General features: G+C 39.7%; 5 protein-coding genes and 1 long non-coding RNA gene across 10 annotated transcripts in view; 3 read left to right on the forward strand and 3 right to left on the reverse strand.

The window, feature by feature from the left end:
* Positions 1-53764: 53764 nt before the first annotated feature.
* On the reverse strand, positions 53765-95388 carry bcor (BCL6 corepressor). 2 transcript variants are annotated; one of them, XM_079890043.1, is made up of 14 exons: positions 94509-95388; positions 86752-86832; positions 82712-85726; positions 81388-81444; positions 80801-80996; positions 78611-78898; positions 77138-77527; positions 72999-73300; positions 70076-70354; positions 61768-61934; positions 60819-60964; positions 58088-58165; positions 57047-57197; positions 53765-55126 (listed from the first exon to the last, which is right to left on the reverse strand). In XM_079890043.1, the coding sequence occupies exons 2-14, from the start codon at positions 86752-86754 to the stop codon at positions 54832-54834; spliced, it is 5367 nt and encodes a 1788-aa protein (XP_079746169.1). In that variant the 5' UTR covers positions 86755-86832; positions 94509-95388; the 3' UTR covers positions 53765-54831. The 2 variants fall into 2 exon arrangements, with proteins under 2 accessions (XP_079746169.1, XP_079746170.1); XM_079890044.1 differs by lacking the exon at positions 81388-81444.
* Positions 95389-101153: 5765 nt separating this feature from the next.
* On the forward strand, positions 101154-107913 carry atp6ap2 (ATPase H+ transporting accessory protein 2). Its single transcript, XM_079890278.1, has 9 exons — positions 101154-101265; positions 101872-102002; positions 102086-102214; positions 103821-103916; positions 104487-104624; positions 105009-105062; positions 105241-105390; positions 106182-106301; positions 106689-107913. Exons 1-9 carry the CDS (start codon positions 101214-101216, stop codon positions 106881-106883), a joined length of 1065 nt encoding a protein of 354 aa, XP_079746404.1. The 5' UTR covers positions 101154-101213; the 3' UTR covers positions 106884-107913.
* Positions 107446-110166, reverse strand: LOC307169552. Its single transcript, XR_013823162.1, has 5 exons — positions 110100-110166; positions 109666-109995; positions 109345-109467; positions 109090-109184; positions 107446-108759 (listed from the first exon to the last, which is right to left on the reverse strand). It is a non-coding gene; the product is annotated as an uncharacterized lncRNA (long non-coding RNA).
* A 19495-nt stretch (positions 110167-129661) lies between these two features.
* Positions 129662-144179, reverse strand: part of LOC307169254 (uncharacterized protein) — a 32661-nt gene continuing 18143 nt past the window's right edge. The window contains exons 1-7 of one of the 3 annotated variants that reach the window (XM_079889786.1): positions 134915-134971; positions 131582-131710; positions 131176-131502; positions 131008-131055; positions 130689-130808; positions 130379-130440; positions 129662-130277 (exon numbers count right to left, since the gene is read on the reverse strand). In XM_079889786.1, coding sequence (XP_079745912.1) covers positions 130149-130277; positions 130379-130440; positions 130689-130808; positions 131008-131055; positions 131176-131502; positions 131582-131609 — 714 coding nt within the window. In that variant the 5' untranslated portion in view covers positions 131610-131710; positions 134915-134971 and the 3' untranslated portion in view covers positions 129662-130148. Of the gene's footprint in view, positions 130278-130378; positions 130441-130688; positions 130809-131007; positions 131056-131175; positions 131503-131581; positions 131711-134914; positions 134972-144179 lie in introns of those variants that run through there. The other 2 variants (XM_079889788.1, XM_079889787.1) reach the window with 2 other exon arrangements.
* Positions 134712-138664, forward strand: use1 (unconventional SNARE in the ER 1 homolog). Of its 2 annotated transcripts, none has more exons than XM_079889785.1 (8): positions 134712-135111; positions 135380-135429; positions 135657-135735; positions 135839-135991; positions 136475-136490; positions 136586-136616; positions 136705-136867; positions 137706-138664. In XM_079889785.1, the coding sequence occupies exons 1-8, from the start codon at positions 135001-135003 to the stop codon at positions 137886-137888; spliced, it is 786 nt and encodes a 261-aa protein (XP_079745911.1). In that variant the 5' UTR covers positions 134712-135000; the 3' UTR covers positions 137889-138664. The 2 variants fall into 2 exon arrangements, with proteins under 2 accessions (XP_079745911.1, XP_079745910.1); XM_079889784.1 differs by having other exon boundaries at positions 134973-135111; positions 136472-136490.
* Positions 143545-144179, forward strand: part of insrb (insulin receptor b) — a 75195-nt gene continuing 74560 nt past the window's right edge. Inside the window, exon 1 of the mRNA XM_079889783.1 lies at positions 143545-144179. This exon is cut by the window's right edge and continues 557 nt beyond it. The gene's annotated coding sequence lies outside the window, so the exon portion shown is untranslated.

Genomic DNA, 144179 nt, shown 5'->3' on the forward strand with positions numbered 1-144179 from the left:
GCATGAGTTGAAGCTTTCCGACAAGCGTCACAAAGTGATGACCTCATGTAGATGGTAAAATTACGAACTTTGACAGCGTTTAATCAGCTCCAGCAGACGCTGTCATTACCTGGGACTGTGCAGGCCGAATCCAAGCAGTAAATGACCTCTCTGAGTTCCTTGGAGGTCGACTTTTTGTCTGTTTTGTCAATAATGGACAGCATCTTGATGGTGTCAAGGGGTGAGTTGATGGCAACACGTATCCAGGAGAGAAGGACATTGCCATGACCGCCTTGTAACCGATATCAACTAAATCCTACATCACTGGATTTGACACAGACAGGATGAAACAACATGTCATTACATTAAAAATTACTCATTCAGCACACAATTTAATCCACAGTTATTTACATGTAAGCCAGTCAGTCGAATATAAACCGCACATACAAATTTCCCATTTCAACAAAAAATGTGCCACATTTCCAAGGGGAAATGTAAAAACTGATGTAAAATCAGATTTGTTTCCCTCTTATTTCTGAAGTAGATTATCTGGTAAAAAAAAGTATCTGGTTCTCAACTGATTTGGCCACAGGACCCACATTTCCCCATGGTCATTCACATTTTTATTTTATTTATGAATTTGACCTAATTTCTAAAAAAAAATACAGGCCTATATATAAAATTTTAAAAAATTATAATAAATTTGCTTTTGGAACAAAAATGGTTGACACACACAAGTACCATCCCGCTTTACTGACTAAATAAACAGTAGGCTATAGGCTATTATCGCAGTTCCAAAAGTTAGTAGGTTGGTGAGCCACCACAGTCATTTAAAAATATTCAAAATAACACAATGTGAAAATTAAGTGTTTCAGAAATTAAGTGATGTTACAGAAACATGGTAAACAATGGTAAACACACAATAATAACATAATGAATCAAACGCAAACGGCTTCTGGTGAATAGAATGAACGTACCTGGATGCAAATCCTTCCTGGCTAACACACGACGTAGGCCTACCAGTTACGTAAATAATTGGTACTTTTTGGTAATTTCATATTGACAAGTAACGTAACTACGACGTTGCATGCTCGTTATTTAGTTTGGTCTAAATACAGTGAAATGATAGGCCTACAGCGCGCGCCCTTAAAGGGATAGTTCAGGATTTTAGACATGAATCTCTATAGCTTCCCCATAAGCAGTGTGGTGCATTGACCATGGCTTACCCCCGACAGCGTCCTGTGAGCCGAGCTCCGGTCCAGTTTTGGTCAAGATGAAATTAGTCCGGCAAGTTTGCTGGGGTCACGGCAATAAAGCTTTTTTCTTCTCAAATCAATATGTGTTCAAAAGAGTGATATATTTGCGTCACTAAAACGTTGTCTATGGAGAGGTCACCGTCAGACCTCGTAATGGCTTGGCACTATTTTCTCCCCTGTCATATCACTGCGCGCTGCCACTACCTACAGCCAGCTGGGAGCTGCGCAGGCGCACACCACTTTTTCAGTTGTTCGGCAGTGTTTACAGCAGTGTTTACGTGCTCAGAACAGCTACACGAACGAGCTAACATAGCTACTCACCAAGAGCGATCAGTTTGTACAAGCTCCAGCTTCAACTTGTTCAACTTCTCTGTCCATCCTCTCTCTTTCTGTCCTTTCTAACTCCATCTGGCGTAACTCGTCATCTGTGTATTCAGGTTCGTAAAGATATCCTTTTGGCTGTGTGTCGAAGTCAATGTTGTCATCGTCGCTGCTGTAGTCAGACATGTTATCGTTCTCTTTACGAGCTGTAAACAAAGTGACACGTGCGCGGCTCCCAGCTGGCTGTAGGTAGCGGCAGCGCGCAGTGATATGACGGGGAAGAAAATAGTGCCAAGCCATTACAAGGTCTGACCTCTCCATAGACAGCGGTTTTGTGCTGCAAATATATCACTCTTTTGAACACATATTGATTTGAGAAGAAAAAAGCTTTATTGCCGTGACCCCAGCAAACTTGCCGGACTAATTTCATCTTGACCAAAACTGGACCGGAGCTCGGCTCACAGGACGCTGTCGGGGGTAAGTCATGGTCAATGCACCACACTGCTTATGGGGAAGCTATAGAGATTCATGTCTAAAATCCTGAACTATCCCTTTAACGTGACAGGGAAGTTCGTTTTTCTGAGGTGAGACTTTTTATTCCGTATCTAGTTACGAAAAAAACGTAAGAATAATGACACATAGCCTAACAACATCTCATCTGACAGGAGGAGGTACTGAATCAGGACAACACGCACTCTTGACTGAATTGTAAACGTCATTCAAAATTAGTCTCGCATTAGAGAAACATTTAGAATTACGTTTTCTGTTGTTGTTTCTTTGACTATAGGCTACACACTCCGCGGCCCACCAGTTGAGAAACACTGCTCCAAACACTGATGAAATTCTGTGGTAAACTGAGGTAAAGTCTGACATGGTAGCCTACAAGCAGGAATAAAATATAAGGTAAGCCCTGAGGTTAACTCTTAAGTCTTAAGTCTGCACTAAAGTTCTGAGGTGAACTCTGGGTTAAAATCTGAAGTAAAAGTTGAGGTGAGTTAATTTCCATGGTAAAACAAAACAAAATCAAAAACTCTAAACTATGCACTAATCTGAATTAAACTCTAGGGTAGGCTACATTGAAAACTTGAAAACCTTAACATCCATTATAATCTTTTTGCAAATGTTTTTATGGATGTCTCAGTCTGTCTATAGAAGATGCAACATTAGGAAACATTCTCCAGTCCAGGGTTTTACAAAATAGCACAAAATATTTTCATTCTATCATGGTTAAAGGGTAAGTTATTTCGATTAAAGATTATTAGGGCACATTATTTTTTTTAAATGATGTACACAGATAAATAGTATTTATAATTGTAAAATAATGTATATGCCTAATAAATATTCCAATATACAGTATATGAATTGTCCATTTTGATTTTATGGTTAGTGATGTTAAAAACAGGTGTAAATGGAGTCTAAAATGTTTTGAGTCCACTTTCGACCACTTCCAGAGGTAGTCGAAAATGCATTTGACCGAATTGATTTCGTAGTGTAAACGCTCATGTGTTTGAAATCGTTCGAACAGCCGCAAAAGGCCACCTACTCTCCACCTAATGATCTAATGAGTAAAACGTGCTAGCCAGGCAGGATTTAAACTTTGGCTGAAGACCCAAGTTTGTTTTGTAGATGAAAAACGTACCAAGCACAATGTTCTCTCACCATTCCTGATTTTTTAACACGCACTCACTGCATTCGGCTGGTCTCGCGGCTGTCACAGCACAACCAAAGCTGCTGCTCTCTGTGTGTTTTCCCATAGTGTCATTTGTAAATGTCCCGCGTTCATATGTATATTGCGCGAGCTTATTTTGTTCATAGATCGAAATATCTGAAAAAGCTCATACATTTACCCGACCACAGACCCTGCCCTCGAAGAAATCAGGACAGAAGTGGTTAAAAGTGGACAGAAGAGACGGATTAAAACACCAGGTGTAAACGGGAATGTGTCTCCCTCGTCTACTTGTGATCCGATCGACCAAAACGTATCTTAATACCAGGTGTAAACAGGGCCTTTAAAATGGTAAACGACATAACTGGAGCATAGTAAACAGAACGATATTGCTGTGGACCCTAATAGCTATCAGTTATCGTTATAGTTATCGTTTTTGTTGTACGCGTTAAATGTTTTTCCCATTTATTTTTACTCGAAATTCATAACAATAAGTGGAAAAATAACCTGAAATATTCTAAAAGTGAATGTCTATTTTTGTGTATTTGTGCTGTTTACACACACAAGCAGCAGGCCGATGTTGCTGTGACTCGAGGGAATATGTTCCTCTCCTTCTGCAGGTGAACTGCACATAAACTCTCTCTCTCTCTCTCTTCGTCTCACCATCCATCTCCTCCTCGTGAAACCATCCCACCTGTCTTCGAGTTTCCTCCGTCCGTGTCTCTTGTGTCTGTTTCTACGGTCCTTTTTTTCCTCTCCGTTGCTCTCGCCTGACAGTCTGTCTCCCTCCCTCTCTCCCCTCTTCCGCACTCTACTTCCCTCTCCGGCTTGCGGCAGTCTTTCATTCCGCTAACTGCCTCTCTCTCTCTCTCTCTCTCTCTCTCTGACTGATATGAGGCAGACAGGGTAAGTGTGACGTACATTGGCAGCGTTCGCAGGCCGCCTCACATACACACACACACACACACACACACACACGTTGAGCGTGACGTGCACTGGCAGAATTTGCAGCCTGCCTCACCGCTTATCAGAGCTGTCAATCACGGGCTGGTGACAGCGCCTGGCAGGCAGCGCCACGGGGAGCCCGACACGCAAATACACACACAAACGCTTGTTCCCAGCTGATCAACGCTCGCGCTTCCCCTACAGACACACATATACGCGCACTGCAACATACATAAAACTCTTAGTATTTGCATAACGAGAAGCGCTTTTTAATACACACACTGCACGCTTGTGTATAACATTTGTCTTGGGCAAAAAAAAACAAAAAAGAATGAAGAAATAGCCTATATATGCTGTAAATAATATATTATAATTGTAAATTTAAATTAAAAAAAATTATATATAAATTCATTTATAATAATTTATAACATAAATAACATATAATTAAATGTTTAATAATTATATTAAATATAATTTAATGTATTACAGACATTTATAATGTATTATATTATATTAAATTATGTAAAATAATTAATATATTAACCTAATGTCTTAATATATTATAATAATAATCTGATATAATATATCTAATAAATAATTCAGATCAATTAAAATCCTTTCTCATTGTAAACCTGTTTGGTAATAATCATTATTTTATCTATTCCATTTAGCAACTCTTCATTTTGAAAGTTATCTATTGGGTTAGAACAAGGACCCTTATCTCTGTGGTAATCAGCAGCATGGCATAAATGTGGTCCATAGAAAATAACTCAGAATATTATTTCGGAAGTCTGATGAATGTGTGGTTTTGTGAGGTAGTTTTGGTCTGGCTGGTAAACGCGAGTAGGAAAACACACAGACATAAACATGTTTTTGTGCCGCTGCGTGCATGTTCTGCCAGAGAAACCCTGGAGTAAACAAAGGTACTTGGGCAAACAAATTCCAAAATCTCGGCCGCTCCGTTTAAATTGGAACACACATTTATTTGAAAAGGTCTTGGGCGAGTCTTTCTGCTATGCTTTAGCTTAATGGGTTTCAACGGACAACATACTTTGTGTTGACAGTTCCTCTGTCAAACTTTGGAATCGTTTGGGAAAACTGAAGAGTGAAAGCCGAGACCTGCCGTACCTTGAAAGAAATCCCTGTGTGTATGTGGATGTCTTAGAGTCGAAACCATGAGCTTGATTCAACGACAACAATCAAAAAGTTTCCTTTCGTGTATAAAGCAATTTTTTCTATTAAATAACCCATGGATTGTTCACCCAAAAATGCAAATTCTGTCATTAATACCTTGTAATTACCCTCATGTTGTTCCAAACCCGTTGGCCTTCTTCATCTTCGGAACACAAATGATTTTTTTTTTTTTTATGAAATCTGAGAGATTTCTGTCCCTCCATTGACAGCTACTCAACTACCTTTTTGACGCTTCAAAATGTTCATAAAGAGATCGTAAAACTAATCCATATGAATTGAGAGGTTTAGTCCAAATTTTCTGAAGAGATTCGATCACTTTTTACAAATTTAATTTAGGCTTTTATTCACATTTAAATATTTATTGAACATAAACGAACATAAACAGAAGCTCAACCGAACCTGTTTGACCCACAGGAACAAACCTCATTGGTTCTTGCTGAAGCTCAAACGTGCTGCGTAACACGAGAATGAACCTCACTGGTTCTTGCGGAAGCTCAAACGTGCTGCGTAACACGAGAATGAACCTCATTGGTTCTTGCTGAAGCTCAAACGTGCTGCGTAACACGAGAATGAACCTCATTGGTTCTTGCTGAAGCTCAAACGTGCTGCGTAACACGAGAAAGAACCTCATTGGTTCTTGCTGAAGCTCAAACGTGCTGCGAAACACGAGAATGAACCTCATTGGTTCTTGCTGAAGCTCAAATGTGCTGCGTAACACGAGAATGAACCTCATTGGTTCTTGCTGAAGCTCAAATGTGCTGCGTAACACGAGAATGAACCTCATTGGTTCTTGCTGAAGCTCAAACGTGCTGCGAAACACGAGAAAGAACCTCATTGGTTCTTGCTGAAGCTCAAATGTGCTGCGTAACACGAGAATGAACCTCATTGGTTCTTGCTGAAGCTCAAATGTGCTGCGTAACACGAGAATGAACCTCATTGGTTCTTGCTGAAGCTCAAACGTGCTGCGAAACACGAGAAAGAACCTCATTGGTTCTTGCTGAAGCTCAAATGTGCTGCGTAACACGAGAATGAACCTCATTGGTTCTTGCTGAAGCTCAAATGTGCTGCGTAACACGAGAAAGAACCTCATTGGCTCTTGCTGAAGCTCAAACGTGCTGCGAAACACGAGAAAGAACCTCATTGGTTCTTGCTGAAGCTCAAATGTGCTGCGTAACACGAGAATGAACCTCATTGGCTCTTGCTGAAGCTCAAACGTGCTGCGTAACACGAGAAAGAACCTCATTGGCTCTTGCTGAAGCTCAAACGTGCTGCGAAACACGAGAAAGAACCTCATTGGTTCTTGCTGAAGCTCAAACGTGCTGCGTAACACGAGAATGAACCTCATTGGTTCTTGCTGAAGCTCAAACGTGCTGCGTAACACGAGAAAGAACCTCATTGGCTCTTGCTGAAGCTCAAACGTGCTGCGAAACACGAGAATGAACCTCATTGGTTCTTGCTGAAGCTCAAACGTGCTGCGTAACACGAGAATGAACCTCATTGGTTCTTGCTGAAGCTCAAACGTGCTGCGTAACACGAGAAAGAACCTCATTGGCTCTTGCTGAAGCTCAAACGTGCTGCGAAACACGAGAAAGAACCTCATTGGCTCTTGCTGAAGCTCAAACGTGCTGCGAAACACGAGAAAGAACCTCATTGGTTCTTGCTGAAGCTCAAACGTGCTGCGTAACACGAGAATGAACCTCATTGGTTCTTGCTGAAGCTCAAACGTGCTGCGTAACACGAGAAAGAACCTCATTGGTTCTTGCTGAAGCTCAAACGTGCTGCGTAACACGAGAATGAACCTCATTGGTTCTTGCTGAAGCTCAAACGTGCTGCGTAACACGAGAAAGAACCTCATTGGTTCTTGCTGAAGCTCAAACGTGCTGCGTAACACGAGAATGAACCTCATTGGTTCTTGTAGAAGCTCAAACGTGCTGCGTAACACGAGAATGAACCTCATTGGTTCTTGTAGAAGCTCAAACGTGCTGCGTAACACGAGAAAGAACCTCATTGGTTCTTGCTGAAGCTCAAACGTGCTGCGTAACACGAGAAAGAACCTCATTGGTTCTTGCTGAAGCTCAAACATGCTGCGTAACACGAGAAAGAACCTCATTGGTTCTTGCTGAAGCTCAAACGTGCTGCGTAACACGAGAATGAACCTCATTGGTTCTTGTAGAAGCTCAAACGTGCTGCGTAACACGAGAAAGAACCTCATTGGTTCTTGCTGAAGCTCAAACGTGCTGCGTAACACGAGAAAGAACCTCATTGGTTCTTGCTGAAGCTCAAACGTGCTGCGAAACACGAGAATGAACCTCATTGGTTCTTGTACGTCAAGCGACCACAACTGATGTGTGAGTAGATGAATGTTTAAATGTGTCAAAATCCTAAATTCATCATACTAAGCGATCGAGTCTCTTAAGAAAATTTAGACTAAACCTCTCAATTCAAATAAAAGCGTCAAAGTGGTAGCTGTCAATGGACGGACAGAAATCTCTCAGATCTTCATTTGTGTTTGGAATGACATGAGGGTGAGGAATTAATGACAGAATTTACATTTTTGGGTGAACTATAGCTTTAAGGTTATTACAAAATCACACTCACAGCTTTTAGTGTCTTAATATTTTATAAATAATAGCAATAGCAATTGGATTACAGATCAATAAATGATTAAATGTACAATTATTATTATTATTTAATTTTGATTATATATAATAAAAATAAGCAATACTTTTATTAATATTAATGAACGATTTTGCTGTTAATATAGATTTTAAAGGATGTGCAGTCAAGGTTGTATAATACTTTTAATATGCCTGATCCAAGCAAATTTCAGAACCATAACTATCTGTAGTATATATATACAGACTCTCTTCAAGTTTGATCTCAGCAGGATGGATCTTTAAGACCTGACCAAACACTCCTTGAAGTCTGGTTGTATTAATCGATTGTCTAAAATGTCAATGTCTGCCGGCCAAAGATGACTCAAGCGGTTACATCTCATCTTTGATTTCTCTCACTGCAGTGTAAAATTGGATAGTAAGCATTTGTCTTTTGATACAGAATGAACTAATATGTGCCGCCTGCTTTCAGGTGGATTCTGGGAAAATAGACAACAGAAAGGAGCTTTTTTCGTCTCTATGTTAAAAGGGGGGACAGCAGGGAGATATCAAGAAAAAGCAACATTTGAAAGAAGATTGCAGTCAGTTACGTCACTGTTCAACTTTTAAGTCAGTTGAAATGTAGTCTGTTTCTGAGAGAGGTTCACCAGATCTGATCAGAACCGAGCGCCGGCTCCATTGTTCAGTTTCTGTGACCTTGAAAGAGACAAAAGTCAAGGTCAAAACTGCCACTTTGTGTTTCTCAACTCCACTAATAAGTGTAATACATGTAATCGGCCTTTACTCACACCACATGACACTAAGACACATGTTTAGCTTAAATATTCCTGAATTCCCACTGAAAGCATGTGGAAAATTCATCTGGAAAAGTCACACTTTTCTGGATCTTTTTCCCCCTGCAGTCTGACCCTGTTTGCTATTTCGCTGTCATTTTTTCATTCCTCTCACCTACTATCGTCTTTCGGACCTCATCAATCCTTCCTTTCCTTTCTCTCCGCTGGAAGTCTCCGCTAGTGAAACACACGGATTCCATGAACAGCTTGATGAACAGCCTCAAAGGTTTTTTTCCCCCAGCCGACGCTAGTGTTTCCCAGCCTTTTCAGGAAACACACACACACACACACATAGTGGCGTTTCCTCTCCCCAGCCCACAGTCGCCTACGCTCTGCCAGCAGACCTGCCGTGACCATGATGTCATTATTTCCCCCATAGCGCGGCCGTATGCTTGCGAGCGTGTGGCTGTTTATCGGAAAATTCCTGTCTGGGGGCTTTCACAGAACGTCTGAGTTCACCACGGTCTCGATGCTTGTGCATGTGTGTGTGATCGGCTTAAAAAAGTCTGGTTTTCTTAATTCTCTTGCTTGTAGGTAAACAAATAGCATTTTTTCGTGCAATTTTGCGGCAGAGAGTTTCACGAGTAAATGGATTTTTGATTTTACCGAAATTTTAGCCGAATATTCATCGTATGACCACACTGCCGTATTGAAGTATTCCATGCTCTAAACGTGAACATGTTTTTTGGTTTTAAAAAAACAGCATTTAAATAGCCAAATATAGTTATTTTGGATCAAAAAGCTAGGGAATAAACATAATTTTGTTTGTGAAAACTCATATTTGCATTAAAAATTACACAATCACTGTATATTTCCCTGAAAAGAACAGAGTAATGCATTCCTATAGCTCAAACATTTGAGCATAGCGCTAGCAATGCTAAGGTCATGGGTTTGATTCCCATGGAAAGCAAGAACTGATGAAATGTAAATGTGTACCTTGAATGCAATGTTAGTCGCTTTGCATAAAAGCGTCTGTCAAATGCAGAAAGAATACAAAGAAGCACTCATGAAACAGGCTGTTTCTGTAAATTTTGCTTACTTTTTTAGGCAAACAAGAATTTTTACGAATAAAAGCTGTTGTTTATCATCTTCGCAAATCAAAATAAACTACATTAAATGTAGAAGGCCTAACTTTTCACAAAGTGAGTTTTGGGCAAAGTTTGGATTATTATACTTCTTCATGTTTAAGCTTTAACATTTATTTTTTATTTTTTTTCAAAGTCTTTGTGTTTATAAGATACAAAATCTGAGTGTTTCTTATTCTGTACTTCATAAGAAAACTGATTTTTTTAAATATTTTTAAGGCAAACTTTAAGGCAAAATTGATTTTTTTTTTTTTTTTTTGCAAATCAATGTAAACTACATTTGCACAAGAAAGAACTTTGTGGATTTTGGATTATTACTCCAAAGTGTTTGTGTTTATGTAATTTGGATAAAAAATTGGGAGTGTTTCTTTGTAAGGAAACTTTTTGAGGCTAACATGAGATTTTCACAAATGAATAGCAGTTTATCCACTTTGCAAATTAAAACAAACTCTGTTTGCACAAGGTCAAAAATGTTTGACCGTTCAGGCGTCGGTTGAAATCAAAGACATTAAGGTTTCAGTGAGAGTTCGGATTGTTATTCTCCATGTTGGTATCTCAGCCAGTATTTGCTGCCTCGCTGTACTGCTGTATTCGTGTCGTGCCGCGGTTGTTGAGGGCGTTCCAAGCTGCTCTGCCGTCTGTGTGTGTGTGTGTGTGTGTGTGTGTGCGTTTGTGTGTGCTGTCAGCTGGTGAGTAATAGCAGTCTCGGGTCTCTAAATCTCGACGGACCGCTGCACTGTGGAACGGCGTAGCAGGCGGCCACCAGGGACGGGGTCTGTACACACGCGCACACACACTGAATATTAATGTGTGTGTGTGTGTGTGTGTGCTCTGGAGAGTGTCAGCCCCCCCGTGGATTTGACTGGCAGGCAGGAGTGTTGCGAGCGTTTAGCCCCGCTGGATCCGTGCGTGTTGGCCGGTGACTATGAGGACAGGGTCAATTAGAGGGTCAACGCGTCCCAAAGGGCAGCCACACCCACACGTGCACACACACACACACGCTCCCTGACACATTTACACACTTCTTCCATCCTCTCGAGAGGGAAAATTGATAAAATGGTACACCCTCTACCTACCTCTCCCTCTCTTTCAATCTCTTTCTATTCTTCCACGTCTGTGTGACTCGTGTGCAGATTTATAATGAATAATGCATTTTCTAATCAGCACTGGAAGGCTGCGTGTGTGTGTGTGTGTGTGTGTGTGTGTGTGTGTGAACTCATATAAAAAGACGTATCGTGCCTCTCAAGCAGAGCAGAGATTTGCGGGATGGTTAGCGAATTGCTTTAGGATGCAGGTTTTAGTTTGGGCATCAAGTGTCAATCCAAATCACTGAAATTATAATCACGGAGTCCTTAAAACACTGAAATTTATTAAAGGTGCAGCGTGTGATGTCAAAATGGAAATGGCGGGGTGTGTGGTTGTGTTTTTGGGAGGAAAAGGTTTGAAGATGTTATGCTTTCCGTGACTTAGCATTCCTAATCTCCGCTTTGCGCTCAGTGAAAAATGTTGTTATATCCAGGTTTTTTTTGCTAGTTAGTGATTTATGGTTGATGGGTAGAGATTGCTTTCCCTATTCTCTCATCCGTCTCCCTACCTCTCTCTGTCTCTCGAACTGCCCGGAGCGGAAGAAAAGCACGCAATTGAAATTTATTGCCTACATTTTGCCTCCTGCCCTGCTTTGTCTTATCCTCGGATTCAATTCATTGTTCTCGCTAAACAGGGGGCTCTTTCCCCAAAGACTCACTCACACTCAACAGATCGTGGGGTTTTGATTTTGACCACTTGTTTGTGCACGCGGCAAACACACACACACACACACCCATCCCCTAAGCTCCTCCATCTCCCAGGCCGTTCAAACACACCCCGTGACAGCTGTTGGCTCCATTGTTTCCATATGTGCCGTGTTGAGGTGAACGCTTACAGGCTTACAGCTTTTTACCGCCACATGCAAACGACAGACACAACATAGATAACCCGCAATATAGATGTGATAGAGAACAGGAATGCATATATGACACAGAACTGAAACACGGACACAACAGACAACTAAAAAAAAACATAGTAGAAGAGAAACGAAATGGACACAGAAAGCAACTGGAATACAGATAGGACACAGAACTAAAACACACACACAAGAGACAAATAGAACATATGACAGAACTGAAGTACGGACAAGACAGAAAAGTACTATATGACAGAACTGAAGCACAGACACATCAAAAAACTAGAATACAGACACAACAGACAGAACTAGAATACAGACATGACAGAAAAATGAAACAGACATGACAAAAAAAAGTTAAATACAGACATGACAAAAATTACAATAGCCCAACAAACACAGCAGAGAAAAACAGGCACATCACAGAAAACTAGGGAAAAAAACTACAACACAGACTTTATTTTGATGGTCAACTTTAGACTATCTACTAAGTAACTACATGTAAGCTAACTATCATTAGAGAATTAGTACTGTAGACTCTTTGTAGACTGTTAGGGTTAGTAGAATAAGATGACATTTAGGGTTTACACGACAACAATATGCTTAAAACTTTGAAGTTTTTCCTTTGAGTTATCGACGTACAGACGACACTATTGTTAAAACGATCCCCATTCTTACGGATATGCGAAAACGACTAAAAACGCTGTATTCTGCTGCCAGGCCAGTAGATGGCGATGAAACACTATAGACTGAACACGTAATAAGCATGTGCATGACATCATCATATTCAGAGATTTGCGTTTTTGTTGTTTATACGGAGACCGTTTTCAAAAACTTGCACTTTGAAACCTGTTTTCAAAACGTTGCGTTTTCAGGCACCCAAAACGCCGTTGTCGTGTAAACTAATTCGGGACGGTAAACCCTGATCCGGCTTGTGTTTCCACCACCAACAATACTTGATAGGCATGGTGTATGGCAGAAAGTAGCGATCGACATCACTTGATAGGTGTGGTGTATGCCGGAAAGCAATCGACGTCATTCTTGCAAGAAGAAAGCAACACAGTAAACAACGATACCCAGGATATTCACCTCCTGGTTTGGCCATGGTACCTCTGCGCACCTACATTGTGTTTCAACTGTATATTAAAAAATGGCGCCATGTTGTCATTACCCTTGTAGAATGTGCAAGTGACGATTCTCTGTCAACCAATCAATGTTCTGCAGTAAGTCTAGCTCCACCCTTTAGGGACCGGACTGCTAGGTACCCCAACGGAAGGGTCCCAAAAAAGTGGTACAGTACGTTTTGGTATTTTGGTACCATTCACAACTTCTGACAATCTAAACGGAAATAATTGCGTAGCATACTGTACTGTACCGTACCGCTCGGTGAAAACGAGCCATAATACATAGTGTCTAGTAGTTGACATGCAGTTACAAATAGTTATAGTAGATGGTAAGTGAACCATCGGAATAAAGTGTTACCCAGACAGAACTGAAACAGACACAACAGAGAGAACTACAGACACACACACACACACAGAATAAATACACGATATAGAAACAGACACAACATAGAGAACTGAAACACAGATGTGAAATAATTAGAATAGCTAGACACAACAGGCATAACTAAAAACAGACACGATTAAAAAAAACTAGAATACAGACACAGACAGAACTAAAACAGACAAGACAAAAAATAGAATAGACTACACACAACAGAGAAACAGACACAAAACAAAGATTAGAAATAGGCTACATACATGAATAATAAAAAATATAGAATACAGACAGACAGAACTGAAATAGACAGGACACAGAGAACTGAAACACACACAACAACAACAAACTAAAATACAGACAACATAAACAGTTGGCTATGTTTATAGGCCTACAACTTATTCTTTATGTTGCACAGGGAACAAGCACAGCGAAACGGGCAGCACAGGTGAGCTTCGCAAACATAAACAATGCAGAGATTCTGCCATTTCAGAAAAAAAGTCAGAAGAAGAGGGGGAAAGTTAAGCACAGAGAAAAAACGCCTCAGCGCAGCCGCGAATCTCTGTGCAGCGCGGTCTCGCGAGCGGCATCAAAGATCCAGATAAGAAGCCAGCGGGAACGCTGTGCTAAAACAGCCCTTCTTAATCTCCCACCAGGCTGGTTCCCTCCTCCCCTCTCTTTCCCCCCTCCACGGCTTCCCTCCTGCGCTCGCTCGCTCGCTCCATCTCTCCGCACAAAGCTTGTCACTCCTCTGTTCTCCTACTGCGCAGACACACGCCCGTTCTCTCTCTCCCGCCTCCCGCTTTCCGACGCACACACGCGCTCTCTTATCTCCGCTCGCTCGCTGATGAAATCGCTCCCCCCGCACCTCCCCCTTCGGAGTTTTTCCCTCGCCTTTCTTGAGATCCAGTCATCCGCTTAATGAGGCTAATTCATTACTTTGAAACACAATCATTTATCAGAAATGTATTACAGGGACGTCAGGGGTTCAAAATGAGAAATCCTCGGCTCCGTCTCTCACCGTCATAATCCAATAGGCCCATGTTGGGTGCGTGCGTGTGAACGTGCACTTATGTGTTTTACGAGAGCGCGCCGTACACTCTTGACCCATTCATACCCCTTCTGTTGGGTTGCTCCACAGATTTTAGCGTCCCCTCTCCCGGGCGCACACTTTCTCCCCTGTGCAGAATTAATTTTCCCTTCCTCTCGCCGCTGGAAACCGGAGGCAGAGTTAATGCTGCTCGGCTCTCAGGAAGTGCGCGCGCACGCACGCACACACACACACACACACACACACACACACACACACACGTCTTGCTGCGCTTAGAAAAGCGCGAGGTTTTGAAAAATGAGAGAGGACTCGAAGCGATAGTGATTATTCATTAGGCAAAGTAGACGACAAACATCTCGTTCGCACACACATTATCAGAGCGAAATCTGTCTGTTCGCTCATGTGTGTGCGTGAGTGTGTTTTCACTCTCACTCACGTTTTCTCGGTCTTGCTCATTGTCAGTTCTTAATCTCGATATGAGTCAATGAGTCCCTCTATGTACTCGCACCTGTATAGGGGAAAACCCTGTTGTAAAAGGCTTGTGGTCGAAAAGCTAACCGTTACACTTCATTTTCATACAGCCTATGGCTCGTTTAACCTCAGAGAAACTCCACATCTGCAGCAGCGTAAACAGTGTTTATGAATCTTAAAGTTAATGCATAACATTATTGAAACTAAATAACAGCAACTTTGCAATTTATTTTCCACGTTGTCTCAGTCTATTTCTCTGAGGCTCTTTCTCCTCTTGCTGAAAGCAAACCTGGGCTGGTATGGTAAAACCCTGGGAGTGAAATCTATGGTTTTATGTGATTAATTCATCCTAGTGATCTCACCTAAGATACAAGCACAGTTTAATAGCAACCAAGATGTTTGATTAGGCTGCAGATATAAAGATGTTTTGAGATCATGAGCCAAACATCAAAATCCAATTTTATCCAACTTTTTCCTCATTAATAATAATAATAATAATTCATTACATTTATATAGCGCTTTTCTCTGCACTCAAAGCGCTTTACATAGAAGGGGGGATCTCCTCAACCACCACCAATGTGCAGCATCCACCTGGATGATGCGACGGCAGCCATATTGCGCCAGAACGCCCACCACACACCAGCTTACTGGTGGAGAGGAGACAGAGTGATGAAGCCAATCAGTATGGGGATGATTAGGAGGCCATGATGGGCAGAGGCCACTGGGCAAATTTGGCCAGGATGCCGGGGTTACACCCCTACTCTTTCGAAAGACATCCTGGGATTTTTAATGACCACAGAGAGTCATTGATGCTAGTAATTAGTTAATTTTTATGTATTAATTTTATTTACACAAAGACACATTACATTACGGAAGTAAAATAGTTTGCCAAAGCCACGTGTGGACTTTAATAATTAATCCAGGAGAATTTTAATGCAAAGATTTGATTAAAACGATAAACCGAAACAATGAAAATAAATATGAAAATTGATATGGATAGGCTCCGCCCCCATGCTTGCTTAAATTTACAACTCGCTGGATTCGGTAGCGATCAAAACATTAGGCCTACGTACATCCACAGAGGATTTTTCGTGTGTGCATATTTTAACTTGTTCTCAAAAATCAATGTTAATTCATTTTTATGTTGACCCAATGAAATCTGCGTACATTTGATCATATTGTGACCTGCTATGGTTAGCCTTCGCTTTTGTGTGTGTGTGTGTGTGTGTGTGTGTGTGTGTGTGTGTGTGTGTGTGTGTGTGTGTGTGTGTGTGTGTGTGTGTGTTTGTGTGCGCTTGTGGTCCGGTTGCTCGGGTGATGGTTCTCTTTTCATCAGGGCTGGATTGAGAGATTAATAATGGATGTATAATGGATCTATAAATAGACGCAGGGCTTCAGTCCCTCAGACCAAACAGAAGACAGCGCAGGGTGACACACACACACACACACACACACACACACACACACACACACACACACTGCTCTGCCATTCACCTCGTCCTGGCCCTGACTCTGTGTACACAGCCAATCTATTCATCTCTCTCCCTCCGCCGGCATTAATAAATGATCCTAGCTTCACACACACACACACACACACACACACACACAGGCTTTAAATATTCATTGGTCGGGCGGCGCTGTTGGTCTTGGGCAGCTCTGGGCGGCAGTAAACGCAGACTCAGACTCTCACTGGCACATTAGTCATGCAAAAAGCTGTCACAGACGCACACACACAGTCTCTGCTAAATACTGCAGAGGTGTCTACTCGCCCGTCGCTTCATCCACACCCGACGGCTGCCGTCTCTCCAACACTTCTGCCTGTTTCCCGCTCTTTCTCCTTGCTGTCTTTCCCCTGTATCATCTCTTTTTCATTTTTGTCACATCTTTCTCCCTTCTCTCTCATTGCCGTCGCTTTTCTGTCTTTCACATTGCTGCCTTTCTCGATTCTGTCTCATCTTGTTCCTTTCGTTTAATCTCTTTCTCAGTAGTCTCTCTCATCATTACCTCATATCTTTCTCATCTTTGCCTTAACTCTCTGTTTCATGACTTTCTCCCTTTCTGTATCTATTTCTCATCTCCTTCTGTCACATCTTGATCATCTATGTTTCTTCCTCATCTATCTCTTTCCTTTCTCACCAACTCTTTCTCTTCTTCCTCCCCAGTCGAAACTCTCTTATTTGCCTAACTGTCGCTTTTTCACACAATTCTTACCTTTGTCTTCCGTCTCATCTGTATTGTCTCCTCCTCCCGCTTGTCTTTGACAAGATGTGACCATCTTAATTAAAATAATTACTCCGTCACGCAAAAGTATCTATCGCACAGTTAAAGTCTCAATCAAAAGACAAGTCAAATCAATAAAATCAATATACATATCAAAATCATAAACTAACAAACAGGACAGAAAGAAAAAGACAGTCAGGCAGATGCAAAAAAAAGTAAAAGAACTGTATAGGTCTGCATACAGAGGGAGATGCTGTAAAGGGTTAACCAAGAGAGTGAGAGTGCTCAAAGCTCACAATGGACTAAATGTGTGTGTGTGTGTGTGTGTGTGTGTGTGTGTGTTCCAGGAAACAGGATGTCCTTTTGTGAGACTGCTGTTAAAGTGATGTTAAAGAAACTCGACGACGGCACAGGCCGCAGTCTTTATAATGCAGCACCATCGCGTAGGTGCCACTGCCTAGACATCGCAATCTCACAGGGACTCGGAATCGTTTGCTATCTGAAAGAGTAAGAGGACGCAAGAGAAAAAACACGAGAGAGACGCAGACATGGCGCTGCTGCCGGAGAATAATTTATGCGCGACTCCGATCACACGCAGATGTTTAGAGAGAGAGAGAGAGAGAGAGAGAGAGAGAGAGAGAGAGACAGACTGCGCTGTTGGGAAAATCTGCAGTGATCAGAGGAAGTCAGCCTAGAATAAAATTCCTGGTGCATGTGTTTGCGTGCATGTGCGCTCTCGCAGCAACCACGACCCTGCCCTGACCTCTACTTCTTGCATCAAAGAGGATTATGGGACAGCTAACAGTCTGCCAAGAGTCCGACTGAAAGTCCGTGCTGGAAAAGAAATAGAAAAGTTGGAAGAAAACAGACTGACTTGAAGACGTGCATGAACAAAATGCATATTATCAGTCAAATTCTTCCAAACGGCATCGGATATTGTCTGCTAGAGAAGAGAATTTGAAACACTTGTGAAAACTTTTGCAAAGAAATAAAAAATTGTTATTATTATTGAATTTTTTTATTACTGATTTTACCTTGGTTAAGGCGTTCCAAAAAATACAACTTCTTTCATTTTTCATGTGTTCAACATGATGACGTTCCGTGTCCATAAACCATAAATGTCAGACATCTGCATCGTGGCTGACCCCTCTGTAAACACTCCAGAAGAAATGTGAGGCTCTTAAAAGCATCTTATGTCACGGAATTATGAAATATTTATTATATAGGAATGAAACAACCCCGCACAAATTGTTAAAACTGTGGTAAATTACAGGGTGGAGTAGAGAGTCAGCCATGATGTAACAACACTATAGAGCAGTGTCAGTATAATCAATGAAGCTGACTATACTGCAAGAAACCAACGCTATCTCACGACCAATTCGTACATATTTTACGAGGTGGCTAATTCGTATGAATTCGTACGATTTGTCTAAACTCCAGTGATGGGTCGGTTTAGGGGCAGGGTCAGGGGTAGGTCATTCTTACGAATTCATACTAATTGGGCAACTCGTAAAATACGTACGATTTAGCAAAAAACGTACAAATTCGTACGAATTACCCAACTCATAAAATACGTACGAATTGCATGGTACAATTACCATTGTAGACATCATCATCAAAGCTATCTACACTTAAAACAAGTGCAATGACGCAACAAAACTCGTGATAATCAGTGCAGCTGTCTACACGGCAAATGTGCAATGCAAAAAATTAACTAGAGCATTTTATAGTCAACAAAACTGCAAGCGAGCAATGCGACAACTAACACTCCAGTAGCCGTGTTTCCATTACCCTTCAAATTGTGCAAATTGAAATTGAAAATATGCCCAATGGAAACAAGTCAATTTCGCAAAAACTCCCATTTATCGCAAATACGTTTTTACGCTCGCATGAGGTGGTTTTTCAGTCAATTCGAAAAAGGAATATTTCGCAAAACTGCAATGGAAACAGTTTTTTCGCATTTACAGGTCAACTGGCGTACGTAAAAGTCTATCATTCTTTAAAGAGGGTGCGGTATGTTTGGACAGAAGACAAGACAGTTCTTCATTAAACTCATAAAAGACAAAAGTATCATGGGAATACTGGATTCTAAAGAACAAAATGCCACAATTTATCAAGACCGTAAAGCAGATAGGAGAGAAAAACACCCAGAAACACCTCATACGTGGCCACTCCAGATAACAAGCTTGAATAACAAGCCTATGTCTCCTTCGATTAAAAATAATGGCTAGTGCAGTGGCTGCGATATACGTAAACCTACCAACATCTGTTGCCATGATTTTTGGAATGACTTATCGCATCAGTCGCAGGGCTGCCAACTCTCACGCATTGAGCGTGAGACTCACGCAATTGACACTTTTCACACGCTCTCACGCCGATCATCTGTTACTTTTTTATTTAAAGATGCAGTACAACTTACCGCAAGTATACATAATATCGACCAATTAGTGTTTTTCAACCACTGAAAGAGGTCAATATAACAGCAGGAGAACAATTACGTCACATAACGTTACATTTACCTCAGGAAAGCCATTTAATGACCATAGCATGTTAATTGAATAGAAAAAATAGCTAGAGAGGAGATTTTGCTGAGCACTATATTACATATTTATTATATTTTTACTTATGTCATTAAATAATTGTTATTATAACAAAAACTGCATTATATTTAATTTAATTTGTTATTTTTAACCTTTAATAATACCAGCAGATTGGGCCCTCTATGTTTACAGCATTAGGTGAGATTATTTTTTTAAATAAAATTTAAAATAAACATGTATCCAAATTAGTCAATATTGAATCAAAATGGGAATCAAATCACAAGAATGGAATGAAATCTTGAAATTTTTGTCAAGCAATAATAAAAACTGTATCCTATACCAGTCATTGTACAATGTAAACATTGTAACATGTTGTCACTAAACTTAAAATTCTATTTAGTTACCAAATGTTTTGACAATCACAATTACACTTATTGTGATGCAATATTTGTTTTTACATACCACCCCCCCCCCCCCCCAAAAAAAAAAATCACTCCAAGCTAAACTCAAAAGTTGGCAGCCCTGCAGTCGCATAGCATCAGTTAATGGAAACGGCGTCATTTCGCAATAGTTTTTTATAGATATTAAGAAAACATCGCACAATTTTTGCGCAAATCTGTAATCTGAAACGCAACTAGTGATAATCAACAAAGATGTCTACACTGCAAGCGAGCAAAGCAGCATAACCGGAAGATTGTTAAAATCAATTAAATGATCTGCAAATGCACAAAAAATAGAATGCTCACGTTATAGTGGACAAAACAAAATCACGTTCAGTGATAGACATCTTCAGTGTTTTATAATGGGAGTGTTCTAGTTTCGTCACGTCGTGTACGTGCAGTGTAGACGTTTTAGGAGTTTTAGCCAGAGCTGAGATCTGTTGTGTGCCTGTGTGTGTGTGTGTGTGTGTGTGTGTGTGTGTGTGTATGTGTAGCTCGGTGGAGTGCGAAGATAAGCAGCAGCGTAGAGCGCCTCGGAGCCTTGGGAAATGTGTGTGCGTGTGTGTGTCTCAAAAGGATTAGCAGGGCTGGGGGCCGGCGCAGGGAGGGGGAACAAAACGCCTCGAGGACTGAAGGGCCCACATGAGACAGTGACACACTCACGCAGAGCAGCGGAGCCTCGCTGGCTGAGTGGAGCGCTGTGTCCTGCATGCTTTTTCTCTGTTCTGTTCATCACTCGTCTCTCTCTCTCTCTATCTCGGTTTTCACAACTCACTGCCTCTGTGAAAAATCAGTCACTCTGCTGAGGAGTATTTGCCATGTGTGTGCGTTTTTAGGTTTAACGTTAAGGTAAGTAGTTTAACGGAAGTCTTAGCGACTAACTAACTACAAAATACACTCTAAAAATCGCTGGGTATTTTCTTTCAACCCGTGTTTGGGTCAAATGTGAACAAACTTAAACGTTGGGTTTAAAAATGTAATTTAAAAATTTAAACCAAAGGTTGGGTTTGTGCATAGATAGATAGATAGATAGATAGATAGATAGATAGATAGAATTTCAGTTAAATTTACTGGAAAAAAACAGCAGCTGTGGTTGCCAGAAATTTTTTGTAAAAAATACGGTAGCAACATTTTAGGATTTAAAGACTTAAATTTACAGTAAAATACCATATTTCATTATGTGATATATGTTAATTTACTGACCTTTTGAAGTACTACTATCTGTTTTGTATCATTGTAATACACTGACAACCATCAATCACAGTGGTGATGAGAGTCACATGATGAATCAAAGCTCATCACAAGCAGCTTTTCCACAAGCTGAGGAAGTTAATACTAATATATATATATATATATATATATATATATATATATATATATATATATATATATATATATATAAGCTGCGCAGTGTCATTCACACAAACACTAAACACCGCCATGGTAACACACATGAAATTTTTAAAAATGCAATAAACATTCATTTAACAACATTAAATGTAACATAAACCCTAATGCACATAACTGATTAGAAAAAACTAATATAACAAAAATACATCAAATGTGAAGTGTCACACAGGGAATTGTGGGAATGTGAATTTACGGTTTTTCACTGTAAATTATACGACTTTTCACTTCCAAAAACTGTATTTTACTGTAGAATTACATTAAATGTATGGTAAGATCTATCACAGTTATTCACCGTATATAGTACAGAAACGTTCGTTTTTTAAATTGTTAACCAATTAACAGTTTTTCACCGTAGCATTTTTACAGTCTTTTACCGTTAAAATCACAATACTTTTTACAGTGTAGATCGATAGATAGATAGATAGATAGATAGATAGATAGATAGATAGATAGATAGATAGATAGATAGATAGAGTTTGTCATTATACACCGTAGTTACACCGTAAATCCATAGATAGATAGATAGATAGAGTTTGTCATTATACACCGTAGTTACACCGTAAATCCATACATAAACACATACACACACTACCGTTACACACCTGTCTGGTCTAGTTAGCCAACAAAAGAATAAATACAGCTGTAGCTTACAGTATAAACTGTGTGAGAGAGAAATTCTCTCACGCTGAATGGATGCGGTCTTTAGGGAGTGAGAAATCGTGGGTGAGAGAAACGAGACGCAGATTAGAACCGGATAGAGAGGGAGAAGCGGAGAGATCAAATGTGGGAGGAGGGTGGAACGCTACTTAGGGAAACGCCAGAAACACACACACACACACACTCAAATCCCAGTGTGTTTCCGAATGTTGTGTCAGTCAAAGCCAAGGAGCTCAACAGGGGGTCCGTGATTGGAGCCCCTGGCATTTACTACAGAAGAGTGAAAGCGAGAGAGAAAGAGATTTGGCTTTTCAGTAGATTGTTGTGATCAAGACCAGAGGACATACTATTCCTCATGGAGGGATAGTTACAGCCATCAGGGAAAAGGACGCATGCATATGTATGCGTTTGGTATAAACTGACAGGGCTACATTATCTCCAGTAGGAGGTTTATTATAACCCATCTATGCTGCAAGCAAGTGGCGGGATGCTCTAAAACTCATACCAGTTATTATCAACAACAGTCTATAGAGCAAGCATGCAAATACACACAGTTGCATGCTTGCAGTAGACTGAATTGTTGATTATGTATGTTTTAGTTATGGTGTTATGCAAAGTTGAATGCTAGTACCATAGACCACCTTTGTCACAAGCTTGCATTTTTTGCATGAAGTTGCATGCTTGTAGTATAGACAGTTTTATAGAATATAATTTTAGCATTTTAGTTCTGTCATGTCGTACATTTCTTGCTTGTGCATTATAATATTTGAGCCATCTATACTGCAAGCATGTAAATAGGCGATTGTATTGCAACATGTTTACCAAGTAGGAGTGTTTTATTTCATTAACGTTGTTCGCAGTCAAGTGTTTGCAGTTTAGACAGCATCCTTGATTTTAACTGGACCATTTAGTTGTCTTGTCATACAATAGTGCATGCAAACAACAGCATTTTTTGTTGCATTGTGCAAATTGCAAAGTCACAACCTTGCAGCGTTGTTGCTTTCATGCATCAACTGGAACATTTTAGTTTTAGTGCTGTGTGCAAAGTCAAAGGCTTGCAATATCGCTGTCAGTAACCCTGAATGAAAACTCAATGAATTTTGAGTTGAAATACACAACCATTATACGCATATATATGCAACAAATTTGAGTTTGACTTTATGCAAATGAGCAGCAACATGATCCAGCAACTACCAATGTGAGAGAAGACGGTACCCAGCAAACATTGGTCCGACGGCAAAGTCGTGCCCCTGGCCAAAAATAGTCGCGGTAGGACAGCCTAAATCGGTAAATATATGTAACACAGGACAGAAAACGTCAAAGACGTCCGTCCGTTCAACTTTCATTTTGGAACTATTTTTCAACCACGAAGGAACGTGTCGGAGGGACGTCTTTTTAATGGTCATTAAACGTCCAAATGTTTGCTGGGTATTGTCTGTTACTCTAGTCGAGTAAGAGCACCTAACAACCAACGAGACAGTGATTTGGTGACCTCCAGTGATTTAATTGCTGTCAGTGTGTGAACACACTTTAACTAGAGCCTTTTGTTTGTCGCATCGCTTGCTTGCCGTGTAGGACACGTTGTGAGAGTGCAAGCAAAAATTTTACCCAGCTGTGGCGCTGCTGTTGTTGGTGGGGTGGCGTCGACTTGTCGACACTATAGCACATTTAAAAAAAAAGCAACGCTCAGCTATCAATCTCGGCACGCAGACCCTTGAAAACCAGAGCGGCAGTAGGGAATATCAGAACCACCGCCAACTCTCCAGAGGAATGTCTTTGAGAGAGCGAGAGAGAATCGCTCCTTCTATCTATCTTTATCAGTCTCGATCTCTCCGCAGCTGCTCTGAGACAGGGGCCCTCTAACTCATGAAGTCCCTGTCAGTCATCTCTCCCTGTCTCGCGTTTTTTCCAACAGAGGTCTGTCTTTAGCAGGTGGTAGTTTGCGAGCCAGCGGGTGGATCTCCCCCCGGTTGGCGGCAAAGGTCAGAGAAAGGTGACAAAGACGAATGGAGGAGAGTGAACGTGTGTATGCGAGAGAGATCAAATGGCAATGCGTGCGTGCAAGTGTGTGGAACTTAACGGTGAACATAAAGGATGAAAGGGTGCAGTGGCATATCACTGTAAATAAAATATTGTGGTTCAGATAACATAATATGTTGAGTTTCTGTTGATTAAACCAGTCTCCTCCATTGTATTAACTCAATTTTTTTATTTCAATGAACTCAATCAGATTATTTACTTTTTTAAGTTAAACCAACTATATTTTTTTACAATGTGTTTGATTTGAACATAGTTTTATATGCGCATATGATTCACCTGCAACTCAGATTTTTACCGTAGGAGGCAACAAAAATTGTGGATATAAAAATGGGTACTTTTAAGCCAAAAATTACTTCAAAAGTGGAACGCAATATGAGTTGAAAGTTATTGTTAGTTTAACTTAAAGTAAGTTGTGAATTAATGAATTCAGTGAATTATTCGTTGAACAGACTCATTAAGACATACAGATTCATTCAGGAACAAAACAAGAGACATTATAAGTGAGTCACTGAATTATTCACTCAAATGTTTTGTTCAAAAACACTTTCATTACCATCTTTATGAGTTGAATCATTGAATCATTTACTCAAACAATTACGGGGGGGGGGGGGGGGGGGGGATAAATAATTCAGCAGCACCACAATTGATTTGGCCTAGTATGGTCTGTTTTCACTTTCAGGTCAAAGGTCATAATGGAACAACAATTCGATAACAAAAATCTTGCTGAACAAGTTTAAATTAGTAAACTGTTGATATATTTGTAGCGTCTGGTTTAGATGGTGCAGACACTATATCGCTATATTGAGTACTGAGGCTTGTTATCCACCAAAGCAACAAGCTTGCGTAGAGTATGTGACCTATAACCTCTTGACCCCGAGCAAGGCCAACATCCCGCTAAAACACACGGCACTGCTGAAACTTGGTGAGCGCTAAACTACCGCTCTATCTTTCCGCATCTCTCTCTTTCTCTCCCGTGGGTTCATTCATTTTTCATTAGCTGCGCTAACGCAGGCAAAACACTGTCTGTCTCTGGCTGCTCTGACACACACACACACACACACACTTTCCCCTCCCTCTCAATCTCACTTGCTTGCTTTGTCTCTCTAGCTTGCTTCCTTGCAATCTGTAGCAAGCACGCACACACATACACACACACACGCACTCAGACACGCTCCCTTTCCCTCTCTCGCAATCTCAGCCTCACACACGTCTCCCCGGCGCTCGTTTTCTTTTCCTCCCTCCTGCTCGCAATCTTTTTCACACACACACACTCACACACTCCCTCCCTTTCCGCGCTCGTTGACACTCGGCTCTCTCTCCAATGCCATGCCGAGGGGAAACGCTTTCTTCTCCTCTAATTGAAGCTGTTCCGTTGCCATGACGCCGCCCAGAGAGAGAGACACGCGGAGGACTGCTGATTGTTCAGCGGCAGGGCTGTTTTTCTCTTGCACACACACACATAAGCACGCGGGCGCGGGGATGTTTTTTTCCGCGCTATGATTGCGAGTGTGTGTGTACATGTCGGGGGAAAGAGCCGTGGTGTTAAAATATTACCCCTGGTCATCACAGGCTTTAATGCCACTGGGAAAAAACGGCACTGCCTAGTTACCCATGTGACGTGATCAGGCTGCATGATTTTCTAGAGGCTTGACATCCAGAACAGGCCGTGTCTGCTTCTGAGGCTGAAACGCGATTTTTCTGCCTTTCTCTCATTAATATATGTCAAGTTCTAGATTTTTCTGCTTTTAAACAAACTGGGTTCTTGGTTTATGGATTTTCTGAAGTTCTGGATCCTTCATCCGTTCTGGTTCAACCCATCTCAAATTTTAACTTTCTTGCCTTTCTGCAGCAATGCATCTCAAGTTCTAGATTTTTCTGCCTTTGTATATCAACTTATTTGTTGAAGGCCAAAAGATCCAACGTGGGAAATATCAACTTCAGATTTTTATGCTCTCTTTCATCAACATATCTCAGGTTTTAGATCTTTCTCCTCATTATTTAGCTTTGCTCAATCACATCTCAAGTTCAAGATTTTTCTGATCTTCCTGCATAAGTTCTATTTTAATCAGATCTTTAGACCTGGATCATTAGGCCTTTCTGCTTCAGTAAATCTCAAATCAAAGATTTTGTGGCACTTAAATATATGATATCGCATTCTAGTTTTCTCCAATTTTCTATCTCAACTCCTCTGCAAGAACATTTCATCTGCTTGGACTTTTCTGCCATTCTGAATCCATACATCTTAAAGGAGAACTCCGGTCAATTTTAACATTGAGCTCATTTTTTTGTACATTTGGAGTGCTGTCAGTACAGAGAACAACGACAAAAATCGGTCTTGCCTACACCGTGTTATCCTCTTTTTAAAATTTGCACCCTGTTGACTTCAATGGGGCAAGTTTTAAACCTGCTTTTAGCCTCTTAACATCCTTGATGTGTCATTACAAGTGCCCAGCCATGTTGAGTGATTCCTTTAGAGTGAACACGGTGAATCTGACTGCAGTAGATGTGAAAGATATTAATAAAAGTGATGTTAATTCAGCCAGCGCTCATACCTGTATTTACATCCTGTTTTCGGTCGAAGTCCAAAGTAGTCGATTGTCGAGTTCACGTGCGGTTTAAAACTTGCCCCATTGAAGTCAACAGGGTGCAAATTTTAAAAAGAGGATAACACGGTGTAGGCAACACCGATTTCTGTCGTTGTTCTCTGTATTGACAGCACTCCAAATGTACAAAAAAATGAGCTCAATGTTAAAATTGACCGGAGTTCTCCTTTAAGGTCCAGATTTTTCAGCCTTTCTGCTTCTATACAAAAATAATAATAATAAAAATTCTGTATCAACATCTCAAGTTTCTAGATTTCTCACCCTTTCTGCTTCAATGTATATTATGCTCTTCTGGATAAACACATTTCATGTTCAATCTAGACCTTTCTGAATTAACCCTCCTCAAGCTGAGAACTAGATTAGTAGAACAAACTTATCATCAGTGTTTGTGCTTGGGTAGTCTGCATTTGTTTGGAAATGAATCTCTGTTTGCATTTAGACATAATTATTACCCCATATATCCCTTGCCTTGCAAACACCTGACACGGAGCACAGATGCACAAACCAAAAAAACTACCAGTTTATTCAACATCATTGCAGCTTTCCCGTGACCCGTCTATCTGTCTGCCTTCTGTCTTGTTGTCTTGCTGCCGAGCGCTCGACTGCATTTCTAATCTGATCTGTTTGGCAGCGGCGGAGGGTTTGGCTTTCACTCTGCTAACTCTTGAGGTCGAGTTCGGCCTCACAGCACACACACACGGCAGCCTGTTTGTAATGAATGCTGCTCGCAGAGCGTAAATTTGTCTCTCCCTGCCTGGCGATCATTCTTTATTCCTGCCGTCTCAAGAGGGAGGCTGTAATCAGGACCGCGTGTGTTTAAAAGCGGTGCAAGAAAAAAAAGATATTCCTGATTTCAAATGCAGTTTGAGTGGGCATATGGGTGCAAAATGCTCCACCATCATCTGCACTCTCTCTCTTTCTCTCTCATGCACGCAGATATACAAGCATGCAGGCGAGAACCAGAGGAAGCGCTATTGATCTGTTGTTTTCCACGAGTCATAGGGTTTTGTGATTGGGCCATTTAGTGGTTGAGCAGCCGCCAGTGTGTCTGACCAGACACTCATGGAGAAACATCACCTCCCCTCCAACGTGACGGACTCCTGTGCATCTACACCGCTCGTCTGCTTAATGGAGGAGATCAGACTCGGGTCATCATTTGGATGTGCTCGCTCGACTTCGACGCAAAGCTGCCGGACCTGCCCAGGGTGAAATGAATTCGAAAATGACTGTTATTTTGGAAATTACACATCACACACGCTCTGAGGTTAAAGGTGAAGTGCATAATTTCTGCACCCGTAGAAGCACCACAAATTGCAAAAAATAGTTTTCAGTCAACTGTTTTCCCAAACACTTCAACCATCCCACCCCAGTCTGCCATTATTCAGAATATCATTGGTGGTCCCACCCACAATTGACCTAACGCTAAGCCCCTCCCCTCGACCGCAGATGAGCCAATGGCAGTTGAGTACCAGTTGCATGGGACCGGAACTCGGACATCTTTAGGTTTCAGCACCAAAGAGAAACAATGGAAGATCTGAAGCTCTCATCGGTTTGATGGTGTTTATGCTACAAAATTACTACTTGTATTCCAGGTATCCTGAGAGAATGGGCATGGGTATTCATGTTCACCAGCACGTTTCAAAAGTGTGATAAGATTTGCGCGAACAGACCAAGTATCTGTGCAATATGACTGAAGCCCGGTTTATTTATAATAAATAATCAAAGATGTGGGCGCAGTAACCTGGTTCCCTAAGGATTTAACCCCAATCCCAATAAAGACGAAAACGTTCATTTTCTGGTTGTCATGCTCTCATTAAGTTACAATTAAAGTTAGTGAGCCCATGCTAACGTACAAACCTAAATAGCTGACTGTTCTCACATCATGAGAACTGGTTAAATGTAAATTCATTTAATTTTACACTGCTGTACATGAACAGTGTTGATCCTGGATGTTGTCATCTGCGATCGTGACGAGCGTAACATGAGGCTTGCACTGTGATCTGTAAACCCTCGCTTCCAAATTAATCTTGTTACCCACCATATTTATTTCAAAATCTTTTATATATCCCGCCATGGCATATTTAAGTCCCACTTGAATGCTCCTCGACAAGAGGTGGTCCTTCCAAAATGTATCAAAAACATTGTCTGACAAGATTTTGCTGTCATTGTAAGACAATTCGCAACTCCGTTTGTTTGTCCGTCCGAGTTGGGGGGCGGGGCTTACCGATAGGTAAATTACACACATTGCCTTCAAAAGTTTAATTCAAACTCAAAATCTTTTTTGGCATGTTCTTATAGCTCAAACGGTAGAGAATGGTGCTAACAACACCAAGGTCAGGGGTTTGATTCCCAGGGAAAATGATCAAATGCATACCTTGAATTCAACGTTAGTTGCTTTGGATAATGTGTAAATGTTAAGCCCAAGTGCTCTAAATCCAATGAGTTTTGGCAAATTTGATTCACAGGTCTGGTCCATGATGGGTTAGAGTCCCATTCCTGCTTGTCCTCTCCAGTAGTTTTCTGTCAATAACTTGTTCATAGCCATTGTGCCTAGGTGCTCATTTAAGTTTGGTCTGCAATGAACATGGGCTTGCTCATTTTCTCCTGTAGTTTCTTGTCATTCTCAGATGTTTCTGACAAATTAACTGGAAAAACACATTGCATTACGCATTGCAAAAAAATGCACATTAGTTTCCAGTCATTCTCCAATCTTTCTGTCTAAGAACACCACGGCATATTGTGACGTAGTCTAGATATTTCACAACTGGCATCTTTACCAGTCGCAACAAGATATAGACTCTAGAAAAACAGCAAAAACGATTTGACCATTATAGAGAAAACAAAACAAAAGTAGAGAGGATGTGGAGGAAATCTAGAAAACCAAGTCAGGCATGAGAGAGGACGTAATGAGATGTGTGGAGGAGGAGGAGGAGGGGAAAGCAGCTCGCTCCGCTGTCCTTGTCAGGACCCGACGGGTTCTCTCAGCGGAGTCGAGGCCAAGAGCATGTCAGGGCAGCGCTGTAAGGGTCTTTTAAATGCCGCTGCCTGTGCCGAGAGAGAAAAGCGAGATACAGAAAGAGAGAAAGACTTGGTGGTAAGGCAAGTCGAGTGCTTCAAGAAAGAGACAACCACAGAGAAAAAAGAGAAATAGAAAGAGAGAATGTTTGTTTGTCGTCTCATTGTAAGGTGTTCCTTTCGGTTTGTGAGACTGTGTTAAAAAAACAAGAGCAGGTCTCCGTCTGAGACGTGTGTGTGCGTGTGTGTCCTGAACCATGGCAGCCTCTGGCTGTCGTCCGATCTTTTCGATCTCTTTTAGACCAAAGGCTGACTCACCACAGCCTCTTGCTCTTGTTTTTCTTTCTTTCACTCTTGACTCATACTTGTGTCCCTCTTACCCAGTTAACGTTTGAACTTCTGTGCATCAGATGTTACCTTTCCCCAAGTGAACGTTAACACTAAACGCTACTCAGAAGAATAGTTTTGTCACTGCAGATATGACTTTCATCATTCATTTTTTTGATGTTCTCAGTTACGTTTCGTTTTGCATCAAAGAATCAACTTTGTCTCAGTTTTCTAAATTCCTCAGACGCAAATTAGACAATTGTTAAAATAAACTAATAATATATAATGCTATAAATTTAAATGGACAGAATAGATCAAAACATTTTGTCTTGGGAGAATTTAATGTTTAAAGTTTGAGTTTGGTATCTGAGCATAGTTTGAGATATTATCTCATGAAACTCTAGAAGAAATACATTGTGAGATTAACTGGAGATTCTCAGGAGAAAAATGATGACAGTCTCCATCTGATCTCCATTGGTGAAACAGCTGAGATATTAAAGGGATTGCATTTGTTATTTTCTTTCCTATGGGAAACAGTGTCTTTGTGGGGTTGCGTCTCAAGTAGGGAACAGAAATTCACGCCAGGGTTTCCCTTGTGGGAAAATCACGTGTGTGTGTGTGTTTTGGGTTTATTTTACAGATTGCTGGAGACGGGATGTTTGTGCAAGCAACCAGAGTTGTTTAGACATTCATTCTCCTTCGGGAAGTCTAATTTCTTGCGTTCTCTAATCATACTTAGTGTCTGGGCGGACAGGAGGAAGTGATGGAGGGAAAGAAACGAAGGGTCGAAGGAAACATTTTTTTTTCATCGCATGTTTTCATTGCACACTCTTAGATAAGCCATGTTTATTCGCCTATGTTTGAACACCGAGATGCTGAAATGCATCCTTTGAGTGTTACTGGATTAACTACAGCAGCTAAATTATTTTTTTTTATAAGTTACGACAGTCTTTTCTTCCCTATGTAGGGTATATATCTAATTGAAACAGCTTCTTGAACAAGAAAACATGTAGGGTGGGACTTGATTTTGTTCATTGGGAATTGATTGGATGATTGGATCGTTGTGGTTTGCTATTGGTCACCACCAGTATATATGTCATCAGAGAAGAGACGTCGCTGCAACAGGGAGGCGAAGTTATTTTGATTAAAGATTAGAGGGCACATACATTTAAAAAAAGATTATGTGCACGGAAAAATGATTTAAAAATTGTTCATTTTGATTTCATGGTGACTTTGAAAACTACTGCCGCGGAGCGCGTCTCCTCGACGGGATGGCATGCCAGAAACACGCGCACACATTTTACACACACCATCTCCTTCTCTCGCTCTCTCCAGCACGAACACACCCAAACGCCCACATGCTCGCTGCATGTTGCTGCAGTCTGCGGGATTAACTCTTTAAACGCCGAAAGCTGTGCTGCAAAACAACACGTGGTCGCAGTTTTAGACCGATATGGAGAGATGCCTCTGGGGCCTTAAATCAAATGAGACACGGCGAGAGTAGTTTCGCGAGCTGTATTCGGCATTAAACTGTTCCAGCCCTGAAGTCTGGCACACGGAGCGCAGCGCTGGGATAAAGACCTGGTAGCCAGACATGCTGTCTCTCTCTCTCTCTCTCTCTCTCTCTCTTTCTCTCTCTCTCTATCCGCTGCAGTTTGAGGCCAAGCGTGCAGTGTCAACACACAAGAGGTGTGTGGGCTGCTCACCGCAGACGCACAAAACAAACACAACCAGGAAAACTGCCGTTCAAGAACAAACAAATCGACTGACGTGTGACGCTCTTGGGCGGAAGGAGAAAACGTGATTTTTAGACACGGGTAAAGAAACAGGTGACATCACAGACTGACATGACAGATGTGAAAATACATACACTTCCGTTCAAAAGATTTTTTTAAAAGAAATGAATACTTTTTTATCCAGGCCTTAAAGCGACAAGAATACTTTTTGTGCGCAAAAAAACAAACAAAAATAACGAATTTCAACCACTGGAGTCACATGGAATATTTTAATGATGTCTTTACTACCTTTCTGGGCCTTGAAAGCTGCAATGACGTCACTGCCTATGGCTGGTTCAGAAACCTCTCAGATTTAATCAAAACATTTTCCATAATTTAATGGAACGACATGAGGGTGAGTAATTAATGACAGAAATTTCATTTTTTGGTGAACTATCCCTTCAAGTAACGATGCTGAAAACTTCAGCTTTAACACCACAGTAAATAAATAGATGAATAATGATTTATTTACATTGATAATTAAACTTAATTGTATTCTTACTATAATTGCAACTGGATAAAGTGTGCCTTTTAGCGCGTTTTGTTAATTAAAAAAATATAAGAACGTATAATCATCTTAATTTCCAAACAAAAGGTGGAGTGTTTGCACAGGAAAAAAACACAAACATGCAAAAGCAACAAAGAAAAAATCTCACTTGAAATTTAGGTGCAAAGCCAAATTAAAATTTGGCTGGTTTAATTGGTGTTAAAGTGTTTTCTGAACCTGAGTGTGCACCAGTGAACTGCACACGGGTAGCTGTTTAGAACGCAAGGTGGTTGGAGGTGAGGACGATTAATTAGTATCTTTCCACAGTCTTTGTCACTTTTTTTCCCTCGCATCTCCTGTAGAACATCCAGCCAGACTAGTGCAAAGATTTGAAGGTAAATGAAAGTGGGAAACAGCTGCTGTGAATACTCGCAGTGATTCTTGGGTATATGACGAAAACATGCATGGTCTGACCCAAAAGTGCAGGAAGAGGAACTGAATTCGAGTTAGGACCAAGTGTGAAAACCACCTAAGTTCAGTATGCAAGTGTGGTGCAACCGTTTAGTGCATTTGGGGGGGTGTAAATTGTTTTGGAGGGATTACTAGCAGCGAGGATGTGGAATCAGATTATGTGGAATGAGCACGGAGAGAGAGAGACAGGTTCGGAGGGGGCAGCGGTATAATGCGCGTCTCTGTCTGTAATCCTCATCATTTGTTCCTCTGTTACTAGAGTCCCCGTCGACTCTTCCCTCTGACGGCCTGAGTGTGTGTGCTGGTTGATCTCACTATGAAACGCTGCTATTGTTCAACTAACAGACTGACGAAAATCACGAGGGGCGGAAGATTGCAGCCGAGAACGAGAAACAACGAGGTTTATTCACAAGTGGCCGCATCAGCGCGTGTCCTACAAACTGACCAGGCTTGTCCGCCACAAAAATGCACCGAAGAGACAAAGTTATGATTTCTCACTGTGGTTTGAGGATTGCACCACGTCCTAAAGAGGCATACGTTTCTGTCCTCACTGAAAGTGAAATGCGTCGCAGTGTTGCGCGTGTCAGTAGTGTGGTTTTGTGAGCCTTCGCTTGCAGTGTAATTGTGGTCGCCATGTCGCTATAGGCTACTGACTGCTAGTAGGAGTTCCTGCTTGACCGCTGTATCTTACTATATCATGCAAGGGATCATGTGATCTCCACTTCACATTTGCAAAATGGTAGCTTTGCGAAATTTGAATTTTGTCGCATCACCAAAAGTTGTTGTCATTCATGTTGCATGAAATCACCAAAAAAATAAAACGATCTTGAGTTGCTTTTACACTGCAAATTACTGTTATCGAGTGCATTTACACGTACAACGAAACACTCATCGTCTCATTGTGAAAAATCCGAGAAAGCCATGTCAACACGCAATTTTGAAATTGCCTATTTGTTTTACGGTTTTGAAATCAGAGCAGACACGCACACAAGAAAGAAGAATATACGTACAATTCTTTAAATGCAGAGCAAAATAACGTAAAAGTTATACGTATATATATATATATATATATATATATATATATATATATATATATATATATATATATATATATATATATATACAGTTTTTCTTAACTACCATTGACTGAATTTTCCATCATTTATGACAGCACTTCACCACCACTGACAGAACTTTCCGGCAATCCATGTTTTCACTGTTATGCGGTAGAGGGCGCTATTACGCATCTTCAAAAAGAGTACAGAATCTCTAGATCCAAAAAACAAGCGAAGAAACAGAAACAAGTAATAGAAGCATTGCTTGCGCATAAAGTTAATGTGATCATTAAACAGCATATAAATCAAAACTGCCTATAACGCTACTGAATAAAATGTTGAACCAGGAAGAGCTATAGGACTGTGAATCTTTGGGGGTGTGGACTCGATCTACTTTGTCTATGTTTTGATTAACGTTCTGAATCCAATCTGGAAGTTTTTTTGTTTTGTTTTTTGTTTTTTTGCTGTTGTGGTTTAAAATTAGAGGCTCTGCTCTGTCTTTTGATATATTTTATGTTCAAGTATTCATACAACAAAATATTCTAGGGGCCATGAATGTTGGGCAGGGAAAGAGTTAAAGTTTATTAGATTATTTGCTTCACAAAAAAAACAACAACGTTATGGTGTTTACATGAGCTTGCACGTTGATGCGTTATAGTCATTATCTTCCCAATCATTGGTAGTTGCCACATCTTATTGCTGCTCATTTGCAAAAAGTTCAGTTCTGCCCAGCTGTCACATCGCTGACGGTTGTTGTCACTTGCCTCAAATCACCAACTCTCAGTGAATATCAAATCATGTGAAACCACGCAAATTTGAACAATCTAATTTTGCTTAAAAAGTTTATTACCTTATTAGATTTACTAGAAAAAAAGGTGTCAGATATTGCAGTTTGTCAGATTACATATCATTATCTTCACAACCATCTCTGCTCATTTGCATAAAGTTCAGTTTTACTCAGCTTTGTCACATCGCTAACGGTTGTTGTCATTGAAGAAAATAACTTTCAAGTGCTTTGTCACTGCAACTATTGCCATTTTGTGAGTTTTGTCGTAACCAATAGCAATAGGACATTTATTTGATCATTTGGTTTTTATTTATGCTGTGTAACACTATGTAGTCCCGCCCACTGTGAAATCTGATTGGTTCAGAATCCTGATCCTCATAACTGTACAATAAACATCAAATATATATTCTAATTGCTTGTGACTGTGTCACGCCAGGTAGCATTTTCACATTGTGGACGTCGCTGGAAACCAGTTAAGACGTGTTAGAGGCAGCATGGTTGGCAACCCGTTAAACGCCCCGTTTCCTCTCTGACTGTAGACGCACAGTGAACGCACTATTACGGGCGCGAGGCAGGAAATTACCAGGAGTCGCGGCCTGTCTGCTGGTTCTCAGAGAGGGTGGGCGGAACGACAGGGAGGGAGACTGAGAGAGAGACAGGAAAGTGTGACCTTTCTTCCAAATGTCAGCAGTGTGAGCAACGATTAATGGCTGTTTATGTGCTGGGGACACATGCCAGGATTTTGTGTGTGCGTGCAAGTCGCAGCCGAGCTCAAAAGTGAGGACTTATTCGATCCCTTGATTACTAAAAATGGCTCATCTGTGTGAGTGTGTGAAAGACGGAGAGAACGTACGTGTGTGTGTGTGTGTGTGATAAACAGGCTAGATTGTGCCTGCTGGCGATGTATCAGCCCACACACACACACACACACACACACTTTCAGAGCACTACGGCAACAGACTTACAAAGATCTCTGTCTCGATGTTTTCTGTTTCTCTGACATACATCACAGTTTCCCCTCTCTGCAGTTCTCTGTAAATGAGTGTGTGTGACTCATTTCACGTTTACACTGGCTCGGCATCTTAAAGAACAGATGTGTATGCGTGTTCACGTGAACAGAATGACTCTTTTCTTAAATATTTGGCCTTCATCATCTTTAGGGGAATTGATAGGAACTGATTACCTATGGCATTACAGATAATTAGAGATGCTTTTATATATACAGGAGTTGAACGAATCTTGAGTGTGTGTGTGTGAGCTTGCAGGCTCAAGCATTTTTGAACTGAAGCTCTCAGGGTAATGACCGTGAGTGTAGAGGCGTCATGTGTAAATGTCATGCGTAAATTAAGAGTGCAATGAAGTGTGTGTGATGAGACCACATACTTAAATGCACGGCTAACCTCACCTTGACAGTGTGTGAGTGTGTTTGTTGTGTACATTGAGACGTCTATTATGATATAAGTGCGCATGTAACAGATAAAATTTATATGAAATAAAATTAGCATGGGCCATGTTAGAATAGCAACAAAAAAATGCTTTGATGCAGCGGACAGGTTTTTGAATTTAAAACGAATAAAATTTTAATATGATTGGGAAGAAATTCCCAAATTTTATTTTTATTTAATTTCATTTAGAATATATAGCGGAAATAATACAGAGTAGCCTACTAGTACATTACAATTTAAAATGACGTGTCCGTCAACCGAACAAACTTTGTAAAGGGTGCTTAAAGCAAATATGAAATGAAATACACTTTACTCTATGTGAACGCAGACGCTTCTAGCTACGCATATTAATTTTCCCACGTCAATAGCTGTTTCCAACACCCTGTTTTTATGCGCATTTTAAAGCATCGCTGTGATGAAAACGGCAAATTTTCTATAAAAAATCCCTCAATTCGCAAAAATGTTTTTACGCTAGCTTGAGGTTGTTTTTGACTTGCGAAAAAGAGTTGAAGGGTAACTCTCGCCAAAATGCAACCTGGGGTCTTTTTGTTAATCTACCCGAGGCGATCTTTCGTTTAAATGCATAATTAGAATGGAAACGCCACTTTTAAGTTTGACCCTATTTTCGTTTTCGGTCAAATTGCTTTTTGAATGGGAGTGCTTGGGGCACTTCCTTCCTGCGCGGGTCCTCACCGAGGAGCGGAAGCATAAAAGGAGGAGCGACGACAGTGAAGGATGAGAGAGGACAGGCCTGGATTTTACGTTTTGTTTATGTTTTATATGTGTGTATGTGCGGCGAGGGGCTACCGTCTTTACTTTCATTTCGTATTTGTTTATTTATTTATTAAAAGTCTTGGAACGTTTGCCGGTTCCCGCCTCCTTCTTCCCATAACAAAGAATTGTGTTACACTATGTTATAAAATGTGTCAGAGCGCAATTTATTGCGCAACATACATGTTGTGATCTCGGTATTGACACCGGGGGCACTATAACGGACATTTGTGTAGATAAAGTTTTTGAAAATGTTTCTAACTATCTACCCAAATAATAGCAAATCTATCTGGCATGAATTTTAAAGTAACTATATATATCTGCCTTTCCATGCAAATGTCGCATTTCGCCCCCCTAGTGGCAGTCGCACAGAACTTGAAATTTATTTTTATATCCACACAAAACAAACCCAAATATGCCTGAAAAAAAAAACTTGGTTAACCTAGGGATAAACAATGTAATTAATAAAATAAAATAATTAATTATTAAATAATTATCCATTAACGACATTTTACAGAAATAGCATTTAAAGACAAAAATTTAAGTGGAAAAATACTGGTAATTCTCGCCTCACGCTCATAGTTTTGATTAGAATACACCACATCCGGTCGGGCGGACGCACTCAGTATAGTCAGAAAAGTACAAATATTTTACCGCATCTAATGCTCTAATCGAATCCGAAATTTCCACATACGTATATGGTCGGAACTCCATGCAGCTCCAATAGTAGCCTACTCTACATGGAAAATTAATGACTTACAGTCTGCAGCTTGTCGTTTGTCTGAGATATCGCCCCCTTCAGTACTGCCAGAGTAGCGCAAGAAGTGCCAAGCACGCACCTCAACACACTTGGATGAAGTATGTCAGCTGTAACTGACACAAACTCCAGCAGAAGATTTCTGCACAGGCTAGTGTGCTACAGGTTTAAGGGCTTGCTGTCACACACACACACACAAACACTCTCTCTCGTGCAGTCTCTAAGTGGCTGCCAGTCAGACGGCAGCTGTGAGGGCCGCCTGGTTGTCAAGGTGTCTGCTGCCACTGTGGCAACCACTACATCACATAAAAAAACAGCCGCGCATGTGTGTGCGCAACGGCGCAAGGGAACAAGGCAAGGTGAAGCGCCTGTGGCTCGCTCGTCTTTCCTCGTCTAACCTCGCTCTCTCTGGGTTTTTAATATTAGACATTAGAGTCTGAATAGATAATGGGAGTTGACAGCCCACCTCCACTGTCTGTTTGGCTGAACTCCCATCCCCAGCCCTTTAACCTTCTCCTTTCTTGCCTCCATCCTCGTCCAGGAGCTCCGATGTCCTTGAGATTATCCCTCCATCTTTCTCCCCGCTCTCATTTGTCCAAAGCTGCTCCGCCGCTGTCACATCCGTGACGGATGACCTTGTGAACGCGTTTCCACCGCCTGCCTGCAGCGTGGTCTCAGTGCTTCATCTATTCTCAGTGAAGGAGAGCAGGCCGTGAGCAGAGCAGGTGCGATTCGGGTCCGTCGTTCAGATGTCTCGGCCAGATGACACGTCGGGTGACGGCGTCCTCTTCTTAACGTCAAGACCTCTACAAAGAGGGAAGATTGTCTGAGTGACTGAAGATTTTTGGGCATTTCTGTATTATAAACCCTTACATATGGTCATTTTTGGATATGCATTATAGTAATACCATGTTTTCTTGCACATGTGCTATGGTAATCCAGTAGCTCTTTGGAATTCAATTGTACCATGCTACTACCATGTTAATACCAATTTTGGGGAAATGTACCATGGTAAAACCATGTTTTTGGATAATGACCACAGTATTACCATGTGTTCTGTTTTATAAGCACTAAACCATGATATTTTGAGATATACCATGCATGATTACTGTGTTTATATACCATGGTATTTACAAAATATTACAGATTTACCTCCAATAAAGCACCATGGTATAAAAAAACAACAAAAAAAACATGCACTTACTAAAAAGAGCCACTTTTTGTAAAATGTACCATGGTAGTGCTAGTATTCTTGCAAGTACAGTACTTTTTTGTAATGGATGTAATATGATGGTCTTTTGGTAAGGTTTTTTATGTACTGTATACAATGTTTTTTTTGTAAATTCTACTATGGTATTTACATGGTACTCAACAATACTCAATAAGGTACTATCATGTTACATGATTTGTATGTTACACTACAAATTAAAGTGCTAAAATTACTCAAATTTAAATAAAAATAAGCTAAAGCAAAATAAATATTTTGGGGAAAAAACAACAAAATTGACAAAAGCACATGGAAAAAGTTCTAAAACTTAAAACATACAAATATAAGTTATTTCAAAATATTAATAATTATTATAATGGAAAATAAATATTACTAAAATATCACTGGTAAATACCATGGAACATGAATTACAGTACCATGGTAAGTTTGAAAGTACCATAGCGTTACCATCTGATACATCACCACCACAGTAGTTTTTGTAATGGTTTTATAAGATTTCATCTGAGCAAATATTAATTTTACATACTAATTTCAATAACAATATAAACTATTTGTTTCTTAAAATTGATCCAAAAATGAATACTCCTTTATTCACCCTCATATGGTTTCAACCCATATGACCTACTAGCTTCTGTAGGACACAAAATATGTTTAGCAGAATGTCTGAGCTGCTCAAAAATGGCAAACTAAAACATCATAAAGGTGGTTCATATGACTCGTGCACTATATTCCAAGTCTTCTGTAGTCATATGATCGCTTTGCATGAACAGGCCCAAATTTAAGTTGCTATTATGTAATTTGATGAAGTCAGTGATGTCATCACGTATTTGTGACCGATGTGTTTTAATATAATAATGTTGCAATGACACCCGAGAGCCATTCCTTTGAAATTCCTCAACCCTGAGGCGTTTCAAAAACTTACACAGTTATTGGAAGGTCTAATTGTGTTGAAATAGGTGGAGGTCAGAGGTCGCCGACCTTTAGAGACACGTCTGACGTAGGCCGTCGTGTTTCAAAGCATCGGACCATAATGAGTTCTTCCTCCCTGTCAATCAAGAGTGTAACACTAGTACACGGCACGCATCATTACACACACACACACACACACACACGGGCTGCTTGTGTGTTTCAGCGTGAGCGTGCAGGGGACGTTTTTCACGCAGTTATAAGGAGCGTCTCTCGTGTGCGGAATAATCGAATCGCGCTGTCATACGGAAAGAATTATTCCCCTCGTATCGCCGTGCGGGCAGTAATTGGATACAATTTAACATTTGCAGCTGCTTGCCTGTCTGTTCCCCCTCACACACACACACACACACACACACACACAGTGTCGTGCGTGGAGCATCGCGCAGGGAAAAGGAGAGGAATAATTTTTCAGCTCTCACGAAGCACGCTCACCGTGACAAACGGATTAACGTGAGCGCTCTGTGTTTGTGTGTGTGAGTGTGGCAGACAGATAGAGAGCTATATAAATTATTACTTATATAAATGTTGAAAAATGTCACCAGAATTTTGCTAAAAGGACATCCTCAAAAGAAAAAAAAATGGTTTTAATTATATTTTTGTATTAATATAATGATATGTATTTTAATAAAGTTAACATTAATCAACTCACACATACACACACACACACACATATATATAGCCTATGTATATATGTGTGTGTGTGTGTGTGTGTGTGTGTGTGTGTGTGTGTGTGTGTGTGTGTGTGTGTGTGTGTGTGTGTAAATTATAAAAAGTAATATATTTATTTTATGGTTTGGGTTTGCAATAGTCTTATCAGGGTTTTCATTGTCATAAAAAACAATGTAAATATCAGGTGAATTTAATATAAAATAATTTTGCGCAAATGTAAGATTCCAGGAACAAAAATGTTGGTAGGCTACTTTGATATACTATGGTAGCCTACTTTCATATCCCATAAAAATACTGTGGTGGTAAAATCAGGGTACTTTGACATTTATACTATGGTACATGTCCAAAATACCAGGGTAGTATGGTAGCAGGGTAATACCATAAGACATAAATAACATTAGCAGGATGGATTACATTGAATTTCTTTGAAACTTCGTAAATTTTCATTTCTTTCTTCGACGTAGTTTGAAGTAAATAACATGGTACTATGAATTTTAAACCATTCTGAAACATCGTTGGTCTATATCAAAGTTTTAAAAGTAGCACATTATCACCATGAATTAAAGACCATTTTTCATATTTTTGGACATTAGCACTTTTGTGCTACTCGATGTGTCTCAAGTAGAGATAGATACACAGGTATCTGCAGTGTACGCACTGTATTCTCACCTCAGGTTTTGAAAACATTTGGTCGCCAAAGGCAGCGGCGAGTTAAAGCGCTGAAGAAAGAAGAGAGAGAGAGCGCGAGCGTGAGGGGGAAATTGAAAGCAGCAGCTGGCGGTGGGAGTGAGATCAGCCCGGGCAGGAAGCATTAAATCTGAGTCTTTAGGGGTTCTGCAGTCTGTGTGCCGCTCGCGTATATGCGTGTGAGTGGGACGATAAAGGAGCCTCGTAAACCGGCGCTTTAACGACACGTTGCGCTCGTTAAACCCCACAGCAAACCAGAGCGACAAACTGCAATCAGCTCATGTGCGCGCTCTAGACTAGAATCAAACTAGAACCCGTTCTACAACTCTGTTTTTTTTATATAGGTCTATATTTCTTTACTTTAAAACCATGATAGTCTGAACTACTTTGTTTACCTGTTTTTGAACATGTACCACAGCATAACCATGTTTTGGGGCTATGAGTGACCACAGTTTCCCTTACATGGTACTCCAGGGCATGGGATGTCCCGTTAGCGGCTATTTCTATGGGTCGCTGTAGGTAAGCCATATTTGAACGGTCAACAACAACAACAAAAAACACTCGAGAGCAAATTGACTGCATCTGCAATCGGTAGGCCTAACCTATAGACGCACGTATGAATAGCCTATCTATTTGCAATAGACTTAAGCAGATGAAAGACAAAACTAAGTCATTAGCTGACTCTACACTAAGTCACCATAGTAAAAAAAAAATATCGGCGGGTTTTTACAACCAGAGGCCCAAAACTCGTTGATTTTTATTGTGAGTGACCACAGCGTCTGAAATGTTGACCGTTCCAAGATGGCGGACGAGTCGACGATTCTTGTGTAGGCCTATAGAGCTGGTAAGTCCCGCCCCTTCCGCTAACCCCACTGTTGACGCTTTTTCAACCTAGAGGTCCTAGGTTGAAAAAGCGTCAATGCAAGTGAATGTGAGAAAATAATTATTTTCTGGTCCCGTTTGAATTTTGCCATGAATGTGAACATATGTCGTCTGTGAATTTTTAATATAATTTTTCGTGTGAAGAATGCTACAATTTAGCGGGTAGAAGTTTGATACGGTTAGACTTTGTGTGAGAGCACTTTGTGGACTACAACTCTTCGCTGCTTTCGACAGGAATCTGAAGAAAGAACAGCCCATTTGGTTTGAATGGTGACATTTGGGTACAAAACACATAGGCATCTCGATCTGTCTCCATAGATTATCGCAGCATTAGCACCGTGATTTGACAAGTGGAGGGAAAATGTGTTATGGGGTGACGTCACATAGGCGACATGTAGTCTTTCTCGTTATGTCTTTTCCACAACTGCTAGCCAAAGAATCATACAATATACTATCAAACTCGTAACATGAAAAATTATATAAAAAATTCACAGACGACATATGTTCACATTCATGGCACAATTCAAACGGGACCAGAAAATAATTATTTTCTCACATTCACTTGCATTGACGATTTTTCAACCTAGAGGTCCAGTGGGGTTTTACGGATGGGCGGGACTTACCAGCTCTAGCTCCAAGATAGGCTACTTCTAGGAATACAACAACAAAACAAAAAATACTACATACTAGCATACTAATACTTTTTGGTATGCGTTATAACCATGGTATTTATACATGTATTTATTACAATAGCTATAAAAACAACTTTTATTTTAAAAATGTTTTTGAAAGAAGTTTCTTATGATCAAGGCTGCATGTATTTAATTTTAAAAAAGTGAAATATTATTGCCATTTAAAATAATTTTAAATAGGTTTTTCTATATTTGAACATATTTTCACATGATCCATAAGTGTCATGATCCTTCAGAAAAAAAGTTGTCCTGCTTAATAATTTTTGATACATTTTTTCAAGATTCTCCGATGAATAGAAAGTTAAAAGGAACAACATTTATTTGAAATATAAATAATTCCCTGTAAATGTATACTGTCACTTTTGAACAAATGTAATGTGTCCTTTCCATGCGTAATAAAAGGTTGTTGTTTTTTTAAACTGACCTCAAACATTTGAACAGAAGTGTATGTATAGACATATTTTACATATGTTTTGACATTTACTATGGTAATACTATGATATTTTTTAGCTTACTGTGGAGTACCATAGTATATAAAGTACCATGAGTTTACTATCTGATACTATAACTGTTTCATAGTAAAACATTTTTTTTTTTTTTTTTTTTTGTAAAAGGTAGACTTTAGAAAAGGTTAGATCTTAGGTCTCATTAGAGGTCAGAAAGACACAAGCGCAGTCAAGTAGACTCTCATTGTTTATGGGTTTTGAGAAACGTGCAGATTTTTAGAGGCGCAGAAGATGCATGTGTGTGTGTGTGTGTGTATGCAATAACACAGAGAGGCCTCTAATGCTGTCACAGGGGAGTTTCCAGAGGGACCGGCCCCTCACAAAATTCATGTCAGTGCTCGAATTTACTGCCAAGCACGCGGTCCGCCCCTCCTCCTCCTCCTCCTCTTCATCCCCCTGAGCGCTTTTCTTCTTCTCTTTGCTCTCGCCGCTCAAGTAGCCTGTAACGCAAACATGCTGTGGGCAAGAGGCGTCAGGGCTTTCGAAACGGTTGGGAAAAGCTCTGGTACCAGTTTTGTGCACACAATGTCAAGGCAATTAACAATTAATGGGCCTCGGTTATGAATCAGGTGTCGCTGGATACAGAACACTGGCTGCCCTGTGAAATATTGTGGTGACAGGTTCTAATGACATGCCACTAACAAACACTTCATCAATCTGAACCCATCAGTACTTGATATACATTCAAATATGAATATCTATGAATCATATTTGTGTTGTGATATTTAGGACTATTTTAATAAAACAAATATTGAGCATAATATTGGCTTCTGATTGGTCAATACTGCAGGTCAGCAGTGTGAAACTACTATTTATATTGTGTCCGAAATCACATGGATTCTGAGCAAAAACAGCATTATTGCAGAACTTAGGGCCATTTTGCACTGAACACATTTTTGCATTTCATTGCGTGGCTTTAAAAAAAAAAAAGAATCTCTGAACGTTGCATCACGTTTTGCTTTTTTAGCATTTTATGCATGAACACTGCATTTTTGAAATGCTGTGTCAAGGTAAAAAGAGTTGTTTTTTTCTTCGAAAATGAGTTTCAAGTCTTCTAGTTTGCCCCACTGCATCTTGCATTCTGTGTGCTCTTAGTTTACATGCCAAGAACATACTTTACGCAATGTATTCAATTGAATGTTTTTAAGAAGTATCAGTTTTAAAGCAGTAAAACTCAAATTCATGCAATATTGTGAATATTATCACAGCTAATGGGTGTTGTTACACTTTTAGGGTTTGTTCACACTTGTAGTTCACTTGGTTCGTTTGGTCCGGACCAAAAAAAAAAAAAACATTTAGCCCTGGTCCGCTTAGCGTTCACATTGGCATTTTTAACACCGAACCTAAAGATACCGAAACTTAAGGCATAGGGATATGTTCACAACCTGATTGGTCTGCTTTTATTACGTATATTTCGCAGCGGAACTTATCGAACATCCAAAACAATGCTGTGTTCTGGGCTAAATGCGTATGTTGTATGTGCGTAGCCAACATATGATGTTATTTTGACCAACTGAGAACTTGTGAAGAGCTCATAAAATATGTGTCAAAACAGTGGTAGGAATCCCTCCATCACACAGACACACACACGAAGATCTGCTTTGAGGAGACAAGGTTCCGAACTGTGAGTAACATTGCGACTATGATGAGAAAAAACAGGTATGCTTGAGCATTCTGTCCTTTATAGGGTATTATCTAGTGACATCATGTCCTGTTTTTAGTTTGTTTACTGTCTTTGGTCCAGAGTCCGTTTGGAAATGGACCGAAACCCATCTTTTCAGCGGTCTCGATCCGCTGGTTTGGTGCGCAACAGAGTTCGGGTGGCAGCATTCACACTTATTCAAATAAACAGCCCTAACCGAGCAATCGCACCAGGGTTCCTTTTAATCCAACCAAATATGCCAGGTGTGAACACACCCTCAACAATAAAGGTTTTGCCATAGACGAAAACATTTTTGTTTCCTCAAAGAAGCTTTTAGTGTACAGTTCTTTTTAGAAGAACAATTTTTTTTTCTTAGTGTGAAGAACCTTTCTGCACTATAAAGAACCCTTTGTGCAATGGAAAGGTGATATGGATGCAAAAGGTTCCTCATGGAACCATCAATGCCAAAAAAGATCCTTTATTTTTAGGCATGACGTGAAGCCTATATTCATCATGTCATGTAGAGACATTTTTTATTAACGAAAGACATTTTAATGCGTTACCAATATTTTATCTCTTAATTCAAATCAAATCAGACCATGCACATTTGCTGCACATCTGCACACTTGCATGGTTTGAATACACACTTGGTAACCATCCCTCATTGAAAAACCTGAACTCCACATTGAAGCATACACACAGCAGGGAGAAACCTTGTCCTGTTGACTCTGCAGCCGCAGAACGGTGTGTTTGCTCGCTGGGGTAGGGGTGGAGTGATGAATGTGTGTGCGCACAGGGCCTCAGTCAGGCTGTGCTGCTCGGGCAAGACCAAGAAAAATAGTCTCCTGGGAGCACAGAGTGAGAGAGAGAAACGCAGGAAAGCAGAAAAATGGTCTATGAATTGAGGGAATCTTTCTAACAGCTGGACCTATAACATCGGCCACGTGTTTTGAAGCTCTGGATGCCCCACAAACGCCCCGGGTTCTGTGTTTTTGAAGCTTCAAACGATAATGCATCAGGTCCGCCTATAATCCTACGTAAACCTCTGGGAAAGCACTGGAGGTCGATGAAACATCTCTCCAGAAATGGCCCTCTTAGGTTGATGATGCGGATAAAGAGTTTGGAACAATGGACCTGGGACTAAAAAGAGTTTAAATGTAAAGAAAAAGTGTTATTTCAAATGTCATTCAGGTTTTAAATCCCTCCTTAGAGTAAGGGAACACCCTGTGGAGAGCTAAACACGATGGAGCTTTCTGGAACCCGGAGGCCCTGACAGGTCAGAGTGTCAGCCTGCGTTCAGCATTTAAACAAAGAGAGCTTTTATTCATCTTTTTCTCGTGGATAGCAGTCCTGAGGCTGTTGGGTTAAAGCTGGGATTAGGGTGTTGGGGATGATAGTGTTCAGAATGTTTAAAAGCACTGCAATGACTATTAAGCATGATGAGCTGTCCAGTGCTCTTGAAAATAAACGTTCTTAAATGGTTCGTTGGAGCACTTGAACGTTTTTACTGTAAAGGCTAAGAGAACTTCTAGACCACCAGATCAAAGATCGGCCTTGCCCCCGTAATGCCATGAGCAATATCCCTCCTGGATCTCAGATCGCTCACAGGCAAGTCAGCGCAGTGCGCGCAGCTGGACTCCAAGAAGACAGCCTCAGGGTGGGCCAGGTTGATGGGGCCCGCACAAATCCTGCAGAAAGTAGCCATTGGATGCGGTGAAGAAGTCAGGAAGTTTCTTCAGGTGCGTCTTTGACGATGGCCGCCTGAAGGAAAAGATTCTGATGTCATTGTCGCCCCTCTGCATTTTATACTGCCCCCAGTATTTGCATAGTCGTGACAATTGGCCAGTTAATTCATTGGCCAGTTAATATCCTATAAGGTTACAGGATTTCTATGAAGGGGAAGAGTTCCCACAGCATAGCTGTGATACGCAATGTCAAAGTGACCACTCTTGAAAGGGAACCCTTTAGATTTAGAATCTCAGTTACTGAATAAAATTTGAGTGGTGTTTCTACAGAGTTAGTAGTGGTGGTTGTTATAAGATGTTCTGAACAGTTGCTAGGGCGTTGCTAGGTGGTTTATAGTGTGTTCTGGGTTGTTTTAAGGGTCTTGCTAACCTGATTGTTAGGGTGTTTTGGGAGGTTTCTGTGTTGTTACTAAGTGGTTGTTATGATGTTCTGAATGGTTTATAGGGTGTTGCTAGGTGGTTCCCTGTGTGTTTTGAGTGGTTTTTATGGTGTTTCTAGGTGGTTGTTAGGGTGTTCTGAATGGTTTATTAGGTGGTTCCTAGTGTGTTTTTGGTGGTTCATTTGGTGTTGTAAGTGGTTGTTAGGGTGTTCTGGGTGGATGTTGCAAGGGGGTTGTTATGATTCTGAATGGTTTCTAGGGCATTGTTATGTTCTTATTGTGTTCTGGTTGGTTTCCAGGGTGTTGCCAGGTGCTTGTTACGGTGTTCTGGGATGTTGCTAGGTTATTGTTATGATGTTCTGAATGGTTTATAGGGCATTGCCATGTGGTTCTGGTTTTTAACCTTTTCTTTAAAAAGGTTGCCCCCGTAATGCCATGTGCAAGGTTGTTGTTTGGCTGGTCTAAATAGTTTCTAGGGCATTAGTAGGTGGTTTTGGTGTTAATATGGGTGGTTTCTAGAATGTTGCCAAGTGGATGTTATGATGTTCTTAATGGTTTATGGGGCATTGCTATGTGGTTCTTAATGTGTTTTGGGTGGTTTCTTTTGATAGGTGTATAAAAAAAATGTGTTCTTAGTAGTTTCTAGGGCATTGTATCTAGGGTGGTTTTTATGGTGTTATGAATAGTTTCTAGGATGTTGCTAGGTGTTTGCTTACTGGTCCAAGTCAAAAGTGCCCACCCCCAATCTGATATTCTGGTCTCTATAGTGTTCATGAGATTTCTTCACTTATTTTCTCTTTTCTGTCAGGTGAAAGATTGTAAGTCTGAACACTTAACCATGTACAGCACACAAGTCTCACAATTAGTGCTATAATTCAAAATGAACACTCAGGGTTATGGGGGGGGGGGGGGGACAAGAAAAGTAATAGTGATACCACCTTAGCTAACACCACTTACGATATAATATATATATTCTGTAAAGCTTTATGTTGGATTTTGTGCATTGGTTGTTGATGCAGAGAAGCATGGTTTGAACACAACAACTTTGAGTTCAAAGTTCTCTTTACACTCTAACGTGGCAATACAAGGCGAGCAAGGCCGGAGAGATGAGAGGTTGTTGTGATAGCAAGAGGACGACAGAATACACATCTGCTACCTCTCCCCCTCCTTCTGGCTTGTATTCATCTGAGAGCAGCTGAGATTGCGCCAGTGGCTTCTTCAGGCGGCCCACATGACCGTGTTTATAGACGCGGTCTCAAGGTTGCTGCCCCTGACGCACATTCACACACATACTAATCGTAAACGCGCCTGTGCACACACAAACCGCTCGGGGAGCAAGAATAAAACTGCATGGGCAAAAACAGAAACGAGATTTTCTCTCCCTCGTGGGATGAATGTAAGGACGACACAAATCTTTTTAAACCGACGCAGCCTGGAAAGGTCGGGTAACATTCCAGTGGAGTAATTAGATGGCGTGTGCGTGCGCAAGAGCATGAAATTGGAGCGTGTGCTCAGATTTGTCGATAGCCAAATGTGCTTGGACTGTGCAGTCCAGAAAACATCTGACTGGAATCAAAATCAACTTTTTAAAATAGTTTTTAAAGCATGTTCTTGGTCTTATTGTAAACGATTCATTAGTTCAAGTCTTTCACTTCCTGGAAAATTAGGAAAAAATATTGATGACATCACCCTGCACTACACAGATTTTTCATCCAATCAAGCGTTCTTGAATGAGAATGTCCCTCCCCATATTACATATTTATAAAATAATAACTCATGCTTCATGGCTGTGATGTAACTTATGTCTACTGTTTATATTGAAAGGAAATGGTCATGAGCCTTTCAATGTGTCCCGCCCAAACTTCCTGTTTCAACAGGAAGTACATCAACACAGGACATAAAACTATGTTAATATCCAAGCGTCCTTCATTTAAGAGGTCATATTAACGCAGTTAATGTCTCTATTCACATTTGTAAGAAAATTGTTGTGAGTGATCTATAATGACGTACAGGTGGATCTTGCAGAGTGTGCGTGTGTGTTTGTGGCTAGGCCTGATTTATAACTGCTGCTGGAGGCGTCGCAGCGCGCAGAGAGTTTCCTGCAACCTGAGACTCGAATAGCGTGTGTTCTCTTTCTCTCTGTCTGTCCCTCTCTCTCTCTCTCGCTTTGGCCGTGTGCCCGCGTCCTTGTTCCAGCTCGCCACTGCTCACGCCTTCAAGCCACGGCTGCTGCCAGCGTCTGACTGCACAGACAGATGGCAAGATCACAGTAACCTACCGGAGAGCGCAACTCCTACACGATCGAAAATTTCATTGACATGCAACTGACCAGCCTGACACTGAACAACAGATGAACCAATGGTGTGAGTTTAGGCCAGGACTATATTGTTTATCAGTCAATATTTTTGCTATTCAGCTGTTTTTTATAATCTAATGGCACAAAAATTACACAATTCATCTATAACATAGGTTTGGTTTCGAGTTTGACAAGTAGGATTCGTGAATCCTAAAAGAAAATGGTTCACAAGAGTCGTTTGTTGGTAAATCGGGAATCACTGGTCGCGCAGCGAGGATAATGCAATAGTAAGGTGTACTGTCCATTTATTGTCTTTCTCTTATCAAACTCCATTCAGACTGAGAGCTAAAACATTTTATTTGACTTTGCGCTGTGGATAACCGCTGGGGGGAAAAGTAGGCGTTCAAGAGCCGTTAACAGAAACGAATGCCATGAAAATCATTCGTTTCCAGTAGGCTATATTTTCTCCAATTCCGATTCCCAGCCCTTCTCACACTACAAACCACATCCAAAAATGTCAACCGTATCTCATTCTTTGCGTATTCTCTTATCCTCATACGCGTATCCTTTGTGCATTCCCTAAAAATATCGCCATACACACTCACCAGCCCCCACTTGCTGGCACGCACACACACTCGAGGGCAGCAATATCCTAGCAGAGATCGCGCTGAGCTATTAGAGCGCGCCGCCGAGGCCCCGAGAGACCGGCGCTCTCTGATTTCCTTTCGCAGCGCAGAATAATGCAATCCTTTCAGCCTGCCTCCCTCGCTCGCTCTCTCGCTCGCACGCTCCCTCTCTCTCACTCTCTCTGAGAGCTGCATGCGGCGCTCTGAAAGGCCCTTCGCAGAATTAATTAGTGTAGAGGTTACCTAATCCGCCAGAGAGCGTTTTTCCTGCCTGCCCTCCAACCAGAAATGTGCGTGTCCACGCCAAACCCCTCTCAGAGATGGGCACAGCATTGACCCTTGGAACACACACACACACACAAAACCTTCCGACAGCTGCAATAAAGTGGATGCCCAGTCTGCCCCTGGATTTATACACACCCTTCCCAGCTCTCTGCTTGAGGCTGACAGACATCGTTTACATTGCACTGAATATGCCTACTTCTCTACAGTATAGTGTGCAAAAAAGCAAAGTCGTATATTAATGAGAACACCTATTAAACAACAGGTGAACATACAGATGACTTCAGTTGAGATTCTTAAGTGTGCATCCCAGTGGACTCTTTACTATCTTATGAGGCCATGGGAGGGGAGCCATCATGTTCATAAAATCAAAAAGGTTGAGATCCACTGCACTAGACTCATGCACATATGGCCAATAAGCAAGTATATGGAGTAGGCTATGGGTGATTTTGGACACCTAAACAACATTTTTATTGAGTTTGCAATTTTCCGCAAAAACGAGTATTGAAAATTTGAATTTGCTGAGCACATAACTGCAATTTAGAATATAATAAACATGTCAACTTGAAGCTAGACTTCAGCAAAAGTCAAATGAAAACAAAAAAAGTGCAATGTACTTCATTTTCATTAGAAATCCACTGGTGTAAAATTTACAAGGAATAAAAAATGTCTTATATAATTGCTGTCTGAATTGTAAATTATTTTTTCTCATGTTTTATAATTAAAACCCGATGGATTGCATGTTATTGTTGCGTCAAAACGTAAGTTCACGCTACGTTTCCACAAGAGGCGCTATAACCGGCAACAGCGTAAACTATACGGTCAGTTTTCTCTTTCAAGTTTACTAGTAGGCCTATCATGGCTGATCAACATTTTGAAGAATCTTGTTGAGCGATGTAAATTAAAGTTAAATAGTCTACTAGCTGAGGTTTGTTGTCATAGGAACACACAATTCAAATTCAGACTAAATAGGCCTTTTTAAAATAATAAAATATATTAAAAACCTAATACAATTAAATGTATATGCATAATTGCTATTAAACTCATAACACTTTAAACACACTATTTGTGGATAAAATAATTATATATCAGAAAAGAAGAAATAAGCAAGTATCTCGTCAGTGTTGATGAGTTGTGTGAGTGAGGAGGACGCATCTGTTTCTCTCCGCGCGCTCTGATAGTCGAGTTCCGTCAATGTCACAGCTCTGACTAATAGATAAAGAGCGGATTAACCGTCGTAACACGGAACCCGGGGAAGGGGGAGGGTGTAATTACCAAGCCTAATGTAATTTAATTGTTTTTTAATTAGATGGCCACATTTCTTTCCTGCGGTCCAGGTTCCACAACGCTCGGCCGTATGTGGCTCAGTCCACAGTCCTCAAATTATGTTACACGCAACATTTGAGCTACATTTGACACCCCAGAGAGCTATAGAAATGGCCAATAAGTCACTGACATGTTTAGTCATTTCTCGGGTTTATTTACAAGCACAACTTTTATTAAATTTTTTTTTTTTTTTTTTTTTTTTTTTTAGTCCAGCGCCAACCAGTTTTGTTTTTAATACGTATATTAGATTTTGCTGCTTTAATACGTAAATATTACTGTTTGTCACTACCCCGTTAAAGTACTGCACATTTCATTGGCTTAGTGTGTTAAATAGCCTATCCAGCTCTTAACCACAACAAATAAACAGGTCCAGTGTAAACATGTTGACCATGTTATTAATCGCTTAATCAGATTGTTTAAAAAATGATCGTGACCACTTAGAAATGCGGAAAGTAAAAATAAAGTCCTCTGTGTGTAATTAACTGGAGTAATTAACACCTCTTCAGTTCAACCAGTTGAACAATCCCATCCGAAAATAGACCGACCATTCCATTACCGTCCTCTGCCTCACAACAATACTTCACCCAAACAAGAAAAAAAGAAAGAAAATCACTCATGTTTTTTGGAAAACAAAATAATTTTTTAATTATCTAGCGAGCTTTTCCATACAATGACAATGACAGTTCATAGTCACCAGTCTTATGAAGTTGATTTATAACCATATTACATTTGTCAAGATTCTTTAAAAAATATTTTGTGGCCCACAGAAGAAACAGCATTTAGGTTTGAGAGCTAGCCTACACAAGGGAGTAAATGACAGCATTATTCATATTGACTAGCAAGGAGGCTGAACGAATATTGATCTAATAAGCAACCCAGCATCAATGATTTTTTTTTCTTCTAATATTCGTCGATAATTATAATGATATCCGCGGATGGTAACGTTACCCCTGACATTTTAGAATAATCTTAATAATCTCTCAGGTCACCACCAACACTCAATTCAAACCAATGGATCAAATTGCGCACATCATGTCCTATGACCATGATATATAAACTTATACATTTAGAGCCCCATTCCACCTATCTACCTTCCTCAGCTAAGATGATGCTTCATTAATTTGGAATTCATCGAACAATAATTGTCCACACTTCTTTTTTCTTCACCTGCTGTCCACAAGCATACTCAATGACGTAGGTACTGCAAGCTGATTGGCTTGATTTGGTTTTACGGGAAAAGGCCAATTTCATGTAACCGTCTTCAGCCAAGTACCAAATGGCACACTTCAAATGTCCTAGTGGTCTTGTTGACTTGCAATGGCCGCCGCTTCCACGTGTTCGGGAAGTCCACAGACCGTAGTAGAGTGTCATTTTAGGTTTCAGAAGGGTGCTCGCAAGATATAGACATACGATGGCGAGGGCTTAGGGTTCAAATGAAGTAATTTGAATATCCATTTTGATTGGTCAGTTTAGTAGGCTACTGCGAGGAGACTTTGTGCCGCTATAAAAATGCTTGTGAATATACATGTAGGTTACTTATGTTTTAGCCTAGTCATTTGACTAGTTTGAGCCTCGCTTGCCTCCTCTTCTTTTGGTAAACCATTCCTTTAAAAACAAGCAGGAGATTCAAGTTTACAGGGGTTGATAAAAGAAAAAGAAAAGAAAGTGTGAGAAGTGCATTAAAATTAAGGAACGTTAACCAAGCACATAATGTCTGTATTGCCATCAGACCAACAAAAGCCTCCCTCACTCCTGCCTGAGGCCTCTAATTTCCGGCGACTCTTCATTTCCTGTTTTGTCCAGCAGCTCAGGATGTGGCCGTCTCTCTCCCAGTTGTAAGGGCTGATCTGATGGCAGAAACGTTGCTATGGAATGTAGGCCCTAATCCCTGATTATAGTGATAAACATAGAGGTTTAATAATCTGTTTGTGCATGAATTAATCGGAGCAGCCCTATAATCTCATGCATAATTCAGTCCAACAACATGAAACTGCATTCCCAACCCATGTTTACTTCTGTAATGTGACATTTTTTCAGAATAAAACGAAATTAACTAAAGTTTTATACATGATTTTTGAAATAACGTGCACTAATAAATCAGGCACAATAAGACCAGAAAGTAAATATGGCCCGATTTTAGTCATATTAATAGGAAAACCACAAGATGTACACAATCTTTTATTGCCATTTATTTAAAGGAACTTTTTTTGGTAAAATATAAATACAAATGATAGCGTATGTAATTACAAAGTCCGATCACTTCTCCAAAAAAAAACAAAAAAACAACAACACTTCAGAAACAAGTTACTGAAATAGTCAACCCATTATTTACAAGTTCAAGCATGTCTCTGCCTACTAAAGCATCCGATTAGTATTTTACATTTACTTTAATATTTTACAAAGAAAAGCCACATTAAAATATCTTAATTTCTACTCATAAATAAGTGACTTAGTCAAAGCAACAGCTTGCGTACAGGGTACGAAACAGCTTTGTAGATTAGAGTTTAACACGGGAGACCAAAAAAAATCCCACACTGGTTACTGGTCAACACTATAAAAACGTCTACTCCAGTCAAGAAAAATCGCTGACAAAGTGCGCTAATGAACTCTTGACGAACCGAAGGGGCTTCCAGCCTCTGTAAATCCTCTAACGTTGACATCACGATTAAAACCCCGATCCAAGCAGATTAGGTATTTACAACATCGTAACTCCAATTATAAAATAAAGACCTGACTAAACAAGACAAAAAAGGCAGCGCATATATATATATATATATATTTATTTATATTTATATATATTTATTTATATCTATATATAATACACACAAATAAAATACAGTGACTGTATATATACTTATATTCCTATTTAGAAAACATCTCTTTTAAACGAAAGAGACCCTCGTTGCGAGAATGGCTTCATATCTCAGAGTTAGCCAGAGATAGTAGTCCAAATCTCAGGTCCGTTCTCTTTCGGTTTCTGCAGAATGTACACTATGTACAGGTTTGCATCGTCACCAGGAGAATTAGTATGCGAGCCGGACGTAAGAGATGTTGAGAAGTTCCGAAACCTTCTCGTAGCCAAACAGAAAGATCAGCTGCACAGGGACTGAATTTCGCCTCCGGCTACCAGTCCAGAAGTTCCTTGAAATGTCAAGAACCGCATCCAAATATCCTTTTCCTCTACTTCTAGTTCTCCATGGCTCTCTAAGGGTCTGTCCGAGAGTCGAGAGCATGTGCAGAGGCTCACGAGCGAAGTCTGGATGCTGGCTCCCAGCGGTCGTCTAGGCATTCGAGCGATGACCCCAGCAGCGCCACCAGTTCAGCGCTGATTTCCACCAGATCCAAGAGTTCCTTGCTGTCTGGCAAGAATCCCTCGAGCTCTTCGGGACAGGAGAACAGCTGACTCAGAGACGCCTGCTTGTAGAATTCTGCCTCGGCTATCGTCACTACCTCGATGTGTGTGAATGTGGCGCGAAACGTTCTGGCAGACATCTTTAGGCGCTTGAGGACGTCCGAAAGCAGCAACCAGTTTCTAGGTCTGAGAAAAGGAATGAGAGAAGGAGATTAATTAGCTGGGAAAAAAAAGAGCAAGCGCAACCCTAAACACAATAATGGCTAGTTTGTACTACTTCAGAGAAAGGATTTCACACGGATCAGCGAAAACGAATAAAACGCTGTATTCTGCTGTCAAGCCATTAGATGGCGATGAAACACTATAGATTGAACAAGTAATTGGCATGTGCATGATGTCATCATCTTCAGAGATTCCATTTTTCGTTGTTTACATGGAGACCGCTTTCATAACGTTACGTTTTTAGGCTCCCAATACGCCGTTGTCGTGTAAACGAACAGACAAAACGCATAAAAAGTTTTATGGTTTTAGTTGAAAACGGTGTCGTGTAAACAGCCCCTAAAAAGAAGAGATTGAGTCATTTTCATTATCATTTTCGCGGATCCGTGTGAATGGGGATCGTTTTGACAATGGTGTCATCTGTACGCGGAAAAATCAAAGGAAAAACGTATCCGTTTTAAGCATATCGCTTTCCTTTAAACGTACCCTAAATGATGCACAAAGTAAGTACGAACTTGCAGTGTCAAGGTTTTCATGCTAGCATTTTAGACTATCAAAAGCATAGATTTTAAAAAGAAGATTTTACATAATGTTCAAAGTAGGCGCGAACTTGCAGTGTCGACGTGAGCGCCAAGGCTGAATGTGTCAGAACACACGCACAAAGTTAGAAACACCAAACGGAAGACACAAAAAAGTGCGCGCACATACACCTTGTCAAGCACTCGCCCCTGCGCAGACACGCATTCAGATAATTAGACAAAATTACACAAAGATTCTCAAGGCCTTCGCTCGCCCAGAAACACAATGGGCTACACACACACACACACACACACACACACACACACACACAAAGACCATAGACCGTGCCTGTCAGACGCGCACACACATACACAGCGGGGAAAGCAGTAACAGGCAGCGCTCAATCGATGGCACTTGAGGCGGTCTGTGGCTCTTGCGGAGCGCGGAACGCTGAATGGAGTGGGAGAGGGAAAAGAGAGAGAGGGAGAGAGGGCAAGCAAGAGGGGGGAGGAAATGTGAGGAGAGCAGAAAGCCATTAATACTGCATCAGCCAGCCGCACCGAGCGAAAGAGAGCGAGAGCGAGTGAACGAGGGCGAATGAGAATGGGGGAGGGGAAGGCCAGAGACAAGCGCAGACTGAAGATTATACACAACAGTGAGCGCGGCAGCTGAGCCTGGGAGCGAGACAGCGAACGAGCGAGCGAGCGAGCGAGGGAGGAAGGGAGGGGTGGTGAGAGAGAGCGGAGCGCGGTAACGGCAGAGCGAGAGCCTGTGTGGGAGGTAATTAGCTGTGTCTGTTTAGCAGCGTGTCACTAGACTGTCTCTCTCTCGTGCGTGCTTTTGCTGTCCTCGCTCTGTTTAAGTGCGACGGGCCTCACGTCTCCACTAACGCTAAACTAATGCCGTCACTGGCTGTCAGTCTCCGCGCTCCGGCAGTAGTGCGCTTTTAAGGGAAAAACCTGTCATCTAGGTCAAAGCTAATTCAACTATTACGCAACCAATAATCGTCTAGTCACGATCAGATTTTGTCAAAACATCTCTATTGATGAATTGCAAGAATCCCATGACAGCAACAGTGTCGGCCCAGATTAGGCTCAGATGTGGCCCGGATCTGGGCCGACACTATGTTGCTGTCTGGGATGGCTTTGCAAATTCAATAATCATCTAATGCAATGTTTCCCAACCTATTCCTGGAATAAAAATCTCTATGACAGAATTCCACATTTCCAATATTTGGCCATTCTCAGGATTCTCACCTGATCAATGATGTACACTTTCCCACTATCTACCATTAAAGGAACTGTTTTTGTGCTAAATAAAAGTAGTTACGGACAAATATCAGTCAAGACAGAAGTTCAAGGCTCTTACCCTTGTGAGAGAGACACCTGGATGTTGTAGCACGGCAACAGCGGTCGATCGGAGAACTCAAATTCGAAAACTTCTCTCTGTTCGTCCTCGTCTTCCCCGGGTCCAGGGGGGTTGGCCAGGATATCGTAACCAGACGAGTCGTCAGCAGCCTCTGTAAGTAAGAGAGACAAGGTGTGAATTATGGAACGACACACACTCTGTGAGTGTTTCCAATGGATTACACTCCCATGATTATCCCTTCAAAATTCCCTTCCCGCCCTCCCTCTCGGATTCACGCCGGGACATGCTTTTGTGGCGTCGCTCTCTGAACACGCTCTCCTATTTGCACTCTCTTCCATTAAGCAGCACTGCGGGAAGAGCCGTGTGTGAAGCCACTTCACTCATTTGTGCGTGCTAGTGGCACAGCGTACGCCTCGGAGCGAAACAGGCGCCTCTACCTCTTTCTGTTACGCTTTGGGTTTTTCCAAGCAGCGCGGAGCTCCCAAAAATAGCCACGCAGCTCCCTTCCACACCTCCCCTTCTCTCCCGGCTTTGTTATTCCAGGAATCCAAGGGAAAATGTGCAGTAGCAGTGGGTTTGTTTTCGGCCAGCTGGAGATGGGCCCGCTCACACACACACACACACACACACACACACACACACACACACAGAGCGATCTGCTGATATATGGCAGCCAGGGGAACTCTCGCTACGCAGCTAGAATTCATTTAAAAAAAGAGCAATAAAAAAATGCTGCCATCTATTTTTGCCCCCATGGTGCCGACCCCACCACCCAGCGCATGGGGATTTTTATATAAATTCTTTCAAGCGAACATCAGAGAGGGAGAAGCACACATGGCTGCTGTTTTTTCAATTTTAGATCAATGACTGTCTACAAACATTGATGATTCACACAGAGATTTACCTTCAGGTGTTTACCCGTCTCTGTCTGTCTATCTGTCTATCTGTCTGCATGATCCTTTTCTTTTTTCCATTGTTTCTTGCATCTGTTAGTGTGGGAGTGTGCGAATGTGTGTGTTCGAGTGTGAAAGTGGTACTCACCGCACACTGCGCTGCCGTAAAACTCCCAGTACACACCGGGGTCATCGTCCACTCTGCCCTGCAGGTCGGCAAAGTAATCTAGTGTGAGAAAGAGAGAGCGAGATGAGACCATTAGCGATGTAAACAGGAAGCAGCTAATACAGAAATCTTGGCAGATACTGACAGCTGATTTTTTCCCCACCACATAATAGACAAAAACCATTATGGTTTCAGATATGCCAAGTAGTATAGATTTAGAATATTAGCGATCTAAAATTCAAGCTAATATTAGCATAAGCGGATGCCAGGGCTTGACATTAACTTGCTCACCAGCCACTGTGTCTAGTGGTTACCAAAGTTACTCGCCACTCAGCGTTTTCACTGGCCACAATTTTGACATTGATACCATAGGGAAAAACTGCCATACAGATAATTTTAATATGATATTGGCCATAATATTTGGCAGCAGGTATTAGGCTGCTGTCACTTTAAAACCTGACACACGGATCCATTATACTGTTACACATGTGTTTTCTTTCTCAACCGCTTACCTTCACTTATAATATAACTGACTGCGTTTACTTGAATCCATTTTGGCATTATTTTGAGGGTATTTGACTGTTTAAGCGCAATAAGCAAAGAAAAATAACTCAATTTAGTACTCAGAGGCGGCTTTATGTGATACTGCTTCAGATCTACAATTCGTGCTAAACACGAGCCAACAAATAAGATATGAAATGAAAACAAATAAATAAAAATTGATGTGATTAAAAGGAATTAAAAAAATACAATTGACGAACGATAAATATTGTTTAAATATTGTAAAACGAAGAAAAGAAATGCAGATAATTAAAAATGCTGATATTTAAATAAATAATTAAATAAACTAAATCAAATATCATTAGATAAACTACAATTACCAAACAACTAAACGAATACCCATAGATAAAAGTACTACTATTCGGCAGATACGATATGATGACTGATAATACCGTGCAAATGCTAAACAGACTGCATTGACCAAGTAACTATATGACAATTTTCTCCTATAGAATGCAGAGACTTTGAGCGTGCAACCACATAACGCTTGCAAAATGTCAGATTCCACTTGGCACGGCTGAGCACAGCCAGCGTTCGCCAGCGCAGCCATTAACAATTCTACCCAGAGAAAGAGCGAGAAAGAGCGGTTGATTACAAGGCTCCCACAGAGGCAAAACAAATTTGGGGAGGGTCTTTAAATCAGTGCTGCAGACAGCAGAACGGGACAAGCCTGCTGATTTACACACACACACACACACACACGCAATATTCTGCCCTGCGCTTCCAGGCCGAGCTCTTTCCTGCCTCACGAACTCATGCATAATCAAACACACACGCAGCCAGTCAGTGTGAACCTCCGCCATGTGACTGAGCTGCCCTTTAACTGGCAGCCCTGAAGCTAATCCACACACACAGACTCGTACGTATTAAGACGGCTTTGGAGGTGAACTTGCGACTGCCGTCAAGAACAAATGGCGGCTGTGTACAAATTGCTTCGCAATGCCCTCTAGTTCAGCTAGAAACTTTCAGACCATTAATCAAGCCATGCCTCAAAAACCCGACCACTGTCACTGAAAGAGAGAGAGACCGTCACGGTGCAGCTGTGCTCAGACGAGAGGGGTCAGTGTTAACACAAACACAGGAAAGGCCGTCTCGCTAAATGCCACGTCTCCTGCGATGCCATCTTCACATGCACCCGGAGCACAGCTTGTCTCTTTCCATGTGAACGTCTAACCTTGAGCATTAAAATTTTACCTCCGTGCACAACGGGCAACGGAAAGCGCAATGACAAGGTCAACGCTCCACTAACAATAAAATCTGCTGGTATAAACAACTCTTAAAAGAATAGTTATTCTCAACTTTAAAATTTAAAGTAACATGTTTAGCCTTCGAAGCATTTAATATGGAATTTCTACGCCATTAGTGAAACCAAACAGAAATTTCTTTGATTGTCCAAGTGGCTTGACATAGGAACAATGTTCCAACCAATGGCAAGTTAGGGGGCGGGATTTGTCCGACCAATGGCAGGAGTGTTTGCTATAATGAAAACAAGTTTCATTTCTGTTTGGCTCTGCTAGTAGTGCAGAAATGACACATTTTAGCTTTAAATATAATTTATGCAAGATCAAGTTTTCTAAAACGTTCATTTTTTAAAATCTTTAAAGCCATTCACATACCGCACTTTCCCCCAAAAGTCGCAGATACACAAATGAAGTCTCCCATCAGGCTTCCAGGTGTTTTCTTAAAACGAAGAATGTACTTTGATTGGATTTAGAAAGCTCTTAAACTTCCAGCAACCACCAGTGGGGAAAACACCACGTCAAGCCAGTTAAAATCAAGGGGTCAAAATGATGTCAAAAGCTTTTTTGTTCTAAAACCATAAAAATGATACTCCATTTTAATCTTAGATGGCTGTATGGATCCAGATTAGGCCCAGATTATGGTTCCAAATATTGTTGCGCGAGACAAGCCCCGTACACCCTTCAAAAGACACGCCACACAAGACCGAATAAAGACACGCACACAGACAAACACACACACACACACACACATAATCTCCTTTCAGGGAAAGCTGATTTGCAGGAGCTAAAGGCTTCTCCTCCGCTCCAGCTGTTGCTTAGTAACCAGATAGCCAAGCGGAGCTGAACCCTCCGCTCCTACAAGAGGGAAATTCTGGGAATAGAGGTGGAAGAGGGGAACAACGCTCTCTTACCAGACAAAAAACACTCCATTATGTCGCTGTGGGTCATCTTTAGCAAACCGCGGCCCGAGTAGGTGGCTAAAGTCGGATCGGCACCATACGACAGCAACAGTCGGACCACGTCTAGATGATCGTTTTCCACAGCATCATGGAGAGGCCTGTTGGAAGAGAGACCAGATCATTTACTTCACAAACAAACAACAACATTTATAATGCAGTTAATCTTAATTTATCCTTGGGAATTTCATTGGATCATGAAAAGTAGACTATGACATAACTTATTTTATAAAGTACACCTCTAACTTTTACAATGCAACAAAATTACCTTAACTTAGGAGAAAGCTAATGTAATTTTGACTAAAAAAATAAAATAAATAAATTATATATATATATATATATATATATTATTTTCCCCCAGATGAATGACATATGCATATATGTGAGTGTGTGTGTGTGTGTGTGTGTGTGTGTGTGTGTTATAGAAATTCCTCAAATTCTGAAAAATTAATTATAAATACATAAATAAAATAATATATATCATTGATTTGATTGAGAGTTTTTTTTTTTTTTTTTTTACACTCCATAATTACCTTAATTTTATCAGCTGGCATTGCCCAATAAAACAGTCATTAAAACCTGTCACTGTCATTCATCTTTCCAACAGGAATCGGAACGCTAAATGAAATTGGATTTTTAAGTGTATAGCGAAGACAGGGATCTCACACGCCTAATCTGCTCTTCTTGCGGTAATTATCCAAGCTAAGATTCTCGGCCTCTTCTGTTGTTGTAAAGCCATTATTACCAAACATATAATTACTGACATTGAGTGTGCGCGCGTCAGCACATGTGCGCATGTGTAATTACCAGCGCCGCAGCGGCACACACATGCTCAGGAAGTCATGGAAACCAGTCCTGCATTGTTTCGGCTCATTTATTTAGGTGACATCATGCATGCGTTTACCTGGTGCCGTCCTGTGCGCTGCAGTTGATGTCGGCCCCGTGCTCCAGTAAGTGCTGTACGATGGAGAGCCAGCCACGGGAACAGGCCTCGTGGAGCGCGCAGTAACCCGCATTATCCCGATGATTCACGTCACACACTTTATTCTCTAGACAGTACAAAACCACCTCCTACAGCGAGAGAGAGAGAGAGACAGAGGACGAGTGGTTACTATGGTGCAGCGAGGATTGAAATTCATTAAACACCATTAAAGAGCGCAGAGAAAGAGAGAGAAACAGGCCGAGAGCAGACAGACAGTTCTTGCCCAGAGCTGATTATTGATGTGTGAGGTATCAGGGGTTTTACAGGCGAATCCTGCCCCAAGCCTGCTGTTCACTTTCTATACGAGACGCCTGAGACGGCACTATGTGTGTGTGTGTGTGTGTGTGAGAGTCTACAAGCAGCAGCAGTGTAGGAGCGACTTGAAAGGTGGGGGGAAATGTGAGCGGTGCTTGCCCGTGCAAAACCGTCTGCTGGGATGTTTGTGTTGGCAACAATATTTTCACACCTCTAAGATATTTTGGTGCCTAAAAATGTCTGGGACTCACGGGGTCCCACCGGAGAAGCCTCTGTACACCAACCCAAGCCAAAAGAACCCAACAACATGCTAAGGGTGTTGATATGCAGTTGCTAAGGTGTTTTGAGTTTTGTTTCGAATGTTGCCATGCAGTTCCTGAGCAGTCATTAGCATGTTACTATGTGGTTGTTAGGGTCTTCTAGGCTTCAAAAGAACCTAGAATTGTATGATTTGGGATCCAATTGGTTGCTAAAAGTAGTAACAGGCTACCATAGCTTTACAGAGATTTACGCAATTTATTTTGGCATTACAGCTGATATCAATATGATTGTCACATTTGTGCTTCCCGCCATTGGCATATACACTGATTAAAAACATTGTCTGGAAGAAGGCAGAATAACAGAGAGCCCTCATGGAATTAATTGGAGAGTTCTTCCGCAAGCTCGGATTTAAAGGAACTCCCTCATCCATCACCGCGAGCCTCATGCATGGTGGCAACAAAAACAAGCGCGCACACACACACACACACACACACACACACACACACACACACACACACACACACACACACACACACACAGATGGGCTGGAGAGGGGAGGGCCGGTGTCCGCTCGGCGCTCAGACGAATGAGGGCATTAGGATTCAGGAGGCGTAGCGCTCGCACTTCAACTCTGGCAGCTTCTCAGAGAGCGCATTCAACCCCTCCCTCGACAGAGTCGCACAGTGGTACGACCTGCCCCACGCTGCTGCCAGCAGCTCTGCCTCGCGCTTCCCGCCGGCTCCGTATCCAGGATACGGCATGCCGCCGGCATGACTGAAAAAAAGGCCAAGCCGTTAGCAGGGGCGCCGAGCCGTTAACGAGCCCAAACGGGAAGCTCTCGCTCCAGCGCGGATGTTCGCTTCCATCAGCCTGGAGAGGGGGACCAAAACACATGGAAGGTAAAACACACACACACACACCAACCACGCTCAATTTCTGAAAGCGAGCCGCGGTTCAAGAGAGAATTTCTCTATTTCCGTTTATGTTTCCATCGCCTCATTCCCTTTCCAGCGAAGTCTTTCTCTCTCTCCCGCCTCAGGGAGTTCCTCAGTGTTTGCAGGCAGGAGAGCTGAGTGTTACATTAAACAGACAATAAAGCTGTGTTACACACAGCCTAGCAAGAAAAAGATTTGTCGTGAGAACTGCTCTTTGCTGTGGCGTTTCCTCCCCCGCTGTCCCCTGCTAAAACGACTCCCAGCTAACAACTGCAATCAATGCATCACTCAAGACACTTAACCCCTTCACAACAGCAATCCCACAAAACAAGACGCCAGGACAGCTCAAGACTGAACCCAAAGTGCAACCATTTCACCACAACCTCAAAGCCTAGTCAACCCAACCCACATCATAAAAAAAATAAAAGAGCAAGAACTACAGCTCGCTTTGGGAGAAAGAGAGACGCTCAGACAGGAAAGAGAAGGGGAAGCTTTACAAGGCAGACCTGAACTGAAACCAGTCTGGGTCACTGCTAGGCTCTAGTCAAATTCTGATCCTGGCCGCCCCCCGCTCTTAAAACCAGTCATTCAAGTTCAAACTCAAGTCTAGAATTTCAAGAGAAACTCTGCTCATAAAAACTTCAGAGATAACGCAATTTACAGAGATTTCCAGAACTCTAAGACAACTGATAATGTGTTCTAGAATTTGCAGGCAGATGAGTTTTAGAATTCTCAAGTAGTTAGTTCTGGGACTCTAAAGCGGTTTATAATAAAATTCTAAAAGTCTAAATGTAGTTGAAAATGACCTAGAATTCAATGTAGTATATGACAAATTCTTATTGAGAAACATTTCCAGAATGGGCATTTATAAAGAAATTCTGAATTCTTCTAAGACAGCTAACTAAGAGTTCTAAAATTCTCAAGCAGTTTCTCAATATTTCTGGAATTCAGAAATATATTTATAAAGAGTGACAGAAGTCTAAGACAGCTGATAAAGAGTCCTAGAGTTCAGAGGCAGTTGAGTAGTAGAATTCTGAGGAAGTTCAGAAAGGTCTAGAACTTGAATTCCGATGCATCTAGAATGGGGGTTTATAAAGAGTTCCAGAATCCTAAAACAGCTAATGAAGTGTTCTAAAATTCCCAAGCAGTTCATAAAGAGTCTCAGAATTGTAAGACAGCTGATAGAAGTTGGAGACAGTTTATAAAGAGATTGAAACTCTGAGACAGTTGATAAACTGTTATAGAATTGAGGCAGCTTTGTGTGAATTGTTTTTCAGAGTCTAATGTGTAGCGGCTTCTTAATGATCCTCTGGCTACGCACAGTGCTGACGAATGTTCTAATTTTACACGCAACTCAGGAAAAAACAGCCTTCAGACTGAGCAGGCGTCACGTTGCATTGGAAAGTGAGCGGCTAGGGAGAGAGACAGACAAAAAAAAAAGACGACAAGAAAGGGCAGGATATGCAGAGGGGGAGATGGAGCGTCGAAACTCCCTCAGCGTGGTTTTAAATGAGAGACCCATGGCTGGAATGGGAGTTGTGATCACAGAGGGAAAAGGGTTGAGGTGGCCTCCACAGAAGAAGTACATCATTAACGGATCAGGAATTTCCCTGACAGCCGGCCAGGACGGTACTGAACGTGCGGACGAGTGTGAATGCGTACGTGCGCGAACATGCGATATCGTCTTGCTCTGCCAGACCTTTGACTAAACAGCAGATTGCAAACCACAGTTTGTTTTTACATGCCGTTTAAGGTTGGGTTTACCTGAGATAGATTATACCACAATAACAGGGCACGCAACTCTCAAAGACAATTCGTCAAATCCAGTGATTAGTTCTTCCAGAAAAGCGATACTATAAACCCAGCAGAGAGACTGATTTGAAAAATCCCTGTGTGCCCTTAGTTGTATAAAGTCAGCCAATCAGTTTAGCACTCGCCAAATCAAGAAAATGCTTTCCAGTTTTGTGTGAAATATGCATCAGACAGATTTTGTGCGGTCCGGAGGCGTCTGTGGCCGAGACTGCAAGATATAACTGCTGTCGCTCTGAGTTGAAGGTCTGTATCCTGCTATTTGCTCAGGCTTAGCAGACAGTGACAAAACAGGGTGCGACACACACATACGCCTCACTGACCCTATGAATAATACACACACTTTCTGCTGGTTACTAAACTGCAAACATTCTTCACACATGAACACTGACACTTTTAAAGGGATAGTTTACCCAAAAATAATTTAAATTGTGTCATCATTTGCTGACCCTCATATCATTACAAACCAGTATGACTGACTTCTGTAGAACACAAAAGTACATTTCAATTTTTTTCCAGTCAATAAGGGTCTAAAACAACATTGACTTTCATTGTATGGGGAATTATTTATTTTTTCTTCAAATTTAAATAAATAAGTAAATAAATGATGAAAGGACTCGTTTTTTAGGTGAGCTGTCCCTTTAAATAATCTAATTTTAGTGATGAAATAATACGTATTACTCAATCAGAAAAACATTCCGTTTTTTTATTCTAAAATATGCCAACTTAATCTGATCTAAATTTCATTTTAGATTATTTTAAATGGCAGTGAATGCATGCCACAGGGTTATTTCAGGTCACAGGCTGTGTTTTGCGGTCGACGTCTAAATAACCTTAGCACGCGGGCTTGAACGGACACAGTCTGACCAGCGGACACGCTCACGCAATCAACTGTGGAAAACACGCAGGTTTTTCCACTCGCGCTTGGTTGATGCAAGCCAAAATGACTCAATCACACACACGCGCAGAAAACCGCTTGAAAGCGCCCAGGAGTTTCATCAAGCCAAGAATGGTTTGTTTTGAAGGTGCGTGCCCATGAGAAAATGGAAACGAGAGCGCGCGCAAAACTACGTGCCTTTCACATGTTTACTGCTGTTGCGCTGGGACTAAGATGGAGTGCCACGTTTAAGTGTGTGAACTCTCGTTCTCTCGCGCTCTGAGACACACACACACAAACGAGCAGCTGCCGCGGTCTGTGTTGAAAGGTTCGGCCGCGCAGTCATGTCATATTTCCGAGCTCTGGCAGCGCCGCGGAGCTGCTCGTGGCTTAACACACACACACACAACCGCACAAACAGAGCGCGCTGGCAGCTCAGTGCGCTGCTCGCGGCTTATCTCTCTCACACACAAACACAGACACACACACACACAGCGAGAGAGCGGCTTCCTGTATGAGGCAGGAGAGCAGGAGGGGGAACGGAACGAACGAGGACTAGAAAAACAAGCCGCTGTCGACTGACAGAAAAAACACACACGCGGACGGAAGGTCTGTCCCCACCTGCTATAGGCGAACGTGAGGGGGGAGGGGGGAAGAGAGAGAGAGAGAGAGGAGGAGGGGAGGAGGGGAGGAGGGGGGGAATATGAGGAATACGGGGTGGGAAAGATTACATTTTATCTCGCTTCCTCTGACACACACACACGCCTCACGGATCGGCGCCGAGTGCCCTCCGCTGCGCGCTCTGGCGCTCCCCCACCGTATCTGTGGCGCACGCACAGCCCCGCGAGAACAGCCGCCTTTAACCGATGTCACCAGGCGCATTTATAAAGCCATTAGAGCAGAATTAGACCCCGAGCGCCAGCGGGGAAAATCACAAAGCCCTGAGACTCAGCGGTAACGAGAACCCACACTGTCGACAAGCGTTCGAGAAAATCCACCGCTAGCGGAACACTGTAGCTCTCTGCAATCTGGGGGGGGGGGGGGGGGGGGGTTGTTTTTTTGTTGTTTTTTTTTACCAATGTTTTGCTGGTTAAAAAAAATCTAAAAATGGATGTTTTTAAAATAGTTGAGCTATTCGTATACAGTGTAGCTATTAGTGAAAAAAAATGTTTAGATATTAGTTCAACGTTAGTTTAACTAGTAACAAAGAACAGTTTAACTAATCATATGAAACAGTTTAGCTGTTCGTAATAAAATGTTAGTCGGCATGAAATGGAAGCTGCGATAGCTTTTCCGACTAGAATAAATGTATAGGGCGGCACTTGCTATTGCTGTGATGTCATGATTGACAGTTTTTTCCGCCCTCGCGCCGGTAAACACGTCATCAGAGAAGAGATATGTTTGCAAGAGGGAGGGTAAGTTATTTTAAATAAAGCTTATGAGTGCACATTAACTAAATAATTAACTAAAAAAGAATGATGTGCACGAACAAATCATTAACAAATAGCCTACTGTAATATGTACAAATTATTATATTTTGATTTCATGGTGTGTGGTGTAAATTGAATGTACAGACAGTTTTACTGAAAAATAATTTAGCTATACAAAAACAGTGTAGCTATTCGTATACATTTGAGCTATTTGTAAACAATAGACATTAGACCACAATTAGTTTATATATTAATAAAGAACAGCTATTTAATTAACGTTTAGCTATTCATCAACAGTTCCGCTTTTTATAGGGCCTATATCAGGTTTGGTTTTTCACTAAAATAACAGTTTAGCTCAGTGGTTCTCAACTCCAGTCCTCGGGACCCGTTGCTCTGCACATTTTGTATGTCTCTCTTATCTGACACACTCAGTTCAGTTCATGGAGTCTCTCTTAACGAGCTGATGATCTGATTCAGGTGTGTTAAATAAGGGAGACATACAAAATGTGCAGAGCAGCGGGTCCCGAGGACTGGAGTTGAGAACCACTGGTTTAGCTATTCGTTAACAGTTTAGCTATTAGCTACTAGCAATAGTCAAAGAAAAAAAATCTAAAATTAGTCTTTAAAATCAACAACAAAATACAAAATGCCAAATCTTCCTTTTCTGTGAGAACCAACAACCTTTTTTGTGGTCAGAATTGCAGAAAAACCTCCCTCTCTTTCCGTGGGCCGCTAATGGCGGGCGTTGGTTTGGGCGACGACGAGAGATCGGGAGGTGTGTGGAACGGGCGGCTAATGGCTTAAAACAGCGCGTGTTTAGCACCTCCAGCCGAATGATTAATTAACGTGGAGATTACGGAGAGCACTTGTCAGATCGCTGATTGGACCTTAATGGCAAAGAGCCATTCTGCCTGAGAGCAGAATTACCGACAGAGTCTAGCAACCGCAGCAGAATCAGACAGAGAGAGAGAGAGAGAGAGAGAGAGAGAGGGCGAGAGCGAGAGAGAGATTGATAGGGCTCTTTCACACATACACACACACACACACACACATAACGATAGGTTTCAATCAGCACACAAAGGCCAGTTTTGTCTGAGTCATAAAAGAGGGAGGCAACAACCAAACACAAGTGTAAATAAGCAGCATCGTAACGCAAGCGAGACGTCAGCACTGGCGGAGTGTAATGAAAGAGTGTGTGTGTTGCAGTAAAACTCTTGGCGTGAGAGCTAAAGGGAGGTGAAGAAACGCAAACAAGAGATGTAGGGGGAGGGGAACTGCAAACGTATGTGTGCGTGTGAGGATGTGTGTGTCAGTGCGCGGCCACTTCAAGCACGGAAAAAAAATGGAAGGAATGGAACACAACGGAACGTGGCATCCCTAGTTGTGAGAAAACAAACCACAGACACATGTGGATGCGTGTTATAGGCAGAACGAGAGAAAAGATGAAAGCAGCAAATGGGAAAAACAGGAAAAAGACCAAGCGTAAAACTAGCTTGATGATTCCGACGCCACACAAGCGTGTTCTATCTGGAATAGCACCACTGTCTCGGTGATGAAAATGCTCCGTAAAATGCAATAAGAAACTTTCCCTTTCAGTGGAATTCAAGGCACCACTGCGGAGCGTGAGAGGAAGGGGGGAGGGCTGGGGAAGGAGAGAAATCATGCGCTCGCAGCAGTAATCGCTCATTTCCTGTTCTCCGTGCCAGTCCTTTCAGACGCACTGCCGGAACTAATCCAGCTCCCCATTAATCTGCACAAATTGGACACGGAACGCCGCGCCATTCCAGAACCCGCGGAACCACCGTATTCCAGAACTGTGGAATACGACTGAATTCCAGAACAGCAGGGAATCTACTAACGGACGAGACTAATGCTTGCTCGGTTGCATTAAAAAATGCTGTTGCAGAGATATAAAACTTTACTATATTTAAAGGCAAGAAATCTGAATTTTAATAAAAAATTAAAAGTCGCTAGTCTTATTACCCATAATTCATCAGTGTACGTTTAGTCTTTAATCTTCAATCAAAAATGTATTAAATTAATCAAATGAAACCCCAAAGAATGTTTTTAACTATTTCCTGTAAAAAAAAGCAGTTTCAATTGTTAAAAAAAAAAAAAAAGTTATTGCCAAAAGTAAAAGCATTTCAAATGTGGTTTCATGTTGTCTTTAAAAGAATTTCAAATGCGATTTCATGTTGTCTTAAAAAAATGCTGCAGTGTTACAAAAATATCAAACACTCTAACAACGTTTATTAAACTCAAAAAAGGCCGACTACAAGATCAGAGACGGAGTGCAAAGGGTTAAGGTTCTCCAGTTCGACAGAGAGAAAGAGCAAGGACAAGCGCGAGAAAGCGCGCCTGTGAAAGCACGGGAATGAATGTGAGCGAGAAAGGTTTGAGTGGGAGTGCAAAAGCCGAAAGGAGAACGGGATGAGACAGCGCGTATGTGTGTGTGTGTGGAAGCGAGAGGCTGCGTCGCAAGAAGGGAAAAAAAAACTGTGTGTGTGCGTACGCCAAGCGATCGCTCTGTGCCTGTCAGGGGCTCTCGCATGTCAGACTCAGTCTCACGCAGAAATAATGAGATGCGAAGAGAGCAGGAGAGGGCAGAGAGAGAGAGAGAGAGAGGGAGAGACAGTCGCACACACGCGCAAATGCACGCTTACCTCATATCCCAGCCGCGCTGCTCGCTGTAGTAGAGTCTCGCCTGCATTCTTGTTGACGATGAGTCTGCGTGCTTCGGGCGGCATGGGCCTGCTGACTGGCGGCTCCGCTGACACTGGAGGTGCGGGGACGACCGGAGGTACCGGTGCATCCGGAACGGCGCATGGAGGGGTCGGGGGTGCCGCGGGCTGGTAGGCAGGAGAAGGGGGGCAAGGTTTGACCGGAGAAGTCTCGTAATCGGAAAGAGATGCTGGCCGTTTCTGGGCAGAACGCTTCACCACCTGAAGGGGGGGGGAATAAAAATGCGTCACTTCAACATTTATGATCGCAACACCATCACAAGGCCTTGGATTTCACACACAGGCTTTGAAAGTCACAGTATGTGGCGCCACAAACAGGGTAAGGCGAACGCTCTGTACAAAGACAGAGAGGACAAAAGAGTGACAGGGCTACAATCGCTTGGTGCCAAGAGACAGGCGGGATGGAGCGCTAATTAATCACAGCGACAAGTTCATAGTCGGCACTGCGGAAGAATCAGCGAGAGACTAAAATTTTAAAATCTTTTTAAAATTTTGCTGTGGAAATTGACAAAAGTGAAGTAACTATGGAAGCTTGTTTCCACCACGGAATAAAACAATTTAAAAGATAATTGCAATTTCTCACAATTAAGATTTTTTTCTCACAATTGCAAGATATAAACTCGCAATTCTGACTTTATAACTTGCAATTCTGACTTTTTTTTCTCTGGAAATTCTGACTTTAGAACTCGCAATTCTGATTTTTTTCCCTCGCAATTCTGACATTTTTCTTGCAATTAAGTCTGACATCTTTTCTCAAAATTCTGAGATATAAACTCGCAATTCTGACTTTATAACTTGCAATTCTGCTTTTTCTCGCAATTCTGACATTTTTCTCGCAAGTCTGACATCTTAGCTCAAAATTCTGAGATATAAACTCGCAATTCTGACTATATAACTTGCAATTCTGACTTTTTTCTCGCAAGTCTGACTTTTCTCAGAATTGATATAAACTCGCAATTCTGACTTTTTTCTCGCAACTGAGATATAAACTCACAATTGCGAGCTATAAATTCCAATTCTGAGGGAAAAATACTTTATATATCACAATTGTGTCTTTATAACTCGCAATTCTGAGAAGAAAAGCGAGATGTAAAATCGCAATTGCAAGAAAGAGAATTGTGAGATAAAAAGTTGCAATTACCTTTTTTTTTTATGCTCTTACGGATGGAAACAAGCTTCCATAAGTAACTATTCCCACATAGTTGGATGATTTTTTTAGCAGTAGTGGAAAACTTAGCCCAGCGACAGAGCAGGAAACAGTGTTTCCCACCATAAACCAAGAACAAAAGTATGACTGTCAACAAAGGTTCCTCACTCACACACCCCACATGGTCAGCAAGGTTATTTTTGGCCTTCAGTTAAACAGGGCGAGACTACTTACACAACTACAAATGTCCCATAAACACATTTTTAACAGAACAACGTGCATCTTCTACTGTGAACATTTCTGTTTTCTCTTGCGAGCTGGATGGAAAGCTGCAGACGCCGATCCGTCAACGATCGTGTTCCCCGGCAGGGAAAGTTAAACAGGAAACAACGGAAGACTTTGGCTCTCTCCCACTCCCTTTATCTCTCCCACCTTCCGTGTACGAGTTCTCTATCTGTGGAGCGCAGTAGGGCGGCGGATGAGTGGCCTGTATGTGTGTGTGTGTGTGTGTGTGTAGGCCGCAAGTTCATGCGAGCAGACTGAAGGTCGGGAAAGGGGGGGGGGGGGGGGGGTGATCGGGGCGGGAACTCCACCCACCCCAGAGGAGTTCCAGAGCGCAGCAGCTGTCAGAGTAAACACACACACACACAGCACGCACACACACAGAGCTCTGCCAGGCCTGTAACAGCCCAGGGAAAATGAGCGTCTCAAAATATGACGACTGACATTTACTTGGTCGTCTGAATGAGAACATATAGATTAGACCAAGATTAACTCAACCCCTAATCCGACCCCTGGAAAAACATTTTTAGAAAAAAAAATAAAAAATAAAAATTATATATATATATATATATATATATATATATATTATGATACATATTTTCATAATACATATTTATATAATAATTCTAATTATTTTTATTATTATTATTATTTAGTACTGCCAAATTGATTAAATCGCAAATATAAGCAAATTATCAGACATAAAATATGAGTAGTTTTTTTCCGATTGAGGACATACTGATGTCCCCAATGTCATGATTTGGAAAATGTCTCTCACTTCTCAAACTAAGTAAACCCGCACACACTGTATTGTGTAAACACCTACATAATATTTTCATACTAGTGTGTTTCTCTGCTGTAAACAATGTGAACTCAAGGTGTGTGTGTGAGTGTGTGTTTTTGTGTTCGGCTGCAGAACGCAGGCTACGAGTGTGTGCGCTACATCTGCATGCGAGATCGCAACAGGGAGAACGCAGGCTGTGTTATTTAAAGAATGCACAGCGTGTTCACTGGGGAATCATTTTCCTTGACGGAGAGAGAAAGAGACCAGAATTCCGACCCGGCCTTCACTCCTCCCCTCCCCCTCGGTTGCGTCTCTCCGCTGGGAGTCTGCCTTTCAGCACAAGAGGAGGTCAAAGCAACCGCACTCTAAACACACACGCTATGACCCCCTCCCGCGTCCGTTGTGCCGTCCCAGAGAGCCGCGGTGCTTCCCTAATTGGAATGATTAACATTGTTGTGATTGGAGACACGTTTTTAAATGGTTCCTCGCTGAGCCCGGGGAGAACGCTTGGGTTTCGAGCCAAAGCAAAGAGCATGGTTAACCTCGCACACACAGACAAAGAAAGGACATTCTTGTGCGGATAAACGAGCACCTCGACCTGTTATCACATCGACATGTGCAGCAGCTCTTACCTTGTGTTGGTGGGCGGGGCTGAGTTCAGGACACTCCTCATTGGTCGACTGCAACAGCATCCTGCGCTCCTGTTGGCCGAGGTGCTTGGTCTTGCACTGCCGCTTGCCCTTTGGCTTTTCAGGGTCGCCGTGCCGGCGCAAACGAGAAGGGAAGGTGCTGTCGGGGTCCGGAGAGGGCGAGGAGGATCCCACTGACTTCCGGTGGTCCTTGATTCGCCGTTTGTCAGAAAGGTGAGAAGGAATAGCGGAGGAGAACTTCCTTATGGAATCACCACAAAATCCGTCAGAGAGAACAGGAACAGCTAGAAAGAAAGAGAGAAATTAAAACAGTTAATCGCTCATGCTAAAATCTGAAGTAGCCTACTGAACTTTTTTGGGCAAATTCTGCACTGATTGCAATGGAAATAATTCTACATAATTCTGCAAAATGTTAACATTTGGTAAAACGCATAAAAATTTGCTGAGAATACTAAAGTAGAATGAAAAGGGAAAAAAATAAGCTTAAAGAAAATTAAAATATTTATTGACCATTCAAAGGGTGGGGAAATAGACAATATATGTCTATCTATACACACACACGCATATATATATATATATATATATATATATATATATATATATATATATATATATATATATATACAGCGCAAGAGTGTTTAATAATAAAATACATAACTTGAAAAATGCAGAATTTTGTGGACTCAGATTCTATGAAAATATTAGCCAATTTTTCAGCGTAAATTCTGAAATAAATCTCACAACACATACCAAAACAAATATTACTGCACAAATTTGCGCTTTTATAAAATCAGCCTCTACTTGCAAATATAGGCCTATAACAGGAAAGAAACAACACAAAAAAATTGCAAGAACACAAATCTGGGATTTACGAGTTCATCAAGGGCAAAACACACACAGATCAAACCGACAGAAGCTTCCTTAAGGTCTTGTTAGGTAAATCAGACTGACAGCGGTAGAACGAACGGCAGCAGGCTGACCGCCTTACGAGGGACGGACAAAGCACGAAAAGATTTACAAAAATTGATGTATCCTTTCCTTCGTCTGCTTTCTATTTTGCGTCACGTGACTAGAGCCCGCGCAAAAGAGCCACTTTTAAGCGATAACATCAACCGGCAGAGAAGGACGGAAGGGAAAAGAGAAGAAACATGAAAGGAAGAGCAAGATAAGAGAGGGAAATCAAATGAAAAGGGAAGCAACAGCGAACAGAAAAGGAGAAATGACGGACGGACGTAAAAGTGGAAGAATAGAGAGAGAGAGATGCAGCAGCGAGGGAAAGAGACGATGAAAGGGTGAGCACAAGGCCGAGAGAGGGAGAGAAACCGAGCACGCTCCACATCTGTTCCATTATTCATCATATTCCCCGTTCAGTCGCGCGCACACACACACACACACCCCGAGAGCCCCACCGCGCAGAGGAAATCTCTCTCACGTATGCAAGCAAGAACGCCAAAGACAGAAGACTACATAGCCAACAAAAACACACACTATCGACTAGCTAAACACCGATATATATCAGGCAGGCAAATTCATTGGATATTTCGCAACTTAATGATCTGAACTGAACGATAACCCGATTATTGCCAGGTTCTTACAGCCTTATTAATAGATAGTCATTTTATCTTAAAATAAGTGTTTTTTGTTTTGTTTTTTAACATTCATATCCAAAATGTACATTTGTTTGTTACATTGTTTCAAATTTTGGCTGAATTTTTATTTTTTTATTTTTTTTAAGTGTCTTTAAAATAAGAGTTTTTACATTCACTAAGAAATAATAGAATATATTTTTTATGTATTTAAAAAAAAATTGTGAATTGAGTAAATATTGTCTAAAATAAGCATTAGAAATTTTGCATACAAGCATAAAAACAGTCTAGATTATATCTAACTGAAAAACACATGTAATTTGACCATTATAACCAATATTCACGAACATGTGCAAATTTGCGCAAGCAGTACATTTGTAAATCGGATCCTCACCGCAAAGTCAGATCCACTTCACATCATCGGTCCCCTTAGAAATGCAATGATTTAGTTTGTTGGAGGCGAAACTGGCGGATCTAATAGATTGGGCCGAGACAAAAGCACCTTAGAGAACCTTCAACACGCAGACCACCAACTGTGCAACTGTTCGTATGTGCGCGTGTGTGTGCGTATGCGCATGAGAACCCATTCTCATGGGCAAACTTTTCCAGCCTGCGTAATGTGCTCCTCTCCTTCAACAGGCTAATTAAAGTCCTACCCCGAGAACCCTTGAGACCGGATTCACTGCACCTACCCCACACACACACATACAAGCACAGAAGTGTGCGTGCTCTGCAACCTAAGTGAATCACTCAATTAGCAAAAGGGGAGCAAAGACCTTAATGCCTTTAAAAATCAACAGAACAAAAGCAGCGTGCTAAAAGCGCACGCACACACACACACACCCTGGGGCTTACAGCGGAGAGTTGTGCATCACTGGCATGCGTGTCTTGTCCCTCACACCTCGTCATAGACAACACAAATTAGCTTGCATGTGCGTACGAATTCCCTCGGCTGAAGAGCGAGAGTATGTATGTGTGCGGTGGGAGACGGATTTTGACAGGGACATCTGGGGGATATTAGCCTCCCATTAGCACGCAACTGGGCACACACACACAAACGCACACACACGCAGACAATAAGGCATTAACTAGCAAACCATCTCTCAGCTTGAGTAAAACCAAGATACATATGTATAGTACATATTACTCACACACACGCACAGAGTGAGGGATAGAGCAAGATAAAGAGTCTCGTCTTGCTGCTCTCTAATCCTCCTGACAGAACGCCAGCACAATATCCAGCAGCCAAGATACTGACGGGCAGCCTCACATGCACACACGTTGTTATTTGCACAGTTGTGGAATCTCAAGGCTCATTACTCTGCGGCATGCGTTTTTTTGCCGAAGCTTTTATACCAACAAGGACGCAAGCGTCTGAGAGAGTGCGTGTGAGCGTGTGCAAGTACGGCTTGTCAATCAACAAGAATCATTATTGCTATCCCAAAGCCGCAGACACAGGGCGACGTGCTCCGCTTTCCTCTAATCTGCCTCTCTCTACTGTCGCGCTCTCGTCTTTCACCTCAGTTCTCCCCTCAGCGCTCAGTATCCTCTCTCTTTCACTCCTTTTCCATCCTTTCTCTCTGCTTTCTAACAGCTTTTCACTCCCTCTCTCTTTGTGTTTCATTCATTCATTCACACTGCTTGTGTCTCCCCGCTCAGTTCTCATCTTCTGGGTCCTTTTCTGACCTGCATAACTAAATGAGACTTAGTCTTTGCTTAGAGCACCATTTACAGATATGCTATTCGAAAGAAACAGGGTGTAGTATGTAGAACATTGTATGTAGCGTGAAAGGATGTAGTTTGTATAGTATATAAAGGTAAAGTATGCGTGGGGTAAAGATTGTAGTATATAGGTAGTATTATGTAGTAAGTAGGGTGTAGCCTATGTCAGGTGCAATGTATAGGCCGTAAACTACGTTGGATGTGAGAAGGATGTAGGCCATGGGTGTCAAACTCCAAACAGCCCTGCAGGGTTTAGCTTCAACCTTAATTAAACACATATGGTACAGCTAATCAAGTCCTTTAAGCTTATTTGAAAATGCAGTTTGGGGCAGGGTTGGAACTAAACTCTGTAGGACTGTGGCCCTCCAGGAATACCATGGACACCCCTGGTGTAGGCCATTTTATTTAGGGTGTAGGACATAGTATGTGGAGTATAGGGTGTAAAAGGAGTGTAGTTTTTAGGGTGTATGATGTTGTGTGTAGGGTAGTATGTATTTGTAGGAGGTAGGCTGTAGGTAGGGTGTAAGGTATAGTATGTAAGCCAAGGCATATGAAACCTGCATCAGCATCTCTACCTGAACAGTTGACCAGTTTGTGACTAAATAGCTAAACGAGGAAACCGTTTAGTCATGCAAATAAAACAGGATAACAGATGACAAAACCAATTTACACCTCAGTCCCTTGCCATCTTAAGTCCAAGGTCCTGTTGAAACAGTGTCCTCTATTTTCACCGACAGGATTCTCTGTTCTACCCAGAATAATCTGCTCTCCGCTTACAACTATGCATTTAAATGACAGAATGGGAAGATGTACCTGTGTCGGATCCAGTGAATTCCAGCTGTTCCTTAGTCCAACCTCTCTCCACTTCTGCTTTCCTCTTCACCCCCTTGTCTTCAAATCCATTTGCTTTGACCTTTCGATCCACAGCAGGGACACCGTGGGTGACTCTCGGGATCTCTGGGGGGCAAGGGTCAAGCTTATCCCTCCTGGCGGTTTGAAGTGGTGGAAGAGAGGATTTGGATGTGGGAGACAAACCCAGGTTGGGAGCTCCGAATTGCGGCCTGTCATGGTTGAGCTGCCCCTGTCTATCCCACAATTCATGAAGATTATGGAGGTGGCGGGGCTTACTGAGCCGAAGACCCGTCAACTCGATACACACCTTTAGATTCTTCACCTCCTGCTCGGAGGGTTGCGGCCACACGTCTGTGGAGATAGATAGAGGGAATCCGTTAATACCTTGTATTAACATCTGGATAGGATGATCCAATTTTACGTGGTCAGCTGGGACGAATTGCTGTGTACAACTGGATTTAACATGAATCTCAAATTCAGACAAGGGGTGATTCTGATTTTGAGACTACATATATTAGGTACTAAACTGTGCCCAAATTTTTTCAGAAGACACCAGATATTGCATCCCAAGTGTTGTAAATGCATGACCTTTTTCTTTTCTTTTTTAAAAATTGGACTAGTTTAAAAACCCTTGTTCTGGCACAATAATTGTGTGGTAATATGAATCAGGTGATGTTGCATTTAGGATGCATTAGGCTGTACATTACAAATGCTATGTGCCATATACATCTCTAACCACTAGAAGTTATTAGTCGGATCACAATGTATCTCCAGAATTGGATAATAATGCATCTCCAGAATGCAATGCACCCGGTTTACAGCTGAATTTAGCACTGTCCACTTGTGTTAATGCATAAGATGTTCATGCAAAGTATAAACAAAGGGTTGCACACTTAAAGCAGGAATCGCTTTCCAATTGTTAATTGAGTCGTTTCCTCCTAGAACACAAACACCCACAAGTTTGATAGCTTTTAAATGAAAGTACGGAGCTGAACAGAGACCCACATGCAGACACATTAGTTTTGCTGACAAAAACATGCTTTCTGGGACACGTTTAAACGTTGCGAATTTAAACAAAGATTGTTTTGATGTCTGAAAACGCCCTTTAGACTGAGCACAAAGAAAGAGCAGGCAGAGAACGCCTGGCAGTTGTGTTTATCTGGACCATGTGATGGCAATAAACACAAATCAAGATGAATTGAAAAGGCCAGCGAAAGGATCAAAGCGGGACTGAGCAGAGGAAAGGGGAAAAGAACAGCTGAACCCTGGAGAGAGAGAGTGAGACGTGTCAGAAAGCGAGACAGGAGATTGGCGATAAGATGAAAGACAGAGCGGACCATCCACTACTTGGCAAAGAAAGAACGGGATGAAAAGATGGAAAACAGGACAGATATCGTTAAGGACATTGGAGAGACAGACAGCCGAGACGTCTACCTGAAATCAGCCTCACTCTCTTCGCCGCGATGCCATTATCGTCCTCTCCTCTCGTCCGTCTCTCTCCATCTCTTTCTTCTGCGGTGTGTGTGCAATCAGGGTGGCCTTGGCTCTGTTCCAAACCCAATGCACGTTTCCTGCTCGTCGCCGTGCCAACAGACCCCTCCTCCTCTCCTTTCACATCCCTCACTCTCTTCTCCTCTGCTCGCCGGGACTGCGGGATGTCGGATGGTGGGCCGCACCGCTGGAGCACGGGAACTCTGTTGTTTGCACATGTTGATGTCACACCTGCATAGCCACAAAAACACAAATGTGTTAGTCACCTGCTTGCAAAGAAAGATCTTTTTCCAAGTTCAAAAGAACCACGACAGGCCAGTAGAGCACAAGGCCACAGATGGTGAGATATAGAGAGGAAAAAACTACAGAAACCTCCCCCCCAATCCTGGACAGTTGTGTGTTTGTGCTAACTACACCACACCCATCCCACATGGGGAGCTAGACGGCAAACAGGGACGCGCTTGCTTGCGCTCTCTGCAAGCTTAAATTAGCCCGAAACATCCGTGCCAAGAGCGCAAGCGGCAACCCAGCTCAAGTCTCCTCTCTCTCCCCCTTCCTCTCTCTCCTCGCACTCTCCTCCCCCCTCTCCTGCTTTCTCCCGTTCTGTGTGTGGCAGTGAAAAGCGCTCCTTGAGAATGTCTCCCGGCAGCTAAGAGCAGCAGCATAGATCAAAGACAGGCGCTAGGGGCTCACACTCCATACCGCCCGCTCCTCTCTTTCACACACACACACTCCCACCGCATATTGAGGCACATGCACGTCCTAAAAAACATGCACATTATTCATCTAGCCGAAATAAGTCACACAAACCAAATCTATCAAAAATTATGCAATAGTGCATAATTGTACATCCAAAAACTTCATTATCACGCTCTCCATGCAGAACAGAGCAACCTTTATATTAGCCTGGGTAAGAATACAGCCCACCCTGCCCCGGGCTCACACAGACACGCACAAAGCATGTGACTAACACCACATGCATCCCATAATTCATGGCAATGTGTGCACCATAGCAACTCTGCACCAAAACAGATCACCATGGTAACATCGTTTGCGTCACCCAGAGAGAGTTAATGTGGCCATTCCCAGAGAGCGAGAGAGAGATGTTGAAGGACAGACTGGGCATAAAAATCAAGAGAGGAACGAAGGACATGAAACATCCAGAAAGGTCACGCAAAGTCAAATAATCAATTTGGTTTCTTAAATCAATTACTTGAACTGTATCAATTGTTGAATAGAATGGTATTCGGCAGATGTGATCAAATTAAAGCTCTGATCAAAACTACAGTAGAAGGTTTTTATGTAGCATTTTCACCCTTGGAGCTTCACAGGGACTGCCAGTCTGCTGAGCGCACTCTGTTTATGTAATCCAGAGCACTGTTAATTGTCTGTGTGGCTGACACACATGCAAGTGTTCACGCACACGCACACACACACACACACACACACTCTGACCCACATGCACAGGAAACGCCTCGCCTCTGTGAAAGCCACCAGGGAGAGCGAGGTCACATAGCAGCAAAGTGTTGATTTGGAAATCTGATGGCATTAGGCCATTACCAAAGCTCAAGTGGAAAAAACAAGAGCCAAAACAGCATAGAAAGAGGGACAAAGAGAAAGATGTAGAGTCAGAGCATGTGCCTGTTTATTTGTGTGCTTCCTGTTTGAGGGTGGCGGTGGCGGAAGCCATGTTTACCACGTCGTTTCCGCTGGTTTAACGCTGTTGCATGGAGCGCCACAGTGCAGGGACCGTCCCTTGTGACATGGGAAGGAAGTGTAAGGGGGTTGAGGGGGGGTTAAGAAAGATGGAGCGCCTTTAAAACTGGGATGGTTAAGGAAGATTTCAGGAGATAGGACAAAAGAGACGATGAGTGAAATGCATGAAAAAAAGCAGCCTGCAAGCAAGACAAAAGTTAGAGACAGCGCATACGACATAAGTTACAAGAAAGACGGAAAGTGTGAGACAAAGATAGCCAGCAAAGAGAAAGAAAAAAGGGAGTGCTAGAGAGGGAGACAGCGCGAGAAGGATTGCACTTGTGTGTGTGTGTGTGTGTGTGTGTGTGTGTGTGTGTGTGTGTGTGTGTGTGTGTGTGTGTGTGTGTGTGTGTGTGTGTGTGTGCACGCATGTCTTACCGTTGTGCTGCTCGGTGTGATCAGAGAGGGCCGAAAGGGCTGCGGAGGGCCTGGAGCTTGGCTGGCTCAGTTCCCAGTCTCCCGCTCCGCACTGGCTCTCTGCCAGCTCCCTCTCTCTTCCCAGTCCGGGCGCTGCAGACGGCACACACCCCTCCTTCTCCTTCAGCTCCAGCTCCGAGAAACGCATCATCGCACGCTACACAGACACACACACACAGCACAATCGTGAAACCAGATCCAGTGTTACGAGCACCAGCTGTAAAGCCTGTCTCTCATGTGCTCCAGTACAACAAAAATAGAGGGGGAAAAAAACAGAATAAGACTTGCATAAAATAAATCTGCAGTGAGAGTAGAAAGTGCATTAGAGTCAATTCAGAAAATGCATATCAATAACTTATAACAAAAGCTAAGTGATACAGGTGAAGTCAGGGGATTCATTTTACTCAAATTTGACCATGCAATTTTCAGGACCCCTAAAATAGGAGGAAAAGGAAGAAAAAAAGTCTAACTTCACAACCGCCTGTGGGCGCAAAACTAAGTGTTACTCATTTCAACTGATTAGTAGTTTAAAAATAAAATGAACTGACCTCCCAAAACGCAGCTGGTTGACTTAAATTACTGTCCTCTTGTGATAATCCTTCCATCTAAGCAATCAGAATGGGGCTCAATATCTTTTTCAATGATTTGAATTGAATATTTACACAAATTTAACACATCTGCAAACAAACATTAACTTACCATTACACAAAAAATATGGGGGAATTCAGGAAAATATCTGAGAATGATATGGCTTTAAAAGCTGATGTTTAAATCATACAAACTTTAAAAGGATATGTGGAAATGCATAGAAAACACTGGGCTTATTTAAAAAAAACTTTCCAAAATTGTGTGGGCTATCTGAAATTAGGGCATTGCCTTCCATCAGCCTCTCCCTTACTCTCCCTCGACTGCGCGACTATGTGTGTGTGCGCTAATGACTCTGCCAGTCGGCGAGCGCTCTGCTCGCTGCTGCTGGTAAGAACTCTAATCTTCCCCATCAGGAAAGAATGGGCCGGATTTCACTTAAGCTGGGAGGGCTGCCACCACTGACATGGCTATTGGGGGCCTGGGGGTGTGCATGTTTTTGTGTGCGTGTGTAAAGAGAGGAAAGGAGTGCAAGATGGAAGCCTGTAGGAAAGGGTGTGTGATTATGTTTGGGTATGCCCCACACACACACACACACACACACACACACACACACACACACTGGTCTCCAGAGCTCACCTGCAGGTTAACAGTTGCCTGCAGCATTATGTGCTAGCAAGGCCATGGCATGCATGCACGCGTACGCACACACACAAACATTTGGCAGCTGAGCTTCCGCACGACTGGGCAAAGCAGCCACAGACGGCACTTTGTGTTAACCCTTTCGGCCGCTGACTGAACCGCACACTCAAGCGTGTGTGTTCTTGTATAAACACACAAGTTCTCTCACACTAATTGTAGAACTTCTGCCATTAAAGCCTGTTTGACAGATTCACAGCAGGGGCCCAAAAACTGCTAGAAAGAGAGAGCAGGAGAGGGAGAGTGGGTTACGGAGATCTGTAATTAGCAAGGCGTTCAATATAACCGAGTGTGGAAGTTAGATACAAGTGCTCGTTCAAAGCCGAAACTGAGGTCATTGAGCTATTTTTAAAGTGTATCTGTAAATCTCAGGATGGCTGGGAAACTTTATGCTACTTAAACTACCAGCTACTGGTCCTTGAAGAGTTGACCAGGGAACAGAAAATGTGAGGTGTTCTCAAATTATAACACTCTTACATGACCTGAATGATTCTCAAACAGAAAATGTGACAATGACATGTGACATGCTTCATAATTGCACAAACTTCCCTATTCATTCTAACCAACATACAAAATTGCATAACTGACCTGCAATGCTCGCTGTTCCCGGCTCAATTTGCTGGAGTCTGCATACAGCTCAGTGGTGACGCACTTGAAGCGGTCGCCAACATAGCCTGAGGAGTTGGCTATTCTCTTAGCCAAGCTGGATCTCTTGCTTTTAGACAATCCATGTCCATCCTCCTCCTCCTCATGAGATTCTGTGTCTTCTAGTCCATCCTTGCCCAAGTCCACATATTGTTGATGAGCGTGGTGCCGATCAACTTTGAATTCAGCACCATCACCTCGAGCCCTTTCGCCGGAGGTTCTGGCACAGCGTAGTGTCTGCTCTTCCAACATGTCAGGTAGTGGGCTATGCTCAGAGGAGCTTTCTTCAGTCTGGCTGTGCACAGGAGACTCAGACTGCTTTTGTGGACGAGGTGGACTACATACCTCTGTCCGTCGCTCTGAATCAGTTGGCCAGGATACGGCAGGCTGGCTGGAGCGCAAGATCTGCATGAGCTCTGGCTCTTTCCCCTCAGAATTACTGCCACTTTCATTTGCCATCCCTGTCCCACTGCCGACTGGCTTAGCTGGCTCTTTGCATTTGACATCGATGGCACTATATTTGTCTGGCTCTGGACTGCCATCTGTGTCATCTTGGACCAGGTCGATGCAGACAATCTCCTCTTTATTCACTGTGTGAGGCTTGCTCTGAGATTTTGAGCCCAAAATTTCTTGTCTCTCTGACTCCCTCTCAGATTTGTAACTTGGGTCTGTGTCAGTGATGCTCTGGCGCTTATATGGAGTCTCGTCGTGGTGCCAAGGCTTGTCCAGGGGTCTGTGCCTCAGTTCCAGACGCTCAGTGACTTTGTGGTCCAGGGGCAGGTGGGGAGACATTAGTGGATGGACCATCTCTTGTGAGTCGTGGTAGGTCAGATATTCTCCATGACTGGGTGGGATGCCATATGGGATGCCATGCTTGGGTGGCAAACGTGCTGAATACAGACTGTTAGTGCCCAGCATAACTGGATGAGGGTACACTGGCCCTTTTCCTGACAACTGCAAGTGGGAAAGGGAAAGACTCTCGGTTACTGGGTATGAGAGATATCTGCTAGAATATGCTAAGCTGGGAGGAAGATAAGTTTCACCCTGAGGCATGTAAAGGTGGCTTGGAGCATGCGCATTATCTAAATGTGATTGTTGGGGCTTGAAGCCAATTTCAGGGGATTCATTTTTTTTGTGCGTCTTTGAGGGCTTTGTAGCTGTGGGGTGGCTGCCACCATGGTTATTAGTTGGGGTCTTCTCTGGTGGGGTGGGAAGTGATTTTGGCCATTCACCATTAATCTTGGGAGAAGGTGAGACAGATGATGGCCGAGATGCTGTAGTCATGACAATAGGTGCAGAACTTGGGTTTGAGCCATTGTTTTGGTCATCAATTCTGGAACAAGAGGAACTTCTTGACTGTGGCACCACATGTTCAAGATTCTTATTCTTGATGATGCTGGAGCATTTGTTTTGACTAGCCTCAGAGCTGATTGTCTGGGTAGGACTTGGCACTACCCAGGAAGAAGGTAAAGTGCTAATTATCTCAGGCCTTTCTGGAGTTTTAGAAGTAGTGCTAACAGCCGGAGAAAGAGTTTCTTTTAAAAGCTCCCTGTTTGGGGGAAGTCCATAACGGGCAGTGGGGGAATAGCCAAGCTTGGCTAAGGCCTCTAATTTTTGGGGGTACCCATTGGTAGGTCCTTCGAAATCAATGATTTTGGCAGACAGGTCTAAAGGCTTGTCTGCTGGGTCTTTGGTAATAGGTCCCTGTTGAGGTGGTTTCTCAGAAGAGGTCTTAACAGGTGAGCTGCTCCCCTTTCTTTCATTCCCCATACCTCTGGACTCCATGGTTGCCTCTTTGGCTTTAGGCTTCTGGCTAGTTGGCCGAATTGGAGAGCGAAGCTCTTGGGACATGCTGCTAATGTAGATAGGGTGAGCAACCGACGGTGATGATGACGAGGATGAGGAAGGACTCCTATACAGAGGCTTCTGGAACTCCATAGTGCTATCCACAAGAGGTGGAGGAGGGGGTGGGGGGGCTGCAGGTGGCTGAGCGGGGCGTGGTGTAGGGCGGGGTGGTTGCATTACATGGGAAGGACATGAGTCTACTGAGACTATGGAACTGGCGCTGCTGCTAATACCAACGCTGCTACTGCTGCTAACATTACTGCTAGTGCTGCTTGTGTTTTTGCTGGATGGGGTCCGGATGGACTTGCTGTTGCTAGCACTGTTTCCACTGCTGCTGTGTTGCCTATCACTGGGTGACTGATGGTGGGGCTGGGTCTGCTGATGTAATGTCTGCTGCCCAAATGCTGAGGGCTCATGGTGAATCCTTTGACCAATACTTGCCATTGTTTTGTCCTGGTGGTGCATCATAGGTGATAGTGCAGTAGGGGCAACAGTTGCAGTGGGGATCCTGAGAGGAGGAGGAAGGGGTGATGATATAGGTGCAGGGGGATACGGGGGCATGAAAAACAAGCGCTCTGCACCAGCTGCACTGCCTCCTGCACATAGAGACTGGTAGGCCAGATGCTGAGGAAGGTAATGTGGTGGTTGTGAAAGGATTGATGCTTTATACATGTTCAAAGCAGTGTATTTACTAGAGTCTAAGAAAGGGTACATTCCAGCTTCATGGTAAGGACTCATCCAAGGAACCCGCAGATAGCTACCACCATTGAGACTCAGTTCTGGGGGCTTATCTCCTGAAACAACCCGTCTGTCCAACCCTAAAGCGTCTGCTCCAGTCCCAGGCACCATCAGCGACTTCTGAATCCCAGGTGGGGAACTTTTATAGAGTCCAACATAACTGTTTGTGTTCTTTCTGCTGTCGAGAGACACATCTGGTTTGTAGAGCAAGTCGGGGATCCTGTCACCAACATAGCCCTTTTCTGTTGGCAGGGTCCGAATTCCTGGTGGGTAAACCATCCCTCCATGAACGCGGAGGCTCTCCCGCATCAAGCTGGTCCGATCGATGCCAAGCGCACTGAGAGGGTTCATTCTGCAGGTTGTACTCGCATCCACCTGTGACAAAAGAGCAAAAAGTGGTAAGGGTGGGGGAGAGGGAGAGGGAGAGACAACAAACAAAGAGCAATAAGACTCAAACAACGGACAGACAAGTGAACAAAAGCCCAATCCAGATTAAAAAGAGGAACAATCCATCCAATCTTTATCTAGAGATAACATTCACCTTTCACTAAATCAGATGGCTGATTTATCATGGAAATAAGAGACTGTGGTAAGAGCATGTGGTAAGAGCCAAAAAAAATGAATCACAACACGACAGACATCACATGTGGTCATGTTATACAAAATCAGACTTTCTTTTTAAAATGTCAGAAAAAAAAGCATCTCACTCTCTTATTATAAACTGATTCATATGCATTAATCTCATGTTTTTCCCCACCATTATAAAAAATCTAGGAAATTACAAGGACGTCACACTATATTGCACTTTTCAAGGTCACAACAGGAGAATGCAGAAATCGTTCTTAAATGTCAGCTCCAGTGAGGTTATAGTGTGGGAAAAGCAGCAGCTTTGATGTATGTTTTCTGTGCAGTATGGTAGACAGCACAGATCGGTCTTCCCATCATACCTGAGAGCGACCTGAGAGTTTAAAATATGCCAGTCCTGGTTTGTACATTCTGACAGAAAGCATCTGTCAACAATGGAGAATTCTAATGCGTGAAAACAGGTGATTATGCACTTTACAAGCATGAAAGATTGATATATTTCAATGTGGGAGGGGACAGTTAAAAAAAGTTTGTGTTTATAAAATATATATATGTACATATATATGTATACACATATATATATATATATACACATTTTATATATATATATATATATATATATATATATATATATATATATATATATATATATATATATATATATATATACACACACACACACATTATATAAACGCAAAATTTTATGTTAGATGCAATTAATCGTGATTAATCGATTTGACTGCACTAGTTCCAACACATGACTAACTGAAAGGGTTTACATTCATGTGCACGTATTAAATGCATGAAATGCTTACCATGCTTTGAATGAGGACTCTGTCTTCTCTGTTAGTTCTCAACAGATTCTCTTGTCTTCACCATCCCATAAGGATAATTTTCTGTTGGAGGGAAGAAAAAAAATTATATAGGCTACATCATACAGCTCAAAAGACTGAAAATTTACCACATTCTATTATTTATTCATATACAGTTTAAGTTCCAGGTAAACACAATGAACTGGAGTGAAAATTAACCTTGATCACTGAGCAGAGAAATTGGCATACTGGAGAGAGGGAAAATGAGAAAGGACCTCTTCATGGTGAGGCCTTGGCCTGCTTCTCACCTCCACATGCCTTCATCTCGACGAACGGTCACCGGGCTACATGCTTTGTTATCTCAGAGCAAGTGCACTGATAAGGAATCCCTCTGCATTCTGTACTTGTTCCGTGCAACGCAAAGCGGGTAGTGTCTTTACAGCGGAGAAAGCAGCGATAAAAATCAAAATACCCCTCCCCAAATACTGCTGCCCAGCCCCACAGCTTGGCAAGACATTACAGCAGTGCTTTGTTGACTAGGCGAGCTGCGCCTCTGTTATTGATGGCTCTACAGACCCCCGATTTCAATAACGCAGACCCAGAGCTTATCTAGAGACATGGCCACAGTCGCTGCTATTGAAGGAGTGAGACAGCTTGCCCTCTGTAATCAATCAAACCAACCTACACACATACACAAACAGATGTGCATGCATCACTTCCGTAGCAACCCAAGTCAAACGCTTCAGTGCTTTTAAACAAAATTAATAAATACAATTACAAAAAGCAGTTGCATTTATGCAAAACAGTAAAACATGCATTTTTATTCACATTAAGTACATGCACCCAACAGTAAACCTCTTGCATTTACTCATGAAGTTGAATTATTGTTCTAACTATACCAGCATTAAGCAGCCATTCAACTTAATAAACGTAAATTCTGCCCCTGTTCCCGGAGCGTGTGCTTCCCTTCCCCCATCCTCCCCTGCTCTCAAAACCTAATCCGACCCTGCCGTGGGGAGCGCAACAGAAACCCACTCGCCTTGGCCATTCAGACACGTTCTCTGCGCTCTCATTTTCCGTCCCCTCTGTGACCCGCTCTTTCATTCCGCCAGCGGGGGCGAGGACATTATGCATTTGAGGGGCGCTTCGGTAAGAGGGGTACGCACCCCCCACGGAGGAAAGAAACCTCCGCTCTCAAAGACATCAATCACAAGCCAAGCGCGCCGGGCGCTTTGTCTGCAGGTGAGCCAAAACTGAAGCGAGCTATACATAGGCTGTTTTAACTTTGTTTCTAATCACCTTGGCTTATAAACTAAACAAAAAACTACACAAAGGTTAACTTTGCTACGTATTTTACGTTTCTTTTTTATATCCCCGCCATTATTAAATATAGACTAGGGCCTACTGTAAACGGCGCTGCCTAAAGAAAAAAAATGCTGTAATTTTGCAGCGCGTGATGTTCAGCTCACTTCAAATCTAATAGACCGTGTAGGTAGATTGATGCATATGTATACGTTAAAAAAATGTGTAGGCTATATATAGCTATATAAATATAATAATAAAAAATCGCATGCAACTTTTTGCATACACAAATATAAATACTGAATAAGCTTATATAAAAACAAAAAAAGAGCGAATTAATTAAATGGAAGAACATTTTTGTCTTTGTCAAGAGAGAAAGAACATTTTCTCTTTTGTATTTGCCATTTGGTATAATAATGCAAAAGGAGGATCAAAACAACAATAACGCTTAGTATATTCATATTTGGAAACTAAACTAATTATTTTGAATGCCTACCCAAAGACGTCTACCCAACTGTGTGGCACAGAGACAAGGCGCGAAAGCCGTTGCTTCAGGTTGGTGTTGACAGAAGAACACGAGATGATGTTATAAAGTGTGCGGAGCATGAAAGAGAGTGTTAAATGTTTATCTCCTGAGGTGTGAGTTTTTGCAGTAAGGGCTCAAGTGTAGAGAATGGAGGACCGCTGAGATCTCCACCTGAAGCCCCAGAGGTCCCGCCAGCAGATCTCAAACTGTGGCACATCGCCAAATCTATCGTCCGCAGCGCAGACACACCATACAACTCTTAAAGTGGCAGTAAAATGTTTTATAATATCTGTAAGGAGCAGATAAAACAAAGCCGAAAGAAGGGGAAATACAAAAGCTTTTCAAGACAAACGTAAAATATAGGCCTATACTAAAATGTAGCCTATCACATGCATGGCTTATGAAAAGAAGGTATTCAACATACCGGTATGTGACTAAGATATTTTCATTAAAGCACCATATGTCAAAAAGAACTGCTCTGCGGTGGAAGAACTTATCTTTATTGCCTTCAGCCAAAAGCGTCCAATGTCTAACTTAAAGTGAACGTGTCATGAGTTGCAGGTGAAATAGCCTGTTACAAACATTAGTAGGCTACATCTATTATAGATTAGGCTATCACATAAGCAAAAGGCATTTTTACACTTTGTTTTACACTTTCATGGTGATTTGTGGGTATTTATGCGGTGTGATTATATTATTTTCCTTTTTAAATGACTAAACCCATGATACTTTTATAAATATTTCCACCACAGCGTCATTGACAATTTTTTTTAAACTGCTTTATCTTGATAATTTAATAGCATATTGCAACTTAGTGCATATAAGACTACATAGAATTGTCCCAAATACACACAATAATATTTTCACGCATGACATAGCCTAATGGGGGAAATAATAGGCTACAGTTTGACTAAAAAAATAAAAAATCCAGGTCTGGGATAAAAACTTTAGGCCTATTTTAAAACAATAAAAAGTAGGCTATAAAAATCATTAGAAAAACAAATACTCAATATAGTATTATTATCATGACCTTCATATCAAAAGAAAATATCAGGCCCTGAGACATAATAAATGCCCGCAAAAACACCAATTTAGTCCAGAAATTGTCTAAACCCCCCTTTTTTTCTTAAAAATAAATAAATAAAAATAGACCTAGGCCTATATATTTTAGTCAAAGGGTTGACAACATGCATTATTCGCATCCCACAACACAAGACAACTTTATATGCGCTTGTGCATTGTCTAGCTCATTAGAAAATGACGAGCAAAACATTCTGCGGGCAGGGCGCGGATATTTAAGACAACATGTACAAAAGTGATTATTTGCCTGCAGACATTCAGCTGCGAGAAGCGATACGAATTGCTCCAAGCCCCACGCGCTGGCAGCGCACACATTCCGCGTGCGGCCCCCGCAGCCATTCTTTCGCTCTCTCTTTCTTTCTCGCTCACCTCCCCGTCTGCCTCGTGCGCTCCGCGCTGCTTTGAAATGGTGGGTTGCGTGCGTGCTCTCTAGAGACTATACAGCGCAATTGTTCTCGCTAACCCTCTCTCTCTGTCTGTCTTTTCCCCTCTTGCTTGCGCATACAAATCGATAAGAATTGGGTTTGAGACTTTAAGCGCAGGGGTCGCGGGAAGAACCGATGCTTATTCGGAACCGGTTCCGTTGCTGACCGAACACGACAATAAAATACGCTACTTTCACGGTGTTTTTTTGCACCAATATTCAGTGGTACAGAAACATCGCTACTGAATTTACAGCGCGAAAAATGTAGTGCACGTGTAGTAGCCTACGATTCACGATTGACTGACTCTTTAGTCTTTCACCTGTGCTCCGATTTCCGCACGAATTACTATTGAGTCGGCTCTTTTTAGTGAATCAAAAACACTTATTCAGTCGGATTAGTTGCTAAATTAATCTGAGTAAATTTGTTCCACTCGAACCAAGAACTGTTAGGTTTGTCCATAAGGCTCGTTAGACTTAAATTAGTAGGCCTATAGGCTAGTTATTTACTGGTTGTTCAAATGACAACATGTAAATAAGAACTGCAATTCTTTTCACCCCAAATATTTCAAAAGTCCCAAAAGAAACGTCCGTGAAGAGTTAAAGGAGGCAGACCTGGTCAATTCCTTACAATTCCCGAGACACAATCAAGGCTGTTTTATCTCCTGCACAAGATATCCTTATTGGGTATTATTATATTAGCATCCCCGTTTTACTCATTAATAAATAAAACCTAAAATGGCAGTGGCATTTTCAAACCATATCTTTATAATCTGTTATCTCAAATACAGTATTTAATCAAGAATTTCAGCTTTTTAAGGTGTGAGAAATAAGAAACACAGAGCAAAGAAAAAGAAAACAATGTATTCAAGGGTAGGCGTCGCTCCGGGAGCGGGGCTCCTGCTGCGGCACAAAAGCTGCCGAAGCGAAGAGAAGAGCTCTCCTGTTTCAGCGCGGGCCGTCCCGCGGGATCGCTGGGACCGAGAAGAAACTTCAATCAAACCGTGACGTCTCCAGCGGGAGCCAAACTCCGAAATCCGATCCGAGTGCATCCCTCCACCCTCACACGAACTAAGCGCTGGGAATAAAACCCAAACGGTTTGCCAAGACAAAAGCAAACTTTGGCAATAGGCTACGATTTAGTAAAGAAAGCAACTCTATGAGGATGTCTGCTCACTGATACTCAAGAGTTAAATAGCCAGTTTAAGATATAGCCCGATTGTTTTTCAAATTGTTTTCCATAACATGTGGAGGAATGGATTCGTTGTGACAGAAGAGCAAAGAGGATCCATTGACTGCTCCAGGTTTATTTCTGAAACAAAAACTAAAATTCTAACTAGCAGAAACAGAATGATAGGCTACAGAAGTTGTTATAAAATAAGATATAAACAGCCGAAATAGATAATAAAAATTATAAGCCCGTCCTAAAGTAGCCTATTTTAACATTTCTGTTAGGCTATACATTCTATAGGCAATAAACTTTGAGGTCCAGGAACAAACCAAAGTTTGAAGCAAACAGACTATTTAAATAGACAAAAATATTCCGTGTTAAACAAAATAACCAGCAAAAAAAAGAAAGAAAAGAAAACAAGTAAAATGTTAACCGCTGGCCTCTAATGTAATATCATACGATATCCCCGTAACCTCTAATGCAGCCAAACTCTGTAATGTGGATCGTTTTGGTGGTCTGATTTCTGTCAGATTCATGGCCAACATTAATCACTTCAAACATTCCCTGAACTGTGGCACCGGTTTAACTCAGGCCATGACTTGTCGGTCTGAATTCCACCCGCGGGTATGTATAGAGCATTACAATACGGGGCAGACATGTCACACTTTCTCTCTTGCAAATCTGACGCTGACATCGGAATATAGGCTGGTGTGTCAGGACTGAGGCGTGAGCTCACACCGAGCTGACAAACCCGGAGAGCTGGGGGTCTCAGCCGGGCGAGCCGGGGGGACTGGACCAAATAAACGGGGGAAAACAACCGATATACGTGCCACTTCGTGTACAATCACTGTACATTATTTAATGTCATTTACAAAAACAAATAAAATGTGAATGCATAGCACGTAGCCTAAAAAAAAGTGTGGGCCATTTGAGACAAAAAACAGAAGCTCTATACACACGATTCGATTAGGTTGTATTGGACAGATTAGGACTAATAACGAGCAGATTGTTGGGTTTTATATCACATTAAATGTCATCAGTTCCACACTATAAAGTTTGCAATGTGTGATTTGGGAAAAAGTAAAAAGTCTCATTCAATTGACCGTGTCAATACACGAATAAAGGTTTCAATTGGAAGCAAAAAGTAGCCTATATTATTCCATATGATGATTTAAAAGCATCAAACAACTTTTCACTGCCTTCTTCAGAAAAATACCTAGGCCTGATAGGCTATGCCTAAAAGAACTCAAAAAGTAACAGTCCACATTGATTTGAAGAACTTGACATCAAGCACTCTATTATTCTCCAAAGAAGCAATGGGACAACACACATATATATACAGCCAAGTGGTTCTTATTAGGAATCCGTAACAAGAGATGTTGAGGAAGAACATTTTAAGAGTTCAGCAATACGTGTCACATTGAGATGCACTTTTATGATTGAGTCACGCTAAAAGGATGCCAAAAAAATCTGTAGTAGCCGTTTAGGCAAGCCTATGAAAATATGGATGGATCAGGGCTTTCTTTCCACCAGGATTTATAGGAATACGTTCTGACATGTTTGATTAATAGCGTCCACAGCGCTTTAATTATGCAGAATAGCACGTCGCAACCATTTAGAAACGAGACTTCTGTGAAAAATTAACCCACGGGTTTCACAAAAAAAAATTGTAAAAAAAAAAAAAAACAGGCCACGAAAGAGAGGCCTAACTAAGTTTACCTCAGCAAGAGTAACAACAATAGCCAGCAATGTAAAGTCTTCGCTTTAGCGAAACCATGTTTTGCCATTTTGTGTAAACTCCACACAAATAGTACTAATTAGTAATTTAATAGCTTTTAAACTGCACTCATTAGGTCAACCTGGATATGGTGTTAGGTGTCTTATTCATTGCACAGTGATAATGGTGAATTGATCAGCCCTTGTGGGATTTAAACCTATAACTTTCGGATACCATCATTCTTTAACAACTTGGAAAGCCTACAGCGGGGTTTCCTACAAAGAAAGCCTCAAGGCGCGACAATATAGCACTGTTGTTAGAGAAGAATCACAAAACAGCGTAACATAATGGATGAAATATTCCAAGTCGAGAAAAATATCCTAAATATATGGATCTTGAAACGTTCAAACGGCCGCGCCTGCCGAGGACAAAGAGATTGATAAAATCCAAACGTCTATGACTGATTATACACAGAATTGTCAATGTATTCACTTAATAGGAACTGGTCAAGTAATTTCCTCCCGTCCCGGACACAACCAGACAGCGAATAACTTTGAGCGCAAGAAGGTCGCTAAGTGTCTCATCAACATTCGTTTCTAACAAAAGACAGACTTACAGTGTCTCCACAAAGCGCCTTTACTGAAAAACATTTCGCTTCAATGCCTGGAACAAGACTCCATAGAAAATCTTTAATTCATTTTATAAAATTGCATAGGCTTCTTCTGTCCACAATGTGTCATTTCGGTCCCCTCACAAAGCTCACTGGAAAAAAAAAGAAAGAAGTGGAGGTGACTTCCAAACGTACTTGTTTGGAGGCCATATCAACTTATCGTTTTCCACAGAATTGCAAGGAACCCCAAAGAACAATTTCTTAAAACTTTCATAAGGTTGGTAACCGTCATATAAAAGGGCGAGGCTCGTGAAATCAATAGCGCTCGCGGTGTGTATCCCGATCGGAAAAAGAAAGTCCACGCGCCATCGCGAGCGCGCACTAGCAAGATTTCTGGCGTCTCATTACTCAATACGAAAAAATGAACACACGTGAATTTCACAGAAACCAACAGTTCCACAAAATCTACGATTTGTTTTCGCTTTGAATAGATGCACAGTGAAAAAAGGTCATCTACTAAAAAGGAAAGTCCCGTAACGTTGGGTTACAAAAATGGTTCGTTAGCTAGTGAAGAGAGTCCTAACAGAGCATCACATTATTTAGATTTAATTAAAATTAAAAGCAATTCCTTCTCAAACACCAACAAGAAATGTCAACAACATCGAGACACCATGCAGTCAGCCCAGAGACAATGTTTTGAAAACTTGTCAACAAGCACAAGTTTCAAGCAGAAATGTCAAATTATGTCAAAACAGAAGATTATATGGGGATTCGTGGTTTAAAATAGTTGTGTGTATCAAGAACGAACCCTCTTTAGCGTTGCCAAAGGTCCGCACGAAACGGATCGTACGCATTTGCCTACTGGACAATGTAACGGAACAAACATACGCAGATAAGGCATGGAAAACATAATAAAGCTGAAAATGTTCTTACCTGAATGAAGTGATGCCAGTTGTTCATTGAGTCAAACGGAACGTGTGGGGTTTCCTCTTTAAATTCAAGTTTTCACGATTTTAGTTTTTTAAGATATGCAAAGATTCCCGTTAAAACAAAGAGGATCAGATGTTCCTATTAAAAGCTGCATTACTATGTAGCCTCTATAACTTAGGTCAATCTAGTAACCCTGGTTTTGTCTTTGTTTTCAAAGGAAGTCCTTCTGAAGTTCAAAGTATCTCCGGACTTGCCGAATATGAATATCCACTCTTGGAAAAACTGTTAACACGTATAGGGGATCCATATATCCATGCAAGGAGCAGTCGAACGTAATTCCTTTGATTTAGAAGAGGGTGATCGCTTCGACACGAACCGCGTGAACGCACAGGTGGCGAAAAATCCCCGGGGCTCCGGCTGAACTGAACTCAGTCTGCTATATGACGCCTCGCAGCGCCATGTTGGGCTCGCGAGACAACGAGCGATCGAGAGCCACGCCGAGAGAACGGCAGCAATGTGTTTGCTCTTGTGTGCACGGACCGGTCCTCACACGCACATTTACTGAGTACTGGCCAACAAAACTGCCACACGAATTCCCCTCTCTCTTTAATATAACGGACCGTTCGCGGAAAATGTCCCGTGTCTCTTTGTCCCGGTTCCGATACGCGATATCCCTGGCGCGCTGAACGCTCGCGCAACTGCTGCTTGTGTATGCGTGTCTCTCGGTAAGCGCGTGCAGCGGGGAATGAAAGCTGAGCGCAAGACGCCTGTCTCTCTCTCTCTCGCTTTCTCTCTCGCTCTCTTACCCAGAAGGCCAGTCGGGGGAACAACCGCAATTACCATAAACCCAGTAGGCTGCGCTCCCTCTGTACGACTCGATGCGCACGTGTAGAATACAGCGAGAGGGGGTGTTTCGCACAGCGCACGGGCTCCGTAAACAAAATTAATCGGCAGTGCCGCTGAGAGGCTTTTGGAAAACCACAAAACGGTATTTTTGGCTTATATTATATAGAGAGAATGAGGTGGTAGGATGATGTATGGGGTGTTTTAAATCTTATAGATAGTGGCTAATGGCTATATATAGATAATAATGTAACTTTTTGTAAGCAGAACATTTGTATTTTCATTAAAATAGATGAAACAACTCAATCATTAAAATCCCACGTTTTAAACACTTGATGGCGTTAATCACTAGCCCCATTTTTCCGCGTATATTATCTAAAAAAATTATACTAAATTAAAATGGTTGTAGTTTTGTTCAACAAGAATATTTGTGGTTGACCTTTTCTTGTTCAAAAGTAATAAATAAATAAATGAATAAAATAAAGATCACTGACCTTGTTGGGCCCTAGAAATATAAAGCCAAACTTCATGTCAAGACATACAAATAAATGGGTTAATGTTATGGATAAACTTTCTTAAAATATGTTTGATGAAAGTTCTCACAAGAAAACCTTTAAAATTCGATGTTTGTTTTTAGATGAAAAAGATATAGGGCTATATATCTAAAAAATACATACTAAATTAATGGTTGCAGTTTTGTTCAACAAGAATATTTGTGGTTGACCTTTTATTGTACAAAAGTAAAAATAATAATACAAATAAATAAATAAATAAATAAAAGATCACTGACTTTGTTGGGCCCTAGAAATATAAAGATAAAGCTGAACGTATAAGACATAGGCTACAATGTCTTGGTTTAAATGTCCTTTAAAATTAGTTTTTTAAGATGTCAAATTCTCAAGATGTTTTAAGTGCTAATGACGGTTTTGTAAACCTGGGGAAAAAAAGGCCTAATTGCTCTGAAGGTTGAAATAATATTAACTATTTATCTTACAGCAGGCCTACATATTGAACAACACGACTTGGCCTATTGAAATGATTAGGCTACACATTAAGTTCCCACAACTAAACTTGAATATTCGGACATGTTTAATTTTTAGAACATTTAGAAAATGTTTAGAACACTCATTTGTTAGATATTGTGACGTGTATTCCATTTAAATAAGAATTAGTTCAAATAAAATATTGGTAAATATAATATGAGTGATGTGTCGTCTGTGCGCGAGAGGCCGAGAAGAGGAGCAGGATAATCGCGCGAGCTGCGTGTGTAACAGGATTGCTCGGGGCTTTGACGGAGGATGTATTTGCCACAGCCTGACGGGCAAACCCTTCCCCCACACACAGGCATCATCCCCGGGGGAGAAGACCTGGAGGTCACATCGCTGGGGAACGTGCTTAAAGAGCTCGGGGACGTGCTCAGAGTCCTACATTCACAGGCGAACGGTTCGCGAAGGTATAGTGTAATGTAAACCCAGTATAAGGGTTGCAAGTGTCCCAAAACTGTCCCTCTGAGATTTTTAATTTATTTATGTCTCTTTTGTGATAGAGAGATCAAGAGAGATGATCCAAAAAACTACAGTCTGATGCCACATAATATATATATATATATATATATATATATATATATATATATATATATATATATATATATATATATATATATATATATAACCTAATTCTGGCTGCTTTGGTCAAACTATTTGGTATCTTTGTCAAATAAAATTAATAAAAGTTTAATATAATGTGGTATGTTTTGGATATATTTTGAGTAGCCTATACTTTAGAAAAACTTACAAAATAAAATAAGTTTGCAATCTTATTGATTTGAAACTCTTAGGCAAGTTGTCTGAAATCCAGCCCGATCTCATGAAAGTGCGTATCTATAGCACGAATTTGATTTCTCGTGCCATACGACAAACAGTTTTCGCGTGCATATGATACGCACTTTATGGCGTGTAATATACGCACGCACTTCACATCCCCACGGGGGTTACAGTGCATGCACGCAAAAACTATTTTTTGGCGTATAAATGGCACGGGAAATAAAGTGCGTGCTATCGAGATCGTGTTGAAAAATCTGTCGTGTTAACCAGTAGCAAATTAGGCCCAAATTCAATCAAAACAGACACTATCTGAAGACTATAAAATGTAGCTACAGTTCTGAAGAGACTGTAAAAGAAAATGATACTGTTATCTACTGATAAGAAACAATGAGACATTGCAACTTTAAGATATAGCCTATAGCTGAAATATGCAAGGGTATGAATGTATGTTATAGATATGTGTTCACCCTGACATACATATTTGAACAACGGCCATTATCCCAACACTCCCGAATCTCCTCAAATAAATCCCGAAATAAACAGGCCATTAGCCCTGATTTAACACGGTGAAGGCCTTATAGGATATTAGAATTCTTCAGCTGACACAAACGCTCCCCATTCATTAGAATGTAAATAAATAAGAGGCGAGTGTGGTGGGCTTTTGTATTGTTGTTTAATCTGATCTCGTCAAGGCCGCCCCTACCTTCCCCCCATACAGCCTTCATTTATACATGCATGGGGTCTCTCTCCCCCCTCCGTCCCACCCTCTCCAGCTCTCCATTGTGTTCACTGCCCGAGGCGCTGTGCTTCGCGTTTACTCGCAGAATAAAGAGACTGAGGAAGGGGAAGAGACGAGTGTGTGTGTGTGTGTGTGTGTGGGTGTGTGGGTGAGTGAGTGTGAGTGGCCATCAGCGCCGGTGTTAATGTCCGCTCATCGAGACACTGTCACTTGCAGGCGTGATCTGTCATTCAAAGCTATCAGACTAGCTGAGAACGAGCCGAGTCTATCTATCCATCCATCCGTCCGTCCGTCCGTCCGTTTAAAGAAATTATACAATAGTACAAATATGACTAGAAAAAAGACTTATCATGAAGTGTTGGCATACATAGCTTGGTACCATGTCTTATTAATATACCAAATGAAAGAAAGAAAGAATGAATAAATAAATAAATGTCTGCCAATAATGATAATTGCACTAATAATGACAATAATAATAATGATAATAATTAAAACAACAATTAAATTGACTAGACTACACTATATATACTTTAAAAAGTTTTAGCATACTTAGCTTGGTACAATGTTTTATTGTTAAATAAATAAATAATGATGATGATGTCAATAATAATATTTTAAACCAACAATTAACAATTAAAAATCACAAAATGACTAAAAAAAATGTAAAAATAAAAAAAAGTTTTGGCATAGGCCTACTTAATTTGGCACAGTGTTTTATTAGGCTAAATAAATAAATAAATATCTGCTACTAATAATAATAGTGACAATAATAATAAATATTTAAAACAACAAATAAAAAATAAAAATGATACAAAATGACTAGAAAAGAAACTTTAAACTAAATTTTTTTTTACAAAAATGTGTGGCATACTTAGCTTAGTGTTTTAATATTATAGCCTACCTATATACATACATAAATAAATACATTTCTGCTTAATTTTTTAACTTATTATAATAATAAATAAATACAAATGTGTGTTCGTTTTAGTATCATATGATTACGAAAATTAGCATTTTGTTTATATCACAGCTGAGTAAACCTAAAAAAAAACCTTTTATTGAAAATATATTTATGACTTTTTTTTAAAACATTAATTTATCTAATAACTTGCGCTTCTCTGTAACTATAGCCTAATTAATAATTGACAGGCTCAGATGGATGACACAGAACTCCAGACTTCTGCAACGTTGCCCTATCAGGGTCATTGTGTCGGCAGTGTCCCGTTGGGTGGGCCAATGACTGGGTCAGTCTAATTGTCTGCTATTGAATTACCTAATGGAATGTGAAAATCAGAGGAGGCGTGTCACGGGGTCGCGCTCAGCAGTCAGATCGGCGGCGCGCTCCAGTCCCGCGCTCAGGGCGAGAACGGACCTCAAACAACACTGTATGCGGGACGGAATATACTAAACACACACACTCCGTGGGCAAGAAAGGGGAACGGGTTGCTTTCGAAACGGTCATGTTAAATGGATTATAGGCTACTGTGGATGGTTTTGGCAAAGCAAATGATGATTGTAGGCTATGTGTTTTGAACATGTATAGTCGGTTAATTGACATGTCTTGCAGTGCCTACTCCTCCTTAAACTTTGTAAACAGCAGTTTGCTGGTTCTTTACAAATTTAACCCTAGGCCTAAGTGTTTATTTATGCATAAAGCTTTTGATAAACTGAAAGATATGCATGGAAAATTTGTTTAAAGAAAATTTGGTTAAAATGTTATACAAAATGGTGTCCATCACACGAACATCTAAAATATACACTTTATCAAGGTTCTTGATGTTAATTTAAAAAGTTGTGCATCATCTCGCCATATTTTACTGGTTACGTTTTATAGGCCCACATGAGTCATCTCTCCTTTTCTTTTTCTTTTTTTTACATTTAATTGCATTATCCAACATTAGCAACGTCTGAGTCATTATTATTAGTAGAATCTGATTAGGATCTGAAGTTCATTTAGACATGCATATTTTTTATTTTAATATTTAGATGCAGCTTTTTTTAGGCTACTTCACTTTCCACCCAGACTTTATTTTCAATTTATTATTAAATAATTGGTCACCTCTTCGAGATACAGGCTAGGCTACATTTATTTTGAAGTATATCACGACTCATTTAAGGCTTCTTTGCCGAACATATGGTGACGGTCTGATTTGAATGCATGTGTAAGGTAATCTTAGCTGGTGAATGATCGCTGTTGCGCGGAGATCGACGCGAGCGATGCGAGCGGTGAGTGACGGAGCAAGAGCTCCTCCAAGCGGGGAACGATGATATTACAACAAGCAGCAAGGTTGAAGAGGGGGTTTGGAACTGCAAGATCGTTTTGTTTGCTTGTTTCAAATAATAAAAGAAAAGAAAAATATACATACATTTTATGCAAATTAAATATTTCAAAAGATCTAAAAACTGCACGTTTAACGTCGGTATTGTTTTTATTCTGTGCACACTTTTAGAAAGGCTTTGATTTGTAGAAAAGATTCAATCAAATGTGTATTTATCAATAATTGCTCTAATTCCTCCATAATTTCTATACAATAGGCTATTATTTAAATAATCAGAAAAATACTGTAAATTATGTTTTAAGTAGCCTGTGTAAGCTGAGACAAGCCTAGCCTATGTATGTATGTATATAGCTCATCCGTAAGGTTATAGGACGTAAAAGGTTATTAAATCATATTTGTCACGTGTCCTTCTGGTTTGAAGGTCATTCACCTATAGATAGATAGAAACAAAACTAATTATGTTGTACAATACAGAATCATTAATAGGCCTACTTGTCTCTTGCTAAAAGCTACATTTATGTTAATAATTTGACTTGATACTATTTTAAAATAATATATTAAAAATTTACATTAGTGAACAAATTAATTAAAGTTTTAAGAGTCACACATTGAAACCTTTTTTTTTTTGTGCAAAAAAAGGGTACAAATCACAGGTGACTAACCAAAATATACATAACAACATACAAAAATTATAGTGCGTAAACAGAATACAATACAATAATGCCAGGGGAAGCTTATGGGCCATTACAAAGAGAAAAGAGGACCATATGTTGACAGTTTTAACTGCCTTTTTGGTGTTGGAGCCAGAAATCAGATTAATATAAAGTACAACTTCATGGAGAAAAAATACAAAATTAGGTTTTTTAGTGCTGTATTTACATTTATGAATGTGTCGCATATTGAAAGCTGAAGCGCTGAAGTACCCACCGTGATGTCATGACGCACGACGTCACGCGACACGGCTGGTCTGGGTCATGTGACCGGTGTTACGAGGAAGAGCAGTCCATCAGAAAATCCTCCCGAGATGAATCGAACAATTATGAACACAGTATTTGCGCTTTTAGGATTTTTATCAGGTAAATATGCGATATAAATCTTCTTTGACGTGTACGTGGTTTTATTTTGACGGGTCGGTGTGTTTTTAGCGTTTGTTTAATGAAATAATGGCGGCTGCAGTGAGATGCCATAATCCGCAGTCATATCTATGGATCAAATATCTCTCGTTTATACAATTTAATTCATTTCATATAATTAATTTATGTGAATTTCGTACGATATTGTGATTATATTGCTTTAGGCTATTAAATAAAAAGGCTTTAAGTGTTAAATGTTGATAGTGAATGAGGAAGCACTAGCAGGTCATGTGACAGTCATGGTTCACTGTACAAATCCTACTTATTGATCTATGAATATGTTAGTTAATACTGATAATTGTGTTAGGACACAGAATTTCAGTCTTTGTAAAATATGTGTAAAATATTATTTGGAAAATATATTTAGTTCCCCCCTACACACACACTTACTGTAATACTGTATATTTATGTATTCATTTATATCAAGTTTTATTCATTTATTTGAATGGAATTTAAATGTATTAAATGTCAAAGCAAGTGTCATTTATTGCAAAGAAACATTGTCCCTGAGAATACATCATTATTGTTTTCTGTGTTATTTTCCCTCAGGTGTTTTGGGCGACAGTTTGACGGTTCTGCGCAGCCCGCAGTACGTGACCTTCCGGGATGGACAGTGGCCCATATCAGGAGAAAAGATCCCTGATTTAGTGGCCCTAACCATGGGCTTCTCCGTTCGTGAGGTATCATGTCTGTTTAATTGTGTAATGGCACGTACAATGTCTTCATGAAAACACTGTGGTGAACTTGTGGTTTTGGTTTGCAGGATCTTGACTGGCCTGGTCTGGCCGCCGGCTCGCTGTTCCAACGCCCGCGTGCAAACGCTCTGATCGTCGTGCGCGGCATGGACAGCCTCGACTTTCCGAAAAACATTTCCTCTTACCCTCTCGAAAATGTGAGTGATGCATTCTCACAAGCTCGAGTTATTTTAATCTCTGTGGTGCGTGTTTTTTTCTCACTTCTTGCTTTTATGTAGGTTGGCAGTTCAACCTCAGTTGAATAAGTTAAATAAAATGACTCCCTTAGACACAGAAAATGGGGGAAAAAATGGTAAGATTCAGAAAATCAGGATGTTTCAGGATTAAGTAGCAGCGTAGTTTCCCCACAAGACTTCCCTTATTTTCTATCATGAGACTAATGCCACTTATCTGTTTGTCTGTCTATCTATTCAATTTCAATTCAATTAACGTTTATTTGTATAGCGCTTTTCACAATACACATCATTTCAAAGCAGCTTTACAGAAAATGCATGAGTCCACATTACAATTTAGAGTGATCTGTTATCAGAGGTAACTGTCTTAAGTTATGTATTTCAGTCTCTTCATGTGTTCGGCATCTGAAGTCTTCATAATCCAAACTGGAGCTGACAAACTCTAGTTTCCTCAGGATGGGCATCCCAAGATAAAACGGAGAATCAAATAGAAAATAATTAGCGTAGCTGCTGTTCATAACATTAAGCAAGAATAATCATGCGCGTTTGATCTGATATAAATGCATAAGGTTATGAGATGCATTATATGGTAGGCTAAAGAGATGCGTCTTTAATCTACATTTAAACTGGGAGAGCGAGTCTGAGCCCCGGACATTATCAGGAAGGCTATTCCAGAGTTAAGGAGCCAAATGTGAAAACGCTCTCCTTCCTTTAGTGGACTTAGATATTCTAGGTACTATCAAAAGCCCAGAGTTTTATGACCTTAAAGAGCGTGATGGATTGTAAGGCGCTAGAAGATTAGTTAAATACACAGGAGCTAAACCATTTAGGGCCTTATAGGTCAGTAGCAATACTTTGTAATTGATGTGGAACTTTATAGGTAACCAGTGTAGAGATGATAGAATTGGTGTTATATGATCATATTTTCTTGACCTAGTAAGAACTCTAGCGGCGGCATTTTGGACTAACTGTAGCTTGTTTATTGAGGATGAAGAACAACCAGCTAGTAATGCATTACAGTAGATCTAGTCTCGAGGTCATGAACGCATGAACTAACTTTTCTGCTTCTTACTGCTTACTTAGCAATGTTTCTGAGGTGGAAGAAGGCTGTTTTTGTAACAAATGAAATATGATTTTCAAAAGACAAGTTGCTGTCTAATATAACAATTTTTTAATATTCAGAAAATCAGGATGTTTCAGGATTAAGTAGCAGCGTAGTTTCCCCACAAGACTTCCCTTATTTTCTATCATGAGACTAATGCCACTCTATCTATCTATCTATCTATCTATCTATCTATCTATCTATCTGTCTATCTATCTGTCTATCTATCTATCTATCTATCTATCTATCTATCTATCTATCTATCTATCTATCTATCTATCTATCTATCTATCTATCTATCTATCTGTCTGTCTGTCTGTCTGTCTGTCTGTCTGTCTGTCTGTCTGTCTGTCTGTCTGTCTGTCTATCTAACGTATCTATCTGTCTTATTCTCTCTCTGTCTATATATCTGTCCATCCATCCATCTATCCATTCTAAATATCTATCTATCTGTCTATCTCGTTCCAGCCGGTTCCATTCACTCTGGACAGTGTGGCGAACACTGTTCACACTTTGTTTGCTGACAGCACCCCTGTGGTCCTGCAGCTCGCCCCCAGTGAGGAGGTATGACCACGCCGAATCTCTGCTTCATTATTAGTCAACACTAACCACACACAGATGACACACACTTCTCTTATTTGCTCTACAAATAAAGATGCACGTGAGAAATGCTTCACCCATCTGATGTAATGAAATGAGACCTACTATAAAGAACATTTTATTGGACTTCCCAACATTTATATTTATTGAAAGTATTAACAGATTAAAAAGTACAGTTATTAAATTTTTTTTTTTTTTATTAATAATTATTGTAATCATTTTTTATACTTATCTTATTATTTCTCTTTTGTCTCTCTTTTTTAATTGTCTTATTTGCTGGTATGGCACTAAAAAAAGTGCTAATTATGTTTAATAATTATATTTAAAAATAATCGAAATTATAATTATTATAAGATATTGTTTATAATTATTAAATTAAATTAAATGAGTTTTTAAACTGATAGATGAGTCTAAATAATTTTTTGTGGTAATCACTAGAATGTTAGTTGTTGTTAATAGATCATGTATTGAACCCAGATCATTCATTTAATAAGCGTGTAATATCAGTAAATGTCTTGATGTTGTGTGTTTTAGAGGCTGTATATGATGGGAATGGCCAACACAGTTTTTGAGGATCTGCCCGTGACCCTGCAACAGATCCGTGGACGTCTGTCCCAGGACGGATCCGTCCTCACGTCCCTTCCTCTCAGCTCTCTCAGCCGTAATAACGAGGTGAGATGTGGTCACGTGACCCTCTCCATCATAATAGCCCAACTTCCAGCACGGAAACACAAATATACATAATTCAGTGAACCACAAAACTGAGGTTTACTCTGTCCATCAATATATAATAAATGTAACACTTATGTGTGTCTTTTATATGTTTATTTATGTATTATTGTATACAGTATATGCACACTTTATGCAGACATGGACTGTAACAGTTACTGAAGCAGTTTTTCAGCCAAAATAGGAAGTGGCTTTTGCCTGGCTGAAATTATCGACATGTGAAAGTAGTTGTTGCGTATCGAAACATCAGTAGATGGGTGTTGTTGTTTTTTTCCCACCACAAACAAGACACTGGTCTAAATATACCTGTTTTTGTGTTTGTTTCAGGCTGATCTTCTGTTCCTGTCTGAGGTTCAGGTGCTATATGACATCTCAACTCTGGTCAGTTTCGCTGATGCACTTTTAATTTTATGGGTTAATTTTTGTTTCTTAGTTTGAATAATTGTTTTGTTTATCTAGCCATCTTTGAATCTGCTTGTTTGTCTCGTGTAGCCAGTTTCTTCAGCAACTTGATTGATTCTGTGTTATTATATTGAAGTGTCTTTGTTGTTTGCTACAGCTGCAGAAACACAAGCATCTGGCTAAAGACCCGGCTCCTGACCTGTACTCCCTCGAGCTCGCGGGATTGGAGGAGATCGCCCGCCGCTACGGCACAGACTCCCCTCAGTTCGCGGACGCTACCAGGATCCTGACGTCTGCTCTGCAGAAGGTACCGAGCTTGTGTCTGTCATCTCAGGTCCTCCATTTCACTGCGCTACTTTTCCATTGCTTTTCTATGTAAATGCGCTAGATGGACGTGTTTGGCCGTTGCGCTCGCATCTCACAGCGTTCTAAAAACACACTCAAGTTAAAAGAAGTTAAACTTTTAAATGCATATCGACACTTTGCGTTTTTCACTGCCTGTGTTGACTGCGTGGTGTGTGTGTGAATGGTCCCGAATGGGAGATAAAACTCAAGGTCCATCTATCGCTTGTTTACATGGAGAATAATGGAAAAGCAGCGCAGTGGAATGCAAAAATATGTTCTGTGGAAACGGCTCCATACGGTTTCTCCTGTTTTGTTGTTGCTGGAGTATCCCAGCAATGAGCTGTAAAGGCTCCGCCCTCTTCTGGAAAGTGGGAGGGGGAAACAGCTCATTTGCATTTAAAGATACATGCATGAAAACTATGTTTTTTTGTGTTTTTTTTCACCCAAAAAGGGGCATTTTGGCACTTAATGATCTGTGGGGTATTTTAAGCTGACACTTCACAGACACATTCTGGGGACACCTGAGACTTATGAAATCTTGTAAATATAGTGATTTACATATGTAAAGTACATTATTTCAATAAATATTACAATTACAGTTTATCAGATGTTTTAATGATGCTAATGATATTAGCATCATTATTTTTCATTTATTATATTAATTAAATTTCATTATTTGAAAAAAAAAAAAACTTTAATATAAGGATTTTAGTAGTCTTGTAGTACAATCTGTTTGTTTGTGTATGTCGGAAGTTTGCGGACGACGTCTCCAGCGTCTATGGAAACAACGCGGTTGTTGAAGTCGTGACTGTAAAGACGTTTGAAGCCCCTCTGACCAGGAAGTCACGCTCCATCCTCGAGTCCAAGCAGATCGTAAGTGTCTGTATAAACCCAAACATTCCTACATAGAAAAACAATGATATGAAGTGTACATGAAATTGTGCTGATGTTGGATGAGGTCCACATTTCCAGAGTTATTTTTATTCGTCAGGGTTCGAGAAGAAAGAGTCGGTTGAGGACCACTGCTGTAAGACGTTTAAAGTTGATTGCGTAGGCAGCACTAGCGTGATTAGCTAGCACTAGCGTGTTTATTCCTTTTAGACATAGTAGCAGTTGTTTTTAGCTTTAGTGAACATCACCTTTCAACCCATAACCTGTTTGTTTTGTTCCAAAAGACAGTTGCGGTACTGTAGAAACCGCCATAGCTGACCTACTTTTGAACGCTGAGCCACATTGAATGCTAGCGTGTGGTTGTTTCAGAGTAACCCAGGAAGCCCCTACAACCTGGCCTACAAGTACAACTTTGAGTACGCTGTTATCTTCAACATCGTCCTGTGGCTGATGATCGTGTTAGCTTTAGCCGTCATCGCTGTTTCCTACAACCTCTGGAACATGGATCCAGGATACGACAGCATCATCTACAGGATGACCAATCAGAAGATCCGAATGGACTGATGAAGTCTGTCAAACCCCATTCCATTTTGTGTTGAGTGTTGAAGTGCATTTGAATGTGTGTGTGTGTGTGTGTGTTTTATTTTTAAAGTGTGTGTGCACCACTGAATTGCTTATTGTATAAATGCTTCGTCTTTTTTGACACCATCAAACACACAAATAAAGATTATTTATTGATGCCTGTTGATAGATAGATAGATAGAGAGAAATAAAACTGCTTGTGATGCTTCTTAATCATCGTATCTTGGGGATTTGCATAATGTGAATCTACCGAAGAGGAAAATCTGATGTTAGTATGTAAAGAATTGAAATTTAACTGTATTTATTGTTTGTTGTTCAATTGATTGTGCTCCTGAATACTGGATTTAGTGTAATTATACCATTCCTATGTACATTTGTTTGTTTAATTTGCTATAAATGTCATTTTCATTGAATATAACTATAAAGTGGAAAACTACATATTGCGTATGACTGTTTTTTGTGTATAGATGTTGTTAACACCTATGAAACATTGTGTTATACAAAATGTACAAATGTAAGTGTATCTCAAATAAAAACTCCATCCGTCACTTAAAACAAGTTTTAATGTCTTTGAGTCACAAGTGCACAAGTTTGCATCACTTTACTGAGCCAAACAAGGTACAGAAAGTGTAAAACATTGAAATTGTACACGTCTGAAACAAGAGAATTGCATTGCAACTATCTTAAAATTCATTTTACTTAAATGCATGCAGACATTTTGCTGCTGTTTGTTCAAAAACAGGAAGTGGTACTTTCACCAATGTTCTCACATGACATTAACGTGATAAAACTTGCATCAATGTTGTACTAACACCAGCGTCTAGACCTGCATGTGATTTTCTTGCCATCTTCTACTTTGTTTGACATATGATTCATTTTGGCACTTCAGTTTTTCTAATGGTTTTCTGGCCTAGTTTGATGGTTTTGGTTTTTTGGGGGGTATTTATCAGCTGATCAGGCTATGAGACCAGCTAAATACCAACTTGACCAGACTGGGGGAACAATTACATAATCTTAAACCAACACGGTTTTGTTCAAAACTCACAATAAACCACAGAAAATATACACAATTAGTCATTTAAAAACTTTGCTTATAGAAAACTTAGTGGTAAAACTAATGTCAAGTTGTTAACATTAATTAATGCATTAAGTGTCATGAACTAACAAACAATTTTAACAATTTATTAAAGTTGTTATTTCATATTGTTAGTAGTATTTCATGTTTAAATGTTCTATTGTTGATGTCAAGTCATACAATTTGAAATGTTAAAAATTGATTTATGCTAGCATTACACTGTAAAAAGTGATCAGTTGACTTAACTTAAAAAACATGTTGCCTTAAAATTAAGTAAATAAACCATGCGTAGTTGAAAAAATTAAGTTATGTGGAATTGTCAATCGTCAACTTAATAATTTTAAGGCAACGTGTTTTCTCACTTTTTTTAAGTTAAGTCAGCTGATCGCTTTTTACAGTGTAACCAGGATTAATACAAGTATCGTTCATTGTTTTTTTATGTTAACGCATCAAACCTTATTGTAAACTGAAACCGCATCAGTCAAGATTCATCTGTTAACATGTTTAAGATTACTTGGTAGCAACATCCAACAAAATATGTATTTTATAAATAAGTAAATAATATGATTCAATGCAAACGGTGACGGAAACCCATTGTCCTTTACACACCCTACAAAAAAAAAAAAAAAATACCCAAGGTGTCAAACCACCTCAACAACTTTGTAGGTTCAAGTTGTGTTTAACTCTAGGATGTGGCTTTGGCTTCTGGAGAAGCGTGTAAGTGCTGTTGATCTGTATAGGATTTTCTTCTCTGGAATATGTTGGCAACTCGATTTCAGAATACTAGAGAACAATAAAGATGAAATTAGGCGCTTTCACCTCACATGTGAACACATTTGATTGATTTTGTAAGTTATTTTCGCTAAATGCATGTTTTCCCATTGCTTAAGATGTTTCGCAAATTGTCAAAGTCACCATCATTTCTCAAGAAGTTTCAAAACATCTTCAGCTTCTAGAGAAACACTGGAATAACTTGACATTTTAGCTGGAAATGTTTGTTATCTTTATCTCCTGTTTACAATAAAACTCTTTTAGAGTGCAGACCTTTTTGGCATTTTTAGCTGGAAATTTTGGAAAAATGTTAAGTGAATCATATAGCAATGTAAGTCTTACCTGTGCGGCGCTAAAGTCCTCGAGCTGCACTGGTTCGACATTCAGGTGATGTTGTCGACTTTTTGTGGGCTTCTTAAGTTTGAGTATTAACAGACCTAAAGCCATACATTATAAAACAGTACTTGAGTACATTTCATAGAAACTCTTCATAAAGCAATACACTACACTTAATTTAAATGACTATAAATAAATGTGCAGATTCATTTTGAACGTTATCATGTTCTTTTTATACTACTTTTTGTACAGAAATCTCACCTATTATTGCGATAATCAGCACAATGTTCAATATGAAGGATGTAACCGTCATAATATTGTCAGTCTTAAATGTTGGTTGCGGCTGATTTTCGTTTTCTGTTCGATTTTGATCTTGGGCAGATTCTGTTTGAATAGAAAAATTTGATCAGTTTTGTGTTTTAATGCCAAATATGATTAAAAACTTGTGAAAGAGTTACATTTAAGCACATACACTTCAGTTAATGCAATAACATATAATAATTCATAATATGATAATTCATTATGAGATATTTTAGAGTTACAAAATTCATACATTTGATGTAAATTGTAAGTGTGACTTACCAGAGATGTTAAGTCTGGTGCCATTGCTGAGCTGTAGAGTTGTGCCTGTTTTTGCACAATAATATATTCCTAATTCATCAATAGTAATGTTACTAATAAATAACCGGCTCAAAGTTAGTGATGAATATTTGTCTTTCAATCTTTCATCATAGAATTGAGATGATGTATAATGTGATGTGAAAGTCCGCAGTATCAGCACTGGAGAATCTGTCAGTTTCTGGAAAACCCAATAAATGTCTTTTAAATCAATCTGACAGTCTAAAGTCACGTTTTCCCCTAAATTCACCCGTTTATCTATTAAACTCTCTGTAGTCTGACACACCAGCAGAACTGTGAAGATAAAACACACACAGTAAAACACACAATACCTTCAACCAAAACTATCCAGTCATGTGAAGATCACAGTGAAAGTACATTGAGTAACTTAAACTTACAGAAGAGTAAAAGCTGCGCCGTCCTCATTCTGTGGTTGTTGAGCTCATATGCTGTAAGAAGGTTAACTTAACTATGAATCTGAGCGGAAGTGCGACTGCTCGCATAAAAAAAAAACTGAGAGGAAACCACCAGACACCCTTGAAAAGAGGATGTAGAACTTGCACTGACCAAACTGTTTACTGCTACTAAACAGGTCAAAATCCATGAGATATGTACAGATTTAGACTAATCAGTTTCAAGTTTCAATTAGTTTTACATTTCATAAATACATAAGTGCTATCACCTTAACTAAATCTAATTTTGAAGTTTATTTTTCAAACAAAAAATAAGGCCAAACTTGTAATGTGTGAGGGTGTTATCCGCACCAGTGAGTGTTTAAAGAACACTCTCTTCTCTACTGTAACGTATTCAAGTAAAACGGCTTCTAGAACACACACACAAAAAAAATATATATAAGGCAGGACTTGATATTGTTCATTGGATTGTTATAGTTTGCTATTGGTCAATTTCATGTGAGCGACAGGTTGCCCCGCCCTCGCGCCAGTGAATGCATCATCAGAGAGGAAAAGATGGCTGCGTCCAAAATCACATACTCTCTTGTACTTATTTTGAATATGCGCCTATTGCCACGCTTGAAAAAAGTATGTTCTATATAGTATGAATGTGTGTAGTATGAATGCAATCTAGAAGCACTACATTCTCCATGCTGTCATTATCATGTGATCTACCAGCTTCAGTTGTGTCGCTTCACTGCCATTCACAAATCCTCTCCCGTGGCCTCATGGGATAGTAAAGTGTCCATCGCACGCACACTTCAGAATCTCACCGTGTGAATTTGGACATAATTCATGTCACATTAGCCTATGTTTTTCGCCTAGGCTACTATATAGTATAGGGAAGTATGTGATTTCGGATGCAGCCGAAATATAGGAGTGGAAGTTATTTTGATTAAAGATGAAGAGGGAACATGAATTAACGGATAAATCATTTATTATAAATACGGCAATGTTCCATAGAAAAAAAAACAACAATATGAATTGCCCATTTTGATAGCCTATCATGGTGACTTTTTGATTGTGCTAGTGTAACTGGTGTGAATTATTCTAGCTAGTATTTATACAGCCTCTGGAACATGGAAACAAGATAACAACCAAAATTGTATCTCTTGGACCCTAAAGTGACTCTGTTGACTGCAGGAATCCTGCAATTGTTATTATTATTATTAGCCTGTTATTATTATTATTATTATTATTATTATTATTATTATTAATTATACATTTTAATTAGGCCATTAATAATAATTACTCAAAGTACAAGTGACAAATATTACATGATATGTCACATCTATCACAGCTAAAAGGTCAAATTGAAAATCTAGTATCCTTTTTAGATAGCTCGCAAATTAAGTCATCTAGACTCTAGACCAATCAGATGATTCGAATGAACCGATTGATGACGCCATCTCCGATTCCATTTAATTTCTACAACCCATATCAAGCCTTAACAGAGTTTACGAAATAAATTAAATGTATTAAATTGTAAATACACACAAAAAGAAGTGTAGGCTACACTGTAAAAAATTTCTAACCCTCCCAAATCAAAAATTTCAAGTGACCGATAACATCTAAATTTTTCAATTGGCCCAAGTGAAATTCTGTAAATTATAAAATAAAATTTACAGATTTTCACTTAGGCCAATTGAAAAATTTAGATGTTATCGGTCACTTGAAATTTTTGATTTGGGAGGGTTAGAAATTTTTTACAGTGTAGCATATATAGGCCTATGGGCACTATATAGCCCAGGGATCGGCAACCCGACACGGATATGAAGCGATGGTTTATGTGATTCAAATCTCACACTTTAATAGTATTTATAGCTCCTAACTTACTAAAAAGTAAGTTATGAATGAAGGAATGAATAGCCTACCCCAAAATGTACGTCCGTGCAAGTTTGAGGGACTTTGTTTAAATTAAATAGGCCTATTGTCACGTACCAGATAAAGCTATATTTGATCCCAACACACCTTAAAACTTCTTTGTCCATAACTAAATAATAATATACAATGTAGTATTGACTAAGGTAGGCTATGTTCAACTATTTAGAGTGGTTTACCTCAGCGCGTCAGACTGTGATACTTGTACCAGCAGGTAGATGGCGCCGTTCCTAGACAATGCTAAACATGCAGAGATGGAGCAATTATAAACATAATATATTAAGAAAGTCAAGAAAACTTATAGAAGAATTAAAGTGGCAGCTATAGAGGAGGACGAGAGCCTCGCACGGTAGACGCGTGAGTCTAGATTTCACTTTGAGACTGTTTGTCACTAACAGCTTTTGTGCTGGACGGAAGAAATGCATGTACGGTTTGTAGTGTAGTGGCTATGCGAAATTATTTGTATTCAATTTATTCTTTTGATTAATGTATTTTATTAATTATATTCTTTATAGATTATTAATCTTTTACATGTTATTATTTCCATAATCATTTATAGCCTATATTTTCTACTATATGGCATATGCTCTGATATGTTTGATTGTTTTGATGTGCTGTAAGATCGAGTGTGTGTATTCTCAATCAGAATTGATTAGGTGATGTATCTTTGTATCAGAATATGTCTGACTCCATCTCTGCAGACATGAGATAATTAGATCTGCAATATTCTTTTAAAGATCTTAAAGGTGTCAAAACAACACCTCGTATAGCCTATCTGTTTCATCTATCTTTGACATTTGACCAGTCATGCAGACCTAGCCGTTACACTATGACAGTCTGTTTGACCTTTTCTTATCAGACTAAAACATACGTTTAAGAGGATGTAAGTTTCCTGTATAGCCTATATTCGTTGCTCTTATTTTGCTCTTCACTTATGCCTCTCTTTTTTCATTCTGCAAATGTCTTACTTCCTTTGTCCTTCCTACTCTGATCTTCACAATCTTTATGTGTTAGGTACAGTACTTTGGAATTTATTATAAACTATTATGTAGCCTAGTTGATTCATTTGTTTATCTCTATAATTTTACATTTTTACTTAATAAATGTGGTATTGCTTATTCAGATTTGATCTTTGACATAATCATAGCTTGTCTGCCTGGATTTCATTGCATCTGTTTGTATCAACATGAGGGAAATGTGAATTAGGATTTTTTTTTTTTTTTTAAGCTGAACTAATCCGTTAAGGTAAGTAAAAATTTAACCAATACTTTTGTGTGCAGCCTATAATACATTATGATCTTAGGCCACTAGCTACATACTTACTTGGGTTTGCTTTTTGCCATTTTCCATCATTGTGAGTTTACATAAAATAATAAAAAACCACTTATTAGACAGAAATGTATTTTTTAAAATAATTTACTTATCAAGGCAAGACCAAAGAGAAGCAGTGAAAATATAGACCTATTTCAGATTTTGCATTACATTCATGTTTAAGTAAACAATCTATAACATAAGTCAACCTAAAACACACAACAATCAAGCTAATAATATTTTACTCATTATTTGTCAGAATATATTTCTGTTAGACTGTATGAGAGGATTCACTCTTGATCATGCTTGTCTAGGCTTTTTTCCAAAAGTGTTGTTGGTCGAATGGGACAGACGAAACTCCACTTCAGAAAACTACAGAATAATTAAAAAAACAATAAAATAATTAGCTGCTAATGTATGTAGAATTGAGTTTTTCTGTGATAAAGAAAGCTGAATTATAGATGTGTTTTACCTCTTCATCATTTGTGCCGTAAAGCTGCTCCAGTTCCTCATCTTGATATTGTTGGTGTGTTTTCTTACACACTTGAAGTTTGATCTGCAGTAGACCTAAAATACCAGCAGCATTTCTGATTAAACATTGTACAGTTCATCACTAAGGAAATGTAACATAAAGAAAGATATTTTATATTATAGATTATTTTTATTTGATACATATAACCCTTAAATCTCACATATTATTGCCATAAACATCACAATGCTCGGTATGAAGTACAAAATCATCAGAGTTTGTTGTATATTCGGACTTTGTGAGTTATTGTTCACTTCTGTCTGATTCTCATCTTGAGCAGCTTCTGTTAAGAACAGAAAATACCAGAGTTTTGTGTGTTTAAACATCAAACATGCTTCAATATTACACAGACCTGATAGAAATAAAGGTAGAAATACAAATTTGATACATAATGTGCATGATTTTAGATAATTTATTGATATAACAACAGATCAAAGATAATTTTATACACTTACCAGTGAAGTAAAGTCTGGTGCCATTGCTGAGCTGTAGAGTTCCGGCTGCTTTTACACAATAATATATTCCTAATTCATCAATAGTAATGTTACTAATAAATAACCGGCTCAAAGTTAGTGATGAATATTTGTCTTTCAATCTTTCATCATAGAATTGAGATGATGTATAATGTGATGTGAAAGTCCGCATTATCAGCACTGGAGAATCTGTCAGTTTCTGGAAAACCCAATAAATCTCTTTTACATCAATCTGACAGTCTAAAGTCACGTTTTCCCCTAAATTCACCCGTTTATCTAAACTCTCTGTAGTTTGACACACCAGCAGAACTGTGAAGATAAAACACACACAGTAAAACACACAATACCTTCAACCAAAACTATCCAGTCATGTGAAGATCACAGTGAAAGTACATTGAGTAACTTAAACTTACAGAAGAATAAAAGCTGCGCCGTCCTCATTCTGTAAGTGTTTAATTCATATGCAGTAAAATATTTTACTATAAATCTGAGCAGAAGTGTTAATGCAGAATAAAAACAGGACACCAGCAAACACACTTAATAGTGATGAAGTAGATCAGAGACGAAGACAAAGATAGAAAAGGCACAGGCGTTGACGTTTCTACACACAAACTTAACATATAAACCAGACCAGAGTTGAAGCCGACTAACCCACAGCTGTGGTGAAAACACACTCAGAGCGGATGAATGCAGTGAGAAAATGAAGACACGAAAAACACACCTAAAAACCAGAAGACTCACTGCAGCACTCAGCATTACACACGTCCAGTTTTATTTACAGTAGAAGGCCTATTTATTGACACTGAAATATGTTAATAAACCCAAAAGTCATGTACGGAAGGGGATTTTGTTTATGGCCCTTGAACAGTGACAATATGATATATGAGAACATTTGATATTTTTTAAATATTTTTAATATGAGGGAAGAACAAAACACTAAACTTGGTTAAGGTATTTAATTATTTGTCAAAAAAGGCAAGCTACAGGTTTTATTTAAAGATTCAAGATAAAATACATAGAAAAACAAAAAGCTTACAAGAAAAAAACATACAATGGCTACAGCATAATCAGTTATTAATATATCGTTGGTTCTCTCATGTTTGCATGTGTTCAAAAGCTACATATAGAACTTGTATTTATATTTCATTTCTAAGAAATTATCAAGACAAAAGCAAAGAAACGCTGTGCTGAAAAAAATATTGAGAATTTTGCATTATATACATGTTTAGGAAAACAAACATCAGTCAATCTTAAACAAACAACAATCAACAAGCTAATAATATTGTACTATTTAGACGATTACATGTCATGAACTAATACTTCAATGCATACTCATGTATTTATTATAATAGTATTATATTACTGAAAATAAAAAATGTAACACTTTTCTGTGTGCTAATACATTTTGATCTGAGGCCAACACGTCAATGAAGCAAAGGCTCCAGGCCTGTACATACTCTAAGCCTATACATATTTGGCTTTACTTTTGACATTTTCCATCATTGTGAGTTCACATTAAAAAACTCTTCAAAAAAAAATTATAAATAAAATAAAAAACAACTTATTACATAAATTGAATTCCTAAGAATTTACTTATCAAGAAAAAAACAAACAAAGAGAAACAATGCTGAAATGTGCATTATTCATGTTTAAAGGAACACGCTGACTTTTTGGGACTTTAGCTTATTCACCGTATCCCCCAGAGTTAGATAAGTCCATACATAACGTTACCTTTTTCATCTCCGTGCGTGCCGTAACTCTGTCTGATGCACCCACCGCTAGCCTAGCTTAGCACAAACACTGGAGGTAAACGGCTCCAGCTAGCATACTGCTCCCAATAAGTGACAAAATAACGCCAACATTTTCCTATTTACATGTTGTGATTTGTATTGTCACAGCGTGTACGAATAACAAGGTCACGTGAGACACAGACATCTTCTAACCGTTTACATACTGGGAACTATATTCTGAGAAGACGAAGCACTGCTACTTGGGCGGAGTGATTTACTCCAACTCTGAGCGAACTCTCTGCTCCTCACCACGGGCCTTCTCAGGCGCTGCGAGCAAATCACTCCACCCAAGTAGCAGTGCTTCGTGCAATGCATTAGGTGACAGTTGACCATGCAGAGCATCAGGGAGAAGTTGGAGCATGGGGAGTTACTAAAAGTTCCCAATACTTCAGGAAAAGCTGCATTTTGAAAGAGCTTTGATTTGATTACCACAACAAACAATGAGCTTGAAGCCTTCAACAGTGGATGCTATTCTTTTTCTTCACAACACTCGCGAATAAGCAGTGAATGAGCCTACTCAGTTCAACGGATTTTTTTTTTCTTTATTATATTTTTATTATTATTTAAAGTTAGCCAGTTGGCGAAGAGTTCTTTGAAACGTTGTTCTTCAGTAAAGTTACTTGACATCAAAAAAAGGTAGGCCGTAAATCTTTATTTACTGCTGGATCACATTTGCTATAATATTCTCTACTGCATGCTTATGCTTCTCTGTAATGGACAGTCTGTATTAATATTTGTGGGCATATTTGTCGGTGGTGGTAGTTATGTTTGAGGCCTATAATAAAATTTTACCTAGTAGCGTGTGCGTATGTGTGTGCGTCCATAGATATATACACTAGATGTCGCATTGGGGTTCTAAACATGCGTCAAAACCGCCGCCATCTTGGAACAGGGGTCTTGTCATAGGAAGTAGCTAGGTAACGCTGCTATCTCCGCCTGTACTTCGAATTCATGGATGATGCCGGACTTTTGTGCTGCGTATGGATGTTCACACGAACGAAATCTAAACCAGACAGCCTGGGATTACATTTACTCTGTGGATGGTAGTAGTCAAGTTGTTTTTTTTATAAGTTAAGTGTACATTTCTCTGCTTGGAGGAAGAAAATGAACTGTGATTCTCCACAGAAAATGAACTGTGAATGTGCTGTAGGCCTACTCTTTAGATATTATTTGAAATAACCCTTGTGTTTAAAATGTACAATATGCAGGAGTTGATCCCCAATACCCACTTTTGGCTGTGTTGTGCTGTGTTGTTCCTAACTTTTGATTTTTTACCGATTGTACTCAAACCTTTTAATGTAAAAAAACAGTGCGACGCTTGTCCCCTGTTCCAAGATGGCGGCTCTATTGACGCATTCGTTCCAATGAACTGCCGTAGCCCAGGCGACATCTAGTGTATGTATCTATGGTGTGCATCTAGCAGAGACAGCACGCGTTAGAGAGAGCTTTAAGTGATATTGATGTTGGTCTTGGTTCGGGCTGAAAAATTGCAGACGTTTTCGGGCTGGGGCCGGATTAGGGCTTGAACACCATGGGCCAGGTCTCGGTTAGGGCTGGATTTTTTTTCCCGTGCAGGGCTCTAGGCAGTATGCTAGCTGGAGCCGTTTACCTCCAGTCTTTGTGCTAATCTAGGCTAGCGGTGGGTGCGTCAGACAGAGTTACAGCACGCACGGAGATGAAAAAGGTATGCATGGACTTATCTAACTCTGGGGGATACGGTGAATAAGCTAAAGTCCCATAAAGTCGGCGTGTTCCTTTAAGTAAACAAGCAATAACATCAGTCAACCTACTTATATTTTACTCATTATTTGTCAGAATATATTTCTGTTAGACTGTATGAGAGGATTCACTCTTGATCATGCTTGTCTAGGCTTTTTTCCAAAAGTGTTGTTGATCGAATGGGACAGACGAAACTCCACTTCAGAAAACTACAGAATAATAATGAAAAAATAATAATAATAATTAGCTGCTAATGTCCATGTAGAATTTAGTTTTTCAATGATAAAGAAAGCTGAATTAAATAAAGCGCTATATAAATGAAGATGATTTGACTGATTGAATTATAGATGTGTTTTACCTCTTCATCATTTGTGCTGTAAAGCTGCTCCAGTTCCTCATCTTAATATTGTTGGTGTGTTTTTATGTTTTTTATCTCCTGTTTACAATAAAACTCTTTTAGAGTGCAGACCTTTTTTGCATTTTTAGCTGGAAATTTTGGAAAAAATGTCTTCCATGAACTAAAATGTCAAGTGAATCATATAGCAATGTAAGTCTTACCTGTGCGGCGTTAAAGTCCTCGAGCTGCACTGATTCGACATTCAGGTGATGTTGTCGACTTTTTGTGGGCTTCTTAAGTTTGAGTATTAAGAGACCTAAAGCCATACATTATAAAACAGTACTTGAGTACATTTCATAGAAACTATTTATAAAGGAATAGACTAAACTTAATTTAAATGACTATAAATAGCCTAAGTGGGCAGATTCATTTTGAACATGTTATCATGTTTTTTTATACTACTTTTTGTACAGAAATCTCACCTATTATTGCGATAATCAGAACAATGTTCAATATGAATGATGCAACCGTCATCATAATATTGTCGATCTTAGATGTTGGTTGTGGCTGATTTTCGTTTTCTGTTCGATTGTGATCTTGTGAAGATTCTGTTTGAATAGAAACATTTTTATCAGTTTTGTGTTTTTAATGCCAAATATGATTAAAAACCTCTGATAGAGTGATATTTAAGCGCATACATTTAGGTTATTGCAGAAACATAGATAATAATTATTTTTTTAGATATTTTATAGTTACAAATATATGCATGTTATATGTCAGTTGTAAATGTGATTTATAAATGCTTACCAGTGATGTAAAGTCTGATGCCATTGCTGAGCTGTAGAGGGTTTGATTTTACACAATAATATATTCCTAATTCATTCATAGTAATGTTTCTAATAAATAACCGGCTCAAAGTTAGTGATGAATATTTGTCTTTTAATCTTTCGCCAAAGAATTGAACTGATGTAGAATCTGATGTGAAAGTCCGCAGTATCAACACTGGAGAATCTGTCAGTTTCTGGAAAACCCAATAAATCTCTTTTACATCAATCTGACAGTCTAAAGTCACGTTTTCCCCTAAATTCACCCGTTTATCTATTAAACTCTGTGTAGTCTGACACACCAGCAGAGCTGTGAAGATAAAACACACACAGTAAAACACACAATACCTTCAACCTCAAAACTATCCAGTCATGTGAAGATCACAGTGAAAGTACATTGAGTAACTTAAACTTACAGAAGAATAAAAGCTGCGCCGTCCTCATTCTGTAAGTGTTTAATTTATATGCAGTAAAATATTTTACTATAAATCTTAGCAGAAGTGTTAATGCAGAATAAAAATAGGACACCAGCAAACACACTTAATAGCGATGAAGTAGATCAGAGACGAAGACAAAGATAGAAAAGGCACAGGCGTTGACGTTTTTACACACAAACTTAACATATAAACCAGACCAGAGTTGAAGCCGACTAACCCACAGCTGTGGTGAAAACACACTCAGAGCGGATGAATGGAGTGAGAAAATGAAGACACGAAAAACACACCTAAAAACCAGAAGACTCACTGCAGCACTCAGCATTACACACGTCCAGTTTTACCAGTCAAGTGTGCAGCACGGTAGGGCTGCACGATATGAGGAAAAGCTGCGATGTGCGATAACATTGTTTAATATTGCGATGACGATATGACTTGCGATAAATATTCAAATGTGAATGTTAGCTATACTGCTCCCATGTCTGCTTTAATAGGTTCTTTGCGTGTTAGGTCAAACGTTTATTCGTTTGCGAGTGAGCGAGTGTGTGTGTGTGTAAGAGAGTGAGTGAGTGAGCGCGAGTGAGTGAGCGAGGGACGGTGGGTGTGTGTGTGTGTGTGTGTGTGTGTGCGCGCACGTGAATGTTTGCGAGTGAATGTGTGCGTGTGACGGGAGGCGATGACTGGTCGGAAAACAACGTGTAGTCTGACACTGTCCACGACACGACAAGATTTTAGGAGTCAAAATCGTGTAATCTGACACCGTGACTATCGTAACAGACACAAAAATCTTGTAATCTGAACCAGGCATTATTCATCGTGTCAGGCTGTCTGTTGCGATGTGTTCATCGCGCGAGTTCATATCGCGATGACGATGAAAATTCGATGTATCGTTCAGCCCTACAGCACGGCGCACAGTAGAGGCCTTTTTATTGACACTGAAATATGTTAATAAACTCTGGATATTAACACACACACATACACTTTTCAACATTGCTTTACATTACATTCATGTTTAGTTGACAAACATCAGTCAATCTGAAACAAACAACAGTCAAGCTAAGAATATTTTACGCTCATTATTTAGCAGAATATACTTCTATTAGACTGTATGAGAGGGTTTACTCTTGATCATGTTTGTCATGGTTTTGTCTTCGGTTTTTGAAAAGGAACAAAAGTTTTGTTGGTTGGGTGGGACAGACGGAAATCCACTTCAGAAAACCACAGAATGGTTTAAAAAAAAACTTAAATGAGTTTCTAATGTCTGTAGAAAGATTTTTCATCATGTTAACTCATTCAGTTGATTGAATTTGAGATGTGTTTTACCTCATCCTCATTTCTGTGGTAAAGCGGTTTCAGATCTGCAATAGACCTAAAGGACCAGCAATAATATAATGGTACATGCACTTTTACAAGTTGATTGTACTGAAATGTGTGTTGGCAGTGCCTGTACACAACCATCATAAAATTATAAAAATCCATCCAGTGTTTTTTTTTTTTAATCTTCTTATATGTTTTCCCCTCTCTCAAATCAAGCCGTTCGACCATGTGACGTCACACGGTCGGACGCCCCTCCCACAATTGTTGATTGACAGCAGCGTTTCAACACAGACCCGCCCTTGCTCGTGAGTGTAAGACTGAAAATACTGGTTAAGGCCTGGTCTATGATACAAAAGGGCCCTGCTGGCTAATTAACATTCGACCTCCCCCATACAACCTGACTTCCTCTCAGAAACAACTAAGAACTCACACAAGAACATGGTTTAATGTGAATGGTTATCATTGACTGTTATGTTTTTGGTGTCATTTGAAATGTCTCAAAGTGAGTGGTACAGATATCTCATATCCAGATAGATAAAATAAAAGGAAATAAGGTTTATAGAAGTTTAGAGAAAACTGGTTCAGAGATAAGGCCAGATAAGGCCAACCCCCTTTTGTTGGATAGAAGCCATTTGAGGGTGGTCTCCCCCATCCCCCATGTCACCTGGTCAAAGAGGATAAAGGAAGGTGTTCTCCCTCTCTCTGGGGCTCTTCTTTGCTGGACATGAATCTCAGGTACAAGCTGGGTAAGATTATTTGGTGTAACCAATGTATAACCATGTTCTAGATATTTGAATTGATTGTGGAATTAGCCTTTCGCCGAGCCCCGCCCCCCTTAGTTACTGTTGCTACGTCCGACAAACAAATGGTCAAACACGACCAGCGCGACAGATTGCCATGACAGGAAGAGGTATACCCGTGCGTGTCAGTGACCTTTTTTGGAGCAATACCTCCGCGATATCCTCCAGATCGAGGCAAAAGGGGTTACAGTATGCAGTGGAGGGATATATTCAAAATATAAAAATACGCAATGAAGGAGACACGACTACTATCTACGTCTCTATCGAGGCTAATGCTTACCGGTGTTCATACACATCATTTGTGATATGACAAAGAACAAGGAAACAAGTGTTTAAAAAGCATTGAAAGACACTCACTGTTGTGTTTTTGTGTGAAAGAAAAAACTGTCTCTGAAAATAAAAGTGCTGTCAGCAATAATTTCTTATGTGTGTTTTTTCGCATAACACTATGACTACCGTTGCAAAACACATGGGAGTTAACGTTATATTCTTGATGCTGTAGTTTATTTTATCAGTCACAGTATATCATTAATCAAGCTTAATTTGACTTTTCAACTACAATTAGGCAGGGTGAACTGAAAGCTTTTACAATCTTTTAGCTATGTATCATTGACAAAAGTATGTGGTGCATTTTCTTCCAAAAATGATTTTCTTTCTCAAATTCATGCTTCAAGTTGACAAAGCACAATAAACGAAAATCACACAATAACTGTTTAACCAGACATAGCCTTAATTTGCATCTAAATAACTTTCATTGATTGTCTTTCATAATGCACTTACCATAATATTTATTAGGGGGGTAACGTTAAAGGATCACAAAAATCGCGGTTCAGACCATAATATAAATTAGTGGGGCAACGGATCAGACAATATTATGTTTTTTGAGTTACAGATAGGATAGTTTTTCAGATCAGAAAAAAACAAACAAACAAAAAAAAACTTTAAGTAGCCATCGATACCACAGCCAGCAGACGTATTTATGCTTCGTAATGTTCGACACATTTAACTGGGAGTGGGGCCATCCACACTGTCTTATCCATTGTAGGCACCGCTCACGTTGTGTTTTCGGCTTTAGGAATGGAAAGAACACAACTCCTCCAGACAATCTCTAGTGTCCGATTTACAAACAACGTGGGCGCACCGCTTCACCATCTTGCTTGGAGTCAATGCTTGTCGGACCTCCTCACATAGTAACGGTTGCTATGATGTGTGATTGGACAATGGCCGTTTTGGGGGAGGGGCCGGCGAAAGGTCAATTGATCTCTGATATCTGAAATATTAAATTGTTACATGCGATTATTCTAACTGATTTTGACATTGTTCATTTAATGGTTAAAAAGAATAATCAAACATTCGCTCACTTTTAGTGAGGCACAGATATTATTAAAACCTTTCATTTATGGAGTCAGATGAAATAACGAGTAAATATATATGATTAATGTATTGCAAATTTAACCAACCAATACTTTGCATGAGTGAGGACAGAACACGTGATAACCTTCCCCGTGTATTGGCGAACCGGCATTGGACCAATATATCGGGCCTTACATGAGCGAGCTGTCAATCATAGTCCGCGCGTCATTGTTGATACGCTGCCTGGAGCACTGTCAATGAGCAGAATGGCATCTAAGCGATTGTGGTGTTCTGTTCTTGGGTGTAATAAGGAACACAGCAGTCATGTTGATGTTCCTAAATCCGAACCGCTGAAGACGCAGTGGCTGAGTTTGTTTTCAAAGGGAATATTCCCCACGATCAATGTCAATGCTTTCATGTTTGCGCGAATCATTTCACACACCAGACTGCTTTATAAATGAGGTCAGTATAAGCTGGTTTTGCTAAAAACCTGCTCCTGAAAAAAGGATCGGTACCAACTATTCGTGTTCCTGCTGCACCTCCAGAAGAAGAAGTGAGTGTAACGTTTTATTAACCTTTATATTAATATTTATATTAATCTTTGCAAATCGCTAGCACGCTTCACGATGAATGCGGATGTTTACACTCAGGGTACATTATACGGCATGTTTTCTATGTACGACGTTCTCAATATAATTCATAATCCAACGTTTATAATGAACAACGCGTTATGGTTATTGTGTATGCACAGAACAGAGGGGTGGGGTAAGCAAAGCTCATTATCATTTAAAGACACATGCACTTAAACGGCGTGCTGAAAACAGAGCTGTTTTTTACCAGGTAAAATTAGTGTTTTCTTACAATACTAATGAGAATTTTTAATTCAAGTATATTACAAACTTTTAATTTAGACCCTAAAGAATCATATTAGCTTGTACAAAAATGGCATTATATGACCCCTTTAAATAAAGTCTTTTATATGTTATTTTATATATTACAGATGTAGATTCTTGAAATCTCACCTATTATTGCTAAAAATGTGACAAATTTCATTATGACGTATAAAACGATCAGAGTCTGCTGTGCCAGTGTAGAACTTAAGAAGTACAAAGAAACCCTCTCCCTAAAGAAGACGAGGTTTAACTGGAACTGAAGAATTTACAGTAAGGGGCCTTTAAATATTTATATCACTTCAGAATGAAAATTTTCTGATAATTTACCCCCACATCATCCAAGGTATTCATGTCTTTCTTTATTCAGCCGAAAAGAAGGTTTTTGAGGAAAACATTCCAGGATTTTTCTCCATATAGTGGACCTCAATGGGGTCCAAGGGTTTAAAGGTCCAAATTTGCAGTTTCAATGCACACTGTTAAAAGATTGCTGTAAATGTTAAAGTAACTTACTGGCAGCTGGATGCCAATCATTTACTGTAAAATGTTTACAGTATTATTACTGTATTTTCACTTACAGTATTAGTATCAAGTTTATTTTCATTTTTTGTTTGTTTACCCCACCCTCCCAAAAAATCACAATAACTCATGAACATTTGTCCGTATAATATTCTTTTTAATCATTGAACATTTTGTTTTTAGAATCTTGGAATTCGTTTGACTTAGTCTTTGCATGTTCGCTTTGTAAACGTTAGGTCAGTACGTCCACCTACGTCACGCGTGACCTTTCAACATGATTTCGTAATGCGTGAAGTCGTGGACATGCAAGACGAGCATTTGTGGTTAAAGTATATAAATGTTGATTTTTTTTAGAAAATGACAGATGGTGTGGCTGGATAAGGCCCTTATTCCTCGGCTGGGATCGTGTAGAGATCTTTGAAGCTGAATTGAAACTGCAATTTAGACCTTCAGCCCATTGATAACCGTTGAAGTCCACAATATGGAGAAAAATCCTGGAATATTTTCATCAAAAACTTTAATTTCTTTTCGACTGAAGAAAGAAAGATGCAAAAGTATCACAGAATTATCACAGAGTATGCAATATGAAATTGTATCTATTTTTTAATGAAAATCTTGACCTTGGCCATTGGTCAATGAGCGCGTCGCGTAGACATGCATCCACTGAATTGCACTGAGAATTTAAAAGTTTTGTTAAAGAGGGGCATACGGCATAAGAACAACACCGGGTGAGTAAATGATGACACAACTATCCTGTAGTTCTGTAAATAAAGGATTTGGGTGGTTCATTTATCTTAAACAATTATGTAACCTCCACATGAGCTTGATTTGAAATATAGACCCAAATTTTACTTCATTTTTTTTTCATGTGCTGAGCATTTTTGGCACATTTGGTTTCTTTCCTTTAAAATTGCTTATAGTCATCCCTAAAATCAACAAATTGTGCTTTTTTCAGTTTGGATGAAAATGGTAACATCTAAATTAAATGGTTTTATTCAAATCCAAAAAATATTATTTATACCAGCAAAACAAATACTTATGGGTTAAATAAAAAGAATTGCTCTTTAACTGAATGCAAGTTTTACCACTTTTTACAGTGTATATGTGCTTTCTTGTTTGTCTGGGGTTTTCTTTTGTCAAAATGATGGAAAATGACTGAATTTTTAATACTTACGTTTGTGATATCTGTCAGTGTTATGTTTGGTTTGTTTGTGTTTTAGTCTTGATTTTGCCTGTCTGTGTTCTTTAGTTTGTTTTCATTGTTGATTAAGTTGAACAACTGTTAATGTTAATCTTTGCTTTGATTGGTTTGATATGAGCTTGCATTCTGTCAGTCTTTGTTTGGTATTCGCCGTGTAAAGTTGGTTGTTCCATTCGTGTTTTGATCCAGAGAATCCTGTTGTGTTGAGTTTTAAGTTTGGAAATAAAGGACTACTGCATTTAGATCCAGCTTTATTTTCTTCACTGCTCCTGACAATTGTAATTGTGACCGTATTGGCTAACAATGCTTTTGGGAAACACACCCCAGGTTACATAATTGTTTAGGGTAAATGAATCACCCAAATCCTTTATTTCCAGACACTACTTATTGGAAATGAATTGCATCACTTTCCCTACAAGGAAATATGGCTTAGACTGAACTGTCCATATTTTCACACTGAGGATAATAAAGGGAGTCATACACAACTATTACCGAAGGTTGAAAACATTCACTGATGCTCCAGAAGGAAACATTGCATTAAGAGCCGGGGTGAAAAGTTTGATGCATCATCAGCGTTGATTCATTTAGTATTTTCTTAAGCTCGGCAGAAACACTTCCTCTAAAAGATGCTATAAAGTTACACACATCTTCAATCTCCACACAAGTTCAACCTGAACACATTCAACAAGATCAAAGAATGAAGACTCTGCTGCTTTCACTCCTCTGTAAGTTTATTTCATGTCATTTTGTGTGATTCAGTGTGATCCTGTCATGATCAGATAATCTGAATGTTGTGTTTTCTGTTTGTTCAGGTGTGTTTGTGTGTTCTCAACTCACAGAAGGTGTAACTGATCAACAGGTGACTTTAGGACAGAGTGTGACTTTAGCTTGTGAGTTTAAATGTAAAGCTGCTATTTGGTTTGTGATAAAACCATCAGTTCGTCCAGTGATGATACTGCGAACGTTTGGATCTGAAGAGGCTGACTATTACGATGAAAATTTCCGCAACAAATATACAGAGGGAAGCAGGAGCCAATTAATTATCAATAATGTCACTGAAGATGATTTAGGAACTTATTACTGTATTAAACCAGGCTGGGCTCTACAGATCAGTGACGGTATGAGACTGGACACCGGTAAGTTTTAAACTGCAATTTTCATTTCAAAATTCATTTAGCAGTTTTTTATAATGTATGTTATAATGTATGTTTTTATTCATTAGAGGTCTGACGTGAAGTTTCATGAGCGTGACAGAAGAATAACGTCCATTCAGACCAACGGCACTGTTGTTCCTCCTCAGAATCCACTGACCGATCATGAATATCTAGAAGTGCTGCCATATCTGAATATGAAATATCAACATACTGACAGATTGATTGCTGTTTAATTCTAATGATCAGAATTGTGTGCTGATTTTAACATTAAATGTAATCATTGAACTCTCAATGACTTTAAAACATAATTTGCTCTGGTCTGTTCATGGAAAAAAACGTCAATTTTTTTTTAATTTTGAATTTATCTTTCAAAATAAATCATCTTTGTAATGTTTCTGACTGTTTGTCTCTCTCTGAGTTGCTAAAATCATGGGATGTAGTGACAGAAATTATTGGTCATTTGAAAATATCTGGATGTAACAAACAAGAATGATAATAACTTTTTGTCAGTTTGCAGTGTAAATCGTTCAGCCGGCCGATGTGAGTCACTTGATGTTTACACTTTCCAAATACAGTTTCACCAACACAGATCTTAAATACTAATAGACAATATTAGCAATAATAGACAGTAGTCGGTCAGTTCAAGTTCTTTTTCAAGGGATGGGTTTCCTTTTTCTTCTTAATTTCTGCATCAGCACTTCTGCTCAGATTCGTAGAAAACAATCTTACTGCAGATTTTTTATATAATATAGAAAATCTGCACGTCATCATGACGTGTGGATATCGCTATAAGTTACCTTCTGGCATAAGACTATACTAAAATACTTTCTGAGATAACTAGGGTAGGGTGTCACTGAGTAAGTCATTTAGGCCTATATGTTAGTTCTCGTGAAAAATATAATGTGACTCTCTAGTATATGTAGAAAGCAGTGATATCATCGTATTTACTCTGAATTAATTAATAAAGACACACATTACAACAGCTCAGAACATTACATTAGCTCAGCACATTACATTACATTATCAACACATGTACATTTCTTTGCATAGTAATGACTAGTAGCTATAAACAAGTGACTTCAAATGCTTTCCATTCACACTAGAAAAGTAAGAAAGTACGATCAACAGACTATTTACGAACACTCTCTGTACAGTTCACATGCCCTGGCCCCCAAAAGACCTGTGTGGCATTTACAATGGTCACAGTGACACTTAAATCTTTACGAATAGAATGAAGATTTCTAGAATGTACACATAAGCAATGAAACCATATACTGTATAACATTTTCACTAATATTTACCCTTTACAACCAAATAACCATATTAAATTGATGATACAACAATGCTGGGATATTAACCACATGCTCATCTCTAACTGTTCAATGTTTTGTCCAACATGGCGGGCTGGCGCGCTAATCGCAGAGCGCCCGTGCTAATAACCATGTGCTGAAACTATGCTAATAGTTCAATAGTTAATTCATTCGCGTACGATAAGTTTGAGGCTAACAATACACTGAAAATCACCTTAATGGAGTTTTTTTATTGGTTCTCTTGTCCATGTCCGTCCGTGTCAGCGGTTCGTGCAAAAATCTATTTTTTTGTTTACAAATAAAAAGTGCGGGTCGAATGCCAACTCAGCACGTTGTTACGGTGATCATGATTTAAGGTGGCAGTCATAAGTCTACTGTAATAAGTCTATTGTTTACAATGGATTTGATTTGGCTTGTGTATAATTAATACATTATTTATTTATTTTGCGGAACATAAATGCAGAAGTGAATGACAATAACAGCAAATTATCTATTTATATCACTATCTTAACTTCTGTGGTAGATTTTTCTTCTATTCTACCAGGGTCTCGTCTACAATCGACGTCCCCGAAAGTCTACAGTCGACGTTAGTTTCCTATAAACTCTAGCGCTACACATCGACGTCGGCTGAGTGGTCTAATTCTATACTCTAACTTGTAGAATAAAAATAAACAATAATAAACAGACAGATTTCAGCAAATGTCCTTAAATGCTTTAATCACGGCCAGGAGAGTATCCTACTCGAGTAATTGTCAGAGAATCTCACCGAAAAAGAAGAATACATCAGGATTTATAGGATAAAGACAGACAACAAAATAATCGTGACTAACAGTCACCTTCTAGCAATATGATTCAATTGGATAAGCAAGCCCCCCCTTTTTACCCTCTGTTACTGGCATAAGCAAAAATATCTTGAATCATCAAAAAACATTGTATGGGTTAAGAGTTCATCTGATTACTCAATATATCATGACATAATACAGACAGTATATTTTTGATTTTGTCATGATTAGCATGAAGAGAATTTTCCATAACACAAATAGGCAAAGAACAGAACATCTTAGTACATTATTTCAAAGTGTTAAAATGTTAGGCCCAAAAGGGAAGTAAGATTTAGATGTTAGAAACATAGTTAGATAGTTTACTATCTTATCTATTAAAAATTCATCACACTTCTCTTTTTGTGTTTAAAGAAAGATAGTCATGTGGTTTTATGTCAACACAAGGCTGAGGGATGACAGAATTGTTATTTTTGCCATTTTACATTTTTTTAGATCATTATGAGGTTACGATTACCATTGCAAGAGTTTCATTTTCACATGAGCAATCAGGATTTGGAGGACCAGGCAACATAGTCTGGACCAGGAGTGCCACTTAAAAATAAGTGTATACATGATGGTTATTGTAGTTCTAGACATGCATTTATTCATCTCAATTGCACAAAGATTCAGTATTCCTCAAAATAAATCAAAACAGTTAAATTCAAACTTAGAATATTATGCAAACCTGCAATAATTAAATGTTAAATTGCACAAATATACTTCTTGTATTTAATCTCACTTTATTAACCAATGTCTTTGCAGCTGACATTTGATCCAATTTAACCATACTAATGAGCAAAAATGACTTGTGAGTCACATATGTGTTTCATTTTTTTGTTTTTATTGCAGAAGAACAGTAAGAGGTCTGAAATCGCATACTCTAGATACTTAATTTGAATAATTACTCCACAACCGCTAAAAAAGTATGTTCTGTATAGCCGTGAATCTGCATTTACTTCGGCCTGAGGCTTATTCATATCACTTTTGGTATGAAAGAGCTTTTACATTAGCCAAAAATGTAACTTTTATTTATTCATTTATTTTTGTTATTAGAAAACAAACAAGCAAGCCCAGCAGGTGAGAAAAAGTAACCCAAAATTAACGCAACACATTACATTACTACGCAGTTAGTTACTTTTTTAGGGAGTTACGCAATATTGTAACGCATTACTTTTAAAAGTAACATTCACTACATCCCATTTCACTCAATTAATAGCAACTCAGAAAGAGACATAAACAATCAAAAACATTACAAAGTTGATATATTCAAAAGCTTTCAAACTTGATCGACATTTTAATGTTAAAATCAGCACACAATTCTGATCATTAGAATCAAACAGAAATCAATCTTTCATATGTAGACTCAGAGTATGGCAGCACTAGATATTCATGATCGGTCAGTGGATTCTGAGGAACAACAGTGCCGTTGGTCTGAATGGGCGTTATTCTTCTGTCTGAAATCTAAACGAATGATAAGAAAAAATCATCATTAGCTGCTAATTCCCATTTATAACTGAACTGAACTGAATTATTAATATAAACAGCAAAAAGACATGTCTTACCTGCTGAAAATTTACATATCTAGGAATTTTCCTAGACTGTTTACGGTTCATAATTAATAAACCTAAAACCGCAAAATATTCTCTGATTAAATGATGTCAAAATGAATTGACAAATGTAATACAGCCAAACTTACATAAAATAGTTTGTTTTTTATCAAATTGATTGTAATATAATAATATCAATATATTATAAATATATATTTAAGTATTTCATATCATTTATAAATATGTCAAATAAGCTTAAGTTTAAAGGTAATTTTCCTGATTTAGATATATTGTGATTTAAAAAAAGAATAATAATTGTACTCACCTATCACTGCAGCAAACAGCACAAGCACCAGCAGGGTGAACACGACAATCAGGATCTGATTTGCTCTCTTATCTTGTGGGGGATTTTTTTGCTCTGGTTCATCTGGACCTTGGGGGGCTTCTGTGTTTTTGAGGAATGTTTTATCTTTTACAGATAATTTGGATAGTTTGGATAATTATTCAACTTTTTGTCATGCATCCTTGCCATTTAGATTGCAAAATAACTTTGAATAAATAACATTATTATTATTATTAGAAACATAATTATGATTATATAACAATAATAATATATCTCCGTTATATATTTTTTTCCAACTGACCAACAGTGGTGAACAGTTTGGGACCAGCACCGCCCTCTTGAGATACATCTTTAAAAAAGCAAAGTATCAAAGTATCATTTGTTGTTTGAATAATTGTAGTGCAAAAAAGTATTTAAAATAACAACAATAATAATAAAGATCTCATTGTAATTGCAGTTTAACGCTTACCAGTGGTGTCCAGTCTAATACCGTCACTGATCGCTAAATCAAAGCCTGGTCTTATACAGTAATAAGTTCCTAAATCATCTTCAGTGACAGTATTGATAATTAATTGGCTCCTGCTTCCCTCTGTATATTTGTTGTGGAATTTTTTGTCATAATATTCAGGCTTATCCGATCCAAACGTACGCAGTATCATCACTGGACGAACTGATGGTTTTATCACAAACCAAATAACAGCTTTTAATCTAAACTCACAAGCTAAAGTCACACTCTGTCCTAAAGTCACCTGTTGATCAGTTACACCTTCTGTGTGTTGAGAACACACAAACACACCTGAACAAACAGAAAACACAACATTCAGATTATCTGATCATGACAGGATCACATTGAATCAGGCAAGAAATAAACTTACAGAGGAGTGAAAGCAGCAGAGTCTTCATTCTGTGATCTTGTTGAACGTGTTCAGGTTGAACTTGTGAGGAGATTGAAGATGTGTGTAACTTCTCTTAGAGGAAGTGCTTCTGCTGAGCTTCAGAAAATACTAAATAAAATGGAAGAAATGATTAAATTTACACTTACACTGACCACACTTTTGTTTTTTTGGAAATGGGAGTAGATCATGTTTGCGTCATTTCCTGGAGATACATCAAGTTCTTTTTAAAGATGATCAGTTACTTTCCAGACCAAATAAAGAGACACAAACAAAACTGAAAAACAGCTTTAGTTCAATCACTTTCTGCTTTTAAGCATGAATAAAAGTCTATCAACTTAGCACTTCTTGATTTTTTTCAACAACAAAAAAAGACTCTTGCAATAGAGTTTGATGTGTTTAATTTGTGACACGCTCTCTGGGCGTAAGCGGCGTAAACTAGTGTTTTTCCTTGATGGCTCGCAATGGCTCTGCCCACAGTCAATCATGCTGCATGCTGATTGGCTCACTGACGTTGACGAGATAAACCGCTTAGGTATCGAAATTTGGTACCAAACGACAAGAGATTTTTTGATACTCGAAGGTACGGAGGCAAATCGGTCAGTATTGATTACCCTCACCTGTTCCTAGTTAGCCTCTCTTTATCCTGTGCATTGATACCCCAGTGTTTTCCTTGTTCAGTGTCTGGTGTTTTCCTTGGTTTGTTTTCAGTTCTGTTTTCGTCTGCATTCCCCATGTTTGGATTTACTCTTCAGTTTTATTTTCCTGCCTTGGCCCATGTCTGGATTTACTGATTTATGTTTGTTAATAACAATTTTTGTGTTGTATTCCCTTACGAAAAGAAAATATATTTCCCAAATAATATATTGTGTTGATATATTACAATATATTGAATAATACATAAGGAATTGCCGATTTTCATATATTGAAAAATATGTGACAATAAATATTCAGTAATACACTTCATAATATATGTATATGTGATCAGATCTGGTACTGCATGTGTAATATATTGCAGATATATTTACTCATGCATTATAAACACACACATATATAGAGAAATAGATAATTTAATATATTTCTTATATTCTATAATTATTTAATTTATAAATGTTCCATATTTTCAAGCTAGTTAACAAAAGCACAAGCACACCTGCATGCACTAACGTATTTAACCAAAAGACTATCAATGTGCTGAGGAGTGCACAGCCATTACTTTAAAAAAAAAAAGTAATTATAGTCTTAATGTTATTCGGCCAATCGTCAACCGTCAACAATCAAAACACATCAAATAACACAGGCTTATAACATTTGCTCTCCTTTAACAGTCAGAAGCAAAGCATGCTGGGAACTAGAAATCTGTTGTAACTCGTTCCGTGAATGTGTGTGTATATGTGAACATACATTCACATTTATATGGGAACATGTATGTGCAATATATGTACACAATAAAGGATAAAACTTTGTGAATATTACATGTAATGTTTTTTTTGTCTTCATTTATAAATATTTTATATGTATTAATATAGCCATACCATGGTCAATGCATATATTGCAGTATATTGAAATGTTATTTCCCATATATGGAAATGTATTATGTAATATATCGCATTATATTTTGCAGTATATTCCCATATATTTTTGTTCTGTAAGGGTTTATACTCTCCGTCATTCCTGAAGCACCCCGTGTTTCAGAACGCCAGACCAGCTTGTCTCCTTCTCCTCTGTCAGGGGAATTGTTCCATTGAGGATCACACCCAGGAGTTTTTGGACCTAGCCTATTAGACCCATTTTCCTGACTGTTCGCTCATTATCTTCTTCTGGGCTGGACTTAATGACTCACTCAAAGCACTCATTGACATGATGATCCTTGCTAGACGTTTTGTGAATTTGTGAAAGGGGTGGTATAATGCCCTTTTCAAAAGATGTAAAATAAGTCTTTGATGTCTTTGAAAATAAGTGTTTATGTGAAGTTTTAGCTCAAAACACCCCACAGATATTTTATATAGCATGTTAAAAGTGTCACTTTTTGAGGGTGAGCAAAAAAACGCACCATTTTTTTGTCGGTCCCTTTAAATGCAAATGAGCTGCTGCTCCCGGCGCAGAGGGCGGAGCTACAACAACTTGCACTCACACAGACATGCACTAAAAAATTCAAGAACTTTTAGCCTTTTATGTTCAAAATTGCCCAAAATTTTGGTGGGTGGGGGGGTTGGGGGTTCCAGTGTTTGGGCCGCACACACCTCTGCATTTTGCTCGAGGAGGCGGCGTCCCCTGCAGCTCCTCCTATCGTGGCCACGGAGGCATTTTCGAAACTTTCTGAAGGCCTTGCTATGGCCGTATGCTGCTTATGAACTCTGTGAACTCTTTTTGCACCACTGCGTAGGCCGTTAGAAGCTCCACTTGCAAAAAACAGTCTGTGTTCTGAGATGCGTGCTTATGACTGCATGTGCATTGGCTGGTCCATTCTAAAACAAAATTTATGAGACCATTATTTTCAGATTTAGGGCGGGGAGGCAATTCAGCTGCCTAAGCTTTCGGATGCAGGGAGCCCATGACAGTTGAGCTAAAAAAAAAAAAAAAAAAAAAAATTGTAAAAAGGCATTTGAATTTTGCAGTTGGTGGTCAGTTTGTGTGTAAATGTAAGTTCTTGATCAACTTTTTCCACAGCTTTCAGACACAACCTGATAGTGTAGGCTACTTATATTAGTACCGTTTGTTGTTTGCTTTTTTTTTTTTAATTATAGAACTAAGCATTACATAAAAAGAGGCACCAAAGTATGTTAACTCCAATAGAAAAGAAAAAAAAAGAAAACATTCACAAGTTGTTAAATATCATAACATTTTACAATAGATGTAGGCTACCTTTTACATTTTTTCACAGCCTTAGTCTATAAGTTACTTCATTAACAGATCAAGTTCGTTTACAGAAAGCCTAATAGAAAGGAGGCATAATGTAATTCGGAATAATAAAGTTTACAAAACTGACGGTGTACTTTTATATTCAGGCTCGTAACGTAATTTTTTCCACGTGGTCTGAAGACGCTTGCGTCTATGGACCATAGACTGTAAAAAAATAGCTATGGACGCTTGACGTCAGACTTAACCCTCAGTTGATCCAGAGAATGTCTCATATATAGACGGGCTCTGGTTGATCTTTAGAAAATATAAAATAAACCTCATGGCTCACTGAAATGATGCAAGTTCATTTTTATCCTTGTTGTTTTCTTACTGTTGACATTTGCAATAGATATTGCATCAAATAACTTTTAATTTGCCGTAAATTACTACGCGCTAACGTATTTGAGTTCTTACCAAGCTTTCCTGCGTCACCTAGAAGGACTCTTCATTTGTCGCTCAGTTCCGCCTTGTATGTAAAACTCGCGCGACTTCCGCTTTGAATGTTAAATATGGCCACGTCCAGACTAGAGATCAATTTCATCAGGTTGTTATCGCGCTGTGAATCTCTGGCTTCAGAGAAAAGAGGCGAGACAGAATGGAGACTAGAGAAGGTAATTCATAACAACATTACATTTACGTTTAATTATCTGCGTTTGAAGTATTTTTTTTATTTTACACAAGAGAATTTTCTGCATGAAAACAGCAAAGCAATAGTACCAGCCCCATTTATATATGAATTACGTGTCATAAACAATACAAGCATTCGTATTAATGGAACATACGCTAGAAATAGTTCATTTCTTAGTATCTCAATGCAATATTTTGAGCATTTTTAGAAGAAAAATCATATTTAACAGTGTATTTTTTTGTCTTTTCAAGTATGTTGGTGCTCTGGAGGAGATGCTTGTAGCCCTTAAAAAGAGTTCAAGGTATGTTTATATAACATTACAGGCAATAATGTGTCACAAATCATAGCAATGAGTGAAATAATTATAAACCATTTCAACATTTATTGTGTGAAAATGTTTATGTCAATGTTTACATGAACCTCAAGGTGATGACAGCTAGTAGTTGTTCTCCTATATTTGTGAAACATCTCAGACTGTGATATATACTACAAACATTACTGACTCATATTTATTTCTGATTCTCCCAGCAAACCAACACCGGAAATACTGACGGACTACAACCGCAAGGTGGACTTCCTGAAGGGTCTCTTAGAGGCAGACAAACTGGTCAGTCATTATATTATTTGTTCACTGCGTGATCAATGACAATAGGCAGAAAATGCATCATGTTAATCATAGTACGGTAAATAAATGTTTTGTTTGCTTTTAGCCGTCTCCAGCAGAGAAGTCTTTAGCGAATCAGTTTCTGGCTCCTGGACGGACGCCTACGATATCCAGCGAGAGAACGCCGGCCAGTAGGACGGTGCACATACAGAGTAAAGCGAGATGTGCTGAAGAAATGAGGAAGGAACTAATGAGCACCGTATGACTCTTACCTCTTTACACTACAAATGCACTTTTTATATATTCATGGAGTATATATATATATATACACACACACATTTACAAACTTTTATGTTAGATATGATTAATTACGATTAATCAATTTGATGGCACTTTTGCATAAAACAAGCAACAATATTGTCAAAAAACAAGTCTTAACTGTTATTTTAGAATAAAATGAATTACCATTATGATTAACTTTTATTTTAGTTTTATTTATTTTAGTACCTTAAGTTAAACTAATTGTTTTCTATATTCTCTTTCTTTTAATGTTTATTTTATAAATAGCGATGATTTTTAAAATAGTTTGTTAACGGTAATAACCCTGGTCTTCACAATATTACATCCTAGGAATTTACTTAAGACAAAAATACTTAATAAGAAAATAAGCGTTTTCTTTTGCACTTTTTTACAGTGTAAAATGTATATTTGTACTGACTCTTCTCTTTCCTCTTCTTAGCAGGGTGTGTCAAATTCCGGTAAGCTGTGTTTTGTATTTTAATTTAAATGCTACATTTTAAGAAAGTAAATTACAGATATTGATTATGCATTTTTCTTCATTCTTCATGGTTAGGTTCACTGGAGACGGATCTCAGACACAGAAAGTAGGTTATGCTGTCATTTGATTTTCTATTGAACGCGTGGATGTCGTCGGTATCTATGGCACTGGGTTAATTTCTCCTCATTTCTCAGGAGTTTTCCTGTAGACGAGCGACAGTCGGCGACAGAGCTGGATGCTATCCTACAGCATCATAACAATCTCCAGGAGAAACTGGCCGATGACATGCTGAACCTCGCTCGCAACCTGAAGAACAACTCGCTCGCGGCTCAGAACATCATAAAGCAGGACAACCAGGTCTCACGTTTTTCTTATCTCCCAGCTAATTATTACCAGCTCAAAAGAATGAAAGAAAAAAAGCATGATTCAATAATAGAAGTATATATATTTTTATATAAATATATATATATATATATTTTTTTTTTTTTACAGTTTCAATTTATGTATAGAAAAATAAGTGTGTGTATGTGTAATATATATATATATATATATATATATAATTTATATAATTATTTATATATTTATATATTGGGAAAGTGTCTCCATATCTCCAACTTCATGTTTTTCAATTCCGGATTTTTTTTAAATCAACATATTCAAGCTTATTATTATTATTATATGCCATTGATTGTTTTAAAGAAAGTCACCGTAATAAAGACCATGTATAAAATGTACAGCAGCAGTTTGAAGAGGTCATTCGTGGAATATTTGTTGTGTGTCCACTAGAGGGCAGCAGCATATTAGTGTAATTTTACACTCACTGTTGAGGATTTTAAAGGGATAGTTCACCCAAAAATGTAAATTCTGTCATTTATTCACCCTCAAGTTGTTCCAAACCTGTAAGAGTTTCTTTCTCCTGTTGAACACAAAAGAAGATATTTTGAAGAATGTTGGTAGCCATTGACTTCCATAGTAGGAAATAAAATACAATAGAATTGTGTCCGTCAACTGGTTACCAACATTCTTCAAAATATCTTCTTTTGAGTTCAACAGAAGAAAAAAAACTCACACAGGTTTGGAATAACTTGAGGGTGAGTAAATGTGGGTGAACTATCCCTTGCCATTCTTAAAATAGCCTAAAAGTTGAATCTCCTATAGCATTGAACACACTGTAAAATGTTCTCCTCCTTTTTAGACCCTCACTCAGTCCATGCGTCAGGCCGACATGAACTTCGAGAAGCTGAAGACCGAGTCGGATCGCCTGGAACAGCACGCCAAGAAATCCGTCAACTGGTTCCTGTGGCTGATGCTGATCTTGGTCTCCTTCACGTTCATCAGCATGATCCTGTTCATAAGACTGTTCCCGAGACTCAGATGATGTTCGCCATCATTAGATGTGCTAGATTTAATTTATCAATAACAGCAGGTTTACGTGTAGACACTAGCCAATGGTCGTAGAGTTGACTGAAAGCCTCAATCTCTCGATGTCATTCCCGTGAAAATCTACATTACCTGCATGCATGTCATGAAGAACTCGAGTTGAATCCCTGTGACGCAGCTAATTCTAGATTACCATCAAAAACATGTAATCTGACGATACTAATTTTAAGACACGCATTTTAGCTGCTTACAAAGTTTTCCCTGAATTGTTGCTATTCCCAACATAAAGGTTCTGTTTAATAAACAGATATGGTCACGTTTTGAAATGCTTGACTGACCGTTTCATCAGAGTTAATCCGTTTCTCACGTACGAACGCTAAAAACGAACCGAGCTGTTTTAAGGTCCAGTCGACTTGTCCAGGCTTGCCGCGTCAATCAGGAAGTGTTCTGGCAAGCATGCAGGAAGTATTTTTGCTAGTCGGAAGCACAGATGGATACTGTCTTCTCCACCCAGAGTGTACATGCTCCATATTTAGCTGCTAAAGATCTATTTGTGCTTGTTCCCTGTATAGCACACGGAGTGTTAAGTATTGCTCCGATAGGCGTGTTTGTTCAACTGTGCAGCTCTTTTAATGGATCTATTAATGTTCATCTGAAACGGACGGTTATTGATTTGTTTTTATGTCCTTGTGCTTTTGTTCGCTCCTTTAATTGATTCTTCATCTGTGAGGAAAAAACAGGATATTATTTTAATAAAACAATTTGCTGTCCTCCTATACTTGGTGTCTAATTCTATGTTTTACATTTTTTTCACAAGTAGACCTACATTGTGGCTATAAGGTGCAGTCAGATCTACCGTTGTACGGCTAATTTTTGCCTGGTGAAATCAAGTCATTTCAATAGGAATCCACGTGATCTGGAATTTCGCCTGAGGGTGAAATGTTTTCCCACGCATGATGTCATGTCAAATCGTTGCATTGACCAGCAATAGAAAGCTGTTTTGCCTTTTGAATGCCGTTTAATCTTTTTAATAGTTCATATTTCTCATAATTAATTCTTTTTAGGCCTAAATATGTCACATTTTACGTTTTTGCTTTTTTATACATTAAAGGTAGGGTAGGCTATTTTCGGAGAGGTTAGCAATAGCGAGCTAGCTTTCCCATCCTCCCTTCAGAGCGTCTCCAAAGACGTCTCCTTCAAAACACATGACCGCGCACAGCGGGGAGCAAACAAAAGCGTCTCCAGAGACGGCGTTAAACCTCCTCATGTCTCAAAGCACATAACATTAATAATGAACATAAACAACTTAGAGCTGTACCACCTGACTGTTGCAGATTCATTTCAGTGTTGGCAGTGTTGCCATTGAAACGTATAAATTCGAGTCACGCTCCGAGTATAATGTCAGGGGTTTCCATCTCTTCTAAATTATGGCGTAAACACAGCATAAGCTTGTTTTGGTTCAGGAGGAACTAAAAGGTGACTGCTGTTTCGTTTGCGGTGCTCAGCGACTGACGTCTGTCTAATTCTTCATTACATGAGACGTGCTGATGACGTGTGATGTCTGCGCGGAGGTATGGAAATGCGTTGACAGGCAGGTAGGGCCATAAAATGTTCGTCCAATCATTGCATTCGGTCCGATTACAATGATTGGACGAACACTTTATGGTCCTACGCCTTCCACAGACAATATGTATACGAGACCAGTTAAACTTATTGATTGCTATTAGGATGTGAAGAGATTTTCAACTAGCATAACAACAAATGTTTCTGGAAGAAATCGCCTACCCTGCCTTTAACTTTGTTGAATTGCATTGTGGCAACATGTCTTAGCAAATAAATGAATGAACTGTAGGCCTATTACCCTCTGATCACTGATGGGAGAAACTTTAAGATTTGTGACACAGACAGTTGTGTTCAATAAACCTAACCTGAGAAGAATTCACTTGAGTAAAAAAAGTGTGACAATTTGCCCCAGTCGTAACAACTTTTCTTTTGCTAGCCTATATAGGAACAACACATCTGCATTTCATCAGGTAGTATTACGTCTTTTAAAAACTATTTTATGTTCGGAAAAAACGCTGATGTGCACGGAAATTTATGTACTTTGGAATAATGTTCTTTATGACCCCTGTCGTTGTTAGCTTAGCAGTCCCCTAATGCATCATAAATCATTGTTACTTTGACACAAGACTCCTGTGGACTCAAAGGCCTAATTTTTCCAAAACCAGGTTGATCCACCTTTGAAGTAAAGCGAGCAGATAAAGTAGCTGTGAGCTTTAATTTCGCGGTTCCTGACAGGGAAAAGCTCTGATCCAGGCCGCGGGTTAGCTGAGGCGAAGGGATTGAAGCGACACCTCCGCCGGGCCGCGGGCCTCCGCTCAACCCCCTGGGAACCCAGCAGGTGCTGCAGAGTTCCTGGAAACCGCTCAAGTTCACTGAGATTAAGACACAATAACCCGCCTTCTCAGTAGATCTTTAACCGTAACATGGAACAGCTTTTACTTGATTAATATGAAAAAAACCTGATTAAATCGTGTCATTTTTGGTCACGATTGTAAAAACGCGCTTGGCGCTGCCAAAGCCGATGTTTTGATCCAGCGTGTGGTATCTTCCCAAGGTCGATTCTGACGTCAAATGTTTTGTGCAACATTAACAACTGAAACATCAAGGTCAAACTTGTCCCACGAAAGGTTACGGACTGGTTTGCGTGCATATTTCACAACTCTCCATGATTTTTGGCTTGTTTATGAGTCATTCACTGAGGCAAGACATTTTCATGTCGGGTTTATGTTAAGTTTTGAAGTCGGTGAATAAGCAAAGACAGTTCTGTGGTGTGCGGGGGGCGGAGGGCTTGTTTAAAACAAAGTTGTTGCAACATGTCCCAGCAGGAAGTGCAGTGTGGGAACGCTCTTCTGCTTTGATCCTCGCAGAAGGAGTCGCTATAATTACGCCGTTGGTCCTCCAGGATGGGTGGTATGGGGGATCTGCCCTCCTGTAAACACTAATGGTGAGCAACACAGAGGAAGTTGTTCAGGAAGCTGTTTGGTTACCTGGTTTCTCGTTCTTTCCTCCTCGGTGTTGTGGTAAATAACCTCTTCTGTTCTGAAACTGTACTGGCCAAGTCACTCATCTTATCCAGTTGTATCTTGCAGCTGTTCTGTTTATGGTTATGTGTCATTTTAGATACACTCACCGGCCACTTTAAATAAACTTCATGCATAATTGAAAAAATTAAGTTGTGTTTACTTAATAATTTTAAGGCAATGGGTTTCCTCACTTTTTTTAAGTTTAGTCAACTGATCACTTTTTACTGTGTAGGTACACCTTAGTTGCCTTACGAACTGCCTTAATTCTTCATGACATTAACTCAATAAGGAGCTAGAAACATTCCAAGATTTTGGTCTATATTAACATGATGCAACAATAGCATTTGTCGGCTCATAGATAGATAGATCGATTCACTTGATAACTTGCTCTTTTACATACACGTATTTTGATGTGGCAAGAGTTCAAATTTACTGTAGGAGTGTCTTAACAAATGTTAGTGGACATCAGATCTATTCATTATTCTAATAATGTCAATATCCCACTGACTAAAATCTTGTGTTATTGACAAAGGGGTGTATGAAACAGCAAATCAATATTTGCTTTATATCAATGTTTGTTCATTTGCTTGTGTGTTTCTTTTAGTTAAGTTATGGCTTTTAAAAGTCCATATGCAAACAAAACCGGTGTGGCCGGGTGCATCATTAGCATATTTTCCTTTTCATTTGTACTTATCTATACATATTAATGTCTCACAATTATCTTTTTAAACGTATTCAAATTTTCCTGCAACTTAACCTTTGAATTTAGTGTTTTATGTTAAATGTTCAGAATTCAGTCCACTTATACAAGTGAATCTCTTGACAACATTTTGAGGTTCACAGCATCAACATCATTAGGATAATGATCTATAAATGCTTTCAAATTTGAATAATAAATTGTAGTTTTTCTGCATCATGAGAATGAGGATTATTTTTTACATTATGCAAATACAAATTATATTTTTATTAGCATGGTAATGAGAAGTTCTCATTGGCTGTGAGAACAGAAAATGACATGCACGCATCATCTGACAGGTGTGTGTGTGTCTGGTTGATGTAGGATGACGGGAATAATCTGATCACAGAAATCATTTTGGATTACTGGTGTTAGAACAGTCAGTATATGAGCTCTTGTATAACAGATAGATTAATCACAGCTTTAAAGCAAACAAGATGTTCTGTTCCTGAGTGCTTTCACAGATTAAACTGTCCAATTAAATTACATTTATGTTTTAGGCAGACGCCTTCATGTCACAGGGACTTCAGTGGCAAATCATCGCCTTCAATGTTAATACGTTAACAGACATCATTTCTGTTCAAACAAGTCACATTTCAGTCTCCCAGAGACTTTAGGTTATTACTAAAACTAAAAACATTTTTTTTTTTAAATTTGGCAAACATAAAAAAATGTAATACTATTTTATTAATAAAATTAAATAAAATCTTATTTTATTAAACTTATTTTATTTAATCTAGTTGCCAAAGAAACGTTTATAATTTTCATTTAATTTGATAAATAAATAATAAAAATAACTAAAATACTAAAATAATTAAAACTAAAATCAAAATATAAATGAATAAAAACTATATAGACATTAAAAATAAAAAAAGGTCTACTAAAACTTTCATTAAAATGAAAACGGAAATTATAAAAATAAAAAATAATTCTAAATATTAGTAAAAACTATGCTAGTAAATCAGTGATACTAAAGTAACACATGAGCGATGAAAGCCAGTGTAGAAGACATCACAAAAATATTATATTATATTAATTATATTATTTTATATTATATTATATTCATTATATTATATGATATTATAAATAATATTTCTATATATTTTATTTATTTACAAACTTTTATGTTAGATGATTCATCAATTTGAGAGCAATAATTATATTATATTATATTATATTATATTATATTAATTATATTATTTTATATAATATTATATATATATTATATTACATTCATTATATTATATGATATTATAAATAATATTTCTAGATATTTTATTTATTTACAAACTTTTATGTTAGATGATTCATCAATTTGAGAGCAATAATTGTATTATATTATATTATATTATATTATATTATATTATATTATATTATATTATATTATATTATATTATATAACCCCTGCCCTATTTTTTGTTTAATTTTTTAAATATTATTAGTCAAATAACATTTAATACATATGTTGATTGATAAATCAAATAATAATAATATAAAATAATATAGAATATAAAATAAAATACATGCAAACTATATTTTAATTAATTTCATTTCACTTATATAATAAAAATACACTTTTATATAATTTTAAAAATAAATTAATCAATTTTTACGTGTAAAATACTTCATGGATTCAGATTTCAAGCACCACAATTCACAGTCTTAAGCCTTATATACATGGAAAAGCGCCAATCTGTTTAATTCATGACTCTTGCTTTCTCTTTATGTGGGTGTGTAACAGACTCCATTCCAGCAGTCACGATCCGTTGCGCTCCGCTCCGTGTTTTGGGCCTCGCCGCTGCTCTACCCCAGCTGACTGGCAGTACTTGTTTACTGGTGGAGGTACACAGGGAGAGACGAGAGGGGGAAAACCATACCGCCGACAACACGAGAGAAGTTTTTACCCACTTTCAGCCCATTCCCACGCCAATGAGTTCATCTAAACCGCACGCTGGGGTCTTGTGGACGGAATTGAGTGATTTTGTGGGCAGTCTGGACACGCGTTGGACGCTGGTCTGTTTAAACGTGGAAGATTAAAACGCAACGCGGCCGTGACGCGCGTACGCTCACACACTTCGGGAGCATTGTGCTAGAAGCAAAGGCTTTAGGGGAATATCATTTTTTTTTTGGGATCTCAACGCTTCGAATATACACAAACGTGTGTGGATATTTAATTTTATCCACAGGTGGCTTATCTGACAGCGGAATAGCAAAAAAAACAAAACAAAAAAAAAAGCCTTTTTGGTTTATGCATGTGTATAAAGGGATGAGGAGATTTGAGACATTTCTCTGATAAGAACATTTGGCAATACACGAAACGACCCGTGGAATAACGCCTTTATTTTGCCTCTGCCCTCAGATGCATTAAAATCTGTCAAATTATTGGAAATTTTGACGATTGGGAAACATCTGCAAGCTTTTTTTGTGAACAGTGGATTTTTTTTTCTCTTTTTTTTCAAGGCAACCA

Source organism: Squalius cephalus, assembly GCF_949319135.1.
Source record: "Squalius cephalus genome assembly, chromosome: 13".
NCBI lineage: Eukaryota > Metazoa > Chordata > Actinopteri > Cypriniformes > Leuciscidae > Squalius > Squalius cephalus.

What these genes read in the sequence shown, in the direction of transcription:
- bcor (XM_079890043.1), bottom strand. An exon ending in TCACACCGAGCAGCACAACG is followed by an intron (nt 78,899 to 80,800) that starts GTAAGACATGCG and finishes GTGGCTATGCAG; the next exon opens with GTGTGACATCAACATGTGCA. An exon ending in AATGGAGTGTTTTTTGTCTG is followed by an intron (nt 58,166 to 60,818) that starts GTAAGAGAGCGT and finishes TTCTCACACTAG; the next exon opens with ATTACTTTGCCGACCTGCAG.
- atp6ap2 (XM_079890278.1), top strand. Translation starts at nt 101,214, where the DNA reads ATGAATCGAACAATTATGAACACAGTATTTGCGCTTTTAGGATTTTTA. An exon ending in TGGGCTTCTCCGTTCGTGAG is followed by an intron (nt 102,003 to 102,085) that starts GTATCATGTCTG and finishes TTTGGTTTGCAG; the next exon opens with GATCTTGACTGGCCTGGTCT. An exon ending in CTCTCAGCCGTAATAACGAG is followed by an intron (nt 104,625 to 105,008) that starts GTGAGATGTGGT and finishes TGTTTGTTTCAG; the next exon opens with GCTGATCTTCTGTTCCTGTC.
- use1 (XM_079889784.1), top strand. Translation starts at nt 135,001, where the DNA reads ATGTTAAATATGGCCACGTCCAGACTAGAGATCAATTTCATCAGGTTG. An exon ending in GCCCTTAAAAAGAGTTCAAG is followed by an intron (nt 135,430 to 135,656) that starts GTATGTTTATAT and finishes TGATTCTCCCAG; the next exon opens with CAAACCAACACCGGAAATAC. An exon ending in TCATAAAGCAGGACAACCAG is followed by an intron (nt 136,868 to 137,705) that starts GTCTCACGTTTT and finishes CCTCCTTTTTAG; the next exon opens with ACCCTCACTCAGTCCATGCG.